The sequence below is a fragment of the Acomys russatus genome, chromosome 17 (genome assembly GCF_903995435.1).
Source record: "Acomys russatus chromosome 17, mAcoRus1.1, whole genome shotgun sequence".
Taxonomy (NCBI): domain Eukaryota; kingdom Metazoa; phylum Chordata; class Mammalia; order Rodentia; family Muridae; genus Acomys; species Acomys russatus.
Genome location: NC_067153.1, coordinates 39,018,401 through 39,152,028, shown reverse-complemented (window position 1 = coordinate 39,152,028; position 133,628 = coordinate 39,018,401). Strand labels below are relative to the sequence as shown.

Sequence of the window (133,628 nt, the reverse complement as noted above, 5' to 3'; positions counted from 1 at the left end):
GGCATTCTTATCCCAGCCTGCTCCGTGAACTGTGTTTCCAAGATTAAAGGGAGCCCCACCCGTTGCACGACACTCCCTCAGAGGGAGAGCTTGAAGTGGCAATTCAGGTGCCTGTGACTAGAGGTGGCATCTTATGAGGGATGAGATGGAGGTGTGGAGTGAGGAGCTGGCTAGGATATGATCTCTGCTGGAGTCTAGTAATAGCTGCACCCCAGGGCTCTTGGTCCATCGTATGCAGAGATAGGGTCTGGGCTGACATCTCTGCCTCGGCCGGCCAGTAGCCACAAGCTAGCGTTAGGGTGCCATGTGTGGCTAGCTCCCAGGCATCTCCGGATGTAGCTGCACTTGTTAGCACAAGGCTGTCTTCTGGAGAAGGTAAGGTGTATGTCCAGTAAACAGCCAGGAATCGACAGGCAGACACCTGCTCTCCCAGTGAGATTCAGGTGAGCCATCAACAGCTCCTTCCTGTTCTGAGTGTGGGTTGTATTGTGTGGTATGTGCTGGTGAGTGAACGGGTAGCCTAGCATCTGCTGCCTTCCTCTTGCCCTCATGCTTGTAAAGCAAGTATTCTTACCCACTGGGCCATCTGCCCCTGGTGACAGTTGTATGGGTACAGCCATGTGGCAGGCCTGTGTATCCTGAGCACATGCTGAGGAAGATGGCGTTTACCAGAAATCGTAAGAAGGCAATCCTTGGCACGGGTAATGAGGAGGGACTTGCCGACGTCCTCCTACGAAAATGCCACCTTGGAAAGCCTTAGGTTTTTGTCAAGCCCATGTCCTTCCTTACTTGTGGCTCCTGAGGACCTGTTAAAATCCAAGGCACACACTCCCCATGGAGGACTGGAGACAGAGCACCCACTGGCTGACAGGCTTGGTAACAGGGCTGGAACACGCTGTCCACATGGCCCTGTACTGGCTTTGGGGTGGTATCCAGCCTAAGTCTTCATCCTGTGATCTGGAGGTCTCGCTGCCAACCAAGGCTTCACAGATTTCTCAGATAAAAACCCAGGCTTTCTAGTACAGTCCTACACCCAAGATTATCACACACACGGAAGTACACCCTGAGAACAGGCTGGAAGAGCAGAAATAGAACCTGGGGGTTGAAGGTATCAGGATTATGTGATAAGTGATAGCACCTGGGGAGACGCCTCAGCAGGCGAGGGTGCTTATGTAAGTCTGATGGGCTGAATTTGATCCCCCAGCACCCATAAGAATTCAAAAGCCCTAGCATGTGTCTCAAATCACAGTGCTCCTACAATGAGATCAGAGGTGGAGACATGACTCAGCCAGGAGCTGGTAAGCCAGCTAGTTGTTAATAAACATAACAGCTTAAGACACCAGCAAGACCCTGCCTTGAAATAAGGAAGAAGGAATGAACTGACTCTAGAAGTTGCCCTCTGACCTTCAGACCTTCCTTCTCTCTCTCTCTCTCTCTCTCTCTCTCTCTCTCTCTCTCTCTCTCTGTGTGTGTGTGTGTGTGTGTGTAAGATATGTGCACTTAACACACATATAATCCTGCCTAGCCACCTATCAACCTGGTCTTTATTTCCTGGTTCCTGGGTCCACTGCTCCATTTCTCTCCAAATGGATCCTCTCATTGCAGGGTATCCACGACATCAACCCTAGCGTCCCTCTCATCCCCTGTGCCTACCGTTGCCCCGGGCATTCATCCCATGACTCAGCTGGCCCCTGGCATGGTGGGGTTAGCGTCACACAGACAGTGGAGATGTTACAGTAATCTCAGTGCCTGGGAAGTAGAGACAGGAAGACCAGGAGCTCACTCAGCCTGAGCTATGGGATTCTTATTATAGTCACTGTAGAGTACACTACCAGAGAGCACACAGAACACCAGTCTCAACAGCCAACCAAATATAAAACCTTGGGGGTGAGATGGGAAGATGGCTCCGAGGGTAGGAAAGCGAGAGGACCTGAGTTCAAATCCCTAGTGCTCACATAAAAAGTCAGGGTTGGCTCAGTGTGCCTCCCTAGCATCGAGAGGAGGAGACAGGTGGATCGATGGAGTTCAGTCATCAGCCAGATTAGTGGGTACATACCACCCACGCACCCACCCATAAATAAGTAAACTGATTGTTTCATTTTTTTGCTTTGCATTTAAACCAATGTTTCAGGAAACGAGACCGAGCCAAAAGCAATATAACCACAAGAGGAAATAGACAAAACACAACTAAGTAGAAGGGCTCCACACCCTTTGGTTACTGATAGTCAAAAGCAGTGGATAAGCCAGCCTGGGCTGCATAGAGAGTTCCTCATAGTGCAAGCCCATATAAAATGAATAGTGAAAAAACATCAGAAGAGACCGTCAGTTTCTTCTCCCTCCGTTCCTCCCAGTGCCCCCCTCATCTCCCTTCTCCCCCAGATCCACTCCTCCTGCATTTCCCTTCAGAAAAAAAGAGCAGGCCTCCCAGGGATGTCTACCACACACGCCGTAATGAGTTGCAAAAGAGCAGGCACAAGCCGTTGTATCACGGCTGGACGAGGCAACCCAGCAGGAGGAAAAGGGTCCCGAGAGCAGGCAGAAGAGTCATAGACACCCCCCTTCCCACTCTTGGGAGTCCCTCAAGAACACCAAGCTACACAACCATAACGTATACACAGAGGGCCTAGGTGAGGCCCATATAGGGTCCATGTTTGTCACTTCAGTCTCTGTGAGTCCCTATGAGCCCTGCTTGGTTGACTCTGGGGGCCATATTCTGGTGGTGTCTTCTTCCCCTCTGACGCCTACAGTTCTTCCTCCCCTTCTGCGGGTCCCCTTGGCTGTGGATCTCTGCATCTCCCCCCATCAGTTGCTGGATGACACCTCTCTGATAACAACTGGGCTAGGCTGACCTATGAGTGCAGACTGTCATTTCATTAACTTTTATTTATTTTTGCCAGTTGGGTTTGGTTCTATCCTGGGTCTCTGGACTGTCCTACCTCTGGTTCCTGGCCATCCAGGTAGTGTCAGGTGTGGGCTCTTGGGATGCTGAACTCTTTAATGTTTTCTGTGGATTCTTGTTCTGTATTTATAATGACTGGGAAATATACTACCTGAGAACACATAGAACACTTACTAAGCCACACCAGAGTCTAAGACTCAGGTCGAAAGATATGCTGTGTTGGTGCTGAGGAGATGGATGGCTCAGTAGTTAAACTGCTTGCTATGCAAGCATGGGAACCTAAGTCTGGATCCTCAGAACAAATGTAAAAACCGAATTGCTACAGTGGCCCATGTAATCTTAACCTAGGAAAGTGGAGCCAAGAGATCCCCAGATGAAATTGGTTAGCAAGACTAGCCGTATTGGTGAGCTCTGGCACGGATTGAGAAATACTGTTTTAGTGCAGAAGGTGGAAGAGCAATGGAGGGTGGTTCCGGGTGTCAGCCTCAAGCCTCCGCACATATGCACACATGTACATGTGTACCCCATATGCACGGGTGTGTCCACACGCATGCAGACATGAACACACACAAACACACATACATTACACACACAGACACACACACCGCATACACCCCACACATAACACATATACACACATGGGAAAGGAAAAGGAAAAAGAAAGAATGTTATCTGACATGTTGGAACTTAAGAAATAAGTACCCCCTGTAGTGCATCTGCCTTTAACTCGAGCACTTTGTCAGAGGCAAGAAGATCTCTGGGTTCTGAGGCCAGCTTAGCCTACATGGTGAGTTCCAGGCTAGGCAGAGCTATATAATGAGACCCTGTCTCAAAAACGAAAACCAAAAAAACCCTCCAAAACAATAAATTGATGGATGTGGTAGCATATGCCTGTAGTCCCAGCACTCTGGGAGGCAGAGGGAAGTGGATCTCTGTGAGTTTGAGGCGAGCCTGGTCTACAAAATGAGTCCAGGACAGCTGCACAAAGAAAACTTGTTTCAAAAAAATTAACAACAGTGTTGCAGGATATTTAATCCCATTGTGATTCTTGAGATTGTGATCTGTAAAAACCTGTCTTTTGTTTGGTGGGGTTGAGCGCTAACACACACCTTTAATCCCAGAGCTTTCTGTACACAGGATTTAATAAAGTTAACCTTAGCTCAAGAGGTAGAGCAAGAAGCCAGCTGACAGGGGTTAAAGAGTGGGAGGGACTTTGAGTTGAGAGGTGTTTAAGACACCGTGGAAGTAGAAGGAACTCTTTAGCTCTTGGGCTTTTAGCTTTTAGCTTTTGAGCTCCTTAGCTCCTTGGCCTCTGCCATTGAGCTAGCAAGCCTTTGGCAGTGTTGTTGTTGTTGTTGTTTTTGCCTTTTCTGCCTGGGCTGTCAGCTGAGCTAGTGAGCCTTTTTGGGTCTTTTCATTCAGGACGTGAACTGAGTAGGAAAGCTAGCTGGGTGCTTTCTCTGCCTCTCTGAGCTAGCAGAGTTTCACCGCAGCATCTGGCTCCTGAGTCCTTATTAGTAAAACAGAACATTTGGGATTTTCACTTAAAACAACAACAACAAAAACAACAACAACACCCAATAAATTCCCAGGCATGGTAGCTCATGCCTTTAATCCAGCACTTGGGAGGCAGAAGGAGGAGTGTCTCTGTGAATTCTAGACCAGACTGGTTATCTAGTGAGTCCTAGGACAGCCAGGGCTATGTAGAGAGACTGTGTGTAAAACAATGAGTAAATAGTAAATAAAGTAAAATAGAGGTGAATAAAATATATCTGAAAAATTTGAGTAATTAGAAGCTAAATATCTTGTTTCTATGTAATTCTGGGCCAAAGAAGAAATCAAAAGGAAAATTGAAGAGTATTTCAGACTGAATTAAAACACATCAAAGTTAGAGAGATGCGGCTGAGGCTTAGAGAATTATTTGTAGCATATAATAAATTTAATGAAGGAAAAGCTTAGATGAATAACCACAGCCTTAAAAACAATATAAAAGGAGAGAGCCAACCCCTAAAAGCTATCTTCAGACTGCCACACTCACACCACAGCACACCTGTGCACACTTGCACGCACACACCATTGCATCTTTGTATCTTTTTCAAAGGTATATTGTTCAAATTTAGCTTTCAGTTCCATGCAAACTAGTCAGAATCCTTGACATTTTGTTGGCTTTCTTCTTAAAGAAAGGGGAGTGGATAGATATAAATTTTAAATTTTAAATTTTAAATTAACATGGAAATAGGTTAGCAACAGCCAAAACAACCTTGAAGAAGATACATTTAGAGGCTTTATGCCATGAACTGCAGAGTCAGTATAAATCTGAATGATGGAAACTGAGAGATGCTGCCTCTAACATAGGGCAGACAGGGACAGATGATGGTGCATCACGCAGACAGACAGGGACAGATGATGGTGCATCACGCAGACAGACGGGGACAGATGATGGTGCATCACGCAGACAGACAGGGACAGATGATGGTGCATCACGCAGACAGACAGGGACAGATGATGGTGCATCACGCAGACAGACAGGGACAGATGATGGTGCATCACGCAGACAGACAGGGACAGATGATGGTACATCACGCAGACAGGGACAGATGATGGTGCATCACGCAGACAGACAGGGACAGATGATGGTGCATCACACAGACGGGGACAGATGATGGTGCATCACGCAGACAGACAGGGACAGATGATGGTGCATCACGCAGACAGGGACAGATGATGGTGCATCACGCAGACAGACAGGGACAGATGATGGTGCATCACGCAGACAGGGACAGATGATGGTGCATCACTTTTATTTGCTTCTGAATAAAGGCACAAAGCAGCAACAGTGATTATTTCAACAAATGACGCTGTGGTGGCTGGATATGTACATGCAAAAAATGGGTCTTGTGCGATGCACAAAGGATCTTATACTGGCTGGGCGTGGTGGCACATGCGTTTGATCCCAGCACTCAGGAGGCAGAGACAGGCAGATCTTTGTGAGTTCAAGGCCAGCTTGGTCTACAACAGCTTGGTCCAGAACAGCCAAGGCTACATAGACAAGCTCTGTGTTGAGGGGGAAAAAAAAAAAACAGAACAAAACAAACAAACAAACACACAAACAAAAGGAACTCATCCTGGATTACAATCAGAATCTGAAACTATGAAGGAAACAGAAAATCTCTGCTTTAGGGTTAGGCAGAGATTTCTGAGGTGTAACACTGAGTGTAGTCCACAGGGAAAATACTGCTAAATCTAATATCATCAAAATTAGAATCTTAATGTTCTTTAAAATGTGTGCAAACGGGGCTGGAGAGATGGCTCAGAGGTTGAGAGCAGCTGCTCTTCCAAAGGTCCTGAGTTCAATTCCCAGCAACCACATGGTGGCTCACAACCATCTATAATGTGATCTGATGCCCTCTTCTGGCCTGCAGGTGTACAAGCAAGTGCAACACTGTATATGTAATAAATAAATATTAATAAAATAAAATAAAACGTGTGCAAAGAAAATAAAAAGACAAGCCACGGACTGGGGAATGTACTTACAAGTCACATAATGGATAGAAGAAGTTGAAATCTATGTTCAGGGAAGCAGCACATTTAGACCGGATTGGATTCTCAGACTCTCAGCCATTGTGTGGGGACAGCCATTGCTGGATAACCCGGACTGCACCCTGTCACCCAGTCAAATAACCAGACAACAACAACAACAACAACAACAACAACAACAACAGAGACAGCTCCCCTGGAAGAGAGCCAGCGGGGGAAACATGAATGCCAGACTGGTGCCCCAGAACCCGTGGAAAGGACGGACATGGCAGTGTACCCTTCTAATCCCAGCGCGGGAAGGTGGAGACAGACATCCTCCGGGCTCGCTGGCCAGCCAGTCTAGACTAGTCATTGAGCGTCAGGACAGTGAGAGATCTGGCCTAACAAAACAAAGCAAGACACAGGCACACAGACATGCGTGCACACACACACACACAAACCACGTGATTTCTGCTTGGTTCCGTCTATATTCAGAGTTACGGAAAGCAGAGCCAAGTGTGTGGGGCCAGGGAGCCGGCCAGTCGGTTTTTTTTTTTTTTTTTTTTTTTAAAGTTAGGACACATAGAGGGAGACATTAAACGATTAGAGACACTTTGAGAATAGCCTTATGGTCTCTGTGCGTCACAGCATATGGAAGGACCGTAGGGAAGTGCAGGGTAGCCTATGGCTACCATCACTTCTCCAGGCTGTTTCATGGCCTAGAGTAGTCACGAAGAGACCAAAGATGCTTCCTTCTGGGTCTGGGAAGACCACAAAGAAGCCAGCGAGTATAGTTAGCCCGTGGAATGCAGGAAATAAAGACACAGAGAAGCTGAAAGCCGGAAGATGCGCTAAAGTTTTCAAAACTCTCAGGGAGGCTGAACTTAGAACCATGGAGCTTCAAGTTTGGGTATGAGAATGAGTCACGCCTTCAAGCGTCCTCAAGAATCTATGGTGTATCTATCAGAACGAATGACTCAGGGCGGTGCTATGAGACCAAGAAGGACCTGTTAGAAGGATTTGCATCTCGAGAGCAACATTCAGCATGTGTCACCACGATGCTTCGAGGAACCTAAAGAATCGGCAGGGTGTTGTCTAAAGACGGAAGATTCATGTGGCCCTTGGATGCTCAGGAAACACCTGCAGGGTAGAGCGCAGTATGCTGCGCAGCTGTGGGACCTGGCCGGTGCCTCAAATGCGTGCAGGTGGTGTTTCTGCTATGGGCATGGGCTTCTTCTTTTTTTCTTTTTTGTTTGTTTGTCTGTTTGTTTATTATGTATACAGTATTCTGCCTGCATGTACACCTGCAGGCCGGAAGAGGGCATCATATCACATTACAGATGGTGCTCTTAACCTCTGAGCCATCTCTCCAGCCCAGGCATGGTCTTCTTGATGTATAGGTTTTTCTGCAGAATTCAGAATAAATAAGGATGGGCACAGTGGCTCTCACTTGTAACCCAAGTACTTGGAAGGGTAAGGCAGCAGGGTCTCTGCTGTGCTACAGAGTAAGACCCCGTCTCAAAAACTATTTTAAAAACAACAACAGAACCTACCGTTGGGAGTAGGGGGCCACTGAACTTCAATCCACACTTCAGGTTCAAGGGCTTTTGTTTTATTTTGTTTTTAAGAATGACATTTGGATTTCTAAATGAAAGGGAGACCTCCACGGATGTGATGTGTACTCAGAGACACTGCCTTCCTCCGTGTGGTCTCACTCCTGGAAGTACACACCATCAGATTACCGGTTTTTCTTTTCTTTCTTTTTCTTTTCAAGACAGGGCTTCTCTGTGTAGCCTTGGCTGTCCTAGACTCACTTTATAGACCAGGCTAGCCTGGAACTCACAGCGATCTGCCTGTCTCTGCCTCCCAAGTGCTGGGATTAAAGGTGTGCGCCACCTTATTGGCTTTTCATTTGAGGCTTCTTGATGACCTCTCACCTAGGAAACTATTGCTTAATCATCTTCACCCACAGTTGAAAAAAAAAAAAAAAGATTTATCCCCCAATGTCAAATTGGCTTTGTTAGGTAGGGAAACCTTTAGACATTAAAAAAAAAAAAAAAAAAAAAAAAAGCAACAAAACCAAACCAACTAAAAACAAAACCCAAAACCACCTGCATTATAGGGAACTGAAACTCCTTATACGATGGGGCACACAGTTACCTCAGACACCAAGAGCTGGCCTTGCACCATCTTCCAACACTGTAGCTGAGGACACAAAAATGACAGCTTCAAATCCACTTGGTTATTTTGATGATAACTCTATAAACATCTAATGTGTTTACAAATGGTCTTTAAAGTGTGTTACAGAATTCCATGTTAGGAATTGCTCAAACTAGATTTTTAACTCTTACTTTTATTCTTTTGAGATAGGGTCTCACTATATCACCATGGCTGGCCTGGAATTCACTATACAGGCCACACTAGGCTTGAACTCACAGAGATCCAACTGTCTCTGACTCCCAGCTGTTGGAATTAAAAGGCATACACCACCATGCCTGGCAAAATAGAGCTTTCAAAGTAAAGTTTTGAAACGATTTCAACTTGATTTGACTTGCTTTTATGTGCATGGGTGTTTTGCATGCATGCATGTCTGTGCACCATGTACATGCCTGGTGCCTGCGAAGGAAAAAAGATGGCATAGGATTCCCAGGGACTAGAGTTACAGACAGTTGCGAGCCCCCACATGGGTGCTAGGAACTGAACCCAGGTCCTCTAGAAGAACATCCAGTGCTCTAAACCACTAAGCCATCTCTCCATGCCCTAACAACACGTTTTTAAATGGCAGCAGGGGGAAAAAAACTACCTTTTGTCCTATTTGGAAACAACTGTTGTTCATATTTCCACTGGAAAGAGAAATTACTAAGTAAGAATATTTAATGGAGGCCCAGTGAGTTAACTCAGCAGGTGGAGGTGCGTGCTGCTAAGCCTGACAGCCTGAGTTCGATTCTCATATCCCCATATGGTAAACGGAGAGAACAGACTCTCACAAGTAGTTCTCTGATGTGCATGTGTGGATGTGGCCTGTGTGCATGCATCCATGCGCTTCGGTGCAAACACACACACACACACACACACACACACACACACACACACACACACACATTAAGGAAAAGAATCTTTAATGGAGTCAGGCCTTGTTGCACAGGCTGATAATCCCAGCTGCTTGAGAGTCTGAGGTAAGATCTCAAGATGGAGACCTGCCTGGGTAAATTAGCAAGATCCTATCTCAAGAAATGAAAGAAAAGTTAGGGAGAGCTTACCCAGCGTGGACAAGGCCCTGGCTTCAACCTAGAGATCAAGTTTAATGAAACAAATATAATTGAATTGTCTTCTTCATTGCTTAAACGCGGCTATTGTGTGTGACATGAGTAAGTGTGAATTAGCTGAATTTGGTTACTGATAGCTTGGCCTTGGTCTCTCTTCTTTAACATGTCAAGATAGTAGAGCTTTGTTGTCTTTTTAAGAAAGTTCAGCTGGGTGTGGTGGTGCACGCCTTTAATCCCAGCACTCAGGGAGGCCGATCTCTGTGAGTTTGAGGCCAGCCTGGGCTACAAAGCAAGTGCCACGACTGCCAGGGCTACACAGAGAAACCCTGTCTCAAAAAACAAAACAAAACAACAACAACAACAAAAACCAAAAAAAAAAAAAAAACAAGTAAGTAAGTAAATAAATAAATAAATTTCAGAGCCAGTTGGTGATGGTACACACCTTTAATCCCAGCACTTGGGAGGCAGAGGCAGGAGAATCTCTGCCTTTAAGGCAGCCTAGTCTACAGACCTAGTTCCAGGACAGCCAGGGCCGTCTTGGGGGAAAAAATTCTTGGAGGCCAGGTGTGGTGGCTCATGCCTAGCTCTTTCAGTTTGAGGCCAGCTTGTTCTACATAGGTCTAGGACAGCCAGAGCTACATAGTGAGACCGTGGCTTGAAATCCCATCCCTCCCCCCCCCCAAAAAAAAAGAAAGAAAGAAAGAAAAAAAGAAAAAGAAAAAGAAAACACATGAGGCTGGAGATGTAGCTCAGTTGGAAGAGGACCTACTTAACATTCAGGAAGCACCGGGGTTGAACCCTAGCAAGGTACAAGCCAGGCATGGTGGGAAAATATCTGTAGTCCTAACCCTTGGGAGGTAGAAGCAGAAAGAAAAAGGGAAGTTCAAGGTCCTCCTCAGCTACACAGGGAGTTTGAGATCAGCTGGGACACAGGAAGCTTTGTTGAAAACAATAGCATCAAACAAAACCAAAAAGAAAAAAAAAAGTGGAATGATCTATTAAATATACCTTATTTTAATGGGACAGGAAAATTTTATACATATTATGCAAATTTATTTAGATACCTGGATCTCTGAGTTGCTTAGATTACTTAAGTATTTTGAGACTCTAGTGTTAAATTGTAGAGAATAAAAGGTTGACTTTTTTTTTAAGGTGGGAGGTGGGTAGGATAGGAAGACTTCTGAAAATGCCATTATTCCTTTGGACAGTACCAGGAAAATGCGTACTTGACCTTTGCTAAGTATGACATGCCATTTGATATTTTTTCTGTTTGAAGTGACTCTTTGTTATAGGAAACAAAACAAAACAAAACTGAAGAAAACTCAAAACAGCCCCTGTGAGCTGGCTTTTGCACAGCTACGTCTCCTTTAGAGAAATCTTATAGACATACATGAGATGTGCTTGCACTTGCCGCATTCCTGAGATGTGGGGTAAAGCCAGAACGAACTCCCTAGAGCCTGTGTGCAGCCTGGTGGCTTCCCCAGGTGAGCTGTTCACACAGGACTGGGCCGAGGTTCTGACAAAAGACTGAATCGAGCAAGAACCTTTGATCAAAGCGCAGGATCTGGGTTGAACACTTGGATGTGTGTTTTCGGGGACAGAAAGGGGTTTTTCAGGTCGGCTCTGGACTTTGTTAAATGTCCGTGTGAGATATATGAAAGTAACCTTCAAAGAGATGAAGGGACAACATGCCTGGCAAGCCAGGAAGCAGCTAGCTGAGCTCAAACAAAGGCAGCATTATAAAGGCAGGGAAGGCAAGCTCTGGGGAGGGTGGCGTCCCAGACCTGCCAGCACTTGTAATTGTTACATCAGGCAGATGCAGTGGGAACTGCCAATCCCTGGCAGGGTGGGGTACCTTTCTTTTTTCTCTGTTTCCAAGGGTGTTTTATCTGCTGTTTATTTTCCTGATTCTATAAAAGCCTTGGGCGACAAGTTAATATTTCAAACTTACCCAAATGGCTAGCTCCAACCAGAACATGTGGTGCCTAAAGTCCTGGAAGCCCATCGCTGTGTCCCTCATGTGGCTCCAGACCTCTGCACTCTCTGGGTGGTTAGGGCAAGTGATGTTCAGTGTTGCTGAGAGATGTGCTGTACACCCGGCAAGTGTCCATGGTTTAGGGACAGTCTGCTAGTACCTAACTGAGCCCTTCTGTCCTGGCCTGAGGCCTCCTGTGTTCAGTGTCCACGCGGAGGCAGCTTCCTAAGCCTGCTGAGCACCAGCTTTGTCCTTGGAGGACTGGCTCAGCACAGGTCACCACTGCCATGCTTGTTCACACGGACCCTGAGCTCTCCTCAGGCTCAGCATGGATGGCCTGACCTTGATCTCTGGGTGCCTTGTTGGACCCTGGCAGGCTGTCTGTCCCACAGCAATGGAAGCCCTAAGGGGCAGTGCTTCTCCACAGCTGCACTTGTAGGCCCCAGACAGATGGAATAAAGAAGAGCAAGCAGAAGTTGGTCTGCCAGGGTACGGGTGGGAGGTGTCAAGCCATCCACTCAGAAGGTTCTGGTAGGAGAACCTCTCAGCTCCAGCCCCAGCGGGTGTCTCAGTGTCTGGCACAGTAGGGTGTCCTAAAGGTCTCTATCTCCTGACGTAACAAAAGGACCAAATGTGACTCAGGGAGCTCCCCAATTCAAGGTACATTTAGGGCCTCATTAGAGTTCAGCTAATCACTGTTTGAGACAGCGTCTCTCTCACCATATAGCTCTGGCTGTCCTGGATCTCACTGTATAGACCAGGCTGACTTCAAGCTCATAGAGATCTGCCTGCCTCTGTATCTGGAGTGCTGGGATTAAAGGTGCACACCACATCCAGCCAGTGGCTGGTTTCCATGGAGATTTTCTCAGAAAAACAAGAGTTTCTTGTTCTTGGATTCTCTCAGAATGGAGGCTTTATCCTGTGGAAATGTACCAGCAAGATGGAACTTGAACACTCCTCAACCCAGCTGCTTAAATTTATGAGTTATAAAGACAATTGCTCATCTTTGGGAGTTCTTGGAAGCCAGCTGTAATCTATAAGCTGACAAACAGGAAAAGAACGAACCATTTAGCGTACTTTTTTTCTTTGTCTCTGAGATGGTTTTACTACATACAAGCTGGCCTTGAACTCACAGTGTAGCTCAGGCTGGCCTTGAACTCACAGTGTAGCCCAGGCTGGCCTTAAAGTTGATCCTCAGCTTTCCAGGTGCTGGGATTACAGACATTCGTCACCAGGCCTGGTTCATAGCCTATATTCCTTTCACTAACTGGGCCTCTAGGTGCCCAAATGCTGGGACAGAGACCTTTCTTTCTATGAAAAGGTAACAGATTGGGAACATGGGGCATATTGCAGACACAGCAGATGCTCCCTGCTCCCTAGCTGAGGCACTTCCTGGCCCTTCTCAAGGGCTGCATGGGGCAGATCTGGAGGTTGCTAGAAGCACTTCAAATTTCACCCTTGACCCGACCTTTCTTCTGTCATGTAAGCCAGCTCAGAGCCACTCCATCGAGGGAGCCGCAAAGCTGAGTCTAAGATGCACTGTTGTGTTCCCGACTTCTCTCTTAGACAGTTGTTTCATAATTAATTAATTAATTTGTAGACCAGGCTGGCCTCGAACTCACAGCGATCCTCCTGCTCTGCCTCCCAAGTGCTGGGATTAAAGGCATGCACCACCACGCCCGGCTTGTTGTTTCATAATTTCATGTGCGCATTCTGCCTGCATGTACGCCTGCACACCAGAAGAGGGCACCGGATCTCATTATAGATGGTTGTGAGCCACCACGTGGTTGCTGGGAATTGAACTCAGCCAGTGGCTCTTAAGGGCTGAGCCATCTCTCCAACCCTCATGTGCGCATTTTAATGAAGCAACAATGAGCTGTTATGAGAATCTTCCAGCAGATGGCAGCAAAGGGTCTCGTTTCCAACAAAATCAGTGCTCCTTCCTGTTCGTGGTGCAACAGAAGAAAGAGGGTATTGTGTTGGATCTGAGAGGAGCCACCTCGCCCCTGCAGGACCAAAGGCCTGGCCAGTCTGACATCATCTCAAACAACCCGTGCCCTTGACACTTGAACACACAGCTGCCCAGGGCCTCTCAAGGGACATCGCTGTCTGGGGACAGCAAACAGACAGTGCGTCTGGCAATTTATCCTCCTCAAATATAGATTCTCGTTCTCCAAAACTGTGGCCACAGGCAGAAAGCTTTAGGAAACTCACGGAACATGAGTTCTTTTCATTGAGGATTTATCTTTTTTTTTAAGACAAGAGCTCACTATGGAGACCAGACTGGCCTCCAACTCACCTGCCTCTGCTTCTTGAGCGCTGGGATTAAAGGTGTGTACCACCATGTCCCACTGCCACAGAAATTCTTTTTAAAAATCTTTTTTAGATATATTTTTATTTTGTGTGTGGGTGGGTGTATGTGTGAGTGTTTTGCCTGCATGTATGTCCGTATATAATGTGTGCACCTGGTACTTCTAGAGGCCAGAGGAGGGTTGTAAGGTACCCCCAGAACTGGAGTTACAGATGGTGCGGGCCTCCATGTGGGTGCCAGGAATCAAGCCTAGGTCTTCTGGAAGAGCAGCCAATGCTCTTAAACCACTGAGCCATCCTTCCCATCCTGAGGATACTTTTTTTTTTTTTTTAAAGTAGATCCTGGTTACTTTACATGATAGATAAAGAAAAGGATTGTGCAGTTTGCTTTTGTTCCAGTCTCTTTGGAACCTGCAGGCCTGATTTGCATGTCACAGTAAGACTGGACAGGAACTGAGAAAGCATCAGGAGGAGGTGGCAGCCTGCAGTGTAGACCACACTCGGAACAGGTTTGGGGTCATGCTGCCCTCTCACACTTGACCCTAGTGTCTGGACCCTGCCTCTCACGGATCTGACATTTCCCTATGCCCGTGGCTCTCAGTCTTCCTAATGCCGTGGCCCTTTAACACAATTCCTCATGTTGTGTGACCCCCCCAACTATAAAATTATTTTCATCTCTACTTTCATAACTGTAATTTTGCTACTGTTGTGAACCGTGATGTAACTATCTGAGTTTCCGATAGTCTTGGGTGATCCCTGGGAAAGGATTGTTTGACCCCACAGAGGAGTCACAACCCACAGGTTGAGGACCTCTGTCCTATGCCCTCATCTGTTGAGAATATTTCAGATGAGAGAACTCATGTGTCTAAACCCACAAAAACACTCGAACAATAATTGTAAAACTGTAAGTGCGCTGCCTCCGCACTCTCAGCCTCACCCCCTAACCCTGCTCACCCATTCACTCCTTTCTTGAGCTCTGGCTAGGCAAAGCTTTTATGGCCGTGTATTCATCGTTTTTGGAAGGGAACTGAAGGCTTTTCCCACATGGTCTTATTAAAATTATTTTATTGATCTGTGGGAATATAGCAATCAAATCTCCTTATGGAAACTGTGCTAGGATGCGTACTGAGAGATAAGCACAGTCCCTGAAGGTTCAGTGCGGAAGAGCTTGGGGGTACCGTGTGGCTGGTGCCTGCACCAGCTTTTAGAGGGTCGATATCCAGGACTCAGAAGACACCCAAACAATCGAACCTGTGGGGAGAGTATTTTTCACTTGGCAGAAATATAGTGGAACCCAACAACGTTGTACCACGTGCGTAAACAGAGCCATTGTCCGCACCGTGCCTCATTCTTTCTACTTGGAGCACACCTCATAAGACCAAGACGGTTGCCTTGGAATGAGGTGTGGGGTGCTCACCGGGACTGCTTGCCGATGCCCCTGTATCCCCGGGCACCTTGTAGAGAGAAGTACCCGCCTTGTCCTCCTATGGTCCACTAGGCTGCATAACCAGTAATAGCCGGTGAGGTACAAAGGGAGTGTTAGTGCCGCGCTAAGCTCCCCTATCCTGCCTTCAGCCAGAGAGAACCACACGATGTTCTAGATGGTTGGCTAGGTCCTGGGGTAAAGATGACAGAGCTGGGCCTCGGCCAACCCCTGCAGGCAACAACAAGGAGAAGAAGGTGTAACCCTTAAGTTTCCCGGATGCTGGGAATGATGTTGCCTCTGTCGGCTCTACACAACCAAGAATCGCCTGGGAAGAAACTGGGTGAGGGGCTGTTGCTGTCTGGTTGGCCCACAGCCCACTGTGAGCAGCACTACTCCTTACGTAGGGGATCCTAAACTGGGCATGGCGGCGCGGTGAGCCCGGCACTAACAACCACTGTTTTCTCTGCTTTTGACTGTGATCCTGCCTTCTTGACTTCCCGACAGTAACAGACTGTATGGAACCATGAGCTAAAAATAAGCCTGTTCTCCGCTAAGGTGTTTTGTTGTTGTGTTTGCTTTTTTTGTTGTTTTTTTGTTTTTCGAGACAGGGTTTCTCTATGTAGCCTTGGCTGTCCTAGACTCGCTTTGTAGACCAGGCTGACCTCGAACTCACAGCAATCCGCCTGCCTCTGCCTTCCTAGTGCTGGGATTAAAGGCATGCGCCACCACACCTGGCCTTGTTTTTTGTTTTTCTGGTTTTTTAAAGAGTGTTTTATAACAGAAACAGAAATGAAACTGATACCGGAGGTGTTGGCAAGCATGGCACAGTCAAGCCTGCCCCAGTGCAATGGACACTGGTGCCAGACAAATGTCACTGCTGCCGCAATTGACCCCATAGGACTTTGACATTGGGACTCACAGCCAGGCGCCTATCTTCAGTGGCTAGAAGGAGGGGATCCATGTTACGCAAAACATTTGGCAAGGTGGCAAGGAAGCAGGATGAGTATCTCATGACCTTGTGGCCCAGGAAGGAGGGCACAAAAGAGTTTGTGCTTATTTGCTGGGCACTTGCAGGGAGAGTTGTGCAGCAGGGACAGGCAGCGACAAGCCTTGGGAGAGTGTGGTCTCACTGTTAAAAGCATTGTATTCTATTATGTTAAATATCTAGTTTTGGGGGTAGGGAGCTGTCAAAACACTGGCTGCATTAAAACTTGAGCTTGGGCCCCTACACCTGTGTAAGCATCAGGACGGTGTATCAGCTCACTTGCAATCCTAGTTGCTTAGGAGGCAGAGGTAGGGATCCCCAGAACAAGCTGGCTAGATAGACTAGCCGTATCACTGAGTTCTGGTGAGAGATATAAGTGTATAAAATATATAAAGTAGAGAGTGAGGAAGACACTCACCATCAATGTCTGACCTTCACATGTGCACATGCACCCACATACATGGGGACACACATACACACATATACGCATACCACAAACATATACACAAAACAAAACAAAACACCTACTTTTCCTTTTTTGGTTTTTGAGATAGGGTTTCTCTGTGTAGCTCTGGCTGTCCTGGACTCTCTTTGTAGACTAGGCTGGCCTTGAACTCAGAGAGATCCGCCTGCCTCTGCCTCTCAAATGCTAGGATAAAAGGTGTGCATCACCATGCCCTGCATCTTTTGTTTTTGTTTTTGTTTTTTGGGACAAGATCTTACTAAGTAATTACCTACTGTGCTGGCTAGTTTTAATGTCAACTTGACAAAAGCTAGGGTCATATGGGAAGAAGAAATCCTAATTGAGAAAAATGCCTCCGCAGAACTGGCTCGTAGGCAAGCCTGTAGGGCCATTTTCTTGATTGATGGTTGATGTGGGCGAGCTCAGCTCACTGTGGATGGTGTCACCAATTGGCTGATGGTCCTGCATGCTGTAAGAAAACAGGTTGAGGGCTGAGGAGATGGCCTGGCCATTAAAGGCTAGGCCCATAGCCACAAAGATAAGAAAGCAGGCTGAGCTAGTCATGAGGGGTTAAGCCAGTAAGCAGCATTCCTCTATGGTCTCTGTAGCAGTTCCTGCCTCCAGATTCCTGACCTGCTTATGTTCCTGCCCTGACCTCCTTTGACAGTGGCCTGTGTTATAGAAGTGTAAGCGAAGTAAACCCTCTCATGCTCCCCGCCCTCCACTTCTCTCTTTCATGACTGAAAAATCACAGTGTCTCAAGCCTTCTGCAAATGGGCAACTGCAGGCTTTTTTTTTTTTTTTAAAGCTGGTTTGGAGCCAAGCCTGGGCCTTGAACATTTCCAGGCACTAATCAAAGTATCCAAGCCATTGCCCAGGACACAGAAAGAAACAGCTCTATCTTGAGTCAGGTTCTTAAGCCTTTCTGTAAATGCCACCCCCTGTCCCATCCCTTGATGGAGACATGCCTGGTAGGAGATCACTTTCCCCGGGCTGTCATTCCAAGGGTGAGCTGCCGAACTGTGTGGTGCCTCTGATAACCGCCTGGGCTGAATGGCTAGCGTTTGCCCACCAACCATCCCTTTGGATCCCACTGGGCTCCATTTTAGCTTGGTTTAGGGCGCTCAGTTATCAGGATTCCCTGCTGCACCTTTTGGGACAGCTTGTAAGTGTGCAGTTGGCAGGAGAAATACGGAAATAGTCAGTGTAAGAAACAGAAAGCATTTTATTTAAGTGGACGGAATCACCCAAAGCTGCGGTGCGCCTGTAAGCACACCATGCTCGTGGTGAGTGCCCTGGAAGAAGAACAGCAGTTATAGGAATGCTGCTGGAAGAGGCAATAGACAGAGAAGTCTCAAATTTGTTAGATTGCATTAATCCATACATCCAAGAAGCTCAGCTCCAAACAGGATAAATTCAAAGACAATCACCAATAAGTACACCCTATCACAGCGATGAAGACCAGACCCAGAAAAATTGAAAGGCTAGCAACTGGATTCCCACCAGACACCAAACTGGCTGGAGGCAGCATGAGGTAACATTCTTTTTGGGTTTTGTTTTGTTTTTTAATGTTTTTTGTTTGTTTGTTTGTTTTTTGAGACAGGGTTTCTCTGTGTAGCCTTGGCTGTCCTGGACTGACTTTGTAGACCAGGCTGGCCTTGAACTCACAGTGATCTGCCTGCCTTTGCCTTCCGAGTGCTGGGATTAAAGGCATGTGCCACCATGCCTGGTGATTTATTTATTTTTATTTATATGCATTGGTGTTTTGCCTGTATGTATGAGCGTATGAGGGTGTGAGGGTGTCAGATCCCCTGGAACTGAAGTCACAAACAGTTGTGAGCTGCCACGTGGGTGCTGGAAATTTAACCCAGGTCCTCTGGAAGAACAGCTGGTGTTCTTAATGACTGAGCCATCTCTCCAGCACCTATGAGGTAACATTCTTAAAATATGAAAAGAAAAAAAATTAACACACAGCCAAGAATTCCATATCCAGAAAAAATTATCTTAAAAAAAAAAAAACAAAGAAAAAATAGAATATTTTTAGATAATGAAAATGAAGCTTCAAACTGGGAGTGGTGGCGCATGCTTTTAATCCCAGCACTTGGGAGGCAGAGGCAGGTGGATCTCTGTAAGTTCAAGGCCAGCCTGGTCTACAAGAGAGTTCCAGGGAAGCCAAGGCTACACAGAGAAACCCTCTTTGGAGGAGGGGAAAGACTAAAAAAAAAAAAAAAAAAAAAAAAAAAAAAAAAAAAAAAAAAAAAAGAAGAAGAAGAAAATGGAGAGGTTTTTTTGATAATACTCATTGTGTCAACTGAGAGTCATGTAAGAGGAGGAAGGCCTCAGTTGGGAAAAAAAAAAACGCCTCCATATGACTGGGCTGTAGACAAGCCTTGGGGCATTTTCTTAATTAGTGGTTGACGTGGGAAGGCCCAGCCCATTGTGGATGTGGACATTAGAGGACAGCTTTGTGGAGCTGGTTTTCACTTCTGCCTTTATGTGGGTGCTGGGGATTAAACTCAGGTCCTCAGGCTTTTGTGGTACCTGCCGAGCCATCTCCTTGACCCTGTTGTTAATTCTAAGATGAGCTCTCATGCATCCCAGGCTGTACTCAAACTGGTATGTAGCCCATTATGATCTTAATTTCTGTTCGTCCTGCCCTGAGTGCTGAGATTACAGGAATGAGCCACCATGCCTGGCAGCTTTGATTCTATCTACAGTATCGTATCTTTGCGTAATCATGATGTTCCACTTAGCCGAGGTCAAGCTGTCTACTGCCTGTTTGATTTAAAAGACAATTGCATAAACAGTAATTCTAAAGCTATGCTGATGGTAATACGCTGTGCGTAGGATTTGTGACAATGACAACACAGAAGAGGTGGAAATGGAGCTGCTGCGTGTGAGTGAAATTGTTGTGAATTATGAAGTACAGTTCAAATAATACTCTGAATTGTTATCAACTAACATGTTAGCTGGAAATCCCATGCCATCTAATTAAAAAATAACAATGAAAAAGGAGGGCTGTGGTGTAGTTTGATTTTAGAGCACCTACCTAGACTGTGAGAGGCCCTAGGATCCATCCTCTAGCACCACACACACACACACACACACACACACACACACACATACAAATACACCAAATCTCACACAACACACACTCACATACACACAAACCACACACCACATATATACCACACACATACATATGCACCACACACACACACACCACACCACAAACACACACATACACACTCACACACACACACACCACACCACAAACACACACATACACACTCACACATACACACACCACACCACAGCACACACACACACACACACCACACACACATACACACTTGCACACACACACCACACCACAGCACACACACACACACACACCACACACACATACACACTTGCACACACACACCACACCACAGCACACAAACACACACACACCACACACACACACACACACACACATACAAATACACCAAATCTCACACAACACACACTCACATACACACAAACCACACACCACATATATACCACACACATACATATGCACCACACACACACACACCACACCACAAACACACACATACACACTCACACATACACACACCACAGCACATACACACACATACACACTCACATATACACACACCACACCACACCACAGCACATACACACACACACACCACACACACACATACACACTCACACATATACACACCACACCACACCACAGCACACACACACACACACACCACACACACATACACACTCACACACACACACCACACCACAGCACACACACACACACATCACACACACATACACACTCGCACATACACACACCACACCACACCACAGCACACACACACACACACACACCACACACACATACACACTCGCACACACACACCACACCACAGCACACACACACACACACACCACACACACATACACACTCACACACACACACCACACCACACCACAGCACACACACACCACACACACATACACACTCACACATACACACACCACACCACACCACACCACAGCACACACACACACACACATACCACACACACATACACACTCACACACACACACCACACCACAGCACACACACACACACACACACACCACACACACATACACACTCGCACACACACCACACACATACACCACAGCGCATACACACACACCACACACACCACACTCACAAGCTAAACATGGTGGCACATACCTGTAATCCCAGAACTTGGAGGAAGAGACAAAAAGATCAAGAGCCTAGGGTTATTCTTGGCTGTATAATGAGTTTGAGGCCAGCCTGGGTTACATGAGACCCTGTCTTAAAAAAAAAAAAAAAAAATTTAACCGTTCAATGAAACATCCAACCAACCAAATAAAAAAGAAACCAGACATAAGAGCCCAAGTATTAGCTGGGAGGTGGTGGTGCACGCCTTTAATCCCAGCACTTGGGAGGCAGAGGCAGACAGATCGCTGTGAGTTCAAGGCTAGCCTGGTCTACAAAGTGAGTCCAGGACAGCCAGGACTATATAGAGAGACCATGTCTCAAAAAACCAAAATAAATAAAAGAGCCGTGTGTTATCTGGTGTCATGAATATGAAAGCTTACAGAAGGCAGAGCTGCTGGGACAGGACGTAGATCTCTGGTTTTCAGGGACATGGGGGTGCTGGGCACAGTGGCCCCACCTATAGTCTCTGATGGCTGAGGTAGGACGCTCAGTTGAGGCCAGTCTGGGCGGCTTAGTAAGACCCATTTCAAAAAGCAGAGGTGTAGAGTTTCTTTTTGGTAATGGAAATGTTCTGAAACTAGATAGTGTTGGTGGTTGCACAACCTTGTGATTGTTAAAAAAAAAAAAAAAAAAGAGCTGTGAATTTGAAGGGGTGAATTGCAGGATGTATGGAGAGCTGAGGAGGGAAAAGAGAGAAAGAGGGAGGGCCCTCAGGCGGGAACGGGCTGGTTGGATGCTGGAACAAGGAGAAGGGAGCCAGCTCATAACGTCAGCGCCTTAAACTTGGAAGAGACAACAGTGTCTCGTTCCCAGGCATGAATGTGTTGAGTGACAGCAGCCTGTTGTATCCCGGCCCTAAATCAAGACGGAGCCAGAGCCAGAGCCAGAGCAGGCAGCACACCCATGCCCATGTCTCTGCAGGCTTTCTCTGGCAGATTAGCGAGGCACCTGGATAATCCTTCCAAGAACCAAAGTGGCTCAAGGAGAGGAGACCAAAGGTCCCCAAGTGACTGAAATGCTTAGGACTAAGTCAAGAAAAGAGCTGTGGTTGTACACAGCTAAAACCAAACCTGTAAATTCTCTCCAAGAAAGAGCTGAGCGTGGCTGTTGGCACGCTACGCGCTACTGGAACAGTTGGACAAGAAGCTAAGTGTTTTGTCATTTCTTTCAAGTTTGCCTAGTGGAAAATTGAAACACAGACAGAAGCAAAGACTATAGAGAGATGGCTCAGCAGTGAAGAGCACTGGCTGCTTTCCCAGAGGGCTGGAGTTCAGTTCCCAGCAACCACATGATGGCTTTCAATCATCTGTTCCAGGGATCCGACATGTCTTCTGGCCTCCTGGGCACGGCAGAACATGTGGTGCACATATACGCAAGCAAAACACTTACACAAATAAAATAAAGATAAATAAGTGAATATCATCATCATCATTGGCTTTTCAAGACAGGGTTTCTCTGTGTAGCCTTGGCTGTTCTGGACTCACTTTGTAGTCCAGGCTGGCCTCGAACTCACAGTGATCTACCTGCCTCTGCCTCCCAAATGCTGGGATTAAAGGTGCGTGCCACCAAGCTGGGCTATGAAAAATTTTTAAAAAGAATGCAGCATTCCTTCTGGCCAGCAGCTGCTTCAAGGTTGGGGGTTCGGTTGCATATATTCTACTGTCGACTGAAAATATTAAGTGGAAAATCCCAGAAATAAGTTTTAAAAAAACCCATAGATTTTTTTTTTTTAAGTTGCACAGTATTCTACATGACAGGTTGAAATCTCATACCATCATAGCCTGTCCTGTCTAGGTCATAAATTATCCACAAATATCCTTACCCACTGTGAGAGTGTGCACTGGAGATGCAAAGAAGTGAAACCGAGGCAGCCAGTTTGCTTTATGAACTTGCAAAGCCAGGCATCAGCCTAGAACGGCAGGTTTGTTGAATGCCTCAGAGCCGTCTTTATAAGCCCTGAGCACACGACCCTTCCTCTTTTTCTTTCTTTCTTCTTTTTTTTGGGGGGGCGGGGTGGGTAGTCAGGAGGGTTTAGTCTTACATGCCACCTATCCAGTATCTTCCCATTGCTTGTGTTTGCCTTTTTCTCAACAAAACCCATGCGTGGATCTGTCTCTGTGTGTTTTAATTTTATGTGTATGAGCATTCTGCCTGCATGTATGTCTGTGTACCACTTGTGCCCATAGAGGCCAGAAGAGGGTGTTGGCATCCTCTGTGACTGGAGTTGCAGGCAGTTATAAGCCACCAACGGGGTGCTAGGAATCAAACCCGGGTCCTTTTCAAGAGAAGCCAGTGCGTTTAACCTCTACTCCATCCCTGTAGGCCCCTTCATTTTCTTAAAAAAAAAAAAATTCTGTGTGTGTGTGTGTGTGTGTGTGTGTGTGTGTTTATAGGTGTGTACAGATGACAGCAGGTGGATGCAGAGGCCAGATGTGTTGGTTCCCCTGGATCTAGAGTTATAAATAGTTGTGAGTTTCCTCGTGTGGAAGAGCTCAGGCCCTCTGCAAGAGCAGTATGTACCTTTAACCGCTGAGCTATCTCCCCGGCCCATCACCTCTGTGTTCCACACGCTATTTATTTTAAAGCTTATCAGACGCACGACCTGGCAGGAAATCTTGGTTGTACTAAACTTCTAGTTTGGGTGTTAGGGGGTGACTAAGCAGAGAGAGGCAGAGAGACAGTGTATTGGTGGATGTGTGTGGGCGTGTGTGGAAGTTGACTTTGCTGTGTCTTTCTTAATTGCTATTTACCTTGGTTTTTGAAACAGGCTCGGTCTCTCCCCCACACTTACACCACAAAACCCTTGTAGCATTTCTTTTTTAAATGATTTGAGCCTGGAGTCTTTAGGGAGGGAAATGCTTTATTGATTGTTTTAAACCCTCTAGTTCTTTTTTTTTTTTTTTTTAATTTGGGGTTTTGCTTTTTGTATTTTGTTTTGTTTTGTTTTAAGTCTCTAGGAATGTGTCCATTGAATCTTGATGCTTGAGTGTCTTATGTAACAACGTCTTACCCACACTTGCTCCCCAATTTTATTGTTTTTAGTTTTGATTTACACATTTTCTCTCTAATATTTAAAATGTATTTATTTTATTATGTGCATTGGTGTTTGGTCTGTATGTGTGTCTGTGTGAGATACAGATCCCCTGGAACTGGAGTTATAGACAGTTGTGAGCTGCCATATAGGCACTGGGAGTTGAACCCGGGTCCTCTGGAAAAGCAGCCAGTACTCTTAACTGTTGAACCATCTCTCCAGCCCCTCGATTTTTTGTTTTTGTTTTTGTTTTTTTGTTTTGTTTTGTTTTTCGAGACAGGGTTTCTCTGTTTAGCCTTGGCCATCCTGGACTCACTTTGTAGACCAGGCTGGCCTCGAACTCACAGCGATCCGTCTGCCTCTGCCTCCCGAGTGCTGGGATTAAAAGCGTGCGCCACCACGCCCGGCTCCAGCCCCTCGAATTTTAATAATTCTTCTTGCTAACCATTTTTTCTGATTAATCTCTAAAGAATTAGCTTTTGGTTTAGTCATTCACTTTGGTTCTGAGGTCATGTTTCTCTGGTTTTCTCTTACTTATCCCTGCTTCGTGTCTCCTCTTCCCCGCCGCCAAGACAGGGTCTCTCTGTGTAACCTTGGCTGTCCTAGCTAGACTTGCCTTGTAGACCGGGCTGTCCTCGAACTCACGGAGATCCGCCTGCCTCTGCCTCCCGAGCGCTAGGATTAAAGGTGTGCGCCACCACACCTGGCTCTGAGTGCTGGAATTTAAGGCGTCTCTGATGGCGTCTAGTGTGTGATATGCCAAGTGGGATCTGGGCTGGGCTGATGCTACAAAGAACCCCCAAGTGTAGCTTAAATAGAAGAAAATCCGTTCCTCTGTCATGAAGCCTTCTAGACAGGTGTGCAGGGAAGTGGGGCTCCCCTGGGGGTGCTTCAGAAGCCCAGCCTCTGTCCTGTTACTCCTTCCCTCACTGAATGGCTCTCCCCCTGCCTCAGTCAAAGCGTTGGCCACTGCTGGGCCAGTGTCTTAACTCAAAGACTGGTCGTCAGTGACGAGGAGAAGGAGTCTGAGGGCAGTGGGTGGCAAGCCACTCTGACTCACACCCAGCTTACCATGGGAAATGTGTGCCCACGCACGGGCTGGCATCCCTGCTAACAAGGGCACAAAGGAGACGTGAATGCAGTTGCAGACATTGTTCGATGGGTGTCCTTGTTAGAGATTATTAATATTAACTAATATAACTCAGCTGTTGCTTTTCTGCTGAGGTCAGTCAGTGGTATTGACACACCTGTATGTGTGTATGGCGGTGGTGTGTGTGTGTGTGTGTGTGTGTGTGTGTGTGTGTGGTGTGTGTGTGGTTTTCAACAGGGTCTCACTATGCAGCTCTGGCTGGCCTGGAACTATGCTATGTAGAGCAAGGTGGTCTCAAACTCACAGACATCTGCCTGAGTGCTGGGATTAAAGGTGTGCCCCATCAGCCCTAGCTGGTATTGACCAGTTGTGGCTGGATTGCCCTTGTGGCCTGGCACATACATGCACAGAGGCAGCAGACTGTGTGCTGTGTCTGTGGCGTGTCCCTTTGGTCCATCAGCATCTGGGAGACCGTAGCTCAGGCCATCAGTGTGCTCTTACATCCCGAGTCGTGTGTCGTTTGCTTTTCCTTGGAGAGTGGGAAGAAGAGCGCGGGGCTGAGTGCTGTTCTTACAGCAGCAGGTTGACACCTCTCCTTTCCTATAAGAAACCCTGTTTGTAGATCAAGTCACAGTAAGACTAGGCGCATCTTCTGCTATTGAGGCTGGACAAGGCAGCCCAGTCAGGGGAGAGGGATCCAGAGGCAGGCAGTGTAGCCAGAGATAGCCCCTGTTCCTGCTTTAGTAGGTCCACGTGAAGACCCAGCTGCACAACTGTTACGCATGTGCAAAGGGCCTAGGTCTGTCCCATGCATGCTCTGGTTGACAGTTTAGTCTCTGTGAGCACCCATGGGCCCGGGTTAGTTGATTCTGTAGATTTTTCTTGTGGCGTCCTTGAGCCATCTGGCTCCTATAATCCTTCCTCCCCCTCTTCCTCAGGATCCCCCAAGCTCCACTTAATGCTTGGCTGTGGGTCTGTGCATCAGTTTCCACCAGCTGCTGGGAGAAACCTCTCTGATGCCTGTTATGCTGGGCTCCTGTCTGCAAGTGTATCAGAATATTAATAGATACCCATGGATGGTCTCCCTTTTTCTGAGGAGAAGGGGCAAAGGGATGTATGGGGAGGGGAGAGGAGGAGAGGGGAGGGGAGGGGAGGGGAGGGGAGAGGGAGGGATTGGGAGGAGAGGAAGGAAGGGAAGCTGTGATAGGAATGTAAAGTAAAATGATGATGATGATGATGATGATGATGATGATGATGATGATGATGATGATAAGGGACCCCTGTTTGTAATTTTGCACCAACTACGGAACAGATTCCCTGACAAAATGAGGCTGGTTGGGAGGGCAGTCCCTGCACAGCCAGGAGGAGCACCGTGATGGATGGCAGAACATAGGCGGAGGCTGAGCAAGGGGAAACTTTTAAAGCCAGAAGGGAGATGTTTGTGCCCAGCTTTGAAACAAAGCTCCTCAGTTCACCGCAGGACCCCGTCCGTGGCCGCTCATCAGTGATGCCGCCTGTTGCTGGGAGCTGTCTCCAGGGAGCCTCCTGGCTGGAATTTCTTATGCTTTCAGTCTGTGTAGTAGTTCTCAGCAGAGCACAGACACATCAGGACCAGGGAGGGAGTCTGTGACAGCGTTTCTGGTCAGCAGTCAAAAGTTATGAGCCTCTCTTCTTGGTCTCTTCGATTCATTCATTCTGTCTCTGTCTGTCTGTCTTATGTGTGTGGAGATGCGTGCACGTCTGTGGGTGAACAGACCTGTACATATACTAGTGAAAACTGGAGGTCAACTTCGGGTGTCGTTGGATAGCTGTTGTCTTTTTCTCTCTCTGGCTGCCCAGTAAGCCTGTTCCCCCTTTTGAGGATCACCCTATCCATGCCTCCCAGAGCTGGGATTACAGGTATACACTACCTCGCCTGACCTTCGCTATGGGTGCTGGGGTCCAAAACTCACGCTTACACTGTAGGTAGTTTGTTGGCTGAGCCATCTCACCATCTCTCCATTCCTATTATTTTAGTTTACTTTTTTTTTTTTTTTGAGTAAGGGTCTCACTGTATAGTTCTGGCTAATCTAGAACTCATTATATAGTCCAGGCTAGCCCAGAACTCATGGAGATCCATCTGCCTCTGCCTCTTGAGTGCTGTGATTAAATGCCTAAGCCACCACACCAAATAAGCCCTATTATTTTAAAATTTGATTCCAACAACTCTCTAATCTAGTTGATCAGAATTAACTAGACAGGCACAGTGGTGCACGCCTGTAGTCCCAGCACTCTGGGAGGCAGAGGCAGGCAGAACTCTGTGAGTTTGAGGCCAGCCTGATCTACAAAGCAAGTCTAGGACAGGCAAGGCAACACAGAAAAACCCTGTCTCGAAAAACCAAAAAATAAAACAGAAGAATTCACCAAGTGGGCTGGAGAGATGGCCGAGTGGTTAGGAGCACCTGTTGCTCTTTGTTCCCAGCACCCCCATGGTGGTTCACAAGTATTCATAATTCCACAGACCCTCACATAAGGTCCTCTTCTGACCTCATGGGCACCAAGCATGCACATGGTACACATTGTGAGCAAAACACTCATACATACAACATAATTAAATCTTGAAATCACATTAAAATAAAAAAGAAGTAAGGTTATTTTCTTTCTGTCTCTGTATCTTTTTTTATTTAAACGTGTTCTTGGGGCTGGAGCTGTGGCTCAGTTGGTAGAGTGGTTCTCACTGTGCACAGGCCCTGAGCTTGATCCCTAGCGCCACAGAAACCCAGCACAGGGCTATGGAGATGGTACGGGGGTAAAGCTCTTGCCACACACACCTGAGGACCTGAGGTCACATCCCCTAGCACCAATACAAAGCAGACCGCAGTGGTATCTCTCTGTGACCCCGGTGTTCCTCCAGCAAGAGGGGAAGCAGTGACTGGACAACGTTTGGTGCCAGCTAGCTTTGTGTATGCCGCGTCAAAACAGCCAAATGTCACGGACCACCTCAGCCGGGTGTGGGGGTCCCTGGGATGAGGGTCCCGAAGGTTAGGTGGGTGAGGACTCAGTGATGACAAACAGAAACAAACACAGAGGCAGGTTGAATCTGAGTGTATTTTGTAGCTCTTTTGTTTGTTTGTTTGTTTGTTTTGCTTTTGTTTTTGAGACAGGGTTTCTCTGTGTAGCCTTGGCTGTCCTGGACTTGCTTTGTAGACCAGGCTGGCCTCGAACTCACAGAGATCCACCTGCCTCTGCCTCCCGAGTGCTGGGATTAAAGGCGTGTGCCACCCCGCCCGGCTATTTTGTAGCCCTTAAACAAATATTACAACTCTTAGAAGATGTGTTTAGTGAAGCGATCATGAATAGGAACATAGAGGATGTGTGCAGCCAAGCAATCATAAATAGAACAAAAAATATCATTATTACTTGGCACAGGAAGGTACAGTACAAAATTATCCAAGGCAACTGGCATAATTTCAAGAGCAGGTTAAAAAATTCTTATGGTCAATAATATCTAACCTATATTACTATGAATCTTTAATGATTTTAAACTATTTTCAGTCTTTTTAAGGTTCCCTTAACCATATACCAAAGCCCACTTCCGTTACACACGTACAGCCATATGAAATTTTATTGTTGGGAAAACTTTCAATCATAACACTATTTTGTAAACGATTTGTAAAGTAAAATGCTGGTTCTCACAGAAATAAGATCATAGCTAGTGACTCCATCTCAAAGGATTTTTTTTTTTAATCCAATTTCTCAGTCTAGGCTATCAGGATCATCTTGTAACTAGGAAGAGGAACAGAATTAATGAATTGCCATGGGAATTACAGCTCAATATTTTTTCTCCATCAAAGAGTTCCACAACCGGTTCCAGGAGACTTTTCTTCCTTTGAACTTACCGCCTCAGTCTGTGGAACTTGTCACACAGAATCTACTGGAGGTGCTGTGGCAGCCAAGGACCCCACATCAGATAAGGTAGAAGGTGAGGGCAGACACTTGAGGTTGTCCTCTGACCTTCACATGTGTACTGTTTGCTTCATGTACCTATCTGCACATCTACACACACACACACACACACACACACACACACACACACACGTAAGCAAACCATCACTTGGGAAGGAAGGAGAATAAAAATAAGGTCACCCTTGAAGCCAGCCTCAGCTACAAGTGACAGTGTTTCAAAAGAAATATTAAATAAACAAACAAATAAATAGAAGTAGGTAACACATTGATGAATCTTATTAAAAGTCATTTTCTGGGCTGGAGAGATGGCTTGCCAGTTAAGAGCGCTGGTTCTCTTCCAGAGAACCCAGGTTCAATTCCTAGCACCCACATGGTAGCACACAACTGCCCATAACTCCACTTCTAGGGGACCCAACACCCCCTCACACAGACATATATCCAGTCAAAATTCCAATGCACATACAATAAAAATAAATAATTTTTTAACAAGTCATTTTCTGCAAGATGGTGGTGGTGCATGCCTTTAATTCTAGTACTCAGGAGGCAGAGGCAGGTGGATTTCTGAGTTCAAGGCCAGCCTGGTCTACAGAGCGCATTCCAGGACAGCCCGGGCTACACAGAGAGACTCTGTCTCTAACCTCTTCTCTGCCCCAAAAGAGCCACTTTCCTTGCATGAGCTTCATCCACTGCACCTGTGTGTCTGCGCTGGCACTCGACTCCACAGCCTCACTGTGCGATTTTACTCCTCCCCGCGTTGCTTTCCTGTGGGTTTGTCAGATTTTGCTCTTTCTGACTGAGCAATGCATAGCCTTCTGGCTGTAGGTTGGCTGCCTCTAAGGCTCATGCACCTGCTTGTTTATCTATCTTCACGTTTTGCCTGTGTCAACAAGAGGAAGGTGGCCACCAAACCCAAGGCTCTTCCAAGGCCAGCCTGTGTGAACAGTTGTCTCTGCCTTTCAATTTCTTTCTTTCTTTTCTTTCCTTTTTCTTTTTTTCTTTCTTTCTCTCTTTCTTTCTTTTTTTTTTTTTTTTTTTTTTTGGTCTCTTTTCCCTCCAGTCCTATGGGGCACCACCCCCAGAATCTCTCATGTCTGCCTTTTTCGCCTCTTGTCACCTTCACAATGCTCTCACTCTGTGAAGTCTTGGCATCCGAGGGTATTGTCAATGTGCTGACCTTGCATTGAATGATGTCTGAATGGCTGTGTATAGATGGCTAAGGCTGGAGTTCTTTCCTGTCAGTGCCCCAGAACAACGCTCTATTGTCTCTCCCGCTCTGCACTGCCGCTGTGAAACCCTGCACGGCGCCCGCCCCAGCTTTCTTCCTTTGCCATCAGTGCCCATACAATTCCCCTCTTGTCTCCAGTGCTTTTCAGCTTCACCGTGGGCCCAGGGTACAGGGCCATCTTCCCTGAGCCTCTGGAGCCTCTTGTCCTGTGAGCTCTCATTCCTCTGGTTCTGGGAAACAGGTTCCGTTCTCCTCTGCACGCCATGGGGTATTGAATCCTTGGCTCGGCGATTCCTCTCACCTGGGCACTGCTTGGCTTCCTCCTCCTCTTCCTCCTCCTCTTCCTCCTCCTCTTCCTCCTCCTCCTCCTCTTCTTCTTCCTCCTCCTTCTCTTCTTCCTTCTCCTCTTCCTCCTCCTCCTCTTGCTCCTCCTCCTCTTCTTCCTCCTCTTCCTCCTCCTCCTCTTCTTCTTTTTGTTGTTTTTCGAGATAGGGTTTCTCTGTGTAGCCCTGGATGTCCTGGACTCACTTTGTAGACCAGGCTGGCCTCAAACTCACAGCGATCCGCCTACCTCTGCCTCCCAGGTGCTGGGATTAAAGCTGTGCGCCACCACGCCTGGTTCTGTTCTTTTTAAAAACTTGTATTTATTTGTTTGTCTTTAATTTTGTGCTATTGTTATTGCTGGTGTGTGTGTGTGTGTGTGTGTGTGTGTGTGTGTGTGTGTGTGAGAGAGAGAGAGAGAGAGAGAGAGAGGGGGGGGGGGGGTGCATGTGGGTACATGAGTCCTACAGCACAAATTGGCTTCAGGAATGGAACTTATGTTGTCAGACCTGCAGGAAAAATTATTTTACCTGCTCTTTATGTTGTCTCCTGTACCTGGCCTGGTCCCCAGGCTCACTAGGTCCCTGCAGCCCTCACGCCCTGCCCCTGTACATCTCATGCACCAATCCTTTCTCTTTTATTGCATTCTTTGAAGCTCTCCATTTTCTCTAAGCACGCTTATTCCATTACTGTGTGTGTCAGCGTCTTGGCTTTCGCTTTGTCACTCACAGTAGTAAGTTCATTTCTCTCTGTGGTGCCTCTCCACCCCGTATCTGGCGGAGCACGGAACACTGCCAGCCATGCCTGAGGGTGCCTGAGTCAAAGAGGTGAGCACAAATTTCCAGGGCTACTAGCTCCCCTTATGGATATACTCAAGCACAAATCAAGGGCTGCCCTGGAATTTAGAGAGTAGGGGCTGAGGGTGGGTCAGTCAGCCCACACCTGTTGTTACAGTTGGGCACCCATGTGAGTATTTCTAGGCTCGTGATCTTCCTCAAAGTCACCACAGACTATGGCAGCAGCCATATCCCAAGGGGAGATCAAGGACAGTCGTCAGGCCAGGCAAGAGGACATCGAGCACAGAGCAGCTCTGGAGCTGTTTATCTCCTTAACCACTCATCTCCCTGATACTGCTTGCCTGGATCGCATTAGGTAGTCAGTGGCTCCACGGGCCCCTCTGGCTGGCTGGTAGAGCCTTGGTGGGTGGTCATACCAGCTCAGGTGTGTGATGGAGGATGTAGCGCTCAGGATGAGTACTCTGGGCGACCACCTGATGCCAGACCTGGAAGCACGGACAGCTTTCTCCGGCTTCAGCTTCGCAAAGCAGACACCCTGGGTTACAAAGCAGAGGGAGGAGAGAGCCCACCAGGCAACGGGAACTCCCTGTAGGCTCTGGGGCACAGCCACCTTAGCCGAGGGATCTCAGGGGGAGACTTCATCCACAGGGCTCTCTGGCTGCAGGCTGAATGATAGAAACTTGTACGACAGCAGTGACCACTGGGAGAGGGGGCGTTGTCAGGGGCATCGGTACCCATGGGTCCCTGTGGTCAGCAGCCACCGCAGCCAAAACAGGTGAGCATCCCCGGGGGCCTGAGTGGATTTTCCCAAGAGCTGAGGACTTTTTAGGGATGGCGTCAGACACAGGCCAGGCTCTGTGTTGAGGGATGAGCTCTGAGGAGGAAGTGCCATGCACACCCTCTGCTGTTTTCTTTGTTCATCTTGCCAGGGTACTCTGGAGAGTCCCACCCAAACTCAGGTGACAGCTGCTCCTCCGGCTGAGCACATGGTGTGGCCACCTGTCAGGGACTAGAGGCTGGGGGTGCAGTCAAGCCCGGAGATGCCTCCAACACCCAAAGCTAGGAGGTTTCACACAGCGGAAATGTGTTCTCACACACCCGGGCCACATCTAGATGGACGTCAGGCATGGCTGGCCCTGGTGAGGCTGAGGGGAATCTGTCGCCAGCTTCCCTAGCTTCTGGTGGTGCTGTGGTCCTGAGCGGCTCTTAGCTTCAGATATATCACCCACTCTGCTCACTGTCGCATGATGTCTTCACCTCTGTGTCAACACCTGCACACACCAGTCATGTTGGATTAGGGACATATCCTTCATGAGTGTGACCTCATGTCAGCTAGTGACAAGCACCTTATAGCAAGCCACAAGTTTTCTACATGGCATCTAATGACTGTTTCCACCTTTCCACCTGCATCACTTAGGCATTGACCTGACCACAGCGATGGAGGGTGAAAGAGCCCTTTGGCCCTGTGGCAGCTGCCTAGAGTTTGGCTGCAAAGCTGCGCCATGGTTTCTAAAGAGTCGGAACAGAGTTCATGTAGGTTGCTTTTGGTCTGTCTTTACTAGCCAGGCCACCCTGAATAAGTTCTGAATTTTCATCTGCCCTGTGGGGTCTCCCCACCTCATGCAGCTGGAAGGAAGCCTTTCTTCTTCCTGTCTGGTATGTAGACAAGACAAGCAGTCCTCAGGAGCTTCCTTTTGACGGGTAGGATTGAATCTAAACTAAGAATGGCAGATGACAAATACAGACAGGGGAAATGCATAAGTGTGCCCGCATACACACACACACACACACACACACACACACAACCTGTGCGTGCATGTGCTTCCTCTAAAGATAGAGAATAAACCTTGTATGGGGCCCTTCAGCCATGCAAGGGGAGTGTCCTCAGAGGTATCACTGCTCAGTAAGCTCTCCCAGGCTGGGGCCTCTGAGCAGAGTCCAGGATGACAGCTCCTATAATGTTCCAGTATCCTACAAAAAGGGGTAGAGCCCGTATCACTTGTCAGATAGGAGGCCTTGCACACCTTTCTCCTGCCCTTGGACCTTGGTAGACACCTAGAATAGACATCTGCAAAGCTGGGTCAGGCCTCTCAAGCCACCTGTCATAAACTGCTGGGTTTATAAAGCTGGGTGGGGACAGGCAACAGAACTCCGGTATATAGAGAAATCAGCACCACAGGCGCCAGCAGGTCCCAGGGAGCTTGCTTATTTTCCTGAGTGGCAGCCACTTCCTTGACCACCTGCTTATGCTATCTTTTCTGGACCTCACCTGGAGCCTCGAGGCATAGACACACCACCAAGTGGTGGAGATGACGATTCAAGGTGTGTCAGCTCAACATGTCACACACACACACACACACACACACACACACACACACACCAGCTAGAAGGATGCTGTCCCCATTGTCCCCACAGAGGCCACCAAGGCACACTCACCCAACCAGCAGCATTTAAAGCTATGTGTCTGAGAGGCAGCCTGTGCTCAGGAAGACGCTTAGGGAACAGAGAGGATGGGACAAGTACGCAGGGGTTGGGAGAGCAAGAGGCTTGTGCTAATGAACACATCAGTGGATACAGGTGTGAAGAAGACCCCCTGGGGGACATCTTTCCACAGCGAGCTGTCACCCAGGGGTTGCTTATGAGGTCAGGAAAGTGGTAGCTATGGTGACAAGGATCTGGCACAGGGACCCTAAGCACAGGAACCTGTCACAAAGTCTGGCTGAGCCCACTTCTGAGTGCCCTGGCAGAAACTGAAAATCGGCCTGAGACAGCAGCCTGCCAAGGCCCAAGCAGCGCCCTCTCAAAGCATGTAGGAAGGAGGCCCCGTAGAGAGGCTTTAGGCCCAAGAACCGCCTGTCTGCTGTAGTGGCTTTGTGAAGGCTCAGGAGCCTGTGGTGGTTTCCTCAGCCCTCACCGTGTGACCTGTATCTGAAGTAGAGTTGGGGCTGGGGTAGATCTACATCCTGGCCTATTAAGTCCCTCCTACTGTAAACCCTAGTACAGAGTTCCAAGTCCCTGGGGTCATGGTGGTAGAAGCAGGCAGCGAGACTCAGAGCTTGGCCTTGCTGCTTCAGGCACTTTAACCTTAGTCCTCACACCATGCAAGTCTCCTCAGATTCACCTGGAAATGGAGCAGGTGTGGAAGAGCGTCAGGCTCCCTCCCGGGCCTGGGCTCTGGCCCTCAGAGGGCAGCTATGGGAACAGAGCAAAAGGCAAGAGAAAATCCTTGGCCCTGTGGGCAGCTCAGATCTCCTCATTGCTTGCCGGTCTGGGAAGGACACAGGAATGGCAGTGTAAGCGTGTCCCCTGCTCTCTGGGCGTTTGCTTCCTGGAGTAAGCTGACGGTCACTGCTCACAAGGTCAAGCTCACCATGAGATTGGTTTTTCTTCTGATTTTTCTGAACTCTCAGTGTCAGCTCTAGGCAAGGGTTTGGAGATGTGGAGCCTGGTGCACATTGGAGCTTTGTAGTCCCAGGACAGATACTCCTTGCTTTTGAGTTCCTCACCTTGGGGAAGAGGCTTACTGGGTAATGTGGGACAGGTGGGGGTGCTGCAGCAACTCCATGTTTACTGGGCAGCCCCAGAGAGGCAGAAGCCACAGCTTAGCAGACAGGAAGCCGAAGCTTTGACGGGCACCTGCCCAGAGCCTAGATCTTGGTGGTATGTTTGTTTAAAGATAGTGTCCCGCCGGGCATTGGTGGCAGCGCATGACTTTAATCCCAGTACTTGGGAGGCAGAGGCTGGCAGATTGCTGTGAGTTCGAGGCCAGCCTGGTCTACAGAGCAAGTCCAGGATAGTCAAGACTACACAGAGAAACCCTGTCTTGAAAAACAAAAATGGTGTCCCAGAAAACACTGTCTTGGGAACTAGCCTGAAACTTGCTTTGTCACACAGACTAGCTTTAACCTGGTTATCTTCCTGCCTAAGCCCCCCAGTCAGTAGGGTTACAAGCACACACCCCCGAGTGAAGGCTGTGGGAAGATCTGGACCGGAGCTGGAATCTCAGTGAAAGCTCCTAGGAAGTGAAACCAGAAAAGCGGTGTCAGGGTGGGGGCAAGGGCAGGGAGGGCCGGGAAGGCTAGGAAGGGCAACCTGAAGCACCTGTTGGTTGAATCAGCCGCGGTCCAGGGCTGGGCAGGGCTGGTAAAGCTCTCATTAATTAGCTCTTCACCGACCGCCCCAGGGGACTTTCTTTTCTTCTAATTAATTAAATAATTTTTCATTTTTAATTACTACCTTTACTATTTTCGTGTGTGTCAGAGTTTTTCCCTGCATGTATGTCTGTATACCACGTCCATGCCTGGTGCCCACAGAGACTGGAAGATGCATCAGATCTTCTGGAACTGGAGTTGTAGATGCTTGTGAGGCACCATGCTAGGGCCTCGGAAAGAGCGCCCAGTGCTTTTAACCGCTGAGCCATCTCTCCAATTAAAAAAAGGTTGTTGTTTTTGTTGTTGTTGTTTTTAAAACAACATAGCCCTCACTACATAGCCCTACATAGACAGGCTGCCTTCAGACTCATAGAGATCCCCCTGCCTCTGCCTCCCAGAGTGCTCACATTAAAGGCACATGCTGCCACATCTGTCCTTTTTTCTGTTTAATTTTTAAAAAGCATTTGTGTGTGTGCAGGGTTTGTACATTTGCGTGGGTAATATATATACACATGCCTGCAAAGGCCAGAGGTTGACATCAAGTGTCCCTTCTGATCTATGTCCACCTTAGTTTTTTAGACAAGGCTTCTTACAAAGCCTGAGGCTCCTCAACTCCCCTAGATTGGCTGGCCATGGGGAGACCGGGGGGTGCTCTTGACTCAGCCTCCTCAGTGTTGGGATTGAACCCAAGGCCTTGTACTTGTTAGGAAAACCTTCTGCCATTACTCTGTATCCCCCTGGGGACTTAAGCTTACACACACACTTTGTTATATCTCCAGGGCCCCAGGCTGCAGCGCTGTCCTGCAATATTTGCAGGAGTTCATGCAGGACTCTCAGATCTGCCTACTCCTCTCAGTTGGTCCATTTGACTGATTCTTCAGAACCATGGCTACCGTGATTTCTAGAAAAATAAAATCGACTTGTGAGTAGGGATGGGGGAAGGGGTGGACGTGGGCTTTAGAGACATGTTACAGCCACAGAGCTACAGGGGGTCCAGGCATTGCTACCCCACTCGCCTTCTGTGTTCCAACTCTCCTTACAGTTGGAAGCTTGTGTGCTGGTCCTGAAGTCCTGACTGGAACCTTGAGCCCTGGCCTGTCCCTGAGTATACTGTCTTTACTTGGCCTTCTCTGGGGGCCCCTCTCCCCTCCCGCACACCAGCTGTATCAGTGGCAGTGGAGGCACACCAGCTTCAAAGATAGCCTGACGTGGACTAAGCCAACGGGATGTCACCTGCCTGGTCATCATGACTGGCTCACAACCTGGCAAGCAGGTTGTCTTGAGGCCATCATAATAAAGGACCACTCAAAGCAAACAGAAATACTCTTTTCCCTCAGTCCTGGGGTCAGCAGCGTCTGATCCCTCTGAACTTCACTCCAGCTCTGGTGGTCACTTCCAAACCTAAGGCTCCTTGCTGGAGGTTCCAGGCTTCCTGATCCTCCCTCCTCCTCCTCCTCTTCCTCCTCCCGCCCCCCACCCCCACCCCGGGTCCTCTCTCACCAGTGTGCCTCATCTTTACACAGCATTTTTCTCACACGGTCACATTCATGTTGGATGACAGCCCATTCTAATGACCTCAACTTGATGACAAATGCAAAAACCCTATTTCCAAATAAGGCCTCACTCTCAGGTTTGGATTTAGGAGTTGAACATAGCTTTTGGGGCAGAGTTCAACAGCACAACAGCAGGTAGCCCAGCCAAAGCCGCTGAGATGCTGCAAAATTTTTCCAGAACTTCTGAGTAAAAGGTTGATGGGTGGCCTGTGTCTTGGTCAGCCTGGTCCTCTGGGTCACTCCGTTTTTTGATCAGCAGAGTGGAGGCTGGCCCAAGGCCCCTGGGTACTCATGTCTCCCTTCCCCTTAGGACTGAACATTCCAAACTTTTTCTTTCTTTCTTTCTTTCTTTCTTTCTTTCTTTCTTTCTTTCTCCCTTCCTTCCTTTCTTTTTTGTCTGTTAGCCTTGTTTTTTTCCATGACCAATCAAAATCCATGTTCTGTGTACTCTTCCTGGGACCACAGAACTTCAGACTCATCACATGGCCAGTCATTTGTCCCTAACTTGAAGAGCCTCTACCGCCCAGACTGGATGTAAGTCCCTGGGACTCAGTTCCCTGAGACAGTGTAGGCTTTCCTATCACAAAACATGTGCACTACTAATTATACAAACTTTGCTCTTTGTCTTAGTCACAGTCCAATCGCTGTCAAGAAACACCATGGCCACAGCAACTCCTATGAAGGAAAGCACTTAATTAGGGCTGTCTTACGGGTCCAGAGGTTTAGTCCATCATCATCATCATCATCATCATGGTGGGGAGCATGGCGGCACTTATTGTGCCGGAACAGTAGCTAAGAGGTACATGCTGCCAGACGGTGGTGGCTCGGTAGTGCACGCCTTTAATCCCAGCACTTGGGAGGCAGAGGCAGGTGGATCTTTGTCAGTTCAAGGCTAGCCTGGTCTACAGAGTGAGTTCCAGGACAGCCAAGGCTATCCAGAGAAACCCTGTCTCGAAAAAAACAAAAAACAAAAAACAAACAAAAACCAACCACAGACAACAACAAAAAGAATTACATGCTGACCCACAGGCCAAGCCTGCCATGGGCTCTTGAAACCTCAAAGCCCACCAATGACATGCTTCTTTCAACGAGGCCACCCCTCCTAATCTTTCTAATTCTTGCAAACAATTCCTCTCCCTGGTGACCAAGCATTCAAATATATGAGCCTATTGGGGCCTTCTTATTCAAACCACCACATTCCTTTTTCATGCTTCCTTTCCTAGAAAGCTTTGTATCTTGCAAAGAAAAAACCATTTCTGTGATGTATGCCTCTGTCAGCCAAGACTCTGAGTTAGCTCTGCTAGAGAACCCCCCCCCCATGTTATTTCCTTCCTCCAGGGGCTCAGACACCCTGACAGCCCCTACACCATCCACCCCTGGACCACAATCCTAGGCAACTCTCCTGGCTACCTCAGCCTTCTTGCCTAGCAGAGAGCCCACGCCCATCATTGTTTCCTGGATACATGGTCCCATAAGTGTGTGGGAGCCACCTCATCCATATTAACTCTGTCCAGGCTGACCGCTGGCCACTATTAGAGGGGCCATGAGTGTCCACTCATGGGAATTCCTCTGACCGGGACCGGTTTGGGCTGTGTTGCAGACCTGCTGCAGCCTGTGTTCCTCTGTGAAATTTGGAGTTATCTGAACTTTACCCCAGGTTCAGCAAGCAGGGAAGCCCTATGTGTGTCCCCGTGCTTCCTGCGTGCGGCTGCTTGCCCTAATGACAGGGCTGTGGCCCCCGGAGGGCTGGAACCAGCAGGGCAAGGGGCACTATTCAGGGGGCCCCTGGGTGAGGTACCGTGATCTTAGTGTGAATGTACAAGGGAGGGGCTTTAAAAAAGGATATTCAAAGAGAAGGAGCCTGTATGAGGGCCTGGGGCAGCGCCAAGGAAAGGCTTCAAGTTACTAGGCTGGGGACTCTTGTGAGCCAGCTGTCCAAGCTTGGATGGCTAGGAGTGTGACCCGCACTGCTCCTTCCTGGTCACCTACTTAACACACCTGCCATAATTCAGAATGTCATATACAAAGGAGGTCATGTGGCCACTAAACTGCCAGGGTCTATGGAGTATGTCTATTAGAGCTTTTGAATCAGAGTAGGGGTGACAAGGCTGGAGGAATCCTGCTGGAGAGGCTGTCCACTCTTGTCCGAAAAGTGCAAGCCCAACACAGGACCCTGATCTGGGGCCGGTGAGAAAGCTGGAGGCTCCACCGTATAGACCTTAGCGCCTTCCCAGACTTGGGCCTCCACTAGCCCAGCCATGGGCAGCTACAGAAGGGCTGGTACATGGGGCTGGAGAGATGGCTCAGTGGTTAAGAGCACTGTCTATCCTTCCAAAGGACCCTGGTTCAATTCCCAGCACTCACATGGCAGCTTACAAACTGTCTGTAACTCCTGTTCCAGGGGATCTGATACTTTCACACTAATGCACACAAAATAACACTAAAGAAATTATTATTATTATTTTTTAAAGGCTGGTACAGAAATTTGACCTGGTTCTGCTTTGGGCATCAAAACAAACCAGAGGTGAGGTATCAGCTGCAGGGGCCCCTAGTCCCTCTTAGCTACAGAGGCTCATGGATGAGTGCAGAGAAAGGGAGATAGGCATGTCAGAAAAACACCCTATTTGAGTTAAGACCTAGAGACCACATGGGGTGGCTGTTCCTAGGAACTCCATGGTCCCTTATAGCAGCAGGGGAGGAAGGAGGGGGTGAGGTGTGCATGCCAGGTATGGGCAGGCTTTGCTGAGACACACCTTTCCAGCCCACTGAAGCTTACCCCAGGAATGCAGATGCTTGGTGCTTGGCCTGGGGTGGGAGCTGAAAAAAGAGAGCAGGCAGGACAGGGTGGGTCATCCTAGGGTGTGAGCCCTCCTGGGGTGTGAGCCCTCCTGGGAGAGGCGTCCACCAGCATCCACCCACAGTGCGTCTGTGGCCTGCCCTGGCCTGTCAGCCTGCCCATCTCACCCAGCATTTTCCACGGAAAGTTCCCAAGGTAACAGCAACACAAACTCATGACAAAAGTGAACCCAGGAAGGGGCAGGTCTCAGGGTGGGGTGGGGGTGGGGGTGGTCACAGGGTGGGTGGATGGGGCAGGGCTAGCTTTAGACCCCAGGGACTCCCAAGTCATCTCTGTCAGCAGTGAAGGAGGACCTGAGACTAGCATGGTCATAGGCAGGGAAGGACTTTTGGCTTGTCTGTTGAGCACGAATTTCACTCCTTGGTGGAGAATCAGTGATGGTTGGGTAGAGAGTGAGTGGATGGGTTCATACCCGAGTCTATAGTCCATGAAGTGACCGTGCCCCTGCGGGCCCCCCACCCCAAGCATCCACATCTTCCTGCCCTAGAGGAGATTCTAGGTTAGAGGAAGGGCTAGCTCATTCCAGGCTCAAGTGGGGGACTGTGTGGCAAGTGTAAAGTTCCTAAAAACAGTCTGAGGTGCCGGGAAGTCTTGGGTGGGGGTTGTCTGAGTCCTGTGAACTGGGAGAGGGTGTAGTCCAGGACTCCCTGCAGGGGCTACATGGCTGTGGGAAAGTCCCTTCCTAAAGTGTGTGTTGATGCCCCCCATTTTCTATCATTCCTAGTCATTGGGGTGTGGACCTGGCACCCTTTATAGCAGCCCCCCACTTCTTTGGCCCCCAAACCCAAAGGAACCTATGGCCATGTGAGTGGCCTCTTTGGGGCTTGGGTGGGAGGTTAGCTTCCTGAACCCCTCTCGCCCCTGGCTCAGGAACTGAGGGGGAGGGGACATAAACTCCAGCTAGAAGCCCCTTCCCCTTTACAGCCCTTCCCCCACCCACATGACTGAGGATGGGCACTGGGTTTCCCTGGTAACTGTAGGAAGAAAAGTGCTGGGGCCAGACTGTCTGGGGCTGGTGGAGCAGTGGCTTGAGGGAAGGTAGGGTGCAGGGAGCTAAGCAGAGGTGAGAGCTGTTCTCTCTAGTTCCTTAGGCCAGGGCAGTCTACCCAGTCCCAGGAGGTGTCCCCAGAACCAGCCTGTGCAAGGGTGGGGGCAGGTGGCCCTGTCAATCCCCTTGTCCTGACTTGGGTCCTCCTGCCCTTGTAGGGCTGTCCTTGCTGTCCTGGAAACCCTGCAACCTGCTCGGCATCTGCCATGGGAAACCCCGCGTCAAGGCTTGGCTGTCTGGGGGAGAGGAGGAGCCGCTCACGCACCAGCCCCAGGACCCGAGAGGATCTCTCGCCATCCGCAGTTCCTCAGGGCCCACTTCCACCAGGGATCCCCTGGGCCTGGTGGGGCTCCCGTGCTGTCCAGGTGACAGAGGTCACAGAGACAGTGGTGACAGAGACAGTAGTGACAGAGGCCGTGGAGATGGGGCCCCGTGGGCAAAGAGGGCAGCCATTCCAGGTGAGGCAAGACAGCCCCGGAGTGTGGAAAGTCCAAGTGGAGGCCAGATATGGTGAGTACGTCTGTCTTTCAGATACCTCTATCACCCCTGGACACACTATGCAGCTGGCTGGATGGCATGGAGGAGCTGCAGGCCTCACAAGGACCCCTGGCTGCAGATGCCACTTTGGCTGCTTCCCAGCTTCGGGAACAAGAGGTACAGGGATAGAAGATAGGGACAGGTCTGAACACTTTGTTCTCTGAGCCCCCGGCCAAGCCACTAGTAAATAAAAGTGGCCATCATGTGATTGAACCCACCCTGTTCCCCAGGGTGGGCTGAATGAAAACACCTGTTAGTGTTCCCATAGCCAGTGGTTCCTGTCATTAAAAAAAAAGAAGTCCAGAGGTGGGAGGATAAGCACGGACCCCCAGAACCCTGCATAAGGCCCCCCCAACCTCATGTGCGGCAGCTGCTCCTGCGGCTGATGAGGGAGCGTGCACCACACATGGAACCAAGATTGCAGGAGCCCTGGAGCCCTTCAGAGCTGTACACACAGTGGCACCGCCTGGTACAACAAGCAGAAACCAGGTGAAGATGCAGCGTGGGGGGGGGGGGTTGCTAGGAGGGTTCTAGCCCAGGAGGGGTACCACTAACAGCTTCTCCATCTTTACCTCCAAGGTGGAGGCTCCTGGGGCAGCTTGTCCCAGCAGCACAGAGCTTTGAAACAGCCTGCAAGGCTCTGCTGGGGAAGCTGGGCCCCAGTGAACAGCTACTGGCTGAGCTGCAGCTGGGGCCCAAGTGCCTTGAGGAATCTTCGCAGTGCCTCCAGGTACGGCCCAGGCTTGGGATGGGAGCCTGGCCTGTCAACAGGCTCAGTGTGTCTTGTGTTTGTTGACAGGAGGTGTGTGATGGGGTTGTGGCACGTGCCAAAGACCTGGAAAGGGTTTTGGAGACTGGCAGGAGGCTGGCAGAGCTTCTCAGTAGTAAGTGGACCTCAGCCCTCAGGCACTCAGTTGGCCCGTCACTCAAGCCAAGATGTGCTCAGGGCTCATGTTCTGGAGCCCACTGAAAAGCCTACCCTTAGCCCGGGCCAGACATCTGGGTCATTTTCCAGGTACAGGGCCCAGACCCTGAGTCCATTAATGTCTTTGTTCTCGTTGATTCTCAAGGACCCTTCTAATGTCTCATCCCTGCTCCTGGTTGCCTAGTTCTCTTGCAATGTCAGTGCTTCCTCCCTGGCCTCTTGCCTCTGGCGGCAGGTGACCAAGCTCAGCTGGTGCGACAGCAACTGGATGGACTCCAGGAGCGTGTAAGGCAGACCGAGTCACGGATTGCCTGTGCCCAGCAGAAGCTGCTGCGTGCTCAAAGGACAGCGTCCTCCAAGCCCTCACCAGCAGCAGCCCTGGAGGCCCAGCCGGAACTAGAGGGGTCTGCCTCAGCACAGCCAGAGCTCCAAGATCCAAAGCAGGTGTTTGTACGCTCTTGACGCCATGTAGAAGAAAGACCTCCAGTCTACCTCATGACCCCTGAGGAGACTGCAGCCCACTGTGACCAGGGAGCTAGGGTTGCTGGGAGTACATACTTTCTGTCCCTGGCTAGGGCTGTCTAGACCAATGCTGGTTCCCTCCCATAGCTGAGTGTCCAGCTTGCCCAGCTAGCAGAGCGGCTTGAACAGCTGGCACAGTGGGCAGAGACTTCTAGTCAGGCGGCAGCACCCACAGGGACCATCTGGAAACAGAGCCTCTCATCAGGTACACCAGGGTTCAAAGGGGGTACCTGGGAACATTTGGGAGGTCACTGCCAGCCTTGGGGGTAGGATCAGGCTCAGGTGCTCAAGGAGCCAAGGTGGGGTGAGTGTGAAGGTCTTGCCAAGGCCAGGCTCTCAGGGGGGGTCATATCTTTCCCTAGCCATGCTTCAGACAGATACGTACCCCCTGGAAGGGCACTGGTTAGAGGCTCGAGAGCAAGATCCGGGGCTGAAGGCCATATGGGAGCCAGCGGTGCAGATGTTGTGTGGCCTGGCAGAGCAGGCAGCCATGAAGGAGCTGAGGCCTGCCCGTGACTGGAACCCAGCCTTGCAGGTGCCTTGAAAAACTAAGGGGAAGAAAGTTTTGTAGATGAGGTTGACCTCAAAGTCACAGAGTGCTGGGATTACAGGCGTGCGCCACCACAACCGCCTAGCTAGAGGGATTTCTAGCGATGACTTCATGGCTCAGTTCCCAGCATTGCACAGCCTTAAATCTCCACTTAAGGCCACTGCTCTCTCAGTGGGGTCATGGCTTGAGATCAGCCCGCCCCTGACTGCTAGATAAGGACTTTTTTTTTTTTTTTGACAGTTCTGTCGAGCCCCCAGGCTGTATGGATAAGGGGAGAGGCTGGTGTATCTACATGCCTTTTCTAGTAAATAGAGAGGCCTTAATGAAGGCCAAAACATTGCTATGAATGAGTCACATTTATGCAACAGCTTGAAAAAAATTTGTTAGGAGCAAGATAGAAAGAAATTTAGTTACTTCTGGTGTATAGTCTGGGATTGCCCAGCATTTATTGCAGTAATGAGGCAAGAATGGACTCTTCCTCCATGGGGCCCACTTTCCTTTTTTCTGTGTGTAAGGCTGTCCTGGAACTCTCTTTGTAGACCAGGCTGGCCTCGAACTCACAGATAGCTACCTGTCTCTGCCTCCCGAGTGCTGGGAATGAAAGGCGTGTGCCAACACGGCCAGCCTTGCCTCCCCCCCCCCCCTTTCTATAACACAGGAGTGGCTGGGGTGCATGAGGTTTGCTGTCTGCCCAAAAGTTCCAGGTTCCTTCACTGGTTCTCAGATTCCTTTCTCATTCTTGGGACTCTGGTGGTATCCCAGGCCACTGGAACCAGCTGTCACCAACAGGGAAGTTGGAACTGGTTACACCCTAACTTGAAGTTGTGAGGGCTAAAAGTTTGAAATAGACAGGGCTGGTTCCCGAGGTCTGTGAGGAAGGGTTTGATCTGCCTTGTTTTTTGCCACATTGTACACAATTCCTGTCTTCAGTTCACTCTGTGCTTTTTTGGGTGCAAATTCCACACCTTTTTGTATGTGTACATCTTTATGTGTATGCCGTGTGGAGGCCAGACGTTGACATCTAGTGTCTTCCTCAAGCACTCTCTACCTTATCATTTTTTGAAGATTTGGGGTGTGTGTGTGTGTGTGTGTGTGTGTGTGTGTGTGTGTGTGTGTGTGTGTGTGTGTGTTACCAACGGAGACCAGAAGGAGGTGCCGGATCGACTGGAGCTGCAGTTATAGGCAGCTGTGAGTTGCCTGACCTAAGTCCTGGAAACTGAAGTAGGTCCTCTGTAAGAGGAGCAAGTGCTTCTAACTGCTGAGCCATCTCTCTGGTCCTCCGCCTTGTTTTATGAGTCACAGTCTCTCTCTCCGTGAACCTGAAGTCCTTATTTGTCCAGACTGGGCCGGCCACCCAGTCCCAGGAATCTCACCTGTGCCTCTCTAGTGTTGGGATTACCAGTGTGCCACTATACTGATTTGTTTTGTTTGTTTTTCACGTAGATGCTAGGGACCACACTTAGATCTTCATGCTTTTCAGCAAATACTTCACCGGCTGAGCTATTGTCCCAGTCCCCAGCCATTGTCCCCACTCCTGTTTTTAAGGGCAGCAATCACATTGGTGCCTACATTCTACTGTGATTTCACCCTACAGTTAGTTATACATGCAATTGCTTCTTCCTTCCTTCCTTCCTTCCTTCCTTCCTTCCTTCCTTCCTTTCTTTTTTTTGGTGTGTGTGTGTGTGTGTGTGTGTGTGTGTGTGTGTGTGTGTGTGTGTTTTGAGACAGGGTTTCTCTGTATAGCCTTAGCTGCCTCTCCTGGATGCACTTTGTAGACCAGGCTGATCTCCAACTCCCAGGGATCCACCTGCCTCTGCCTCCCGAGTGCTGGGATTAATGGTGTGTGCCACCACACCCTGCTCGGCTTCTTTCTCAGTAGAGGCTGCACTTCAACATGGGGATGGGTGGGTGGTGGTGGTGACTACAGTTCACCCATAAGGAGCATCTTACTGGCTCTCTTCACCTTGCCCTGAGCATCAGCACAATGCTGGATGCAGCTCTCTTCCCTGCACTGAAGTGGCCCAGGGGTAGAAGGGCTGGGCCAGCACGTGTGGTCGGTCCTCTTGCTAATGTGGTGGACATTATGAGGCATAGGGTGGATGGAGTGAGGGAGAGGGCTCAAAATGTGAGGTGCATGGAGGAAAAAAGATTTCGCCCCTCAGCTTTTCCCACCCAGAGAGCCAACACGGGGTATTCTGATGGCAGGAGTTCCTGTGGGGACAGCAAACCCTGGCCGTGTCATGGTTAAGGAGCAAAGGAGACACTGCCTGTGGGAGCACCTGTCACTTGGGCCCACTGATGGACCTGCTGGGCTACCAGGCTGTCATGTCTAGCCCCTCCTGTGAGAGGTGAGCCTGCTTGCCATCTGTCCCCACCCCACTCATACTGGCCCTCTACCCTGTTCATGTCTGCTTATCTCTTCTCCAGGGTACACACCCTGGGAAAGGTGCTGCTGCTCGTGAGCCACCTAATAGAGAAGTTGGTCTTGTGCCCCCATAGGCCGAGCCAGGCTGAACCCTTGGGGACCAAGGTGGGACTAGTGGCCAGAGGCTCCGGCCTGTACTGTAACTGTGGATCAATCCAGTGTTAGCCTAATGACACTGGCTGTGGTGCCCTGGACCCTCTGTCCTGGAGCCTCACCCTCTGTAAGATGGACCATGTAACCTCTATGAGGGGCTGGAAAGCCTAAAGTGCTGCTGAGGGACTTTGGAGGACGGGGGTGCTGGCTTAGGAGAGGTGGTGGAGTGGTGGACAATTTGGGGTGTGGGGTGCCCCAGTTCCCTAACATTGCTCCCTAACACATAGGTTGTACAAGCTCAAAGCTGGGTGCTAAAGGAGCTTCCTGGGGCCCTGAGCCTAAAGCACTGGACTCAAGCCTCAAGGGAGATAAGCACTCTGAGGAGTCTTAACCAGGGGCTGCCTGGGGATCTGGGGAATAGAGCTAAGGCTTGCCTCCTGGAGAAGATTCCAGAAGAACTGAACTGGAGGCTGTGGTGGGCAGAGGCCATCCAGGATAACTGGAGTCATAGGAAACCAGAGCGTAGCAAGAGGAACCAGGAGGAAAGGGACCAGTGGGTACAACTGGAACAGGGCCACCAGGTACAGGTAAGGGCAGACGGATATATAATCTGTTCACTCCTGAGTGCATGAAAGGGACTTGGCTTCACCTCACAGCAAGGGGACAACATACACCTGGGTCTTGCGGGGACACTACCTATATTGCCTTGGTCATAGAATAAAGTGGTCTGGGCTGTGTGTCATACATACCCCAAGCCACAGGCAGCACTGAAACATTTCCCAGTAGGACCTTGTGGACAGCTTCCTGGCAGCTGGGGAGCAGGACAGAGGTGGACAAGGCTGGCCTTGCTATCCCTGGGGGAAATGTGGGCCTCACTACAAGCTCTCCACCGTGACGGTGCCAGGGCTCCCCAGTGGCCAGAAACAGCCACACGGCGTGGTCAAAGCAAGAAACATGGAAGGGACAAATATGCCAGTGGCCAGAGGCAGGCCCAAGGTCCAGGGAGCCTTGGTGAGCAGGTGTGAGTGTGTACCTGTGACCATAGGAAGGATAGAGCCTCGGGAGCTGCTCTGAACCCTTACACAGAAGGCTTGACATCCTACCCCCACCCCGTGCTCTGCAGATGGCACGAGGAGCCCTGATGGTTCGCGTTGGAGGTGGTTGGGCAGCTCTGGATGAGTTTCTGGTAAAAAATGACCCAGTTAGAGGTGAGAGCTGGGGTAGGGAAAGGACATGCAAGTCTCCAGAGCCTGGTGGTGGGTGGGTAGGAGAGGTTTGGTATCCACTTTGGCCCAGCAACCTGGGATCTCTGAGCAGCAAAGGGGAGAACGAGCCAGAAGATCCATGAAAGGTTCCTGTGCTGGACTCCTAGTGTGACAGCCCCTCAGGTCATCACTCTGAGGCTCTGGGCCTCCGTCCGACTAGGCTCTAGCAGACCCACGTCTCAGAAGGTGAGAGCTGGGCTGGGCTTCAGAGCCAGGGGGCCAGGTCCGCTAGACGAGGACCTTATTTGAGCTCCTGGGGTGGAGGAGCAGAGTGGTAAGATGAAGACTGACCACCCCTTACAGACAGGGCTGCCAGCTGGCAAAGGACAGAGAGACCCTAGCTCCGACCAGGTCAAAAACCCAGAGCAGCCCACTGAGGAGAAACCGTGAAGACTCCAAGAAGAGAGACAAGATACAGCGGCAGAGCATGCTCAGGCACTGAGCAGGAGCTGGGGCACACAGAGTCAGCACACAGAGCCAGCACACAGAGTGGGGTTGTGGCTCTCAACTCTCAGCAATAAAGAGGAGTTTGGGGAACCGAAACTCTGTCTGGTGGGTCTTCATTTCCCTTGCAAATTCCATTCAAAAGCCACAGGACCAGAAGCCGATTGCTCTCCACCCCCACCCAGTACCTGTCCCGCATTCTTTCTCGGTGACTCGTGGAAGGGAGGGAGGGAGGGAGGGAGAAAGGGAGGGACTCTGCAACTCTGCAGCCTCTCCCAGCTCGAGTTGCTCAGAGATAGCCCTGTCCTGCGCCACGGTTTGCGCTCACCTGCCCACCCCACCTGTCTTGTGTGAGCCGGGACCTGGTTTCAGCCCCGCCTACCGCCCTCATTGGGGAAGGGACTTGGGTCGCCATAGGGAGGGGCCACGTAGATTTAAATGCCTGTGGCGCGGGGCTCCCTTGTGGAGGGAGCAGAGAGACCGAGGACGAAGGCAGCGCTGCGCCGGCCTTGTCGCAACAGGTGGGGAAAGAAGGGCAGGTTGGAAAAATGAAACTGAAACACCCGTGGGAGCCAGAGGCCAGTGGCCCCAGGCGGACTTAGTGAGGGACCCGGGGGTCCGGTGTTCTGGGCCCCCGTTCACTACCCTGGGCAGTCTGAGCTCAGGGATGGAGGTGGGAAGCCCCCTACCCCAGAGCCTTGTGGTGGGTGGGGAAACTGAGGCCCCTGCGAGGCTGCTGTGCTGTGCACACGTGGGTGGTGTCTAGTGGTTTCCAGCAGGTTATGTGGTGTGTTGTTTGGCCCTGCATATGGGATACTCCTTGTCCTCCTCCTCGCAAGAAATGGTGAGAAATCTTAATGACAAGCATTTGGGCTGACAGTCCTGATTAGGCTAGGGAGGCATTGCTAATCCAAGGAGGAGCTACCAGCTGTCCGGGGTGAGCAGCCACGGGGATGGCCCCTTGAGTGGCAGGCATCAGGACCCTTGGGAAGAAGAGGAAAGGGAGGGGGATCGAGCCTCTACCCCCGACTTGCTTAGCAAGCCAGTCTCGCACAGGGTCCTTGACTTGTGTCTTTTGGGGCAAGGTGCAGTTGATAATCTGCTCATGGTGGGGCAGAAGCCAAGTTTTCGCTCTTCACGTGCTCTGGGCTGTCTGCCTGGCCTCCTGGTTCTGGTCTGCCCGATCGCAGTACAGCAGCATTAACAGCGAGCCCTTGTACCTCTTCTTGTCCCAGCTTGGGGTGAAGGGCTCACCCTTCAGTGTGGTGACAGATGGTGTCGATACCAAGGGATGCTGACTCTCTTTCCTTTTGGCCTGTGGTAGCCTCTAGGGTGGCAGGGGGGGACACCCTGTCTCATAGATCTCCTTGCCAGGGCAGTGTAAGCTGTCTGCCTTTCTCAGCTCCTTCAGGCCTTAACTTATGCTGCTGTCCCACACCTGGACCTTTATCGATACTACTTGTGTTCCTGCCCTCCTTGATGGAACTCTATATACCCCTCAGGCACCCTGAATTTTATTATTTATTTATTTATTTATTTATTTATTTTGGTTTTTTGAGAGAGGGTTTCTCTGTATAGACTTAGCTGTCCTGGACTCACTTTTGTAGTCTAGGCTGGCCTCGAACTCACAGAGATCCACCTGCCTCTTCCTCCCGAATGCTGAGATTAAAGGCGTGCGCCACCATGCCTGGCGCAACACCCTGAATTTTTGACCCATGTGTCTGGTCATCTTCTCAGGCAACTGCTGCAGATGCCGAATGTCTGCTCCTCTACCCTCTAGGGAAGAGGCAGGGCCTGGGGAGAGTCTTCCCAGGCCCAAGGTCACCCACAAGCCAACAGGGAGTGGCTGCCTCTCGCACACCAGAACCCAGTCTCTCACCCCACCCCTTCCCCAGGGTCCCCTGCTCTCTGGATCTTTGTCAGTGGCTTTCCACCCTCAATCTCCTCTTTGTTCAGGGAACTTGAGTAGCTTGCTTAAGTTTGTGTTGACTTCTCACTCAGGCCTTGCCTTTCTGTAAAAAGCATGCTTGTCAGGGCTGGCTGTCCGTGTCCACATCAGGAGTTACTCAAGATCACGCCCTTATGGTGTGGTCCCAATGATAGTCCCAAGGCTATGTTCCACCTCTTTTGGGCAGTGAACTACTTGTCCCGGATCCTCACCCTCATCCAGCCCATGTCAAGGGACACCAATCTCTCCCACCGTAGGGTCTCTCTCCTGTGCTCTGCTCTGTCCTGGGCAACATCATGCATGGTCGTTCCCCGCCCCCCAGCCCCTCCGAGCTCAGAGCTTTGTAGGTGGGCACCAAAGGCACCAAAGCAATGTTGGGAGCAGAGTCTGGAATGAGTCATTAGAGGTGGTCTTGGGATATTGTCATGGAGAAGGCAGTTGGTGGAAAAGGCTGGTCTGCCATGCTGTCTAACTTGTCCCTGAAAATGGACAAGTCTGGGCAGCCCTGGGTCTACCAGAGTCACACTGTGCTGCCTTAAAACCAATCTCTAAAATGCCACTGGGTACCTACTTGAGGAAGTGCAAGAGGACTGAGGGATGGACCTGGTCCTGTGATGGTGGCTCCCAGGTCATACGAGGCATGTGTTACCTCTTCCAGTCATCTAGAGAAACTACCATTGACTCAATACACACTGTGGGCTGGGTCACTGGGCCAGGGGCAGCTCCACCGCCCACAGTCTCCTCTTTAGCCAGAGGAGCTGTATGCTCTCATCTACTGTCAGCATGGTGTAGTGGCGCCTCTCCCCCTGCCAGGCAGGTCTGCCCTCACAGTGTTGCTCTTTCTATGGGCCCTGGAACTCACTCTCCCAGTGTGCAGGCTACTGCTCCCAGGCCTTGGTTCCTGGGCCTGAGTTGCTCTCCTGGGACCCAGCACTATGGGAAATCAATGTTTTAGAATAGAAACATTGTGTCCTAGAGATGGTGTCCAGACTGCAGGGTGTCTGTCACCTGGGAGCAGAAGCCTACTTGTGCCTTTAAGCAGTTGTCTCTACACCCCCCCTCTGCCAGCCACTTCTGTTAGGCAGTGAGAGGGGCCCTGGCCAGTTTCATTGACCTCTTAGCCTTCCCGCAGTGGACACCTCATCCTCCGTGGCCATGGAACTCCTTAGTTTGTGCTTCCTAATGACATGAGTCAACCATAAGACAGTCCTGTGGCTCCACCAAGCTGACACAGGACCCCAGTAACCCTCAGGCTCTAGGATCTGTTGAGTGTTCCTAGGGTCCAAGTCACTGTCAAAGCATGGGCAGTGAGTGGCTGACCAGAGCGTTCTTCCAGAAGGGCTGGTCTTCTTTGCTCTCTTCTTTGTACTTGTTTCATCTGAGGTCCGTTCTTGCCCAGGAGTTGGAGGCTGGGTTAAAACCATATGGACTATCTATGCCCACCTCAGTTCTGAATAATGACATGGAGATTTTTTTTTATTTACTTATAATAGCTTTAGGCCTTAGCTTACACTTGTTCTCAACTAGCTGTTATTACCTATGTTGACCCACTTATATTAGCCTATGTTCTGCCACGTGGCTTGTTACCTCTTCTCGGTTTCATATGTCTAACTTCCTCGGTGCCTGGCTTTCCTAGAGTTCCTATCTCTGCCGGAAGTCCTGCCTCCCTTTCCTGCCTTTGCTATAGGCAGGCCAGCTCTTTAACTGACCAATCAGAAGGTGATGGAGAACAGTGTTTAGAAAATACCGAGTCAGGAGATACTTAATAAAAATGACAATACCAAAGTCTGGTCCATACTCAACTAACTCTGGGTACAGAAATCAGCATCTGAATAATAAAAGGGCAATCTTTAACACAGTGCATAAAGGGATCACCCCAACACTGGGTGGCACCTGCACCCCAGGCACTGGATTTGGGCTCTTGTTCACACATGTGCCTGTCAATAGCCCCTTCACCTGTTCCAGGGATACCTGCTCTACAACTTCTTTTTTGAACTCTGTGTGGCTGGGCCCATTTGGCTGCCCCTCCTTGGGTCTTTCAGACAGACAGTCATCAGCACCTGGACTCTGCTGTTGTGTTTTGGGGGCCCCTACTGCTTCCTTCCTAAGGATAGGCTCAGCTGGGGAGCCTTGGGATCAGTCCGTGCCACTAGCAAACTACCCTTCCTTAGAGAGTCACAGGCTGGTAGTGGTTTATACTTCCTAGGGTCCTTGTCAGTGTGTTCTGTCTGTCCTCTTGTTCTGGGAAATCCCTTCCCTGGCCAACTTGGTCCGGCCCCTATCACCCACCTCTTGGATTGGTTCCTGACCTCCTTTTGGTCCCCTAGGTTGAGTTGTAGGAGACAAGAGGCATTGGTCCCTGCAGGGAAGCAGGCTGACCGAGGAGGAACATCCAAAAGGGCATCAAGGACATCTATGACTTTGAGTTTGGGTGTATTACCACCAAATCATTCATCCTAAGTCAGAGCCCCCACACCCTGACTTGGGACTCATCCTTGGCAAAGGGTTTTGCTTCATGTTGAAGTTTACTATTTTGGTTTGGGGGCCCCTAACAATGGAGCTGCCTCCTCTCACAGCTGCCCAGCTGGGCACTCCTGGTGTTTAGTGACCTTATCCCGGCCATCTTGTGTCTTTGGTGGCCCTGATACTGGCACCTTGGGCTCTGCCTGTTCTGCTGCAGGTTGGTGGTGGACTCTTCTAGCCCTGTCCAGGTGCCTGCCTGGTTGTAAGCCTGAGGCCTGAGGCTCTGAGCAGCAGGATGGCGGTAGGGTACCCCAGAAGGCTCAGGACCAGTCTGAGGGAGGGAATGAAGAATGACATTTTGTCAAAGCTATGGCTGGAATGCCATCTCAATGGTATCTCCGAGAGCCATAACTTAATAGCTTGCAGAGTGTCCCCAAATCACGTCAAGGGGCTGAACCTGTCACGGGGCCCTTAGGTAGGGCAATTCTCAAAGAGTTTGGTGAGACCATCTGTTCAGAACCCTCTCTAAGCTGAACAGTATCTGTTCAAGCAAATCATGTGATCTCAAAGCCGGGCTTACCATCCACAATATAGGCTATGCCCCTGCCTTGGCCATGGCTGCCCAGCAAGCCAGCCTTGCTCCCAGTTATCTGCCCTCCACATTCTACATGTGGTGTGGACATTGGTGAGGAGCCTTAAAGGTGGCTGGTGATGGCATGGAGGGCTCCTGCGTACATGGTACAGAAGCCAGGGTTATAGGAGCAGGAGGTCTGGCTAAGAAGTGACAGGACGAGCTTTTGAGGTGCCATAGCAAAACCATGAGGACTTTGGTGCATGTGAGGTGGACCAGTGGACAGCCAGCATGCAGCTGTACCCACTGAGGTACCTTTAAGAAAACCCTGGCTGGGTGCAATGCCTTTAACCCAAACACTCGGGAGGCAGAGGCAGATGGCTGGGCTACAGAATGAATTCCAGGATACCCAGAACTACACAGAAAAGCCCTGTCTCAAAACAAAACAAAACAAAACAAAAAACAAACAAACACAACAAAACAAGCAAGAGGAGGGAGGGGAAGAAAGAAAGAAAGGAATGTAAGGGTGAGTTTGAAGTCTAAGGGCACTAAGGGCACTAGGTGATCTGTATACAGGACACAGAAGAGGATGTGACTTCAGGACTGGCTGGCTCAAGCTGCAGGTTGAGAGATCTGGAGACAGGCCAAGAATCTCTTGATTCATTGGGCACACAGATTCAAAGTCTGCCTGCTAAGTTCCATAGTACAAATGTGTGTTGTGGAGGGGTAGGCCAACACCTCCCAGCGTGCATGCAAGGAGCAGCCTGGATGAACTCCTGAGTAGAGAGAACATTCTAGCAATGCTGAGGCTGTGGGCTAAGAGAAGACACAGTATGCAGGCTCAGTTTACAGGGTGGTTTCCTTCTTCCTGAGCAAGCCTGCCGCCCATCTTCTAGAGATACCAGGTGCGCTGGATCCCAGCCAGCAGGCCTCAGGATGATCTCATCGTAGTTATATTCACTGAGATCCTGTTTCCAAATAAGGTCACAGTCATGGCCTACATGTTATGAATCTGAGTTGCCTTTCTGGGCAATGGATTCAGCTCAGCTAAAAGGTCCCAAGCCTTGGCAGAGGCTTAGAGGCCTGGATCCAGGTGACCCAGGACACAGGCAGGCATAAAGGCCCAACACACACCTTCTAAGACTAAGGCAGGACTGGAGGAGAGGGGGGCTCAGGAGAGCCCCAAGCTCTATGCACTGGAATCCTGGAGGCCAGGAGTAGAGGGCAGATATACTCCACAAGGAGTCCTAAGAGGCCTCAGGACCTTGTGCGTTGTTAAGAATACTATGCCAGAAATGTGGACAAACATGTCTGTGTCTTTCTACACTGTCAGAATATATCGAATGACAGCAAGTTCCCAAGGTTCGGTAGTTTCAAAATTTAAGAGTTTACATATACTCCCACCTACTCTGGTAATCCAGCCCAAGGTGAAGACAAATTCATTGGTCCCAATCTTAATTACTAAAACAACTTTTATCACCTACCCCACACAGTGCACAGTAGATCTCTTTGTGTGCTTCTATGTCTGTAGGTGGTTTAGAGACTGAATACAAGTTAAAGAGGCTGCGGTGGGATTCAGAGAACATCCTCAGAGCTCAAGAAGCTGCACTGTTAGGACAACAAGTGAGACCAGTGGCGGGAGGGAGCTTCTGTAGTCAGGGTGTGAGAACAAAGCTGTAGGAGTCCAAGAACAGGAAATGGTCCAGGTCCAGAGGGACAAAAAGATGAAGGAGTGCGGGGTCAGGATCAACTGCAGAGGACAGAGTCAAGCTAAAGGTGCAACGATGGTTGGGGAATCCTTCGGTTACTTGTCATTGATGCACACAACAGGTATAAGGGGATATAAGGCCAGGCCATTGAAATGTTAGGTGTCCCTCACTTTAATGGGACCCAGGAGAGGGACCCTTTTCTCAGACTGGTGTGTCTGGTTAAGTTCTTGGATCTGGTTTCCCTGAGATGGCTTTAACACACCCACATGCACCTATAGTCTCAGTTCACCCTGGTAAATGTATAAGGTGGCTTCCTTTCGACTCCCCGGAATAAGTCATTTCAGTCAGTGTTGTGGCTGCTGCCTGACAGGCGGTGCTGTTTGCAGATCCACCCAGGGCCTGCGGTATACATCCCTCAAAATGGCAAAAGCCAAGTTGTCGAATGGCGTCTTCTCCTTCTCTAGGCCTGAAAAACAAAACAAAACAAAACACTGTTTTGTACAATATAGTGTAACTTAAAGTAGAGCACAGCGGGCCGAGAGTTCCAGGACAACCAGAACTATTATACAAAGAAATCTTGTCTTGAAAAAAAAAAAAAATCAAACAACAACAAAATACCCAACAACTGTGCCCATGCTGTCTCTTGCATTGTCTAAGTTTTGGGAGGCAGCCTGCCTTTAAAGGGGTATTTTTAAATTATTAATTATACAGTAGTCTTCCCCCATGTGTGCCTGCCCGCCAGAAGAGGGCACCAGATCTCATTATAGATGGTTGTGAGCCACTGTGTGGTTGCTGGGAATTGAACTCAGGACCTTTATAAGAACAGACAGTGCTCTTAGCCTCTGGGGGGGTAATTTTGAACAGGGTTTCTCTGTGTAACAGATGTGGCCGTCCTGGAACTCCATCTGTAGACCAGGCTGGTCTTGACCTCACAGAGATCCACCTGCCTCTGCCTCCTGAGTGCTGGGATTAAAAGCGTGTGCCACTAGGGCAACCTGTCTTAATCCATCTTGAAGGGACTTGCAGAACAGGGCTTTCTCCCCCAACAATGAGGTCCATTCATGCCTTTGGAGGGCCCTTGGCTACCATGAACTTCTGTGGTAGCTCAGGGGACCTCCTGTCCTCACATCTGGGTGTGGATTCAGAACTCACTCAGCTTAGAAGGACTTGTGTCTGACCCCTCCCCCACCTACCCAACCCCCAACCCCCGTGATCTTATCTTTCTCACATGCCCAGCCACTGAGGGTCCCTGACTGAGTCTTTCTGTTCCCTGCAGGACACAAGTGGACCTTAAGCCAGTTCTGTGCTTCCAGTTGTCCACGATGAACGGCCAGGCCCCTCCTCGTGACGCCGTGATTGCCAATGGCACTGAGCAGTCAATTGTTCCTAAAATCAGGAAGCACCAGTTGGGAGCCAGCACTCTTTCCAGGCCCCAAGCAGAGGCTGCCCCGCCTACCATTGCCAGAAGTATTGCTGGAGTGTATGTGGAGGCCTCAGGGCAGACCCAGAGTTTCTTTGCTGCTATGAAGCAAGGCCTACTGCCCACCGGGCTCGGGTTGGCTTTGCTTGAGGCCCAGGCAGCCACTGGGGGCCTTGTGGACCTTGACCAGGGCGAGCTGCTTCCTGTGTCTGAAGCCCTAAGGCGGGGTCTGGTGGGACTGGAGCTAAAGGAGAAATTGTTGGCCGCTGAGCGTGCAGTTACTGGCTATCCTGACCCCTATGGGGATGGAAAGCTAGCCCTTTTCCAGGCTATCAGGAAGGAAGTTGTTGACAGGACCCTGGGGCAGAGATGGCTAGAGGTCCAACTAGCTACTGGGGGGCTGGTGGATCCAACTCAGGGTGTGCGAGTGGCTCCAGAGCTAGCCTGCCAGCAGGGCCTTCTGGATAAGAAGACGTGGCTCAGCCTGGTGGAGTCCGAGCCCAGCATGGGTGTTCCAGGTTTTGTTGACCCCAACACGCTGGAGCAGCTGCCGTACGGCACGCTGTTGGGTAGGTGTGTGCAAGACCCCAGCTCAGGGCTGCCTCTATTGCCCTTGAAGATCACCTTCCACACCCTGGGTGGAGCAGCCAGTGCAAGTATGCTGCTAGAGGCTGGAGTCCTGGATGAGGAGACAGTCCGAGGCCTGCAGGAGGGCACGCTGGTGGTGTCGGATGTGGGTGCACATCCCGAGGTGCAACGCTATCTGGAGGGTGTTGGAGGGTTGGCAGGGGTTGTCTTGTTGCCCAGGGGTCACAAGAAGAGCTTTTACCAGGCTACAGTAGAACACTTGCTTTCAAAGGGCATTGCACTACAACTCTTAGAGGCCCAGGCTGCCACCCGCACCCTCGTGCACCCAGTCACAGGCCAGCGTCTCTGGGTGGAAGAGGCAGTCAAGGCAGGGCTGGTTGGCCCAGAACTTCATGAGCAGCTCCTGGTTGCAGAACAGGCAGTGACTGGGTATTATGACCCCTTCAGCAGCTCCCGCGTCCCCCTTTTTCAGGCTATGAAGAAGGAGCTTGTGGACCAGCCGCTGGCTCTGCGCCTCCTGGATGCCCAGCTGGCCACAGGTGGCCTCATATGCCCAGCCCGTAAATTCCGGCTGCCCTTGGAGGCTGCCCTGCGCTTTGGCTGCCTGGACGAAGAGACTCAGCAACATCTCTCTCAGACAACGGGCTTTTTAGATCCCACCACACATGACAGTCTTCGCTATGAACAGCTGCTGGCTAGCTCTGTCACTGACCCAGAGACAGGGCTTGCTTTCCTGCCTCTCCCTGGGATATCCCATGCAAATGAACCCCAGGGACCCACATTTATTGATCACTGTACTCGGCAGGTCTTGAGCAAGGCCACAACCTCCATCTCTGTAGGGAAGTACCGGGGCCGGCCTGTATCCCTCTGGGAACTGCTCTTTTCTGAAGCAGTGCCCGTAAAGCAGAGGGCAGTGCTTGCCCAGCAGCACCAGAAAGGAGCCCTGTCGGTAGAGGAGCTGGCAGCTGAGCTGAAGACCATTGTAGAGCAGGCTGCAACCACTGCCAAAGTCACTTTTGCTGGGTTGAGGGACACTGTGACACCAGGAGAATTGTTGAAGGCCGAGATAATTAACCAGGACCTGTTTGAGCAGCTGGAACGTGGGCAGACCTCAGCCCAAGATGTGGGCAGCCTGGATTCGGTGCAGAGGTATCTGCAGGGCACGGGTTGCATTGCAGGCCTACTGCTGCCTGACTCCCAGGAACGCCTCAGCATCTATGAGGCCCGCAGCAAGGGGCTCCTCAGGCCCGGTACTGCCCTGATCTTGCTTGAGGCCCAGGCTGCCACAGGCTTTATCATTGACCCAAAAGAGAACAAGAGATACTCTGTGGAGGAAGCACTGAGGGCTGGTGTCATTGGGCCTGATGTGTATGAAAAACTGCTTTCTGCAGAACGTGCTGTCACTGGCTACACGGACCCTTACTCTGGGGAGCAGATCTCACTCTTCCAGGCCATGCAGAGGGACCTCATTGTCAGGGACCATGGCATCCGCCTGCTAGAGGCCCAGATTGCCACGGGTGGTGTCATTGACCCTGTACACAGCCACCGTGTGCCCGTGGACGTGGCCTACCAACGTGGCTACTTTGACCAGATGTTGAACTCCATCCTGTTGGACCCATCTGATGACACCAAGGGTTTCTTTGACCCCAACACACATGAAAATCTTACCTACCTGCAGCTTCTGGAGCGCTGTATGCATGACCCTGAGACAGACCTGCACCTCCTGCCTCTTAGTGGTACACGACCCCAGCTGGTAGATAGCTCCACTCGGCAGGCCTTCCAGAATCTACTGCTCTCCGTGAAATATGGACGGTTCCAAGGGCAGAGAGTTTCTGCGTGGGAGCTGATTAACTCAGAATACTTCAAAGAGGACTGGAGGAGGCAGCTACTGCAGCGTTACCGGCAGCGCAAGGTCACACTGGAGCAGGTCACTCAGCTGCTGGAGAAAGAGATGAGGAGGTGGGCAGACATCACATTGCCCGCACTACAGGGCTGTGTCACTGCCTACCAGCTCCTAGAGGCCCGCATCATCAACCAGGAGCTCCTGGACCAGGTGCTGATGGGGACCATCAGCCCAGATGCCCTCCTTCACCTGGATGATGTTCACAGGTACCTTCAGGGCTCAGGCACTGTAGGCGGTGTGCTGTTACAGCCCTCCAAACAGCAAATCAGTCTCTACCAGGCCATGAAGCAGAAGCTGCTGGCACCTAGTGTGGCCCTGGCTTTGTTGGAGGCCCAGGCAGCCACTGGAGCCATCACAGACCCCTGTAGTTTGGAGACCCTGTCAGTAGATGAAGCTGTGTGCAGGGGACTGGTGGGGGCGGAAGTATATGGCAAGCTGAAACGAGCAGAACATTCTATCACTGGCTACAGAGACCCTTTTACTGGAGAAAAAGTGTCCCTGTTCAGGGCCATGAAGAAGGGCCTTGTCCCTATGGAGCAGGCAACCCGCCTACTAGAGGCCCAGGTGTCCACAGGAGGGGTCATTGATCCCACATCTCACATCCACCTCCCCATGCCTGTGGCAGTCCAGCGTGGCTGCATTGATCAAGAGATGGAAGTGGCCTTGTCCAGCTCTCCCGAGACCTTTCCCACACCCGATGGCCGGGGACACACCAGCTATGCCCAGCTTCTAGGGCAGTGTCTCCAGGACAAAGCCTCTGGCCTTCACCTCCTGCCCCTGACAGAAGATGCTCCTGCTCTCCCTACTGACACACAGGTCCAGGAGACCTTGAAAGCATCAGCTGGCACCGAAGATGGTTTGTCCCTCTGGGATTTGCTCACCTCCTGCTACTTTACTGAGGAGCAGCGCAGGGGCTTCCTTGAGGACGTGAGGGTTGGGAAGACGTCTGTGCCACAGCTACAGGACACTGTGCGCAGCTGGGTGAACACAGCAAAGCTCCTGGCCCGCATCACTGTGCCAGGCCCACGGGGTGAGGTCCCTGCCATTTGGCTAAGAGATGCTGGTATTATCACCCAAGAAACACTGGAAGCCCTGACGCAGGGCGTGCAGTCACCTACTGAGGTAGCCGAACAGCCTGCTCTGAAAGCCTGCCTCTGGGGTACAGGCTGTGTGGCTGGTGTGCTGCTGCAGCCTTCAGGGACCAAGATGACCATTGCCCAGGCTGTTAGAGATGGCCTCCTACCCACAGGACTGGGTCAGCAGCTGCTGGAGGCCCAGGTGGCTTCTGGCTTCCTTGTCAATCCACTAACTAACCAGAGACTGTCAGTGGAGGGTGCAGTGAAGGCCGGCCTGGTGGGCAGGGAGCTGAGCGAACAGCTTAAGCAAGTGGAAAGGGCTGTGACAGGATATTCAGACCCTTACTCGGGAGGCTCCCTTTCTCTATGGCAGGCCATGGAAAAGGGGCTTGTACCTCAGAGTGAGGCTTTTCCTCTCCTGCAAGTCCAGCTGGCCACAGGGGGCATTGTGGATCCTGCTCATGGAGTGCACCTGCCCCAGGCAGTGGCCTGCAAGCTCGGTCTCCTGGACGAGCGGACAAACCAGCTGCTGACTGCCACTGAGAAGGAAAACAAGCTCTTTTTTGACCCCAACTCCCGTGAGAAAGTGACATACCAGCAGCTCAGGGAATGCTGTGTGCTGGATGCTGCCACTGGCCTGTGGCTGCTGCCCCTGCCTCAGAACACCGTGCTCGAGGTGGACGACCACACTGCAGTGGCACTGAGGGCTATGAAGGTGCCCATCAGTATGGGGAGGTTCCAAGGGCACAGCGTGTCACTCTGGGACCTGCTACACTCTGAGTATGTAGGAGCTGAAAAGCGGAGGGAGCTGGTGGCACTTTGTTGCTCCGGGAGGGCTGCTGCTCTGCGGCAGGTCATCAGTATGGTCACCACCCTGGTGGAGGCTGCAGAGAAGCAGCCCCCACAGGCTACCTTCAGAGGGCTGCGGAAGCAAGTGTCAGCTAGGGACTTGTTTAGGTCCCAGCTGATTAATAAGCAGACACTGGACGAGCTAAATGAGGGAAAGAGGACAGTCCAGGAAGTGACGGAGATGGACAGCGTGAAGAGGTTCCTGGAAGGAGGCAACTTCATCGCTGGGGTTCTTATTCAGGGTACGAAAGAGAAGATGAGTATCCCGGAGGCCTTGAGGAGACACATTCTGAGGCCAGGCACAGCCCTGGTGCTGCTGGAGGCTCAGGCAGCCACCGGGTTCATCATCGATCCTGTGGAGAACCGGAAGCTAACGGTAGAGCAGGCATTCCAGGCAGGAATGTTTGGCAAAGAAACCTACATGAAGCTGCTGTCTGCCGAGCGTGCTGTCACTGGCTATACGGACCCCTACACCGGGGAACAGATCTCTCTCTTTCAGGCCATGCAGAGGGACCTCATCGTCAGGGACCATGGCATCCGCCTGCTGGAAGCCCAGATTGCCACGGGCGGCATCATTGACCCTGTACACAGCCATCGTGTGCCCGTGGATGTGGCCTACCAGCGTGGCTACTTCGATGAGGAGATGAACCGCATCTTGGCTGACCCGAGCGATGACACTAAGGGCTTCTTCGACCCCAACACGCACGAGAACCTTACGTACCTGCAGCTGCTGGAGCGCTGCATCGAAGACCCCGAGACAGGCCTGTACATGTTGGAAATTGTAAAGCAGGGAGAGACCTGCACATACATTGATGAGGCCACGAGGCAAGCGCTGAGATCCAGAACTAGGAAAATGTACGTAGGGAAGTTTGCAGGCCAGACTGTGTCTGTGTGGGACCTGCTGTCTTCCCAATATTTCACAGAAGGAAGAAAAAGAAAGCTTTTGCAGGACTACAAAGCCCAGAATATAGGCCTAGAGAAACTTCTGGAGGTTATCACCGCTATCGTGGAAGAAACAGAGAAGCGAAACCAAAAATTCAAAGTGGCTGGCATCCACGGTGAAGTGACGGCTGCAGACCTGTTCAACTCTGGGGTCCTCGATAAGAAGATGCTGGATGCGCTCCACAGTGGGGAGAAGGACCTCTGCCAGCTGAACCACATAAAAAGCTACCTGAGAGGCAGCCGTTGCATTGCTGGGGTGACCAGACCCCTAACCCAGGAGGTACTGAGTCTCTATGAGGCCAGCTTGGAAGAACTGATCCCCGCAGGGTTTGCAGCTCAGTTGCTGGAGGCACAGGCTGCCACTGGGTACTTATTGGACCCCCACACCCACCAGAGCCTGGGTGTGGAAGAGGCCATAGCAGCTGGCCTGGTGGGCGAAGACCTGAGAGAAAGACTTGTGAGTGCAGAGAAGGCAGCAAAGGGATACAAAGACCCCAACACGGGAGAGACTATCCCACTGTTCCAAGCCATGGAGAGGAAGTTAATAAGAAAAGAGGAGGCACTGAGGCTGCTGGAGGTGCAGGTGGCCACAGGCGGGGTCATCGACCCCCTGCACCACCATAGACTACCTCTGGAGGTAGCTTGCAGGCGCGGTTGTCTGTGTGACGACGTGCTTGTGCTCATCGCTGATCAGAAACACATGAGGAAAAGATTTGTGGATCCCAACACACAAGAAAAGGTCACATACCAGGAGCTGCAGAACAGGTGCCAGAGGGAGGAGGAGTCAGGCTGGGCTCTGTTCCCGGTAGTCAAGGACAAAAAGGACATGGAGTATGTTGATGAGGCCACCAAAAGAGCCCTGAAGGCAGAACAGGTAGAAGTGACTGTGGGGAGGTACAGAGGCCAGAGGAGATCTGTGTGGGAGCTGCTGAACTCAGAGTATGTGTCACAGGAGAAGAAGATGGAACTAGTTAGGATATACAAAGGGGAAACAGACCGGGCACTGCAGAAAGTGGTCAAACTTATTCTACAAATGATTGCAGACAAAGAGGGGGAAAGCAGGCAACTATGGTTCCGGGGATTGCGGACACAAGTCACAGCACAGGAACTGCACAGCTCAGCTGTCATCACAAAACAGACTCTGGAGGACCTGGAGAAAGGCAAGACCACAGTGGATCAGATTGAAAAAAATGAAGATGTGAAGAGATACCTCCATGGGACCAGCTGTATAGGGGGCGTCCTGGTGCCTGTCCAGGGAGAGCCGGGCCGTCAGGAGAAGATGAGCATCTACCAGGCCATGTGGAAGGGCGTGCTGAGGCCTGGCACGGCCCTGGTGCTGCTGGAGGCTCAGGCAGCCACGGGCTTCATCGTCGACCCGGTGCACAACCGCAGGCTGTCCGTGGAGGAGGCCGTGGCCGCAGGCGTGGTGGGCGGCGAGATCCAGGAGAAGCTGCTGTCTGCCGAGCGTGCTGTCACTGGCTACACGGACCCCTACACTGGGGAGCAGATCTCTCTCTTCCAGGCCATGCAGAGGGACCTCATCGTCAAGGACCATGGCATTCGCCTTCTGGAGGCCCAGATTGCCACGGGTGGCGTCATCGATCCCATGCACAGCCACCGTGTGCCCGTGGACGTGGCCTACCAACGTGGCTACTTTGACGAGGAGATGAACAGCATTCTGGCAGACCCCAGCGACGACACCAAGGGCTTCTTTGACCCCAACACGCACGAGAACCTCACTTACCTTCAGCTGCTGCGTCGCTGTGTGAGGGACCCAGAGACTGGGTGCTACATGCTGCAGCTGGCAGAAAAGGGCTCCACAGTGTACCGCCTGAGTGACGAATTGAGGCGTGCCCTCCGGGAAACCCGTGTGACCCCAGGCACAGGAGACTTCCAGGGCCAGAGCATCTCCGTGTGGGAGCTTCTCTTCTACCGCGAGGTGCCTGAGAGCGTGCGCCAGGATCTGCTGCGTAGGTACCAGGCTGGTGGTCTGACCGTTCAGGAAGTGAGCACCACCCTCATCTCGCTGCTGTCCCGGGACAAGCCTGGGAGCCCAGGTGTAGATCCCCAAGCAGCCCTGGGTAAGGCCACCATGGAGGTGAAACTGGGTCACCTCCGGGGCCACAAGGTCCCTGTGTGGGACATCCTGACATCTAACTATGTGAGCAGGGACACGCGGCAGGAGCTGCTGGCGCAGTTCAGCTCTGGGGCACTGACTCTGCCCATGCTGACCCGCAGACTGACCACAATCATCGAGGAGGCCGAGGAGAGGCCGGAGTCCGCGGCAAAGCTCAGCGTCTCCTCGCTTACCCAACAGGAGTCTGGGGCCAGGAGCTCAGGGACCTCCCCAGACAAGGTCGAGGACAACAGTGACACTGCCAGGCAGCGTCAAGAGCAGGCTCTGCGTGCTGCCACCATACAGGTACACCGCGGGCAGTTCCGGGACCAGCCAGTTTCGGTGTGGAAAGTCCTGTTCTCCTCCTACCTGAGCGAGGGCCGCCGAGATGAGCTCCTTGCCCAGCACTTGGGCGGCACCCTGAGTCTAAGAGAGCTAATCTCCATCCTCACCCAAGTCATCGAGGAGACGGAAGAACGTCTCAGCAAGGTGTCTTTCCGGGGCCTGAGGCGCCAGGTGACTGCATCTGAGTTGCAGACCTCTGGCATCATAGACCCCGGGACCCTGCGGGAACTGGCCCAAGGGACCAAGACCCTGCAGCAGGTGACCGAGATGGACTCTGTCAGGCGCTACCTGGAGGGCACCAGCTGCATAGCGGGCGTCCTGGTGCCTGTCCAGGGAGAGCCGGGCCGTCAGGAGAAGATGAGCATCTACCAGGCCATGTGGAAGGGCGTGCTGAGGCCTGGCACGGCCCTGGTGCTGCTGGAGGCTCAGGCAGCCACGGGCTTCATCGTCGACCCGGTGCACAACCGCAGGCTGTCCGTGGAGGAGGCCGTGGCCGCAGGCGTGGTGGGCGGCGAGATCCAGGAGAAGCTGCTGTCTGCCGAGCGTGCTGTCACTGGCTACACGGACCCCTACACTGGGGAGCAGATCTCTCTCTTCCAGGCCATGCAGAGGGACCTCATCGTCAAGGACCATGGCATTCGCCTTCTGGAGGCCCAGATTGCCACGGGTGGCGTCATCGATCCCGTGCACAGCCACCGTGTGCCCGTGGACGTGGCCTACCAACGTGGCTACTTTGACGAGGAGATGAACAGCATTCTGGCAGACCCCAGCGACGACACCAAGGGCTTCTTTGACCCCAACACGCACGAGAACCTCACTTACCTTCAGCTGCTGCGTCGCTGTGTGAGGGACCCAGAGACTGGGTGCTACATGCTGCAGCTGGCAGAAAAGGGCTCCACAGTGTACCACCTGAGTGACGAATTGAGGCATGCCCTCCGGGAAACCCGTGTGACCCCAGGCACAGGAGACTTCCAGGGCCAGAGCATCTCCGTGTGGGAGCTTCTCTTCTACCGCGAGGTGCCTGAGAGCGTGCGCCAGGATCTGCTGCGTAGGTACCAGGCTGGTGGTCTGACCGTTCAGGAAGTGAGCACCACCCTCATCTCGCTGCTGTCCCGGGACAAGTCTGGGAGCCCAGGTGTAGATCCCCAAGCAGCCCTGGGTAAGGCCACCATGGAGGTGAAACTGGGTCACCTCCGGGGCCACAAGGTCCCTGTGTGGGACATCCTGACATCTAACTATGTGAGCAGGGACACGCGGCAGGAGCTGCTGGCGCAGTTCAGCTCTGGGGCACTGACTCTGCCCATGCTGACCCGCAGACTGACCACAATCATCGAGGAGGCCGAGGAGAGGCCGGAGTCCGCGGCAAAGCTCAGCGTCTCCTCGCTTACCCAACAGGAGTCTGGGGCCAGGAGCTCAGGGACCTCCCCAGACAAGGTCGAGGACAACAGTGACACTGCCAGGCAGCGTCAAGAGCAGGCTCTGCGTGCTGCCACCATGCAGGTACACCGCGGGCAGTTCCGGGACCAGCCAGTTTCGGTGTGGAAAGTCCTGTTCTCCTCCTACCTGAGCGAGGGCCGCCGAGATGAGCTCCTTGCCCAGCACTTGGCCGGCACCCTGAGTCTAAGAGAGCTAATCTCCATCCTCACCCAAGTCATCGAGGAGACGGAAGAACGTCTCAGCAAGGTGTCTTTCCGGGGCCTGAGGCGCCAGGTGACTGCATCTGAGTTGCAGACCTCTGGCATCATAGACCCCGGGACCCTGCGGGAACTGGCCCAAGGGACCAAGACCCTGCAGCAGGTGACCGAGATGGACTCTGTCAGGCGCTACCTGGAGGGCACCAGCTGCATAGCGGGCGTCCTGGTGCCTGTCCAGGGAGAGCCGGGCCGTCAGGAGAAGATGAGCATCTACCAGGCCATGTGGAAGGGCGTGCTGAGGCCTGGCACGGCCCTGGTGCTGCTGGAGGCTCAGGCAGCCACGGGCTTCATCGTCGACCCGGTGCACAACCGCAGGCTGTCCGTGGAGGAGGCCGTGGCCGCAGGCGTGGTGGGCGGCGAGATCCAGGAGAAGCTGCTGTCTGCCGAGCGTGCTGTCACTGGCTACACGGACCCCTACACTGGGGAGCAGATCTCTCTCTTCCAGGCCATGCAGAGGGACCTCATCGTCAAGGACCATGGCATTCGCCTTCTGGAGGCCCAGATTGCCACGGGTGGCGTCATCGATCCCGTGCACAGCCACCGTGTGCCCGTGGACGTGGCCTACCAACGTGGCTACTTTGACGAGGAGATGAACAGCATTCTGGCAGACCCCAGCGACGACACCAAGGGCTTCTTTGACCCCAACACGCACGAGAACCTCACTTACCTTCAGCTGCTGCGTCGCTGTGTGAGGGACCCAGAGACTGGGTGCTACATGCTGCAGCTGGCAGAAAAGGGCTCCACAGTGTACCACCTGAGTGACGAATTGAGGCGTGCCCTCCGGAAACCCGTGTGACCCAGGCACAGGAGACTTCCAGGGCCAGAGCATCTCCGTGTGGGAGCTTCTCTTCTACCGCGAGGTGCCTGAGAGCGTGCGCCAGGATCTGCTGCGTAGGTACCAGGCTGGTGGTCTGACCGTTCAGGAAGTGAGCACCACCCTCATCTCGCTGCTGTCCCGGGACAAGCCTGGGAGCCCAGGTGTAGATCCCCAAGCAGCCCTGGGTAAGGCCACCATGGAGGTGAAACTGGGTCACCTCCGGGGCCACAAGGTCCCTGTGTGGGACATCCTGACATCTAACTATGTGAGCAGGGACACGCGGCAGGAGCTGCTGGCGCAGCTCAGCTCTGGGGCACTGACTCTGCCCATGCTGACCCGCAGACTGACCACAATCATCGAGGAGGCCGAGGAGAGGCCGGAGTCCGCGGCAAAGCTCAGCGTCTCCTCGCTTACCCAACAGGAGTCTGGGGCCAGGAGCTCAGGGACCTCCCCAGACAAGGTCGAGGACAACAGTGACACTGCCAGGCAGCGTCAAGAGCAGGCTCTGCGTGCTGCCACCATGCAGGTACACCGCGGGCAGTTCCGGGACCAGCCAGTTTCGGTGTGGAAAGTCCTGTTCTCCTCCTACCTGAGCGAGGGCCGCCGAGATGAGCTCCTTGCCCAGCACTTGGCCGGCACCCTGAGTCTAAGAGAGCTAATCTCCATCCTCACCCAAGTCATCGAGGAGACGGAAGAACGTCTCAGCAAGGTGTCTTTCCGGGGCCTGAGGCGCCAGGTGACTGCATCTGAGTTGCAGACCTCTGGCATCATAGACCCCGGGACCCTGCGGGAACTGGCCCAAGGGACCAAGACCCTGCAGCAGGTGACCGAGATGGACTCTGTCAGGCGCTACCTGGAGGGCACCAGCTGCATAGCGGGCGTCCTGGTGCCTGTCCAGGGAGAGCCGGGCCGTCAGGAGAAGATGAGCATCTACCAGGCCATGTGGAAGGGCGTGCTGAGGCCTGGCACGGCCCTGGTGCTGCTGGAGGCTCAGGCAGCCACGGGCTTCATCGTCGACCCGGTGCACAACCGCAGGCTGTCCGTGGAGGAGGCCGTGGCCGCAGGCGTGGTGGGCGGCGAGATCCAGGAGAAGCTGCTGTCTGCCGAGCGTGCTGTCACTGGCTACACGGACCCCTACACTGGGGAGCAGATCTCTCTCTTCCAGGCCATGCAGAGGGACCTCATCGTCAAGGACCATGGCATTCGCCTTCTGGAGGCCCAGATTGCCACGGGTGGCGTCATCGATCCCGTGCACAGCCACCGTGTGCCCGTGGACGTGGCCTACCAACGTGGCTACTTTGACGAGGAGATGAACAGCATTCTGGCAGACCCCAGCGACGACACCAAGGGCTTCTTTGACCCCAACACGCACGAGAACCTCACTTACCTTCAGCTGCTGCGTCGCTGTGTGAGGGACCCAGAGACTGGGTGCTACATGCTGCAGCTGGCAGAAAAGGGCTCCACAGTGTACCGCCTGAGTGACGAATTGAGGCGTGCCCTCCGGGAAACCCGTGTGACCCCAGGCACAGGAGACTTCCAGGGCCAGAGCATCTCCGTGTGGGAGCTTCTCTTCTACCGCGAGGTGCCTGAGAGCGTGCGCCAGGATCTGCTGCGTAGGTACCAGGCTGGTGGTCTGACCGTTCAGGAAGTGAGCACCACCCTCATCTCGCTGCTGTCCCGGGACAAGCCTGGGAGCCCAGGTGTAGATCCCCAAGCAGCCCTGGGTAAGGCCACCATGGAGGTGAAACTGGGTCACCTCCGGGGCCACAAGGTCCCTGTGTGGGACATCCTGACATCTAACTATGTGAGCAGGGACACGCGGCAGGAGCTGCTGGCGCAGCTCAGCTCTGGGGCACTGACTCTGCCCATGCTGACCCGCAGACTGACCACAATCATCGAGGAGGCCGAGGAGAGGCCGGAGTCCGCGGCAAAGCTCAGCGTCTCCTCGCTTACCCAACAGGAGTCTGGGGCCAGGAGCTCAGGGACCTCCCCAGACAAGGTCGAGGACAACAGTGACACTGCCAGGCAGCGTCAAGAGCAGGCTCTGCGTGCTGCCACCATGCAGGTACACCGCGGGCAGTTCCGGGACCAGCCAGTTTCGGTGTGGAAAGTCCTGTTCTCCTCCTACCTGAGCGAGGGCCGCCGAGATGAGCTCCTTGCCCAGCACTTGGCCGGCACCCTGAGTCTAAGAGAGCTAATCTCCATCCTCACCCAAGTCATCGAGGAGACGGAAGAACGTCTCAGCAAGGTGTCTTTCCGGGGCCTGAGGCGCCAGGTGACTGCATCTGAGTTGCAGACCTCTGGCATCATAGACCCCGGGACCCTGCGGGAACTGGCCCAAGGGACCAAGACCCTGCAGCAGGTGACCGAGATGGACTCTGTCAGGCGCTACCTGGAGGGCACCAGCTGCATAGCGGGCGTCCTGGTGCCTGTCCAGGGAGAGCCGGGCCGTCAGGAGAAGATGAGCATCTACCAGGCCATGTGGAAGGGCGTGCTGAGGCCTGGCACGGCCCTGGTGCTGCTGGAGGCTCAGGCAGCCACGGGCTTCATCGTCGACCCGGTGCACAACCGCAGGCTGTCCGTGGAGGAGGCCGTGGCCGCAGGCGTGGTGGGCGGCGAGATCCAGGAGAAGCTGCTGTCTGCCGAGCGTGCTGTCACTGGCTACACGGACCCCTACACTGGGGAGCAGATCTCTCTCTTCCAGGCCATGCAGAGGGACCTCATCGTCAAGGACCATGGCATTCGCCTTCTGGAGGCCCAGATTGCCACGGGTGGCGTCATCGATCCCATGCACAGCCACCGTGTGCCCGTGGACGTGGCCTACCAACGTGGCTACTTTGACGAGGAGATGAACAGCATTCTGGCAGACCCCAGCGACGACACCAAGGGCTTCTTTGACCCCAACACGCACGAGAACCTCACTTACCTTCAGCTGCTGCGTCGCTGTGTGAGGGACCCAGAGACTGGGTGCTACATGCTGCAGCTGGCAGAAAAGGGCTCCACAGTGTACCGCCTGAGTGACGAATTGAGGCGTGCCCTCCGGGAAACCCGTGTGACCCCAGGCACAGGAGACTTCCAGGGCCAGAGCATCTCCGTGTGGGAGCTTCTCTTCTACCGCGAGGTGCCTGAGAGCGTGCGCCAGGATCTGCTGCGTAGGTACCAGGCTGGTGGTCTGACCGTTCAGGAAGTGAGCACCACCCTCATCTCGCTGCTGTCCCGGGACAAGCCTGGGAGCCCAGGTGTAGATCCCCAAGCAGCCCTGGGTAAGGCCACCATGGAGGTGAAACTGGGTCACCTCCGGGCCACAAGGTCCCTGTGTGGGACATCCTGACATCTAACTATGTGAGCAGGGACACGCGGCAGGAGCTGCTGGCGCAGCTCAGCTCTGGGGCACTGACTCTGCCCATGCTGACCCGCAGACTGACCACAATCATCGAGGAGGCCGAGGAGAGGCCGGAGTCCGCGGCAAAGCTCAGCGTCTCCTCGCTTACCCAACAGGAGTCTGGGGCCAGGAGCTCAGGGACCTCCCCAGACAAGGTCGAGGACAACAGTGACGCTGCCAGGCAGCGTCAAGAGCAGGCTCTGCGTGCTGCCACCATGCAGGTACACCGCGGGCAGTTCCGGGACCAGCCAGTTTCGGTGTGGAAAGTCCTATTCTCCTCCTACCTGAGCGAGGGCCGCCGAGATGAGCTCCTTGCCCAGCACTTGGCCGGCACCCTGAGTCTAAGAGAGCTAATCTCCATCCTCACCCAAGTCATCGAGGAGACGGAAAGAACGTCTCAGCAAGGTGTCTTTCCGGGGCCTGAGGCGCCAGGTGACTGCATCTGAGTTGCAGACCTCTGGCATCATAGACCCCGGGACCCTGCGGGAACTGGCCCAAGGGACCAAGACCCTGCAGCAGGTGACCGAGATGGACTCTGTCAGGCGCTACCTGGAGGGCACCAGCTGCATAGCGGGCGTCCTGGTGCCTGTCCAGGAGAGCCGGGCCGTCAGGAGAAGATGAGCATCTACCAGGCCATGTGGAAGGGCGTGCTGAGGCCTGGCACGGCCCTGGTGCTGCTGGAGGCTCAGGCAGCCACGGGCTTCATCGTCGACCCGGTGCACAACCGCAGGCTGTCCGTGGAGGAGGCCGTGGCCGCAGGCGTGGTGGGCGGCGAGATCCAGGAGAAGCTGCTGTCTGCCGAGCGTGCTGTCACTGGCTACACGGACCCCTACACTGGGGAGCAGATCTCTCTCTTCCAGGCCATGCAGAGGGACCTCATCGTCAAGGACCATGGCATTCGCCTTCTGGAGGCCCAGATTGCCACGGGTGGCGTCATCGATCCCATGCACAGCCACCGTGTGCCCGTGGACGTGGCCTACCAACGTGGCTACTTTGACGAGGAGATGAACAGCATTCTGGCAGACCCCAGCGACGACACCAAGGGCTTCTTTGACCCCAACACGCACGAGAACCTCACTTACCTTCAGCTGCTGCGTCGCTGTGTGAGGGACCCAGAGACTGGGTGCTACATGCTGCAGCTGGCAGAAAAGGGCTCCACAGTGTACCGCCTGAGTGACGAATTGAGGCGTGCCCTCCGGGAAACCCGTGTGACCCCAGGCACAGGAGACTTCCAGGGCCAGAGCATCTCCGTGTGGGAGCTTCTCTTCTACCGCGAGGTGCCTGAGAGCGTGCGCCAGGATCTGCTGCGTAGGTACCAGGCTGGTGGTCTGACCGTTCAGGAAGTGAGCACCACCCTCATCTCGCTGCTGTCCCGGGACAAGCCTGGGAGCCCAGGTGTAGATCCCCAAGCAGCCCTGGGTAAGGCCACCATGGAGGTGAAACTGGGTCACCTCCGGGGCCACAAGGTCCCTGTGTGGGACATCCTGACATCTAACTATGTGAGCAGGGACACGCGGCAGGAGCTGCTGGCGCAGCTCAGCTCTGGGGCACTGACTCTGCCCATGCTGACCCGCAGACTGACCACAATCATCGAGGAGGCCGAGGAGAGGCCGGAGTCCGCGGCAAAGCTCAGCGTCTCCTCGCTTACCCAACAGGAGTCTGGGGCCAGGAGCTCAGGGACCTCCCCAGACAAGGTCGAGGACAACAGTGACGCTGCCAGGCAGCGTCAAGAGCAGGCTCTGCGTGCTGCCACCATGCAGGTACACCGCGGGCAGTTCCGGGACCAGCCAGTTTCGGTGTGGAAAGTCCTATTCTCCTCCTACCTGAGCGAGGGCCGCCGAGATGAGCTCCTTGCCCAGCACTTGGCCGGCACCCTGAGTCTAAGAGAGCTAATCTCCATCCTCACCCAAGTCATCGAGGAGACGGAAGAACGTCTCAGCAAGGTGTCTTTCCGGGGCCTGAGGCGCCAGGTGACTGCATCTGAGTTGCAGACCTCTGGCATCATAGACCCCGGGACCCTGCGGGAACTGGCCCAAGGGCCCAAGACCCTGCAGCAGGTGACCGAGATGGACTCTGTCAGGCGCTACCTGGAGGGCACCAGCTGCATAGCGGGCGTCCTGGTGCCTGTCCAGGGAGAGCCGGGCCGTCAGGAGAAGATGAGCATCTACCAGGCCATGTGGAAGGGCGTGCTGAGGCCTGGCACGGCCCTGGTGCTGCTGGAGGCTCAGGCAGCCACGGGCTTCATCGTCGACCCGGTGCACAACCGCAGGCTGTCCGTGGAGGAGGCCGTGGCCGCAGGCGTGGTGGGCGGCGAGATCCAGGAGAAGCTGCTGTCTGCCGAGCGTGCTGTCACTGGCTACACGGACCCCTACACTGGGGAGCAGATCTCTCTCTTCCAGGCCATGCAGAGGGACCTCATCGTCAAGGACCATGGCATTCGCCTTCTGGAGGCCCAGATTGCCACGGGTGGCGTCATCGATCCCGTGCACAGCCACCGTGTGCCCGTGGACGTGGCCTACCAACGTGGCTACTTTGACGAGGAGATGAACAGCATTCTGGCAGACCCCAGCGACGACACCAAGGGCTTCTTTGACCCCAACACGCACGAGAACCTCACTTATCTACAGCTGTTGCAGAGAGCTACTGTTGATCCAGAGACTGGCTTGTTGTTTCTCTCTCTTTCTGAGTTTTGAATTGTTTTTTCTTTTGTTCCCAAGGTTTGTGGTAGGTTCCTCAGCATTTTTATCATCTTTGACGTTAGGATAGTTATAATCTCTTTTGTCTTCAGCATTTATTTTATTTTTTTTTTAATAATCATGCTTTGGTCGTTAGGTTATAGTCTTTTCTTCCTACTGTGCCCGTTTTTGTTATCTTCGTATGCTGGTATGTGCTCTTTGTCGTTTTTCCTCTGTAAATGTTTTACTTCTTATGACTATTTTCTGTTGTTTTAATGGGAACATGGGTTTGGAGGGCGCGGTCTTTTATTACAGGCTCTCATTGTAATCCAGAGAACACCACAATCACTCAGTGTGTAATCCACACTGGTCCCAAACCCACTAGCAATTTATTTTTTGTCTTCCAAGCCCTGGGATTGCATGTATGAGCTGTCGTGTTTGGCAAAAAATCTTCAGCATTCGGGCTGGAGAAGTGGCTCAACAGTTAAGAGCACTGGCTGCTCTTCTGGAAGACCTGGGATCCATTTCCACATGGCAGCTCACAAGTGTCTGTAGCTCCAGGTCCAGGGCATTCTAGCACCTTCACAAACACACATGTAGGCAAAACAACAATGCACATAAAATAAAAGTTAATAAACCTTTTAAAAAAATCTTCATTTTAAATCTATGGGCACTTTGCACATGATACCTTGATTTTCCCTCTGTACTTTAGTAAGACGTTGCTCATCCTTTCTCTGTATACCACTGAGACCTCCCAGCTGTGTGTTGTATTACAATTTTTAGTATATACATGGCTTTTGATAATAAATGGATTTTCTGCTTTTCTAGGGACTCGTTCTTACTCCTGTCACCTGTATTACATGCCTCCTTACTGTGTGCTGAGCATTGATCATCCGTTTGCTGTGCCCTTTGTGCAGTGCAGTCTTGTGGGTCACCCCCCCCCCGCAAGTAGGGACTAGCAACTGCCCTGGGAGATAATTTGCCAGGGCACATATGCCTGACATTCCTGTTACCTTGAATGATTTGAGGCTTTTCTGTTGTTTTATGGAGAAAATGGTTTCTTTTGACTCAGTGTTTGGAAGATTCAAGGGCACGGCTTTTCAGCTGGCAGAGTCCCTGAGTGGTGTAGGATACCCCACAAAAACTACAAGGACAAAACAACAGGTGCTGGTGAGATATTTCAGAGGTTAAGAGCACTTGGCTCTTTCAGAGGACCTGGGTTGGGTTAAACACATGATGACTCACAACCATCCATAACTCCTGTTCAAATTGGTTCAACATCCTCCTCCGGCCTCCAAGGGCACTAGAGACTCGGGTGGTGTACACACACACACACACACACACACACACACACACACACACACGCAAAACACTCATGGACATAAAATGAAATAAATCTAAAAAAAAAAAAAACCCCACCAAAGTTCATATTTTTTAATTTTAACTTTGTTTATGATTATCATTTTTGGATTTTATATCTTTACTTGCCTTTATTGTATGAATGTTTTGCCTTGCATGTATGTCTATTTGCCAAGTGTGTTCCTGGTTCCTGTGGAGATCAGAAGAAGGTATCAGATCACCTGGAACAGGAGGTACAGGCAGCTGTGAGCCATTGTGTAGGTACTGGGAATCAAACCTGGGTTCTCCAATGCTCTTAACTGTAGTGGAGATAAACTTGCTTTTGTTTTGATCCCATGTGTAGGATGGGGAGCAGACTTATGAGATAGCAGGTGATGTTTATCCACTAGAAGATGAACCACTTCATTGGAGGCGGGGGGGGGGGGGGGTGGGGGTGGGGTTCTTGGTTTTTGCCAGCTGAAAAACATGTTGGTACAGATGCTGAGAGGAGAGATATATATGAGCCCAAAACAGGAGGCTGGGCTTTTTGAGTCTTGGTATTGTTTGGCTGTTCATTGCTCCACTTTGAGATGCTCCTAGAGAGAACTTCTCCAGGGAAGGCTTCAAGGCTTTGGGCTCCAGGTGAGGCTCCGGGTTCTGGTTTGCTCCAGGTTCCAGCAGCAACTTTGGTGGAATTGCTGGTCTTCTGAAATGCTGCCAACTACGCCAGGGGAATCGTTCCCAGGAACTGACACCCAGAAGAGTTTGTTCTTGTTCTCCTTAGTCTCCTTTCCCTCCTGTTTAGGGTAGCTGGGTTGTAAGAGAGGGACATTTACTTAATAAGTTCATAATAAAGAATTGTTAAGGAAACTGAGCCAACAAGTGGCTCCCAAAATGGGGCCCAATCCCACGACCCTGGGATTAAGAGCTCTACTAACTGAGCTAGCCGAAACATTTCATTTCCATTCTGGCATTAAGACCTGGTGGGGGGAAGGCTGGAGAGATGTCTCAGTGGTTAAGAGCACCATCTGCTCTTCCAAAGGTCCTGAGTTCAATTTCCAGCAACCACATGGTGTCGCATAACCATCTATAATGAGATCTGATGCCCTCTTCTGGCCTGCAGGTATTTAAAAAAACAAACAAAAAAAAACAAAACAAAAGAAAAAACAAAAAACAAACAAACAAAAAAACCTGACAGGGATGATACTGCGGAGAATAGAAATCAACCATCCAGACCTCATCATGTTTTCTCTGTTCAACTAGTTTCCATTTTTCTTCACCCCCTTTTACCAAAGGTGCTTTTTGTTTTCCCAGCCCTTCAATTTCTTTCCACATTTTCTCCATCTGTTCAGTCAAGTCTGCAATTCTTTCCAAAATGATAGAATTTACTGACACTTCTGGTTTTCCTATCTTATTAGCCTTTCTTCTAATCCTTCTAAGAATGAAATACAATAAAAAAGACAAAGGAAAAAAAAAAACAGAAAATTCCCTCTAAGTTCAAAGCAGGAAAGATTTTTGCAACAGTAGTTGCGATTTTGCTGATACACTGAAATAGCATTTCTGTATCTTCAAAATCTTTCCTTGTACCATTAGAAGTTACAGAACCCATTGTGCCCCTCGGTGAGCGCCACTTGTTGGCTCGGTTTCCTTAGCCTCACCCCTAAAGCTCTTGTTTGAAGCTTCATTCACAAAATCTTAATCCTTAATGAAGATATTAAACAAAGGAACCAAACGGTCTGACATGTGGACAGAGGTTGCTGTTAAGCCGTGCTCCTAGGAGTGCCCCCAGAGTGCAATTAACCACTGATCTGGGCCAGGTATAGAGGGTAGGGCTGTGCCTGGGTCCCCTAACTTAGTCAGTAGTGTGGGTACCCACAGTGGCCTTGGCTGCCTCCTGCTGTTTAGAAGAACCTGCCCAGACTACCTGCAATGTCTCTGAACATAGTTTTCTCTGAGCTGATCCTATCTGTGCTGAACTTCCAAAATCCGGGAATTGCTCTACTACAGGCTGGTCTTTCTTTCTTTCCTTCTTTCACAACTTCAAAGGCAGTGATTTTAGCTTTTTTTTTCATTTGGTTTTGCTTTTCGAGACAGGATTTCGTTGTGTAGCCTTGGCTGTCTTGGACTCACTTTGTAGACCAGGCTGGCCTTGGACTGCCTGCCTCTCTGCCTTCTGAGCGCTAGGATTACAGGTGTGAGACACCACGCCCGGCATGTGATTTTAGCTCTTGCTTGTCTCTTTGAAGTTCTTCTCCACGTCTCAAATTGGAGAATTCTTTTTCTGTGTGATCTATAAATAATATAAATTTATATACTTCTATAAATATAATAGCACGTCTGGCTGATTGGCTCGTTGTTTTTGGTGGCACTGAGCAGTAAACCTAACATGTTATTTTAGATACTTCTAACCCTTGGGCCATCATCACTGCCATTTGTCAACCATGTTCTCTCTCCACACTCAATCATTCCAGCAGGCAAAATGTAGAGCCTTTTTATTGTTATTTATCTTGTATTGTTTTCATGACCTGAGCCTAAGCTGTGGGTGAACTGTGTGAAGTGTGGAGGATCTCTCCTCTAGCTAGGCTGCCTGGATACTGCGCCCCATACTCTGGGATCCAGAGTCACTCTTTTTAAAAAAATGTTTATTTATTTATTTATTATTAGGTATACAGTGCTCTGCCTGCATGTACACCTGCAAGCCAGAAGAGGGCATCAGATCACATTATAGATAGTTGTGAGCCACCGTGTGGTTGCTGGGAATTGAACTCTGGACCTTTGGAAGAGCAGGCAGTGCTCTTAACTACTGAGCCATCTCTCCAGCCCCACCCCCCCCCCCCCCCCCCCCCCCCCCCCCCCCCCCAGAGGCACTCTTGTGATCAGCCATTTAGATACCAGGACCTCTCCCCACCTTTTAATTTTCTATGCCGCCAGGAAATTCCATATTACTATGCTCAGAGTAAAGCAGCCAGAGAGAAAAGAGGAGAGAGGGTACTTGCCACACTGCTGTGGCCTACCAGGACCTGGTGCCTGAACCCTGTGTCCACAAAGGTAAAGATTCTGGAGGCTCTTAGGTCCTTAGAATGGCACCCCGTCTGACATCACAGAGTTGGGGAAGACAAGAGAAATGGAATTCATATTATATTCTAGATATAGTGGTTCTCAACCTTCATGCTGTGGTGACCCCCGACCACAGCATCCTTCCATTGCTGCTTCATGATGCAACTTTGATACTGTTATGAATTGTACTGTAGATATCTGATAGCAACCCTCAAAGGGGTCACGACCCAGAGGCTGAGAACTTGCAGAGGGATGAGTACGTTTCTCTCAGGACTTGAACTCAACCACAGCAGTGCTCAGACTCCACTATCCTCAGACCAAGACCATAGACACAGCAAAAGGGTAGCCAGGCAGACCCACCACCTTCCGAATTGCTCTTTGATCTGATGCTCCCATCCTGCCACCGCTGTGAGCATGCGGTTCCGATCCAGAGGGGTTAGGCTGTGGGAGCCCTGGGCTGAGGCACATTCCTTTACCTTGGCCAGCCATGGAGGGCTCAGGGATTACTACTGTGACTTGAAAAGTAACCACATGCCAGGTTCCAGTGACTGGCTGGAAACTTGTAAGCACCAACCACGAGCTGCTTCCTCACCCAGCAAATTCTTGTCTGCCGCTGAAAGGATGTCGCTGGCTATATACTGTTCTAAGATATTCAGGATCCTCAGACACAATCAAGGTTTGGACAATGCTGACAAGCAGGCATGAAGTGTTCTGGGATAGTCAGTGGGCAGCATCCTGTGTGTCTGAAAAGGAGGAAGGTGAGTGGGGTCAGCATGCCAGAGGGGCAGTAGCCCAGTCTTGTGGCTGTTAGTCTCTGCATTTGCTGTTCCCCAAAGCAAGTCTTCTCATTCTGAGATCCCTTGAGAAAGTGTCTCCCAGCCTTACACTGCTACACTCACAAACTGACCATGGCTTTTGTTTTGATTTTGTATTTCAAGACAGGGTTCCTCTGTGTAGCCTTGGCTGTTCTGGAACTCTCTTTGTAGACCAGGCTAGCCTCTTCTTCCTGAATGCTGGGATTAAAGCCATGCGTCACTGCACCCAGCTCTGACCATGGCTTCTGAAGAGATTGAATCTAGTAATATTTCCCTTTTATTACTTTAAAAAATATATATTTATTTATTATTTATACAGTATTCTGCCCACATAAGGAGGAAGCATATTTCATTACAGATGGTTGTGAGCCACCATGTGGTTGCTGGGAATTGAATTCGGGACCTTTGGAAGAGCAGATGGTACTCGTAACCTCTAAGCCATCTCTCTATCCCTTTTATTATTTTATTTGGGGGTAGGGGAGAAGAGTGAATCTAGGCTCCCAGCTTCGGCTACTGCTTTCAACTCCCAGTACCACCGTTGGCCACTGTCTACCTACTCTTTGGCCAATAATTGATATCTCAACATTCTAGTTTCCTTTTTTTTTTTTTTCTTCCCAATCTAAGGGGCATAAATAACAGCACCTGACTCAGAGGTGGTCATGTGTACAAGTCAAATGTCTCCTAGAAATGATCCAAAAATGTCTGCAGTGACAGTGCCATGGGACAGCTTTTGTTTTTGTTTTTGTTTGTTTTGTTTTGTTGAGACAGGGTTTCTCCATGTTAGCTTTGGCTGTCCTGGACTTGCTTTGCAGACCAGGCTGCCCTCGAACTCACAGCGATCCGCCTGCCTCTGCCTCTGGAGTACTAGGATTAAAGGCATGTGGCACCTCGCCCGACTCAGGGACACCTTTTAACCTGCTTGTAGTTTTTCTCTTCTTATCTAAATAGAAGACTCCTCCCCCAACAAATCAAGCCAAGGCATGCTTCTAGCTAAAAGGAAATTAGGGTTGCTATAGAAACAATAGAAAAGCACAAATGAGTTAATAGCTTGTGTTCAAAACTGACTTTATACTGGGCATAGAGGCCTGTGCCTGTAATCTCAGCACTCAGAGGTTGTGGCAGAGAGATCATGAGTTTGCAGAACTCGGCCTTGAACAAACGTCAAAACAACAACAAAGCAACACACACACAGAGAGAGGGAGAGAGAGAGAGAGAGAGAGAGAGAGAGAGGAGAGAGGTTGTGGGGGAAGTCACAGAAGGCTGAAGCCTGAATGCCAGGTATTAACTTAGTTCTGGCAGCTTTATTCTCTGCTGGTCAGACATGACTTCTTGTCCAGCTGCCAACTTACTATTTGTTCCTTTTTCCTGGTGACATGAAGGACAGATTGGGGGTAGTCCAGTGCCTGCCTCTTTCCCTCACTCAGTTTGCCTAGTCTTTCTTGACCACTCCAGGCCCAGGAGGAGTTGTTTGACAAACCCAACAGGGCAGGGAACCACCCAGAGAGGAGCAGAGCCATGGCAACAAGGGAGGAAGAGGAGTATGTCATCTGCCTGTGAGAGCCCCTCCAGGCTCTCCTATGTAGAGGCTGGGGTAGGAGCTGACTCATCTGATGCAGGGCTCACAGTGGGGACTGATGGCTTCACAGCAAAACACATGGATGGCCTCCATCCCATACCACGGCTGAGACACTGGAGGGTCAGGAAGCATCTAATTCCTATGTGGCCCAGAGACCTGCCACGAGTCACATTTGCAGCTATTTTTGACTGAAGGAGACACAGAAGAATCTGGCACTTCTTCCATCGCGGATCACCTTGGGATCAGGAAAGATGGAAAACTGGAGATCTCTCAAACATTTTTTTCTTTTTTTTTTAAATTTTTATTTTATTTGTTTGTTTGTTTGTGTTTTGAGACAGGGTTTCTCTGTGTAGCCTTGGCTGTCTTGGACTCGCTTTGTGGGCCAGGCTGGCCTCAAACTCACAGCGATCCGCCTACCTCTGCCTCCTGAGTGCTGGGATTAAAGGCGTTCACCACCACGCCCATCCTCAAACATCTTTTTAAAAGATCCTGAGGGGGCTGGAGAGATGGCTCAGTGGTTAAGAGCACCACCTGCTCTTCCAAAGGTCCTGAGTTCAATTCCCAGCAACCACATGGTGGCTCATAACCATCTGTAATGTGATATGGTGCCCTCTTCTGGCCTGCAGGAGCACTATATACATAATAATAAATAAATAAATCTTAAAAAAAAAAAAAAAAAGATCCTGAGGGCTGGATTTGGTGGCTCACCCTAATAATCTAAGGAACCTAGAAATAGCAATAGGTATACAGAGCCCCCAACGTGAAGGCACACCCAACTGGATGGTCTTGAACACAGGTAACATGGCTCCCGATCACTGATATTCAAAATCACAATCAAATTTCCCTGGAAGAAGCTGTGCCTTGTTGAGTGCACTCCACTTTTCAAAGCAGTGCCAGCAAGGCACAGTGGTACAATTTTTTTTTTTTTTTTTTATGGTTTTCCCTCATCTCAGCATCTGGGAGTCTAAAATGAAAAGATCCTTTTGAGCCGTTTACAAGCATCCTGAACAATATATCGAGGTTCTCATCTCAAAACACATAGAATGAAACAGTGCCCACCACACCATCAAAGACCAGGGCACACCAAGAGTGATGGTGGCTGCGGAAAGGAGAACTCCCAGAAACAATGGAGAAGCAACAGGCACAGGCCCTGGTCACCAAAATGGTGAGGCAAGCCCAGAGATATCACCAGGAAACCAGTATTTTACTAAACGAAACTGCCACACTGGCAACCACAGTCAGTAGAATGAAATGGGTTTAACAACTGACAGATCTAAGCAGCATGTCAGAAAACTTGCCCGCAGAGGTGGGTGAACTGCAAGGCAGTGTGCAACAGCCATTGTGGAAGCCGTTGTGCACACGGTGAGGGAAGTCACGAAGCAGAAAGAGAAACTGGGAAGCAAGGCACATGGCAAGATCTCCTAATGAACCCCAACCAATTTCTGAAGGGATAGGGCTGGGAAATGAGCAGAGGGAATATTGGGAGGCGGGAGGAGGATGAAATGGAGTTTGCCAGATCTGACCAGACATTGATGTCTACTTGAATGTGTCTATTTGAAGTTTCCCAAAAGTTGGGTGTGATGGCACACTGCTTTACATGCCTCCAGTACACAGGAGGCAGACACACAGGCAGATCTCTGTGAATTAGTTCAAGGCCAGCCTGGTCTACATAGTGACCAGGCTACATAGTGAGTTCCAGGACAGCCAGGGCTACCAAAAGTGAGACAAAACCAACCAACCAACCAAAACAAAACAAGTTCCCAAGGCTGGGGGTGTAGCTCACTGGTAGAAGACCTGCTTAGTGTGTGCAAGAGGCTAGGCTTAGTCCCCAAAGCTCCAGAGCGAGCCAAGGAGCCACACATAGACATAGACCCTTAGTAAGGGAATGTGTATACAGTGCCACCCTCAGTCTGGTGACTTGAGCATCACCTACGGGGGTCTGCTTGAATTATTTTGAGGATCATTACCAGGTCCAGCCTCTGCATTAATGGTCTATAGCAACGTTTGTGAGTCAAGCCAGATTGATTACAAAAGTCTGTAGTAGGAAGCCCTCCACACAGTGAATCCAGACCCCACCCACCCACCCACCCACCCACCGAGCTCATAAGCTGCGCTTGCCTAGGACCCCACTCTTTGATTCTTCAGGGTTTGTTCCTATTCTGTGCACAGTCTCAAAGTATTTCCCATGTTCTTCTGGGGATTCTGGGGTGCGTGCCTGTTGTATGGCAGTCTTTCCTTGTAGCTGAGACTCTGGCTGGAGTGATGCCCACAGCTACATTGTAATCCTTGACACAGGCAAGGTGTTCTTTACTTTCAGGCCATACCTGGTCAAGGGTCCTTGCCACATTCCCGGGAGTATTTTTCTAGCTTCCTTTCTTCCTACCTGAATTGCCTGGCCTTTGGAGACATCTGCCTAAGCCCTGAGAGCCACATGATAGAGGGAAACAAATTCAGAAATTGGATCAGCAGGGACAGGCTCAGAGAGACCATGATGGGTCACCTAAGGAGCCATGATAGATCCACAGGAGGTATAAGAAAGATACTGGGTGCTAAAACACAAGGCGGGATGTCAAGGGCAGAGATGATTTCTGAGAAGGGGTATGACCAGAGGACATCTGATAAATGGTAAGCGCCTGACAGAATGTGGCATTGCATAGGTGCAGAGGCAGAGACTCAGGGTGTGGGGGCAACTGGATCTGGCACAGTGGCCGAGGAAGGCGACCAAGAGCAGACCTCAGTCTTAGGCCCCATGCCAAATGTTGGATTCCAGAACCCTCCCAAGATCCAACAAGAGTTTGTCTCAAAATAAAGGCACTTCCCAAGCGCTAGGGGTTAGGATGCACACATCTCTGTGACCTGTGACTGGTTATAGGGCAGAAAGAGGAAGAAAATGCATCAAAGTTTGGCTCAAATGTTGCTGCCTCGAGAAGCTCTTTGAAGCACCTACTTAAGCCAGTGTATCCTTGCCCACACATCCATCGCACTATTGATGGGGCCCTGGTGTGAATACTGTCCTTGGCACCAAGAGCAGACACCCTGCCCTTACAGACCCACGTTGAAGCGTGGGCAGATAAAGCAGATCAACAAAGGCGGTCAGGTGCCCAGTGCCATGAAAACAGTTGTGAGGCTAGGGAGCATGCAAGGATGGAGCCCAGGAGGTTCATCTGAGAAATGCCACCTGGAGGAAGTAGACCCAACGGATGACAGGAAGTGTATTCCATACATAAGACACAGTCAGAGCAACAATGGAGGGGCCTGTCAAGTACAGTAAATAGCCAGAGCCCAGCATAGGTTTGACTTCCACTTAGGCTGCTTATAGAAACCAGCAGTGGCTGGTTAGATGGAGCCTAGGGGAAACGTCTTCTCTGTGGTCCTCAGAAAGCCTGTGGTCCAGCCAGCAGTGATGTGTGCACGCATGCCGCTAGCCTAGGTGTTATGGATTGGTTTTAAGATTTATTTTATTTGTATGTAATAATGAGTGCCTACATGTATGTACATGTACCACCATGTGTGTGCTTGAAACTCATGGAGAACAGAAAAGGGCATCAGATCCCCTGAAACTGGAGTAACAGGTAGTTGTGAACTGTCACACAATTGCTGAGAATTGAATGTGGAGCCTCTGCAAGAGTCCTCAATGTCACAACTTTTTTTTTTTTGAAACAGGGTTTCTCTGTGTATTTCTGGTTGTCCTGGAACTTGTTCTGTAGGCCAGGGTGACCTCGAACTCACAGAAATCTGCCTGCCTCTGCCTTCCAGGTGCTAGAATTAAAAGTGTGCACCATCACTGACTGGCTACAACATCCCTAGTACCTGCCCCGCCCCCAAGATGCTCTGCTAACAGTTTTGGTGCAGACACTCCAGTGTGACCAAGGTCCCAGTTAAACAGACACAAATAGGTGGATCCAGGGACTCGGGAAGTGTCTTCCAAGCATTGGCCCTGTTCTGGCTTCTGTGGCGAGTGGAGGGTTAACTCATCTTGATCTACTAAACTGCCTAGCTCTTTTCAGGTTAGGATGGGTAGAAGACCAGGGCAAGCTGCTGCATTCTGAGCAGGCTATGACACAAGCCAGGAGCAAAGGGAGCCGAGCTGGTCAGGGGCCAGCTGGTGTTTATATTTAAGAGAGCAGGCAGGGTCACTATATAGCAAGGGGAGGTGAAGGTGATGGGAGGGCAGATGTGAGAGTGAGGGCAGTTGAGGGGTGGGTAAAGGGGAATTCTGCTGGATGAGGCAAGGGAGAAACTCTAACTCTTTGTGGCTCCATTGTTTCAAGGGAGCCCATAGTGGAAAGGAGAGGGTCACATATGGGGAAAAAAGAGAAACTTTCCATTATGCAAAGTGGGCTTGCAAGCTGAAAGAGAAGTACGGAATTCTGGGCCAGGGAGAGACAGGTGGTGAGGGTTTAAAGTGCATCTTGTCTGGTGGTGTGTTGGTGCATTCATGCGCCACCTTTAGTGATGTTTTCCTTTCCTGATGGCCCCATTTCTGAGATCATATGGCCTCCTGCCACTGAAGTGCCTGCCCCCAGATGCCCTTGACCCTTGCTGCCCCCTCCAGACTCTCGGACGCTCTATGTCAGGCCGAATTCAGGACATATGTAATAGGAGCAGGATCCGAATGTGGTGCAGGAAGAACTGGCTCCAAGAGTTGCGCAGAAGTGATCCCCCAGGTCAGATACAGTCCTCTAGGAGAGCCACAGCTGCCTGGGAAGCCTTGGAGAGGCCTCCGCAGGAATGGGTGGTGCCTTTGAGGGGCGCGTCTCCTTTGGGCGGAGCTTTTGGGGGAGCAGGAGTGGTCTGGATGACGGGGCGGGGCTCTTTCGCCCTCGGTAGAGCTACACTCCAGCACCAGCCCGCAGAGGCGGCTCTAGAGGGGCGGGTCGACTCCTCCCTCGGGTCCGCTGCGAGCCCGCGCCTCCCAATTCCCGGAGCCGAAGAGGGCTCGCGGCGGCCGCTCCGTTGGGCTCCAGGTTGGGCTGCCGGGCGCTGGGCCAGGGCGGGCAGGAGCGGGGAGAAGGCTTGCGCGGAGGGCGGCGGCCTGGGCTCGCCGAGCCATGGCGGCCCCGGAGCCGGCGCCCAGGCGAGGCCGGGAGCGCGAGCGGGAGGACGAGAGCGAGGACGAGAGCGACATCCTGGAGGAGAGCCCGTGTGGCCGCTGGCAGAAGCGGCGGGAGCAGGTGGGCACGGGTGCGGGTGACGCCGCCGTCCCGTAGCCTAAGGCTGGAGGCCACTGGGCGGTGGGGCCCGGGCAGCCTGCCGGTGTCCCCTGACGCCCTGGCCTCTGTAGGCTCTCGGACCCCTTTGCCCTCCCCCACCCCCACACCCTGGTGAGAAACCCCCATTCCTTGAACATCAATGTTATCCTGGGACCACCTCCACGTGCCTCTTGGAACCCCCTCTACCCCTCTAGGGATAGTCCCCAACCTCTAAAACCTGCTTTCCCTTCTGGCCCAGCCCCTGGACACCACCCCTCTGCTCCTGGGGGCCAGATTCCCCAGCCTCACCACCCCCAGCTCTCCTACTGAGCTGGGCAGGACTGGCAGCACATTCATGCCTGGGGGAAGGCTGTAACAGAGACCACGTCCACACCCTGGGTCTATTCGTATCAGGAAATACAATCTTCCCACCTAGGTGAACCAAGGGAACATGCCGGGGATCCAGAGCACCTTTCTGGCCATGGACACGGAGGAGGGGGTAGAAGTGGTGTGGAATGAGCTCCACTTCGGGGATAGGAAGGCCTTTTCGGCCCATGAGGTGAGGCCTGTTCATACCCCCTTTGCCCCATACTGTCGAGCGCCCCCACGACCAAACCTCCTTCCCCAGGAGAAGATCCAGACCATGTTTGAGCAGCTGGCGCTGGTGGACCACCCCAACATCGTCAAGCTGCACAAGTATTGGCTGGACGCCTCTGAGGCCCGTGCTAGGGTGAGCTAGGGGCGGGTGAAGGGGCGGAGTAAAGCCACAGGCTGGGTGGGGCAGCATGGGGACCCACCCGCAACGGCGGAGCCCGCCTGCCCGCAGGTCATCTTCATCACAGAATACGTGTCGTCTGGCAGCCTCAAGCAGTTCCTTAAAAAGACCAAGAAGAACCACAAAGCCATGAACGCCCGGGTATGGGGAGTGTGGGCTGGGGACTGGAGGGAGATCCAGGAGAACTTAGGGACAGTAGTGGGGTGGGGTGGGGGGGGGACTCTGAGTGGCCTCGGGTCAGGAGCGGGGTAGAGGGCGGGCTCCGCAGGCTCAACAGCCTCTTGGTGCCCACCCGACGGAGTCGTGCGTCCGCTGCCAGGCCTGGAAGCGCTGGTGTACTCAGATCCTGTCTGCACTCAGGTGAGGGCCCGGCCTTGCCCACGAGCTTGCCTCTTGCTTTGCACCTTTCCGGTGCCCTCTGACCCGGTTTTTCCTGCCTCCCTACCTCTGTGCTTCCAGTTTTTTGCACGCCTGCAGTCCCCCCATCATCCACGGGAACCTGACCAGCGACACCATCTTCATTCAGCACAACGGCCTCATCAAGATTGGCTCTGGTGCTGGCGAGCCGGGGCAGGGGGCAGGGTTCGGGAACCTGCGGGAGCCCAGGGCAGAGACTGCCCCAGTGTACCAGCCTGCTGACTGACACCCTCTCTTTTCTCTCCGTGTTCGCCATTGCAGTGTGGTACCGTATCTTCTCCAATGGTGTGTGGGGCCCTCTGGGGTGTGGGGGCTGTGGAGAAACTGGTCTGCTCAGCCCCATGCTCGTTCTCAGCACTTCCTGATGATCTCCGGAGCCCTATTCGAGCTGAGCGGGAGGAACTCCGAAACCTGCACTTTTTCCCACCGGAGTATGGCGGTGAGTGCTTAAGAGGCTCTAGGGCATCTGGCCTGCTGGCGCATCAGACTGACCAACCCTGCCTTGTTGTCCCCATTTCAGAAGTCAATGATGGGACTGCTGTGGACATATTCTCCTTTGGGATGTGTGCACTGGAGGTACTGTCCACTCGCCTCATAGCCTTTTCTCCTCTGGGCTCTACTCCATCTCACCATGTCCAATTTGTCCCCACACCCAGATGGCTGTCCTGGAGATCCAAGCCAACGGGGATACCCGGGTCACAGAAGAGGCCATTGCTCGAGCCAGGCACTCACTGAGTGACCCCAACATGCGGGTGAGCAGCTTCCCTTGGCCCTCTGGGGCTGGCAGCAAGTGCCTCAAGTGCTCTAGGCAGGCTAGAGGTGCGGCCTGGTCATCAGTGTAGCAGGGGGTGCACTAAGGCCCACTCCGAGACTCTCCTAGAGCTCTCGCATGTGCTACAAGGGTGACTGGAAGTAGAGCATGGGGTGTTTGGAGCTCAAGGCCTGCCTGTTCTCAAGTTTACAGAATCAGATCCTGAGCTGCTAATGGGATGCCTCCTTCACTGTGCATCCACACGGGAAGGCTCCTGCAGCGTCACTGAGGCGGGAGGATGTGGTGATTGGACCCATGGGGTCTAGGGTCTTCAGGGATCTCCTCTAGAGCAAAGATTTTTTTCTTCCACCCACTACCCGCCTTTCTTCTCCACAACCTAGGAGTTCATCCTCTCCTGCCTAGCCCGGGACCCTGCCCGCCGACCCTCTGCCCACAACCTTCTCTTCCACCGTGTACTCTTTGAAGTGCACTCCCTGAAGCTGTTGGCGGCTCACTGCTTCATCCAGCACCAGTGTGAGCAGCAGAAGTACTGGGGTGGGGCCAGGATCCTGGGGTCAGAACATGGGAGGGTCTTTTTTTTTTTTTTCAGGGCCCTTAGCTTGAGGCCATCTCCCTGAGCGTCTTTGTGGTTCACAGACCTTATGCCTGAAAATGTGGTAGAAGAAAAGACCAAGGCAACAGACCCACATGCAGTCTTGGCTGAGATGCCCCAGCTCCATGGACCCCCAATGCAGTGGCGGTGAGCAGAGGCCAAATGACGCCTCCCCTACTACTAGCTGCCTGGCTAGCCTTTGGCCTGACACCCCTTATGTACCTCTCACCCCGTTCTAGGTACTCAGAGGTCTCCTTCTTGGAGCTGGACAAATTCCTGGAGGATGTCAGGTAAGAGCTGGGCATGAGACTGAGTGAGGAAAAGTACTGTTAGGCCTGAGCCCCAGCTACCCCCTCGTCTATCTCCAGGAATGGGATCTATCCACTGATGAATTTTGCCGCTGCTCGGCCCCTGGGACTTCCCCGTGTGTTAGCCCCACCCCCGGAGGAAGCCCAAAAGGCCAAAACCCCAACACCAGAACCCTTTGACTCAGAGACCAGGAAGGTGAGTCCCAACTCCTGCTGCACTGTGCTGTCTCTTTGAATTGTCCACAACCAGATACTGGGTGCCTTTCTCTGAGGAATCTGTCTCTCCCCGATCCCAGTTCTCCTCCAGGATGCCAGAGACCAAATCCAAGCTGACCCCTTTGTGGAAACTGTGATCCAAGGGAGGCACCCATTTTCCCCAGAGGCTTCTTGCTTTTGCAGTCCCTTCCCCGACCCTGTTGCCCGGGGACTTTGACCACCTCCATTCCTCTATCTGGATCCCTGTCCTCCCGGCTTCCTTCCTTCCACCGTGCACCCTAAATTCTAATGCCAGGAGTCAAAGTGTCCTGAATCCTGGCAGCCCAGAGATCTGGTGGAAGTCAGCCTGAGCCTCAGCCTCCTGGCTTGCTCCTGCTGGCACCTAGCTTTTCTAAGCAGCCAAATCCTGGGACACAACGTTCCCTTATTTCCCACAGTTCATTCCGTCTCTGTCTCTGTCTCTATCCCCTCTCCCCACCCCCAAGGCATTGCAGTCATCATTTTGTACCCAAACTGAAGGCCAGCCCTTGGAAGCCTTCTCTGAATAGCTCAGAGCTGGCAGTGAGATGTGCTTTCTGGACTTCCCTTGGAGATGTTTACCGTTTTGGGGGTCTCTGTGGCTCCTTCTGGGCTCCTTTGCTAAGTAGCACTCTGTGGCTAACACAGCTTCCCTGCCCTCAGGTGGTCCAGATGCAATGTAACATGGAGAGAAGTGAGGACAAGGCTCGCTGGCATGTGAGCAAGGGCCCTGGGTGGGGCTAGGGAAGATGGGAAGGGAAGGAATCAACTCTAGCGTCAGCCCCCGACCACGCCCTTCCGTCCCCAGCTCACTCTGCTTTTGGTGCTTGAGGACCGGCTACACAGGCAGCTGACGTATGATCTGCTCCCAAGTAGGCTGGTAGGGGATCAGGAGGTGGGCTGGGGCTCGGGCACTGGTTGGTACCACAACTCACTTGTCCTATGTCCTCTCTTAAGCTGACAGTGCCCAGGACCTCGCCGCTGAACTAGTGCACTATGGCTTCCTGCACGAGGTGGGTGAGCAGGGGGTGGGTGAAGGGTGGGAGGTAGGGGTTGGGGGTTTGGAAAGGTGCGGGGTCTGCCAAGCTGTCTAATACTACCATAGTAACCAACTCATCCACTGCAGGATGACCGGACAAAGCTAGCAGCCTTCCTGGAGACCACGTTTCTCAAGTACCGTGGGACACAAGCTTGACCCTCCCAGTCCTGGCATCCCAGGAGCGGGTACCAGGGCTCAGGGTTGTATACTTGGCAAAGAGCCCCACGCTGCTCAGAGCTGCCTTCTGCTTGTGTTCCCTGGAACGGAACATGGGCCCTGCTAGTGAAGACCAGCCCCACAGCTTTCTACAGCAAGTGTGGGACCCCAGGGTGGTGATGGAGCCCTGAGCCTGGATGGCAGTGGAGGATACAGGTCAGTTAGGGCAACTGCATCATCTGGTTCTGGGCAACAACCATGCCTCAGGTGGCATAGGAGCCTAGGGAGGGAGCCTGGACTCCAAAGTGATAGAGTTCAGGTGTCAAACAAAACGCTGGGCATCGGGCAGACCAGACCTGGTTGGAGAATCAGAGGTTAGAGAGCTTCGGGTTGGACCCATGGCCAGCAACCCGCTGGGCCCACTCAGAGCAGTTCCTGTCCCTGCAGACCTGTCTTGGTCCTTCTCTCTCTTATCTCCCACACCCTTGAAACCAGGACCTGTGTCCTCCCCAAAAGCCCTCCTGCAGGATCTTTCTAGTCTTCATCTGCTATCCTAGGGGCTCGGAGCTCAGGCATCCTTTGCACCTCCTCCTGAGGAGCTCTGTGTTTGAGCTCTGAGGATGTGGGCTCCCTGCTCCCTCTTTTTCCCAACTCAACTTGCCTCCTCAATCTTTACTGGTTTTAAAGACCTGGTAGGTTTCTCCTTTCACAACCACCGATTTCTTGGTTCTTGAACTGCCTCTCTCACTTCAAATTTAAAGTCCTAAACATTTTTACGTGTCTATTTAAATTTAACACATTCGGATTCTGTTTTAAACACTTCATATGTGAAACCAGGAGAGCTCACAATTGTGTTATTAACAGCTCCATATTGCTGCTGTGACACTTACCCAAAAACCCAGCGGTATGAGACAACACAAGTGCGGTGCTCAATACGGCTCTCACTAGATTAAAATCCAGACCTCAGTGGCTAAGTTACCTTCCGGAAGCTGGGGTTGTTGGGGTGGGGCTCACCTCCTGCTCCTTCAAGCTATTGGCAGAATTCACTTCCCTGTCATGGTAAGGCAGAAATTCCTGCTTTCTTTCTGGGGCCAACTAAGAGCCCTTCTCAGCTTCTAGAGAAGCTCTCTTTTCTCCACCTTCAAGACCAGCAGCGTCAAGTTGCATCTTTGTCATGGACTGGTTGTCTGGTTTTCCACTGCCAGGAAGGCGGGGGGCCTTTGGTTACTGGGTTGGACGCACCAAGATAACCTGGGATGATATTCTTCTCAGGGTCTGTAGGTTAGTCACACCTGCAGAGTACCTTTTGCTATGGAGACTGATCATCCTGGGTTTTGGTGCCTAGAGGATGGACAGGGCCAATGGGTGTTTTTGTGTTGCCTGCCATACCACCTTAACCGAAACCAAAACCTAAAAAAAATAAAGCAAATTTGTCAAGGGACATCTAATAAATTAAATGAACTCTGATTATGCATGGCCTGACGTAGTTTATTTTAAAAGTCCATAGTAGACTGTATAAGTGATTAAACTGAACTTGAAATCATCAGTGCTGTACTTTATTTTGCCTCTTTTTGTTTTGTTTTTCATAACAGGGTTTCTCTGGGTAGCTCTGATTATCCTGGAATTGCTTTGTAGACCAGGCTAGCCTTGAACTCAGAGATCTGCCTGCCCCTGCCTCCCAAGTGCTGGGATTAAGGTATTTGCCACTGCCGCCTGGCTGTTCAGCTTATCTTTTGTTTTTCCAGACAGGATTTCTCTGTGTAGTTTTGGCTTTGTAGACCAGGCTGGCTTCGATCCACCTGCCTCTGCCTACCGAGAGCTGGGATCACAGGTGAGTGCCACTCATGCCAACTAGAGATATGATTCTTGCCTAGAACTCAGTATCCAGACCAGGCTGGTGCTGTGGTCATTAAAGGTGTGAGTCATCATGCCTTACTGCTTAATGTTTTAAAATTAGAGTTGTTGGGGACAGGGTTGACAGTAAACCAGAAATGCAGTCTTCTTCCCTGATTCTACACAAATTCGAGTCTCTTAGCCTCAGCCTGGAACAGAGATCTGCCTGCCTCAGCTTTCCCAATGCTAGGAGTAAAGGCATGTTCCACCATGCCCTGCCACAAGCATGCTTTTAGTCCTGTTTGTTGGTTTTGACATGGTAGGTGTCCTCACATGGAAACCTTTGGGCTAGTCACCTGCCCACCCCCTTACTCGTCATCCCAGTTTGATGGGCATCGCTGCTGTATTAGTTTCATTAGTGTAGGCCTTAGCTAAGAAAAAGGTTCCCTAGGTTCTATTTTCTTTCTTGCACAATTTTTTGTTTTCTCTGAAGTTAATAATTTTCTTCTCTATTAAAAAAAAAACACCCCATCTGGGCTGTGTGTGTGTGTGTGTCTGTGTGTCTGTGTGATAGCACATGAGGGCAGCCTGTGGGAGTTAGCTTCCTTTCCACCATGTGGGCTCAGGGCATTGAGCCCAGATTGTCAGGCTTGTGGCAAGCCCCCTTTCCTTCTGAGCCACTCACCAGCTCTTCTCCGTAGTTTCCTGTATGTGTTTGCCATCAATTCCTCTTTGGGCTCCTCTCAATATTTAGGACCAAGCACAACTGACCACATTTCTTTTACTGGATTGCCACCAAGTGAACCCGGTGCTGCTTGCTGTCGTGTAGGGGTTCAGTTCGTCAATTGCCCCGCACCAGGGGTCTACTGCTTGCCTTTCTTGTCCCCCACACATTCTTCTCCCTTCATTTACCACCCCCCTTGGGAAGGAACATCCGTCAAGTTGCCTGAGGAATAGAAACGTATGGGAAATTTTGGAATCTTCACCCGTTTGTCCTTATTCTAATCATATACATGCTTGAAAATGTCTGAGGTACGAGAGGTGTGTTTAGCTGAAAACTCTTTCTCCTCAGGACTTAAGGGTGTCATGTTACATTCTTCTAGTTCCAGGAATTGCCAGGCTTCTGGATTCTGACCTTTTGTGTAAGAGCTCTTCTGTTTCTCCCGAGCTTTTCTTTGCCCAATGTTTTGGAAATTATCAGTGACTCTCCACTGTAAAAGAAGAATGGGCGGGGGGGGGGGGGGGGAAAGGACATTTTCTTGAATCATTTGATTTCTCTCCTATTTTACTGGATAAATTGAGATGTTGGATTTGTATTTTCTATTGTTTTACGTGCATTTATCACGTGTTCATGTGTGTTTACCTGCATGCATGAGCTGCTTGTGAAAGGGCTCAAGGGCAGAGTGAAGACTTTTCTTTTTTGGAATTTAATTTTGTTGTTGTTACTGTTGTTGTAAGTACATTCTGACTGCAGTTTCCTCTTGCTTTTCCACTCCTTCCTGCTCCTCTCCCACCAGAGCCACTCTTCCTGTTTCCCTTCAGAAAAAAGCAGGCCTCCCAGGGATGCCAGCCCAACACAGCAAAACTAGATACAAAAGGCACAAACCCTCATATCAGGCCTGGGTGAGGCAACACAGTAGGTGAAAAAGGGTCTCAAGAGCAGGTGAAAGAGTCAGAGGCACCCCTATTCCTACTGTTAGGAGTCCCACAAAAACACCAAGATAACAACCACAGCCTATATGCAGAGGACCTAGCACAGACTCTGTGAGTCCCAGGGAGCCCTGCTTGGCTGATTCTGTGGGTGCAAATCTCCAGTTTGGGCTCACTCTCTGCCTAATGTTTGGCTGTGAGTTTGTGCATCTGCTCCATCAGCTGCTGCCTGAGGCTGGCCTGACGATAACTGGGCGAGGCTCCGATCTGGACTTCCATCAACCAGTGTGGCTTCTAGTGGAGCAGGGACAAAACCTCTTTTATTTTGTAATTTTTTTTCTTTTCGGAGACAGGGTTTCTCTGTGTAGCCTTGGCTGTCCTGGATTCGATTTGTAGACTAGGCTGACCTCAAATTCGCAGAGATCCACCTACCTCTGCCTCCCCAAGTGCTGGGATTATGGGTGTGCACCATGGTGCCCAGATGACAAAACTTATTTGCAGAAGCAACTTTGTGAGATCTCGGGGTTCTGTTGTCTTCCATGAACAGGACTCCAAGAACCTGGTCCAAGCTGGGCAGTGGAGGTGCACACCTTTATTCCTGGAACTCTGGAGGCAGAGATAGGAGATCTCTGAGCTCAAGACCACCCTGGTCTGTTTTTTGTTTTGGTTTTTTTTTTTTTTTTTTCTTTCTCTAGACAAAAATCTATGTAGTCATGGCTATCTTGGAACTACTTGGAAAGGTAGATCAGGCTGGCATCCAACTCAGAGATCCACCTTGCCCCTGCCTCTTGAGTGCTGGGATAAAAGGTGTGTGCCACCATACCATACACAGCTAAACTTTGTTTTTCCATCTATTGAATTGCTCGTTTTCAGATTTTGTTTTGTTTTGCTGCTTTTGTTTTTTTAGTTTGGGGACAGCGAGGGCTACACAGAGAAACCTTGTCTAGAAAAAACAAACAACAACAACAACAAAAACCCTTGATCTACCTAACACTGGAACAATGGTGTTTATAGCCTGGACCACCCCGTTAGGAGTGGGCACAGGTCCTCTGGGCTAACAGTAAGGTGATGACAAAAAAATCAGGAGGCACCCATGTTCTGGGCCATGCTTGTGACAGGCACTCAGAACTGGTTTTTGCTAAAAATCGTTGACTCTTCATTTGGAGTCACAAGGCAGTTAAAGCAGTCAAATACTGTCACCTTGCAGTCTGGCCTCTAGCTATTTCCAGAGAAGACAGATTCACCATCTCAATGAGTTTTAAAGTTTTTAGTGGCTTGCCAAAGATTTTTCTGAAAGGTGATGTAAGTCACTATCAGTAGAAGCTGACACCAGAGGGATGGTGCCTGGGGCTCCCTCTGGTGGTGGTTGGTGAGACACAGCCAACTCAATATCCTCAGGGGCCCCCCTCCATTGTCAGAGGTTTCTGGTGGGCCATCTTGTTCTAAATATTGGAGGATACTGACCAATGTAATCATTATAGTTTCTGTTTCCTGGAAACTTTCAACTCTATTTTATTTTTGTTTTTTTGAGACGAAAAAATAAATAAAAGGTAGTCCTGGCTATTAGTATACCTGTCCCCAAACTGCCTAGCAACCTATGATGTCATCACCTGCCTGGCACTAGGTGTGCCAGCTGCCCAGGATATAAAAAGGGCAAACCTCTGGGGACTGAACTCAGGCTGACAGACTTGGTGGCAAGCCCCCACTGAGCCATCTCTGAGCTCCGAGTTTGCACCCAATGGTTACATGTTTTCATTAGTTCATTTAATCCTGACAGCAGTGGTGGGCTGTGATCTCCCCATTTTGCAAAGACTTGCCTAATTCCCGAGTCTTAAGTTTCTGGACAGGGTGGATTTGAACTTGAGATTGTTTAAAAATTGGGGCTAGGGAAGGAGCATGGCGGGTTTCAGGCTCTGGTTCAGCCCAGGATGCTTTTGTGGCCACAGCAGCCTCTCTAGGTTTGGGGGTCTGGATCTTAAGGGAGAGAAAAAAAAAAAAAGAAAGAAAGAAAGAAAGAAAGAAAGAAAGAAAAGAAAATTAAATTATATAATGGTAAGTTTTTATTAACAGCAATTTTTAACATTTAAACAAATTTTAATGTTTGTTTGGGAAGGTTAATTACTAAACATTTCTATGAAAAATAAAGGCAAATCTTCATCTCACTTCTTCTTCCCCTCTCATGTCTCTGTTTCCTTTTCTCTCTCTCTCCCTCTCCCCTCCGCCCCTCCCTCCCTCCCATTGGGGCACCCCTCTCCTTTCCTACTCTCCCTACACTTCTACAACAAACTTCTCCAGATCTGTTGCCTGGCATCTTATTTTTCATATTTAATATTGGTGGCCTGTACAGGGATCAGTGTAGATTTAAAGTTTGTCGGGTAGAGGAGTCCCAGGGTACAAGACAATGGGATTACCCTCCCCATACAGGCCACCAATGTAAATATAAAAAATAAGAGGCCAGACAACAGCTATGATATGGAGAAGTTTATTATAGAAGTGTGGGGGAGAGCAGGGATGTGCCCCAAGGGGGAGAGACAGAGACAGAGACAGGGAGACAGAACAAGAGAAAAGAAGAGGATAAGAGAAGAAGAGGTGGGTTTTCCCTTTTATATCCTGGGCAGCTGGTGCACCTAGTGGTGGGCAGGTGATGACGTCATAGGTTGCTAGGCAGCCCGGGGGCAGGTATGGTAACATTCCTTCCTTTTCCTATAATTAAAGAATGAGGATGTTAGATTGCTTTTGATTTAAGGTAAGTTAAACCATAGAAATGTAGGTTCACTGGAAGCAGCTCTTGGCTGCCATGTAAGGGGGAAAAGAGAGACAGAAAAAAGAAAGAGCAACAAAATGTCGGAATTATATGGGTAAGGGGAAAGAAAAACCCTGGCCCTGAAATTCAGGGTAGAGATCAGGGTATGCCAGCCATGTCCTGCAGCAGATAGGTACCAAGAAGCTCTGGGAGAACCTGGAGCTGTTTGTCCCAGGTCTGAGTGGCTGTCTTGGACCTACTTGGCAAGGTTGGCTGGGGTGGCCTTTAACTCAGACATCAGTCTAGTTCCGGCCTCTTGAGCGTTGGGATCAAAGGTGAGTGTCATCAAATACAGCTGGATCTTATTTTCCTTTCTCTCCACCGCAACCCCCACCCCCAGACAAGGTTTCTCTGTGTAACAGCCCTGGCTGTCCTGGAACTCTCTTTGTAGACCAGGCTAGCCTTGAACTCACAGAGATCTATCTGCCTTTACCTCCTGAGTACTGGAATTAAAGGAGTGTGCCACCACCTGGCTGTTTTCAGTCTACCCCCCCCCCCCACCACCAGAGATAGGGTCTCTCTGTGTAGCTCTGGCTGTCCTTAAACTCACTCTGTAGACCAGGCTGGCCTTTAAATTCAGAGATCCTGCTGCCTCTGCCTCCTTCGAGTTGGGATTAAAGATGTGTACCACCACTGCCCTGCCTTCAGATTTATTTGGAGGAAATCTTACTTGATGGTTTTGACGTTTTGATTTGGAGATTCAACATCTTTTGGGTATCCCTGATGATACTGTCGTGGTTCTTTCTGTGTTTTATTTCCTCATGCTGTTGTGCTTAAGTGTGAGGTACACGCCTTTAATCCCAGCACGTGAGAGGCAGAGGCAGGTGGGTCTCTGTGAGTTCGAGACAACCTGGTCTACAAAGTGAGTCCAGAACAGCCAGGGCTACACAGAGAAATCTTGTTTAAAAAAAAAAAAAAAATGCCGGGTGTGGTAGTGTACTCCTTTAATCCTTGTACTCGGGAGGCAGAGACAGGTGGATTGCTGTGAGTTTGAGGCCAGCCTGGTCTACAAAGTGAGTTCAGGACAGTCAAGGATGCACAGAGAAACTCTGTTGTTAAATTACTGGTATTGAATTTACCAGTATGACCTAATAATTGCCCAATGTCGAGAGCGACTTGTGGTTAAATTTACCAGTACGGCCTAATAATTTTTATTATCAGGCCTATAATTATTTTTTTTTTTTTGAGACAGGGTCTCTCTGTGTAGCCTTGGCTGTCCTAGACTCGCTTTGTAGTCCAGGCTGGCCTCGAACTCACAGCGATCTGTCTGCCTCTGCCTCCCGAGTGCTGGGATTAAAGGCGTGCACCACCACACCCAGCTCCAGACCTATAATTATTACAGCAGTATAACCCACTAGCAATCAATCAAGACACAGACACTTGAGGCAGAGGCAGATGGATCGCTGTGAGTTCGAGGCCAGTCTGGTCTACAAAGTGAGTACAGGACAGCCAAGGCTACACAGAGAAACCTGTCTCGAAAAACAAAACAACAACAACAACAACAAAAAAGACACAGACACTTGTTATATTTTGAAATAGTCTTAGTTAACTTGGGACAGGGCAGGCATTAATCCTCTAAACTACTTCCCACAGTGGGGCAGGTATGGGATCCCTGTCCCCATCCCATGCCATCTGCTTCTGATAATTTCTACCTCCCATCCATAATCCCATATACTTGCTAATGTTCTTCATCTGGGCCAAATCTCCCTCCATGCCGGCCATGTGCTTCTCTTCCACCTAAACCATGGTGGCCTTCCTTCTCTTCTCTTCAGTCTCTCTTCCTCCCAAGATTCTCTGTCTCTCCAAGACCCGGAACCTTAGCCGCACCTATCTCATTTGCCCTGCCCAGGTGATGGCTTTTGATTAGTTAGCGTCAAAATACATCAGGCCAACCCCAACACCCTGTTTCAAAAAACAACAACAAAGTGAGCTGCTAAGCTGAAAGAGCCAGACCTGCTAGCACCATACAGCAGGGATAGAAATCTAGAAAAGGCCTACACCCCCTTACCCCGCCCCCTCTGCATTTTTCAGAGAATTCCAGACACAACCATCACAAACCAGTCTGCTAAAGCAGCCCCACTGCCCACCCTCCCCTAACTTCCCAGCCTTTCACTTCTCTTTCCACTTAGGCTTTGCTTTCAATACAGCTCCTTTCCTGTGGTATTAAAAGAACTTCAGAAAGGGAGGAAAATATTCTGCCATATTTTACCAGAGATCTCTATATTAAATTTTGAAATTTTCAGGGGTGGGAAACAGAATGGCTGTGAGGAACTCTGAAGGTGCCTGAGCTTACAGATGTGGTGTATTGCAGGCAGCATTAAGGTTTTGGAATTGAATATAGTTCACGGCAAATGTCAGGGCAGCTCCTCACACAGCATACAGATTTAAAAATACAGATTTTTTTTGTTTTGTTTTGTTTCGAGACAGGGTTTCTCTGTGTAGCCTTGGCTGTCCTGGACTCACTTTGCAGACCAGGCTGGGCTCAAACTCAGCGATCCACCTGCTTCTGCCTCCCCAGTGACCGACCGGCTGAACATACAGATTTAAACACAGCTCAGGACTTGGGGACCAGCGTGCATATCTATACCCAGAGGACTGGCTGGGGAACCATCTCTTGGGTCTATCTGCAGGCCATCTGTTCAAAAAAGCTACTCTCTCTCTAGGAAAGAGAGAATGTTTCCGAATAAAAAAAAGAGGACTCGTGACTTTAGATGAACACTGCAAAGACGATGCATCATCAGTCTTTTTGTCTCCAGTCTCAGCTGTCTACGAACAGAGACGAGAAGGGATCGGTTGCTCTTTTCCATTTTTAGCGAGTGGACTCAAGTGAAATAGGGTGTTGATAAAATAGGCAGACGGAACTGATTCAAGAACGTTGCCCCCCATCCCACAAGGATGCAGGCTTCTCCGAGGATCCACACCCTTACTCCGGCCCGCTCCGCCCCGCCCTGCTCCGTCCTCGCTGGTTACGTTAAGTGCCTGCTCCGCCCCGGAAATGCGTTCCGGTCTCCTTCCACGTAGTTAGGGAAAAGGTCTTCTATCGCGAGAATTCCGCGTCCGCCGCCCAGATCGCGCGAGACTGCGGAGAGAGCTGGGGCTTGTGGCGCGCGCGGCGGCCGCGACGGACGCAAGATGGCGACGGCGACTATAGCTCTCGTAAGTGAGTCCCTCGCAGCCGGGGGCGGCCGTCAGCTGGTAGGAGTGGGTCGGGGGCCGGGACGGGGTGCGAAGGGGTCCCTGGGTGCGCAGTGGCTTGACCGGGCCTCATACGGGCCTTCCTGTGGCCCCCGGCACGCGGGGCGGAGGCGGAGCGGGAACGCGCGGCTCCGGCCGCCGCTGTGCCTGCAGCTTCCGGCTCGAGGACTCCAGTTTCCGGCGGCTGGGCGGGGTGGGCCGGCTATGGGCTGCCCAGCAGCATCCCAGCGGGGCGGTACTCGCTTTGCTGAGGTTGGGCGACTGTTGTCTAGGCGGCTGGCGGCGACAGGGAGCCTCCGCGCCTCCTTGAGGTCTGCCCGACTACACCCGTGTAGGGGACGCGGAAGGGGCGTACCCATTGGCATTTGCTGTACGCCGTGGTGCCCAAGATGGCTCTGTTGGAGAACCTCCGACAATCAGTGCCTGTTTAGGCCCTTGGTCTTTTGGGCATCATAAGACGTTGCTAACCCCTTGCCTTGTGCTGGACGCCCCAAGGGGTGAGCTTCGCTCTGCTCTACTCAGCATTTTCCCTGGTCAGTCAGGAATGTTTTGGGAGTGATGGTCACAGGTGTTCCTCCCCACTTACTTTAGGAACGACATATCTCGTGGACCTAACTCCACTGCGAAACAGCCTTTTATTAACTGTTCCCTTCACCCAGAGGGATGGGGCAGGGTCTGAGGAAACTCAAGCAGGTGTCTGGAGGCAGGACTGGTAGGGTCTAGTATACACAAGCGGTCATTGCTCAGTCCTAGCTGGGAACTGCACCCTCATACTGGGAGAGGGGCACCTGCCCCAGCACTGTCCCAGCGAGGGGTAGAAACAGTGTGTGCCACTCAAGTCATGGCTAACTTTGTTGTTGTTGTTTTTGTTTTTGTTTTGGCTGTCTTGGATTTGCTTTGTAAACTAGGCTGACCCCCAACTCACAGAGATCCGCCTGCCTCTGCGTCCCCAAGTGCTGGGATTACAGGCGTGCCCCACCAAGCCCCACTTAGGCTAACTTTTTTAACAACTCATGTTCTGCTGCTTGAAGCTACAGGAGCAAATGGTCTTTGTGTAAAGACGGGCAGAGCGTTGAGGACTTGGTGACTGTCCTTAGGTGGCTGTCAGTTGATAGAAGAAAGGGAGACAAAGTATAAGATAGAAAGTTGACCAGGCACTGGAGGAGAGCAGACGCCTCATTTCTGAGTAACCCCTGGTGTTCATGCAGAAAGGTCAGCTGGGGGTCAGCTGTACCATACATAGCTCAGTGCCAAACGGGCAGTGTCATTGTTGAGATGGGCACAGGCAGTAAGCCACACCACTGAAGCAGTCGCGATAGTCTTTGCCAGCAGTTGATCATGAAGCCCCAAGAACTGTCTTTCTCTCTTCTCTGTTTTGCTGCATCCACAGTGCTCAGTACAAGCAGGCTACCCAGGAAGTAGCACTGCTGCCTGTGAAGGGACCTGGACAGATGGAAGACAGCGTCCTGCAGCCAGCCCTACTGTAGGGGTCTGGTGCTGCTATTGATGGTACTGATAACAGCTAGAACATGTGGCTTGCTTTCCATGTGCAGAGACTAAGGGACTTCATGGGAGATGATTCCGTAAATCTTCACTGCTGCGTGAGAGCCAGGCCATGCTCCTGCACAAGAGGAGCTTGAAGCCTAGATTTTAGGTGATTTGCTCAGGTTATTTAATGTGTCTGGTAATGGAAATGACTCCTGTTTTGAGTTGGTGAAGGGCAGAGCTTGGCTTGTGCACCCAAGACACTCGGCAGCACTGTCCTTCAAGGGGGCTTTCCCCCTCTTGATGCACCCCTGCCTGGTGTTGGGAAACATTGCGACCTCAAGGCCTGCCATTTCCATTGCATGTGACTGTTAGGTCTAAACCCTGGGACAAATGAGCTCAGCAGTGGTGATGCGCACCTTTGATCCTAGCACTTGGGAGGCAGAGACGGGTGAATCTCTGAGTTCATGGCTAGCCTGGTCTGCAGAGGGAATTCCAGGACCGCCAGAGCTACACAGTTTCAAAAACAAAAAATGTGGGACAGATGGCTCAGATGCATAGTATTAGTTACCAGATGTGATAACAAAGGATGGTTTTCTCTAGGCTCTCCCGTAACTAGTTAGAACAGTGTTCTAGGTTCTGAACTGGAGAACTCTCTCCTGTAGTAAATGGGCTAAATTCGGTGGTCTGTCCTATGTAGTGTCCATGAGTGAGCTTTCCCTGGAATTGCTCATATGCATTATCTGCTGCTTTCAGCACTGTCCCTGTCCCTCGGTGACTGGTCATTTGTAGAGGCAGGAAGTTACACATGTCCCAGGTTCAGCATTCTCCTTGATGACTGGCTAGTGCCTGAAGCATGCTTTCACTGTGGTTGTTGAGAAGCAGCCTCTGTTTTGTGGATGCCTGTGCCACAGGTGTCACCATGAAGTCACAGTGGATAGTAGTACACACTCAACGTTGGTAGTACCAGGAATAGCTCAAAGTACAGGCTGAGTCAGCCACAGCTTCCAGTCCCATCACCAGGTCTTTGCAGTGTATTAGGCTGTGCTGCCATCCCTCCTTCAGTAGCCTGATTACCCAAAAGACATAATTTGTCCAAGTTGGCCAGCCTCTGCCTTTGTCTCAAAGAATGGGCACAACCATCTCTGTCTTTTGATACTTGCGGATCATGTTCTTGAGCTGATAGTAGGGTAAACACATTCCGCCTTCTGTTCACTTCCATTTCCGAAAAGTTGGGGTGGGTTTTAGGGCCCTTCTATCATGTCATCCTTACCACATTGCCCACCTTTACCTGAGGTCTATCAGGTAGCAGGGACTACACCACTGGGCCATGGTAAGAGCTCTACCTCTCGAGGGCTGCCTTTGGAAAACAGTGTTCTTTGTGTCCCTTCTGGTGGTGAGAGCTAAGCTCTCAGCTGTCGTCTTAGGACAGCTTTGCACTTTGTCTTCCTGGTGAGGGACGCCTAGGTTTGACCAGAGCTTGTACAATTACTAGAATAAGTGTTGAGCTAAGAGACTTAGCCCAAGTGATGGAAGCCGTGCTCCTGCTTCCTGGGAAGGATGGGAGGACACAGCCAGCTCGTCGCCTTGTCACTTAATCTGGCTCAATTTGTCAACAAAAAAGGGTGGTTTTCCTTGGCCTTGTGCTAGAACAGTGCTTGCTCTCTGTCCTTTTCTTCTTGTCCCTTCCTGGGAGACTGTCAACTGGAGCCTGCCTTAGCCGCTGCTCTGCTTGAGGCTGTGTATGTGCTGGGAGGCTAGAAGGTATAAGGGCAGTACAAGGTGGGAGTGGTGCAGGGAGAAATACTCATTTGACCTTCTGAAACCCTTGCCTAGCTTCCCTTGTTCTAGAAGAGGAATGCAGCCTTCAGCTTTGGAAGAGGAGAGGGTCTGGGTGATAAGTTTGTATGATTATTCGTTACATTTCCTTCCTGCCTGCAGCAGGTCAATGGCCAACAAGGAGGGGGATCCGAGCCAGCAGCAGCTGCTGCAGCGGCGGCGGCGGCAGTGGTGGCAGCAGGAGACAAATGGAAACCTCCACAGGTATTATTAACCTTAACCGTCTTTTTCCTCAGGCCTGCCTGCCTGCCTGCTCATGAGTCCCTGGGCCTAGAGAGACCTGACTAGGGCAAATTGGAAATACGGGTGGGGAAAGTGTAGTGATCAGACACTGGGGCCTAACCCTGCCCCTCCTCAGCCTTCTTCTGTTTGGCCTCTTTTCTGTGAGAGCTCATCTAGCCTAAGCCTGGCAGGGCCTGACAGTTGGCTAGCCAAGCAGCAGGGGGAGGAGATGGGGGCAATGGTAATAACCACGGCTACCCCTCAGTGCTGCTGGCTCTGAGCCATTAGCATTGTGCAGAAGGATGGGCCCTCTGTTTCAGAATGGCAGTGTTATGTCTAGAGCCAGAAATATGGATTTCCATCTTAGCTCTTTGTTTTCATGTGAATAAAACAACAAAATAACGTGAGTTAGGAGACCCTCTCCCCATACTTCTCTGGGCTGATGGGTGGGTATGGATGGATTTTGTTCTCTAGTCACTGGCCCATGGGAGTAAGTCTTTTGGGACATGAAGCTGGCCTCTGTTGTTGCTAGGTGATAGGTTCTTTATTCCTGCCTCCAGAGTCCCATGAGGTTTCAACAAGATAGTGTGGTAGCCCTCCCAGCACTGGTGTGTGTGGGTGGGAGGGTACATACAGAGATGTTGGTATGCAGCCTGGATCTTGGGAAGTTGTGGGGGCCGAAGCTCTCTGTCCTGACTGGCTGGCCAGTGCGCCACTGGTTGGTGGGAAAAGGGCCTTTTGTTCACCAAGACAAAGAAGAGATTGAAAAGTTTCTAGGGGGCTAAGAAGAACTAGCATTGATTTCCATGGTGACAGCCTACTCTAGTGTCACAGTCTCATAGGCCTGGGGCCAGCTCAGAGGGCAGAGGACAGATCTAGTATGAGCCAGACTGCAGCCCTTGGTCTCATCCATAGGGTCTTCCTGAGACTGCCCCAGAGGGGCTTTATAAGCTTCCTGCCTTTTGACCCTTGTCCAGAAACTCAGCATTCTGGCATCTACAATGGGGTTCAGGGAGTTTTCAGTCAGCCAGACCTGGCCTGCCTCCTTTGTAATTCAGTCCTTGCCTGTTGTTACTCCTAGGCTGAGGGCTTTCCTTTCTGCTGTTACTCTCAAAGGTTGTGTCTGAAAGCCTAGAAGAGTCACCAGAGGTATTTTGAACTGGTGCTTACATAGTCTGGCTCTGTCCGTTACTCTCAGGGTCTGCTGGCTCTGCTGATGGGCTTTCCCTGTTGACATGATGTGTCCCTCTCCTACAGACAACTTGGAAATGGCTTTGGTAGGAACCTAAACACAGTTCTGGTAGCATTTGGTTATGTCTGCAGCAAGAGTCAAACCCTCCTAGCCAGTACTACCTGTTTTACATTCATTTGGCTAGGGTGCTGCGCATGGTGTGCTACAGGAGCATTAATGGAAGTGGGCTGTAGCCCTTCTCAGGGGTCAGGAACCTGCTGTCTGGGAGGTGTGTAGAATGAATGTCTTCAGGGCTAAAAAGGCATTGTTGGAGGGAGGCCCCTTGCCTTTACTTGTTCTGGGATGGACTAAGGGTCTGGCAAGGGCTGTTGAGAAAACTAAGAGGCTGGAATGCCAGGTAACCTGTGAGTAATGAGTCTTTGGTCCTGCCTCTGCTCTTTGGGCCCTGGAGGACAATAGAGGCTGGCTGTTGTACAAAATGTGGGACAGACTCGGGTCAAACTGTCTTCAAGGGTAGGTAGACTGCTCTCCTATAATAGTTGCATGAGGAGGCCATTGTGGTGTTTGACCCTACAGGGTACCTGCCTGGTTGGTTTAATATGTCCTACCCAAGAGTCATGTCTGTGACAGAGGCCAGAGTGGCGATAGCAGTGTCTAAAGAGAAGACCTGCATCCTAACCAGGCAGATGGTAGTTTGTGCTGGTGCTTATCTTTTGGTTCAGGAATCTCTCGGGATAAAGGGCCTGTGGGGTTTCTTGGGCCCACATGAGAAATCTTGAGTTTGCTGTTGAATAACTCCCCTATTTTCTACTCTAGGGCACAGATTCCATCAAGATGGAAAATGGGCAAAGCACAGGCACCAAGCTGGGGCTGCCTCCTCTGACGCCCGAGCAGCAGGAGGCCCTCCAGAAGGTGAGAGTGCACCTCCTGGGTACAACTGCTCAGCCCGGGTTGGTGAGGCAGGCCATCCCCCTGCTGCCTGGGCCCCCCAGTGCTCCTCATTACTGTCTTTTGCAGGCCAAGAAATATGCAATGGAGCAGAGCATCAAGAGTGTGCTGGTGAAACAGACCATCGCGCACCAGCAGCAGCAGCTCACCAACCTGCAGGTGAGCTCCACCACCCTCCTGCACGCCACTGCCACTGTCTTGGGGCTGGCTCTGCTGGAGGCCCTCCTGCTCAGCCTGGGCCAGGAAGCCTTCACTGCCCCTCCCCACTACCTCCACCATCTCCTCCTCTTCTCTGCCTCCTCCTGTGCCTGTGGCCGACTGCCCCCAGAAGGTGTTATCACTCTCAGACTCTCAAGATTCATTCTCTGGACCGCCAGGGTCCTCTCTGAGGCATGAGTGGCCTGGCCTTTCCTCCTGTTGCTTGATAAGGCCCCTTCTCCACCCCCTTCCCACTCCTTTTCTATAGCTCTGCCCAGCTCTCCTTCTTGGTCTTCCCACTGGTGCCTCTGGGTCTCTACCACACCCTTGTCACCCAGGCTGTGCACAGCCAAGGTGGCTGCATGTAGATTGTGATCCTCCCTGCCCCTATGGTCAGGTTTTTATCCCTGGGGCCCTCGACTTGAAGGGGCAGACTAGGGGTGTGCGCCACGGGCCCTCCTCTAGGCTGCAGGCTGTGATACCTGTGGGAAGAAGCCTTTGTGAAGCTGACAGGTTCCTGGGCCTTGAGCCTTCCCCACCCACAGGGCCATACTAGTTGTTCACTGTGCTCTGTCCATCCCTCTCCTCCCTCCCTTCCTTCTGCCCTCGCCGGTCCTGCTGCAAAGGCTGTGGGGCGGGGCACCTGGGGCTCTGAAGCCCCCCTGGGCAGGTGCCAGTGGCCAGCAGAGTGGGAAGGCAGGCGGGCCTCCCTGGCAGGGCGGGGACTCCGCGCCTTGCTGCTGTCTGCGTGAGGTGTTGACAAGAGCGGGAGACTGCTCGGCTCCAACAGACTGAACTCTGTCTTTACTGTCTTTCAGATGGCAGCAGTGACAATGGGCTTTGGAGATCCTCTCTCACCTTTGCAATCGGTCAATAGAAATGCTCACTTCTTCTGGGGCTCATGTCCTTAGTCAGGGCTAGAGGGGGGCAGTGCAGCCCACTGCTGGGGACCTTGCTCCCCTGGCCGGCCCTGCCCGCCAGCTCTGGAAGAGCACAGCAGAGCGCCAGGCATGGTGGGGCCAGTGGTGTGGGCACTCACCCCGGGACCGCCCCTGGGGAGGCCTCCATCTGCTCTGAGGGCCCACCTTAAAACTAACCGGCCAGGTAACTGCGGAGGGCAGCCGCGGCAGCCAGCCAGGGAGGGTAGCTGCCAATGCCAGGCTCATCTGTGCCTTGCCACCCCATGTGGGGGATGTACCTGTGGACCTCCAGCTCCGACAGTCTCCAGGCTGCCCGGGCTCTTGGGTTGGGGTCAGGCCCCTTGATAAGAGAGGGGTCCTAACTGTGGCCCCATCATACTCTGGAGGGAGGATGGATGGATGGGATGGGGGGTGGGGGCCTGAGTGAGCAAGAGAGGGAAGGGCAAACAATAACTTGGGTCACAGACCTAGCTCTCAGCAGGGGGTAGAGGTCGTGTGGCTATGGCTGCAGCAAGCAGAGGAGTCTGGGAAGGATATGGCTCTTCCTTGCCCAGAGGCAAGTTGAAGTGGCCAGGCCCTATCCTGGGGAGATCCTGTGGGAAAGATATGGCCCTTTCTCTGGTTGTCCACTTGGAGGGCCACCCCTGGACGAGTTGCCCTTACATTTGAGACATACTCTGTCTACTACTATGTCTGAAAGGGAGCTGTTGACTCTCCGAGGAGGCCTGGGAGATGTGGTCAGAAAGCCCTGTAGTTAGGTAGTCTCACCTTCAAGGGGAGACTTGGCACTCTCTTGTTAAACTGGGACCTGAAGGACAGATGTGGCTTCATGTCTGTGTGGGGCTTAGAGAAAGGGTGGCTCTACCATTGGGGCCCTTCATCTGGGCAGGAGCCTGAGGCTTGTCGGGAGCCAAGTTTGAGGGAATAGCCCCAAATTCAGGGAGCTCCTGATTGGAGGAAAGATAGGCCCCACCTGGATGAGTTGTGTTGGTGGACCTTTTAGTCCTCTTCTCTAAGGAAGACTGGGCTATACTAGGCCTGCTAATGTCTGAAGAAGTAAACTGGTCTCTTGCCACTGGGACCTTTGTTAGGGTGAGAGGAGCCCATGTTTGTGTTAAGGAGTAAGGCCCTGGCCCATGGGGCGCAACCCGTTACGTGTGGCTCTAGAACCCCGTCTGCCACATCTATAAAGTGTTGAAAGGAGCCTTTCCCAGGGCATGGGGAGGTCCCTCATTACACTGCCCAGCTCACTGCCAGTCCTGCCAGCTTCCCAGCCCCAAGGATCCCTGAGGCTTCTTCATTGGGTTCTCTGCTGCCTTGTGATGCTCTTACCTGGCCAGCTCTTGTGGCTACAGTCATGTGCTCCCAGCAGCTCTTTTTTTTGTGGGAGGTGTTGGGATGGAGAGAGTGTAGAGCACACTGAGTCCTCTCCTGTGTCTCCCTGCATGAGCAGCTTGCTCCTTGTTCTCTCCAGAGAGCCCCTGTCTAGGCTCCCAAATTCCTTCCCTGGGATCTCTTCTGGGCAAAGGCTGCCCCGTCTTCTGCCACCCTCTCTTTTGGCCTCCATGCCAGTAGACTTGGACAGCTAGCTCCTCCTTCCCTCTTCTGTCCCAGAACTTGGCTGGGCTAGTTGGGAGGATCTCCCAGCCTAGCCCAGGTACCTGGCCCCCAGACTGGAGAAGTGGGCTGAATTATAGGGCATTCAGCCTTGCCTTCTGTTACCACAGTCTGTCTGGAACCTGGGTGGGCTGGGTACTTCCATGTCCTGCTGTTGGGCCTGGCCTTCCTTGGGGTGGGGTCCTGTTGACCCCTAAACCCTGGCTGCAAGTGCCCAGCCTGCATCTCACTGCTGCGTGGGAAGAAGCCCTTCCCACAGCAGAGCTGGGTGGGTGGGCCAGGACGGGAGAGGGCTGCTGAGTCTCCTGCCTTCCTGACAAGCCAGTGGCTCTCTCCTTCTGTCCTGCTGCAGATGGCAGCTCAGCGGCAGCGGGCACTGGCTATCATGTGCCGGGTCTATGTGGGTTCCATCTACTACGAGCTGGGAGAAGATACCATTCGCCAGGCCTTTGCTCCCTTTGGCCCCATCAAGAGCATTGATATGTCTTGGGATTCTGTTACTATGAAACACAAGGTAAGCAAATCAGAGCTACTCCAATGCCCTAGCTTGCCCTTTTATCCGCCTTCCTGGCCTTATAGCACCTTCCTGTGTTTAGGGCTTTGCCTTCGTGGAGTATGAGGTCCCAGAAGCTGCACAGCTGGCTTTAGAGCAGATGAACTCAGTGATGCTTGGAGGCAGGAACATCAAGGTGAGGACAAGAGCAGTGTGGAGTGCTTTGTGAAGTTACTCACATACACAGAAGCAGTCAGCACAGGCCTGGGCTGATGGTAAAAAGGCTTTGTTCTTGATCACTTTCTTCAGGTGGGCAGACCCAGCAACATAGGACAGGCCCAACCCATCATAGACCAGCTGGCTGAGGAGGCTCGGGCTTTCAACCGCATCTATGTGGCCTCTGTACATCAGGACCTATCTGATGATGACATCAAGAGTGTGTTTGAAGCCTTTGGCAAGATCAAGTCTTGTACACTGGCCCGGGACCCCACAACTGGCAAGCACAAAGGCTATGGTTTTATTGGTGAGTTTGGGAGGGCCAAGAAGAGGGAGCCCACCTGGTACTGGGGCTGGCCTTTCTCACTGCTCATCCTGCCCCGCAGAATATGAGAAGGCCCAGTCGTCCCAGGATGCTGTGTCCTCCATGAACCTCTTTGATCTGGGTGGCCAGTACTTGAGGGTGGGCAAGGCCGTCACACCCCCCATGCCCCTGCTAACACCTGCCACGCCTGGAGGTCTCCCGCCTGCTGCTGCTGTGGCCGCAGCTGCAGCCACAGCCAAGATTACAGCTCAGGTGAGAGCTGGTGCAGTGATGTGGGTGTGCCAGTGGGTGGACAGGTCCACTGATCCTTAGGGCACTGGACCTTCAGATTGGTTTTGGGTGGACGTAGCCAGTCTAGAGACTGACTATGGTTGCATTTTGGTTTCAGGAAGCAGTGGCTGGAGCAGCAGTGCTGGGTACTTTAGCCACACCTGGACTAGTGTCCCCAGCACTGACACTGGCCCAGCCCTTAGGGGCTCTACCCCAGGCTGTCATGGCTGCCCAGGCCCCTGGAGTCATCACAGGTCAGTCTGGGTGGGTCAGGTTCTCTACCATTCTTTACCTCCCACCTCAAGGCTCTGCCTTCAGCTTCCCAGCCCATGTTTGCTTCAGTATAATCTTCAACGCCAGGGCAGGCTAGCTATAGCCAACCAGCTTTCCATTTGTGACTATTAAACTTGGTTGGTTTTGCTGCAGGTGTGACCCCAGCCCGCCCTCCCATTCCGGTTACCATCCCCTCTGTGGGAGTGGTAAACCCCATCCTAGCCAGCCCACCAACACTGGGTCTCTTGGAGCCCAAGAAGGAGAAGGAAGAGGAGGAGCTGTTTACTGAGTCAGAGCGGCCAGAGATGTTGAGTGAACAGGAGCACATGAGCATCTCTGGCAGCAGTGCTCGCCACATGGTCATGCAGAAGCTACTCAGAAAACAGGAGGTAGGTGGGGCCAGTGCCAGCACCTCTCAGGGTAGAGTGGGTGTGGTGGCTGATAGGCCACAGCATTCCGTTTCCTTTCCCACAGTCCACAGTGATGGTTCTGCGCAACATGGTGGACCCCAAGGACATCGACGATGACCTGGAGGGAGAGGTGACAGAGGAGTGTGGCAAATTTGGTGCTGTGAACCGGGTCATTATCTACCAAGAAAAGCAGGGCGAAGAGGAGGATGCAGAAATCATCGTCAAGATTTTTGTGGAATTTTCCATGGCCTCAGAGACTCATAAGGCCATCCAGGCCCTCAATGGGCGCTGGTTTGCTGGTCGCAAGGTGGTGGCTGAAGTGTATGACCAGGAGCGTTTTGATAACAGCGACCTCTCTGCGTGACTTTGGCCTTGTTTCCTGGACTTGCACTTGCCCCTTATTTCCTCTGGGTTTTGTAGAGTGTTGACAGTGGTGTCCCTGAGACTAGGCACTCTGCCCAATCCACCCTGTAGTGTACATAAAGGTGCAGATACTGCTGGCCCTGAAATCGCTGTGTCTGACTTAAGTTGGCCCCTTGACTCAGCCAAGTTTGCCTTGTGGGGGATGTGTTCTCTGTGTTGTCAAGGCACCTGTGACCCAGGAGGGGATGAGGTTATAGGGGTGGGCGTTGCTTTATCTCTATTTGTGGGCAGTGCTGGCTTGCAGCCCTAGCTCGTGTAAATAGTGCTGAAAGAAGTTCAGACCTGAGATCTATTGGATCCAGGACGAAAAGCGCGCCGGATGCGCTGTAGGTCGTGAAACTTAGTGCTGTGATTGGGTCTGGCCAGAATGGGTCAGGAAGTTCCGGCATGCTCTCCGTGAGAACGCTACGGGTCGTCAGAAGGGCCATGCCGCGGGGCCCTTTGGGAACTGTAGTTTTGAGCAGTGAGGGCGGGCCTAGGCTTCCCGGCGGGCTGCGCGGCTGGGCGGTTGTCGCGGGCAGCGGCGGCGGCGGTTCCGGCTGCGGTGCTGCGGGCATACAAGCTGCTAGGTGAGCGGGCCAGGAGGGATGGGGAGCCGCCGCCGCGCCCCCAGCGCCTGAGAAAGCGCTGCTGGGTCAAGCCGCACTGTTAGCTGGGCGCTGCCCTCCGAGCTTACAGCTCGTACTGAACGCGGGCCGAGCCAAGCGCCGACCCCGGCCGCAGTCCCGGTCCCGGCTGCCCGCCCCACCCCCGCGCGCGCCGCTCCGCCCGCGCCCGGCGCTCATGCGGGCCGAGCCCCGCCCCCCGGCCCAAGCCCGCGGAGCGCCTCCCGAGCCCGCGCTCACTGTCCGCCCGCATCATGCTGAAGTGCATCCCGCTCTGGCGTTGCAACCGGCACGTGGAGTCGGTGGATAAGCGGCACTGCTCGCTGCAGGCTGTGCCGGAGGAGATTTACCGCTACAGCCGTAGCCTCGAGGAGCTGTTGCTCGACGCCAACCAGCTGCGCGAGCTACCAAAGGTGAGCGGCCGCCGCACCTGCTGCCCCGTCCGCGGGCCAGCGCTCAGTTCTCTGGGCAGTGTGTGACTTCTGGGGCGGCCGGCTGGAGCGAGACCTCAGCTGGCGCTGCCTAGGCTTGGCACCGCAACCTCCAGCCGGCCCTGCTGGTTCCTACTGGCCGGAGCCCCGCCCCGGCCAGCCCCACCCTCCCCCAGCCGCCTGTGTTGGCACCTGGTGGCAGCCTGTCTGGGGACTTGGGTGGATACTGTGCCTAAAAGGGGAGCCAACAGAGAAACCCGTGAGAGCACAGGAGGTGGATGGGACCAAGGTGCGAGGCCGACCTGAGCTAGCAACTGTTACAGTTTGCTGGGCTGCTTTAAAGGTAGGGGCCTTTTTTTTTTTGCACCTCGTTCTGCCTCCTCCCCCCCCCCCCCACCTTGAGTGCAGTGCTGAGTGGGACCCTCCTAAGACACTGGCAGTGTCAGATCTATTCTGTCATCTCTCAGTGGAGGGCCCACCTCTCACTGCCTGTGTTCCTTCCTGTCAGTGTGGTGGTTGATTTTGTTGTACTGAGGCCACGCTAGAAAGAAGACCAGAGGAAGCAGATTATGAAAGGTTTACTTTTCTGAGATGGGCTCGGCAGCATGGTCTGATTTTCTTGAGGGCTGGTTGAGTGTAGCCCCACTTTGGGCCTATCTGTGACAGCTCTGTTCTTTATGGATCCTTATGTGTGAACCCTGGAAGTTTTGCACTTGTGTTTCTCTGGTGCTTTTTTGTTGTTGCTTTTCTTTGTTTTGCTCGTATTTTAAAACAGGGTTTTTTTGTCTAGCTTTGGCTGTCCCGGATGTCCCTCTGTAGACCAGGCTGGCCTTGAGCTTAGAGATCCACCTGCCTCTGCCTCCTGAGTGCTGGGATTAAAATCAAGTGTCTCTCCATGGCTGTCTCTAGTGCCTTTGTTGTTGTAGTTTTCATGGTCTTTGTCAAGCTTTTGCTGTTCATTGCTGTGGTCCTCGTGGGTAGAATGCTGAGAGTGACTCATAGGGCACAGGGCAGGGACTATCCAGTTGGGAGCTGATGGCATCTCACCTGGAGCATGTTATCTGGGATGCAGATCAGTGATGGTTCGTATGACACAAGGAAGACCAGGCATCAGGTGGGCAGGGATGGGTTTTTGCTTCTTTTTTTTTTTTTTTTTTTTTTTTTTTTTTTTTTTTTTTGGCTTGGTTTCCAGCATACTGGGTGTCATGGGTAGGGCCAGAACCTTGTGTGGCCCGGAGGCCCAGGGACTGTGGCCATGATGCTCGTGGTCCAGAGACTCCTCCTTCTCCTGAGGGCTTTGGTTGTAGAGCCTGTTCACCTGACCATTTCTTCTACCCGCAGCCTTTCTTCCGGCTATTGAACTTGCGAAAGCTGGGCCTGAGCGACAACGAGATCCAGCGGCTGCCTCCTGAAGTGGCTAACTTCATGCAGCTGGTGGAGCTGGACGTGTCCCGGAACGGTGGGCAGGCAGACCAGGGTGGCACTGTGACTGTGTGAAAGCAGGCGAGGGAGAGGGCTCCTGGGAGCTCCTGAGCCTGCAGCATCCTCATGGCAAACCCCTCTCCACACGCAGATATCCCTGAGATACCTGAGAGCATAAAGTTCTGTAAGGCTCTGGAGATCGCAGACTTCAGCGGGAACCCCCTGTCCAGGTAAGTGTCGCCCAAAGTGGAGGGTGGCTCTGGGCCATGCGAGGCTCTGCAGCTCTTCTTTGGGTGCCTGAGGTCGGCTGCTCCCTTTCCCCAGGCTTCCGGATGGCTTCACACAGCTGCGCAGCCTGGCTCACCTGGCTCTGAACGACGTGTCTCTGCAGGCACTACCTGGAGACGTGGGCAAGTGAGTGTGTCCCTTGGTGAGCGGGCCTGTGGACAGGGAACGCTTGTTGTGGGCCTGCCTTCCTCAGATTTCACCCTTGGACTCTTTCAGCCTGGCCAACCTGGTGACCCTGGAACTCCGGGAGAACCTGCTTAAGTCTCTCCCTGCGTAAGTTTGGGGCCTCCACCCAGACTGTGGTAGAGCCGTGCTGGGGTTCAGACTGGGTGGCCACACCAAGACTTTGTTCTGCAGGTCCCTGTCTTTCCTGGTCAAGCTAGAACAGCTGGATCTGGGAGGCAACGATCTGGAAGTGCTGGTGCAGTGAGGGCTGCCTGGGCAGATGGGGTGTGGGGCGGCTACCACTGGAGGATGTCACACTGGCTCTCCTCTCCTTGTCCCTTCTTGCAGCCTGACACTCTGGGGGCTCTGCCTAACCTACGGGAGCTGTGGCTAGACCGAAACCAGTTGTCAGCACTGCCTCCGGTAAGTGAGGGTGGGACTGGCTTCATGCCCCTACCTGCTGCCCTTTGACCTCTTGCCTGTCTGTAGGAGCTAGGGAATCTGCGGCGGCTGGTATGCCTGGATGTGTCAGAGAACCGTCTGGAGGAGCTGCCTATGGAGTTGGGTGGGCTGGCACTGCTCACAGACCTGCTGCTGTCCCAGAACTTGCTCCAGCGGCTGCCGGAGGGCATTGGTCAGTGTGCCCAGAGGGCCCAGGGGACAGTGCACTCTCATCAGTGCCCTCGGGAGGTCCCAAAGGGGGTCTTAGGCTAGAACCTGACTGTACCCAGGCTAGAGGTGTTCAAAGAGGGAAGGTTAAGAGAAGACTGGGATTGGCCACCTCATCATCAGTTAACACTTAAGGGTGAGGGTAGCTTGTGGTGACAAGAGTTGAGAGTGTGGCTTTATAAGGGCCAATCGATGAGGAAGAGCCTCAGAAGCTGAGCACATCTGCAGGACAAAGGGTGGGGGCGTGGTGAGCATAAGGAATCTTGGAGAAACAGGCTATCACTGGCACATGGGGCCAGGCTGTGGCTGTCCTGAGGACCCATGTCCTCAAGTGCCCTTGACCTGATTCAATCTAGTCACCGTGTCCCCTTGATGCCAGGTCAGCTGAAGCAGCTGTCCATCCTGAAGGTGGACCAGAACCGGCTCTGCGAGGTGACTGAGGCCATAGGGGACTGTGAGAACCTCTCTGAACTGATCCTCACAGAGAACCTGCTAACGGTAGGACAGCCCTGAGGCAGCAAGCCTTTTGGGGTGTGCTGAGTGCAGTCAGTGCTAATACATCGCAGGAACACAAGCACCTGATGGCAGTGGCATGTGCTGGTGGTGGCTTATCCCGAGGGAAGTGCTTGCTAGGGCATCCTCAGGGTCAGGGGAAGGAGCTCACTGGCATATGAGATGGTCTAGGACCTATGGGGCCCTATAGGACTCCGCCAGGTAAAGAGCCGAGCCTGTGCTTTTTTAAATGTGTGCGGTAGGGCCAGGGAGGACTGGAAAGAAAGCAAGGGCAAATTGAACAGAAGGAGGCTGCCCTTCAGTGTGTGTGTGTGTGCTTTGTTGTAACAAGGGAGAGCAGAAACTGTAGGGTCCAAACCAGAGGGGTCTGTGGTGATGTTAGTCTCCGGCTGAGAGACAGGCTGGCCTGTGGCTAGCGTGGAACTTTTCCTATACGTGGGGTACCCCAGTCATGGTAGTGAGAGAAGACAGGGCCTTGGAAATGACAGCAGTGTGAGTAGTGGAGAGGTCGCAGAGATACGGCCTTGATAGATTGAGCTGGGTGGCTGTAGGAGAGGGCCAGAGGTGACAGTCTGGGGTTTCAAGTAGCCTGGCAGGGTGTTTGCTTAAGGAGGAAAAAAGAGTGTGTCTACTGATGGGTTCCACCTTCAGGTCCCCTGGCCATAGTTCCTGAGGGCTGTGGGGAACCCTGATGAACTAGCCAGTTTACCTGAAGGGAGACCTTTACTTTCCCAAGGCCTCTCTTTTGCCTCCTACCCCAGGCGTTTCTGTCAGCTTCAGAACCTTCCTTTTCCCGGCCAGGCCTTACCTCGCTCTCTGGGCAAGCTGACCAAACTGACTAACCTTAATGTGGACCGGAATCATCTTGAGGTGCTGCCACCTGAAATTGGAGGCTGTGTAGCCCTCAGTGTCCTCTCTTTGAGAGACAATCGCCTGGCTGTCCTTCCCCCTGAGCTTGCCCATACAGCTGAGCTGCATGTGCTTGATGTAGCTGGGAACCGGTGAGTGTCTGTGTGGCCCCTGGGGACCAGCCTCCATCCCCTTTGTGTGCTGACTATGCCTGCCTGGCCTCCAGGTTGCGGAGTCTGCCGTTTGCGCTCACCCACCTCAACCTCAAGGCACTGTGGCTGGCTGAGAACCAGGCACAACCCATGCTCCGCTTCCAGACCGAGGATGATGCCCAGACTGGTGAAAAGGTGCTCACCTGCTACTTGCTGCCCCAGCAGCCCTTGCCAAGCCTCGGTAGGTTGCTGATGGCTGGGTCTTGAATGGTGGGTGGTTGAGGTAGGGAGACCAACACAGGTCCCTGACTCTTGCCTCCCACAGAAGAGCCTGGACAGCAGAGCAGTCCCTCAGAGAGCTGCAGTGACCCCCCTCTGAGCCGTGTCAGTGTCATCCAGTTTGTGGAGACCCTTGAAGGTGATGAGGATGCTGAGGAAGCTGCAGCTGAGAAGCGGGTATGGAGGGGTGGGGACTCTGGGCGGTGCACTTCCATCCCACCCCTGCCTGACCCCTTCCCGGCCTCTGTTCCTCATCCCTGTCCCCATGGCAGGGCCTACAGCGTAGGGCCACCCCTCACCCAAGTGAGCTCAAGGTGATGAAGAGGGTCATTGAAGAGCGCCGGAGTGAGGCCATCGTCTGCAAGCCTGATCCCGGCCCGCCTTCACCTTCAGAGGAGGTAGGCGTGAAGGAAAGGGGAGCCCCAGATGTCCGTCCATCCTGGCGGTGGGAGCTGTGAGGACAGTGGCTCCATGGGGGGCGGGGGCAGGTGGAGGGGGCTAGAGATAAGCTGGTGAATGGGCTGGAACCACATAGGCAGGCAACAGCCGAGGGTTGTGCCAGGCAAAGGATGCAGGTGGGTGGGTCTCGTGTAGTCCCTGCCTTTGGAGTCAGAATAAGACATAGCCAGGGTTGGTGTTTCCCAGGGCCAAGTGCTGGACATGCCATGGTGGCACAGGACGGAGGTTGCCCGGGGGTCAGGCTGAAGGAAGGCTGTGTTACCTTCATTTTCCCATTTGTACCTAGGAAGGAGTTTAGTGCTAGAGCAGGGCAAGTCATCTCCTTACTATGAAGCTTCTGTGGGCACAGTGGCTAAGTTGACAGTGCGTGTACTGCCCATGCATGGCTACTTCCCAGCTTGGGTAGGAATAGCGCTCACTTGAGGCTGATGTTCTCCTGGGGTCTTGTGTCTGTTCTCCTGAATCTCGGAGAAAGCATTGCTAAGGTCTGGGCCATAGAAAAATGACCTTGCTTGACTCTGGATGTGGACTGGGAGGGATTACAGGAAGTGAGCCTGGTGGGGATGTTATGACCAGGGCAGTGGGAAGAGATCTGCCACACAGGTCTCTTCTCTGGGTGACAAGCTTGTGTGCAGCCTGACACAACCACTTGCTGCAGGAGAAGAGGCTGAGTGCAGAGTCGGCCGGGAGCGGAGGCTCTGCCCCTTCAGCAAGCACAGCCTCCGAAGGAGAGCCTGAGGCCCTCCTGGATGAGGTACAAGGGCCAGGCCAGCAAGAGGCTGTTCTAGCCCAGGAGGAAGACCCAGAGGACGACTATGATGAGGTAAGGGCAGGCAGGCTGGGAGCCTGTAGGCCAGGAGAAGGGCGATCTGGGGGCCGACGCTGCTCATCCTGTATGTCTTCCTGAGCCAGCTGTGCAGCTGTCTGAGCAGCAGTGGCCAGCAAAGGGCTTCCTCTGGCACTTTGTGCAAAGTGTGCTATAGGGTGATGGTCCTGAGGGTTCCTGGGAAAGGTGTCAGGGTAGGTAGAGTTCACGTCTCATCTGACTTTAGTACTGTCAGTTTAGCACCTGTATGCTTTCCCTAGATGGTGTCTCCACTTTCCTGGCCCCAGTATATGCTTCCACCTGCTAAGCTTTTCCACTTGCATTACCATGTGTGTCTGCAGAGAGCAGTGTCTCTGGTCTTAGCCCCTGAATTTTCTGTGTACTTCTACATGCACGGCAGGGACTGGTCAACCTCAACCTGTTACCTGCAGGGCTCAGCCTGTCAGCCCCATAGCTGGGCCCTGGGAGGAGTGAGCCAGGGCCAGGCTGCCACCCTCATCTTTCTGCCCCCTTAGCCCACAGTGCACTTCGCAGAGGACACAGTGATACCCAGGGAAGATGGTGAAAGTGAAGAGGGGCAGCCTGAGGCTCCCTGGCAACTTCCCAGTGGCCGGCAGAGGCTCATCCGGAAAGACACTCCCCACTACAAGAAGCACTTCAAGATCTCCAAACTCCCACAGCCTGAAGCTGTTGTGGCCCTGCTGCAGGGGGTGCAGACAGACAGGAAGGGTCCCACTGGAGGTTGGCACAATGGGCCACACACACCTTGGGCTCCTCAAGCCCAGGAGGAGGAAGAGGAGGAAGAGGAGAACAGGGTTGAAGACGACGACGAGGCCACCATGGACGAAGAAGAAGACAAAGAGGAGGCTGTGGCTTCTGCTCCCTCTGTCAAGGTGCGACATTCATATCCTATCTGGCCCAGGCTCCACTGGCTTAGTAGGCTGCTTTGGACCCTTGCGGGTCATAGCATGGAGGACATCTAGCCCTAATCTGACAGGCACACAGGTCAGGCCCTGGTCCACTGACTCCTTGGCTGTCAGGAGAAGAGTAATGAATGTGTCCACTGTGATTGGCATCATTGTCACCATGTGCTCCTCACTTAGTCCTAGGGTCTGTCTGCCGTCGATCTTATTTGAAGTTCTTGGCAGCTCCCTGGGCCTGCCTGGTGAGGTGGGAGGCCAAGGGCACTTGGAAGTTGAGTGCCCCTCTATGTCCTGTGTGTTCTGGAAACTTGGACAGGGTCCTCCCTCAGGAGCTACTGGCTTTCCCAGGATCCCTCTTGCCTCAGGCAGTGACCAGCCACAAGGCCTTGCTACTGGTCTGTAGCCCATCCTATGGGTCTGGTGGAAGCTCTTGTGCCTTCTCAGATCTTTCTGGGATCCAGGTAGATCTATAGGGCAGTGGCCCCTCTTCCTTATTCTCAAGTTTGATTTTGGTGGCTCAAAAAGAACCTACCCACTTACTGGGGATGCCTTGAGGCCAGAGAAAGCCCCAGCTACCAAAAGTCCAACGCTTTTTGCCCCTGCAGTGCTCCTACCCTGAAAGTATAGGCTGAGGATACATGGTATCTGGGGCAATTTGGAGCTTAGGTCAGGGACAGCCAGGAATAGATCTGCCCCTCTGGAGCCATTACCCCAGCTAGCCAAGCCACACCATATAAGGGTCTGCAGAGCAGCTCATGATTTTACAGATGTGAGGGGTGTCAGGGGGGAGGGAAACCCAAGTGGGAAGGGGCTAACTCAAATCACGGGAGCTTGATGGGATCTTCCTTCTGTCCTGTCTACTTGTGGTGAGGGCTGGGTAAGGTGGTGGCAATTCCCAGCGGTGGCTAACCTGCATGCCTCGCTGCTCCTGTCCTAACAGGGGGTGTCGTTTGACCAGGCCAATAACCTGCTGATAGAGCCTGCTCGCATTGAGGAGGAAGAGGTCTGTACTGCTCACTGCTGCTCTCTGCTCTGGGCCCAGGGCTACTGCTGACTTGCTTCCAGGGCTGCGGGCTCTCACTTCTTTCCACCTCCATGGCTCCGACTCAGGCCCTCTCCCAGAGGCTTTCCTGAGAGCTACCACAGACTTGGGGTTCTGGTTCTACTTCCCCAGGGCCTCCTGGTCCCCTGGCAGGGCAAGATATTACCACACTTGGACAGCCTGCCTTGTATGGGGATGGGTAGAGGTATGGGCCATTTCTTATATCCTACTGTGCACCTTAAGGCATCCTTGTGTACAGGAGCAAGTCCAGGCTTCACTTCTGAAGGACAGCTGGCTCTGTACTACATGGGCTAGCCCACAGAAGTTATGCCTGCCTTGGGATTGCAGGAGCCTCCCTGCTTCTCTTTGCTGCCCATATGGGCACAGATACCCAGGGATGAGCTGAATGCAGTTGTCTGCAGCCAGTTCTTCCTGCTGCTGCAAGCTCCCAAACATCTCAGGTCTTCTCAGGCATCTGTGTCCACTTTGTTTCCAGTTAACACTCACCATCGTGCGGCAGACAGGGGGCCTGGGCATCAGTATCGCAGGGGGCAAAGGCTCTACCCCATACAAAGGAGATGATGAGGTGAGCAGCTGCCTTGTCAATTACCAGGCGCCACTCTCCATGAGCTCTCTTCCCCACACCTGCTACTCCTGTCTCAAGAGACTTCCTTTTTCTCTAAGGGGTGTCAGTGGTCACTCCACTTGTCCTGCCCATCCTTTAGAATGTGTGATGCGTAGGTCACTTCAGGGCACCGAACAGATCCAGGCGGGTGGTCAAGCAGAATGTTAAGGAGTGTGAGAACAGCTCTATGGACAGGTTTTCCTTCCCCATTTTTTCTGGCTGGCTCTGGGGTTGAAAGCCTTCCAGGCTTGATTTGACTATTCTAGTTTGTTGGGCAGGAGCCTCCCCAGTAGCTGAGGACAGCCCCTCTGGCCTCAAGGCCTGGTGTTCCTCGTGCACCCTCTCCAGGGTGCAGGCCAGGCCTGTGTTCCTAGGAAATCGCTCTCACTGTCGAGTGGCCCCTGCACCTACACCCCATAAGGAGGCGGTGCTTGCCTCTGTTTGTGCTCTTGTGGACCAGTCCCCCCTTGTCCTCTAGGGCATTTTCATCTCTCGAGTGTCTGAGGAGGGTCCTGCAGCCCGTGCAGGAGTCCGAGTGGGTGACAAACTTCTTGAGGTAAGTAGTGACCCCCTTGCAAGGGATAGCTATGCCCTCCAAGGTCCACATAATCCTGATTATTGAGACACTTGGTTGTTTCCAGTGGGAAGTGGGGGCCCTCACTCTCTTCCTCATCCAGAAGCCCAGGCCCCAAAGCTAACGGGGTAAGAGCATCCAGCCCTGAAACAATAAGTTCTCCAAGCCAAGTGCTCTCCACCTGGGTCTAAGGATGGAGCTTGGCAGTGACTCACTAATGTACCATGGGTGATGCTTTGAGTTTAATCCCCAGTACTAAGTACTACAGGGGGTGGGCTGTTAAAAAGAAGTAGCCCTCAGCCTAGACAAGAGGCACCGGGCATATCATAAATAGCCTGGTGAGGTCAGACCTCAGCAGCCCTGCTGGGAACTTGGTCCCTTTGTGGAAGCCCTGGAGGTTTCTACCTGACTGCTCAGCCATTTGCAAACTCACAGTAAAGCTTTGATCTTCTTTTGGGGACAAGGATGATTGAGGCAGGAGAGGGCTCTGGGGTTCTAGATCGAGAGGGCTTGAGGATAGGGGTGCTTTCCTGCTCAGCTCTAATCCAGTTCTTCCTAGGAACATTTGCAGTTGGCAACATAATACCTTACTGTTCTCAGCTAAGCAGGTGATAGTTTCAAGAGCGAGGGCATTAGTGTACAAAGGCCACAGGCATCTGTCTGTGCCTCAATGGCTAGCTTGGATCCTGGCACGGAGGCAAACAAAAAGAATACAAGCACACTGAGTCAGGCTCGCTAGGCCTGGATGCTGCCTTGTGCCATGGCCGTCGTCGTCTATCCCCCACAGGTGAATGGTGTGGCCTTGCAAGACGCAGAGCACCATGAGGCTGTGGAAGCACTCCGGGGAGCAGGTGCTGCTGTGCAGATGAGAGTGTGGAGGGAGAGAATGGTGGAGCCTGAGAACGCAGTCACCATCACCCCCCTACGCCCTGAAGATGACTATAGTCCCCGGGAGTGGCGGGGCGGTGGCCTGCGCCTGCCCCTGCTTCAGCCTGAGACTCCTATACCCCTCCGCCAGCGCCTTGCTGCCTGTCTTGTGCGCAGTGAGAAGGGGCTGGGCTTCAGCATCGCTGGTGGAAAGGGCTCCACACCTTACCGAGCTGGTGATGGGGTGAGGCAGTAGCTTGGGGTCTGAAGGGGGCTTCCCTGATGAGCAGAGGCGTGTCAGGTCTCCAGTACCAGTGTGGCTTCTCTATTCCTGCAGGGCATTTTCATATCTCGCATTGCAGAGGGAGGGGCTGCCCACCGAGCTGGAACTCTACAGGTTGGCGACCGAGTCCTTTCGGTGAGTGGGGCCAGGTATGGCCTGACAGGGGCCTTCTGTTCTGCTTACCCTCTCTGACGTGAGTGTCCCTGCAGATCAACGGAGTAGACATGACTGAGGCGAGGCACGACCATGCCGTCTCCCTGCTGACTGCTGCTTCCCCTACCATCTCCCTGCTACTGGAGAGGGAGACTGGAGGGGCTTACCCCCCGAGCCCCCCACCACATTCCTCCTCAACCCCTACTGCTGCTGTTGCTGCTACCATGACCACTGCCATCCCCGGGGAACCTGTGCTACCTAGGCTGTCCCCCAGCCTGTTGGCCACTGCCTTGGAAGGACCATACCCTGTGGAGGTGAGATACTACCCATATCCTGCTTGACATCCACTTGGCTCCAGGTATAGAGTAAAAGCCTCCCAGGATTCTTCGCACATAACTGGTGTAGCCATTCTAGAGAGAAAGTGCACAACCTGCCTTTTCCTTGTTTTTTTCCCCCCCTTTTGTTAATTTCAGTTCTTTCTTTATTCTCTCATATATTACATCCCAACTGCAGTTTCTCTTTCCTCCTCCCTACCAGTCCCTCTCTCCCAGATTCACTCCTCCTTTTCCCTTCAGGAAAGGGCAGGCCTCCCAGGGACATCAGCCACACATGCATGGTATATCAAGTTGCAATCAGATGAAGCCCATTCTCTCCTATTAGGCTGGAGGAGGCAGTACAGTAGGAGGAAAGGGATCCCCAAAGCAGGCCAAAGTCAAGACAGCTCCGCTCCCACTGTGAGCAGTTCCATAAGCCCACTTGGCTTCACTGCCATAGCATATGTGGAAGGCCCAGCTCAGATCCCTCCTGGCCTCTGGTTGCCGCTTCAGTCTCTGAGCCCCTATGAGCCTTGCTTAGTTGATTGTGGGTGTGTGGTATCCTTGACCCCTTAGTATCACAGCCTTTGTATGTGTGCCCAAGAAGCTAAGGTACCCTCGTCAGCCTCCATGATGTTTCCTGTCTGCCCTAGCATACCCTGCTAGTAGCTGCTCTGTTACATGCTGCAGTCAGTAAGCTGTGTAGATGTCGGACTGCATGCATATCTGGGTAGCCGACTGCCCCACGGGTAGATAGATGGGGCAGAATGGGCCATCCATCCTACCTGCTCTCCTTGCAGAGCCCAGTTCTGACTGAGGCTCACCCTATGTCCCCAGGAAATATGCCTACCCAGGGCTGGTGGCCCACTGGGGCTTAGCATTGTGGGAGGTTCTGACCACTCCAGCCATCCGTTTGGTGTCCAGGACCCTGGTGTATTCATCTCCAAGGTAAGTAGGCTTGGTAGGCAACTCTGTGCAAGCAGCAGCTTGCCCAGCACTTGGGGCAGCCATCAGTGCAGCCCGGCCTACTGCGTTATCCTCCTGTCCTATAGGTGCTTCCTCGGGGCCTAGCTGCTCGCTGTGGCCTTCGGGTCGGGGACCGAATCCTAGCAGTGAACGGGCAGGATGTTCGGGAGGCCACACATCAAGAGGCGGTCAATGCCCTGCTCAGACCCTGCCTGGAGCTGTGTCTTCTTGTGCGGAGGGACCCACCACCCCCAGGCATGCGGGAACTGTGCATCCAGAAGGCCCCTGGGGAGAAGCTGGGTATCAGCATCCGAGGAGGCGCCAAGGGTCACGCGGGGAACCCCTGTGACCCCACAGATGAGGGCATCTTTATCTCCAAGGTGAGCGCTCTTCCTTCCAGGAGTTATGGATAGGCGCCTGGTGCCGGTCTCACACTGTGCTCCCTACAGGTGAGCCCTACAGGAGCAGCCGGGCGTGACGGGCGGCTGCGTGTGGGACTGCGGCTGCTAGAGGTGAACCAGCAGAGCCTGCTGGGCCTCACACATGCTGAGGCAGTGCAGCTGCTGCGCAGCGTGGGTGACGCCCTTACCGTGCTTGTCTGTGATGGCTTTGACACCAGCACCAGCGCAGCCTTGGAGGTGAGTTGCTTGCCCTGGGGACTAGGTGCCGTCCTAGCACACAGGACTCTGCTTCAGTCTGGAAAGTACTTAGCAATTGTGAGCCAGCTGCACGTGGGAATGGCGCGCCTTGTTCTGTCCGCCCTTTTCTGAACCCATGTACTGTCTGCAGGCTGTGATCTGGGCGGGCGGTTGTGTAGAGGTGGCCATGTCTGCCCATGCACTCAGGTCCTGAGAGAAGGACTGTGATAGGGCTCTGGGGAGGCAGGACCTGAGAGCATGTGGACAGGGAGCCCTACTCAGTCCCCCTGTACTCCACCTCCCTAAGCAGGAAGGCAGCTTCCTGACCCTGCTGGCCGTTAGGGTGCCCCTCTGGCAGTCCCTTGGTGGAGCTTTCACTCACCTCCTGGCTCCTGGCTTCTCAGCATGTCACAGGCCAGAGTGAGGGCATGGGCACAGGGGAGAGCCTCTTCTGCTTTCTTGCTCCCTGGAGCAGAGGAGGAATGTCCAGCCATCAGGCCTAGGCCTAGGCCCAAGAGGCAGGTCTCTCTCTAGCCTCGATGCTCCTCATGGGGCTTGCGCTTTGTCACTGTCCTTCCTCCTGTTTGTTGTTGGGGAACCCTCAACATCACCTGTAGGTCCGAGTGAGCCTTCAAGGGACCTTTGTGTGCACTGGCTGCCTGCTGTTCCCGACATCCTTGCTAGCCATGCTAGTCTCCAGTGTGTTGGTGGCTGTTATTACCTCTCCTTGTAGTTTTTATTCCTTCAACCATAGGGACAGGCAGCGTCCTCAGTTGGTCTTCTTTTGCAGTGGTTCTTTGCATTAGTGACTTCCTGTCAGGTACTGGCAAAAGGATTCCCTCTGGCCACAAACCCTGTACCTTGTCCCAGACTAGCTGGTGAGCATCACTTGGCCGGGACACAGGTTAGTCTTTGTCTGGATGGATACATGTGAGGTGCTATCCCCTTGGGCTTAAGGTGGGTCCTTGTCCCACGTCTCCCCCAAGAGAATCCTTTGTCCTGGGCCGGGGGAGCAGGGCAGGCAGGGGAAGACAGACAGACAGACAGAGACTTTACCCTGGGTGATCTAGTCCCTAGAGAGGACTAGTTTTTATTCACTTACATGAGCACATGTGTTTAGAAGTGTGTTGCTTCGTGCATGCTACATGATGTCAGTTCTGGTCCCTGCTGCTGTAACCCGGGCTTGTTCCTACTGTACCTGGGTGGCTCATGAGTGTGGGGAAACAGCTGTGTATCTGCATGTGCTGAGTCCTGCCAAAGCCTGTCTTGGCTGGATCTTCATCTGAATCCTGTCTGGGGAGCAAGGCAGGTTTCTATAAGCCTAGCTAGCTAGTGAGCAGGTCTGGGAAGTGGGCAGCTGACCGAGAGCCTTTGAGGGGCCCTTTCCTGCCCACAGCTATCTGCTGTGACCACGTCCCCTCTGTCTGTCTCATCTCAAGATGCCTTGGCTGCTCTTATGTTGTAAATACACACCACCGTCACATCGTGTACAGTCCACTCCCCCGACTCTATGATGGCGAGTTCATTCTGGGCCTTGGACAAACTCCAGCAGTAGCCCTAGGACCCCGTCTTCCACTGAGCTTTTTCTTTGTTGATGCTTCTAGCTCCAGAATTTGTTTGAAACGGGTCTCACTGTGTAGCCAAGGTTGACAATCCTCCAGCCTTCTGAAGTGGTGGGACTTCTGTGCCACCTCCTTCCTCTTGTGGTGTTGTTTCTTTTTTAGAATGGGATCCTTTGGTTGTAAAAATTTACAAACTTTATGAATTAAGGCTTTTCCTTTGGGGCTGTGTGTAGGTTCTGGTTCTGTTTTTGTTTTTCAAAAAGACAGGATCTCACATAGATCTCTGGCTGTCTTGCAACTCATTGTATAATAGACCAGACTGACATTGAACTAACCAAGCTCTACCTGCCTCTGCTCCCAAGTGCTGAGATAACATGTTTGCCACCACACCCAACTGGTTTTTCTTAGGAAAACTTTCCTTTTGAAAGACTGTGAAAGCAGAATCTGTATTTTCCAGTACATTGATTTTTCTCCCTCCCCTTTCAGTTTTTCAAGACAGAGTTTCTCTGTGTAGCCCTGACTGTCCTGGAGCTCTGTAAACCAGGCTGGCCTTGAACTCACAGAGATCCGCCTGCCTCTGCCTCCTGAGTGCTGGGATTAAAGTCAGGTGCTGCTGCTGCCACCTCACTCCACCCCACCACTAGACATCTTCCCAGCTTTTCTCTCTAGGCTGTTGGTAGCTGACAATACATTAACAATGAACCTTGTAGTTTCATTTAGAATTACAATGTTTCTGAACTGACTATCTTCATCTCTTAGGCAGAAGAGATAAATGTCTTGTGCCAGTCTTTTCAGGGACAGCTTGTGGGAGTTGGTTCTCTACCCTGTCAGTCCTGGGGAGTGAACTCAGGTCATCAGTTTTGGCAGCAGTTGCTTTTCAACCCCCTGAGCCATCTTTCTGGCCGGGCACCTCACTTTTCTCAAACTACCCACTTGAGTCATCTGGTCCTGTTTGACCTGTGAGATCAGTTTGCCAGCTGTTTAGTGGCTTGTTCCTGATCTTTCTACCTCCCTCAGGCCTTTGGGTGTAGCGGGGGTGCTGGCTCTGTCTTCCCTGCCTTGTGCTAAGGACTGGTGTTCTCAGGGCTCCTGCAGGGTTTACCTACATCTAGGCTCTCACTTGCTGTCAGACCTGCAACTGCTGGACTTCCAGTCTGGTCCCACAGCAGCTGCTGGGTCTGGAAAGGGGTGCCAGGCCAGCTCAGCTCATCCCACCTCACCTGAGTCATTGTGCTCTCTCAAAGGAAACTTTGCTTTCCTATGTGTTTTGTGTAAAGAGAGTATTTTCTGTTGTTTCTCTAGGCTCCCCCGCCCCCTGTGGGTCACATGTTTATCTTCTGTCTCGTCACACTGGTTCATCTTGACAGTCCAAATGGTGCTTGCTTGCCGTGGGTGGACTCAGCTTTGTGACTTGACAGTGGTGCAGCAGTGATGTCGACAGTAGACACTGCTTCAGCACCCTCCCCCTCCCCCCCAGCTAGCACTCCCTTGAAGAACATTGACCTCCCCCCCCCCTCATCCACTCCTCGGTCTGAGTGCCTTTGCTGGTGCCTGAGTGAACCCTCATATCTTGCTATGGTGCTTGTCCCTGAGTGTCTCCTGCCCAGGCTGGCCCCTTCCTGGTGGTGTCTTCTTCCCATCCTCCTACCCGTCAGCACAGGCTTGTCTTTCCAAGGCGGTAGTATATATTAGCCACAGTTTTGCTTCGTTTAAGATTAACTTATTTTATGTGCATGAATGTTTTGTTTTGCTTACATGAGTGTATATTCACAGCATGCATGCAGGAGCCCATGAAATCAGAAGGCAGCATAGGATTCTCCTACAACTGGAGTTCTGGACAGGTGTGAGCCTCCATGTGGATGCTGGGAACTGAGCCCAGGTCCTCTGCATTGCTTTGACTGCTGAGCCATCTCTTTAGCCCAGTCACAGTTATTTTAACGGTCAGATTGTTTCAGTATTGTCTTATGGAAGGGGCTTCAGGCTGAGCCAGGATCGTTTTGATACCACCCATCTGCTCTGAGCACTTCCTGGCTTCTGGACTCCTCCCACACTTTCTGGCCCAGCTACGGGATTGGCCATTTCTCCCGGGAGTGCTGATCAGTGAATAGTGTTCAGAAGGCAAGGTCTGGTGCACTGTCTTAGGGTATTGTGCCAGAAATAGGGCAGTGTGTGACTAGTCACTGATCTGCTATTTCTAGAGTCATGGAAGCCTCAGGTCACCTCGTGGCATTGTCCATCTTTCCAGTCAACACCACAAGTCAGCCCGTACTCGAGTGGCCTTTGCTGATGTGGGAAACCAGGCGTCTTCATCCTTGCTGTTTTTACTTTCTGTTCAGTCTCTCTGTATGACAATCCTTCCTACCCCGCTAAGCCTGCATCTTTTGGGCCTTCCCAGTGCCTTTCTGACTGAATTAGTCCAGAAAGTAAGAAGGACGCACCTGGTTTATTGTGTGACTAGTGTTGTCAGAGTCTGAAAGAGAGAAATTTGTCTACCATTGTGATGGTTTTTATCCAGCTTTCTTAATTTCTAGCGGTCCTTACTTTTTATGTTTAGCTACTCTGTTTAGTGTTTATAGGTTGTGGTCCTTGTACCTTTGTAAATACACTTTCTGCTGTTCAGTGTCCCTGCCCCTGCCTGACACACTCAACCTCAAGTTACATCTTCCCAGGTGGCAGCTGCTCCTGTGCTGTGTGTCTGTTCTCTCTCGGTCTCTCCTCATCTCAGTGGTCTCTGAATCACTGGGTTTGTGTCTGAGACCACACTGTGCATATAGCAAGAACCGGATGGCAACCACGCGGTGTCATCTCGCCTTCTGCTCTGCTAGCCCCTCCTCCTCCTGTGTTCCTCTGGAGCTAGAGGAGCTGAGCTAGTCCCTTGTGCTATGTGGGTTAGAAAGCAGCTAGTGCCACATTTCCATCACCTGTGTTTACCTTCATCCAAGCACATTCAGGCCCAGTCCATGTGCTCTCACATGCCTGTGCCCTGCCCAGCACTGCACATGCACACACATACACACTCTTTTCTCCCTCCTGCCCTCCCCCCACCCCCAGACTTCCAGTCCTAGAGATAGTTGAACTTCCTTCCAGTGTTTCTGAGTCTTACTCCGCACTCAGCCTGTGCATCTGGGCGTGTTACCCTGCTGCCAAGTTACTCCCGTCCCAGGCCCATCTTAATGGCCATTCCTCCTTTGTTCCCAGAGTGACCACACTCAGCCTTTTTTCCCCATGCTAAGCAGTGGCTGACATTGGCCACGTCACATGACCTACACCCATAGTGACTCCATGAACCTAGGACCACAGCTACTCTTTGTCCCTGGAAGGCTGGGGACAGGTATACAAGGGTCATGGTGGACCAACAGGTTGTTCACAGAGCCTTAAGAGGCCAGCTTGTTAGAATATGGGGGGGGGGGGAGGGGGGCACAGCCTGCCCCAGAAGTGTGAGACCTTGTCAGCAAGTTTCCTCTCTCATCCCATTTCTTTCCTTTCAGGTGTCCCCAGGTGTCATTGCCAACCCATTTGCAGCAGGCCTTGGCCACAGGAACAGCCTGGAAAGCGTTTCATCCATTGACAGGGAGCTGAGTCCTGAAGGCCCAGGCAAGGTCAGGATCAAAGTGGCCGAGGCCTGGGACTGGCCCTGTGCTATTAGTCCCTGACCGTAGCTACTCTATTTACAGGAGAAAGAGCTGGCCAGTCAAACCCTTCCCTGGGAGCCTGAGACTGCAGAGACTACAGTGAGTCCCACACGGGTCTAGCTCTGAGCCCCGGCTAGCCCCTCCTGTCAGGACATTGCGGTGAACGTAGCTCAGGAGTAGACAGGCAGCCACATCCCTGGGGCATAGATTTCCCCCTTGCACTGTGGTCCACTCTGTTCTCCAGGGTCGGGATCTGGAGCCTCTGAAGCTGGACTACCGGGCCCTGGCTGCTGTGCCCAGTGCTGGGAGTTTGCAAAGAGTGAGTGATGCATGCTGCATTTTACTCTCCCCGGCCTGTCTGCCCTAACCTATCATCTGCCTACCTTGTCTTAGCTTTATTCTTCCGTCCCTGTGGGAATTGCTGCTGCCAGCTGGAGTGCCAAGGTCATCAGGCAGAGAACTTTTGTCTTGGATCAGGCAGGGCTTGTAGATGTCTGAGCTGGTGCTTTGCCTCCTAGCTAAGCAACATTTAGGATTTTTTGTTTTTGTTTGGCAGTGCTGGGGATACAAGACACAGCCTCTTGAACACTGTAGTCAAGCACCCTACCATTGACCTATACGTCCATCCCTTGTCTAAGCCTTTTGACCTTACTTTGTGGCAGTTGCTATGATCCCCTCCTGGGTGCAAAGAGGATGGCCTTTGAAAGCCCCTGACCCCTCTCCATTAGTATCTGCTCCCACATAGCTGAGTAGGGCAGACCTTGCCCGGCTGCAGGCAGGCTGCTGGGAAGAGGCGGCAGCTGTCATCCTCTCAGCCACCCTGGAGGGGTTTCACATGCATAGCCACTGTGGAGAGGAGGGTGGGCTGAAGCAGCTGTGCCATGTGGAAGGAGGCCTTGTGGGTGGGGAAGGTGCAGCACTGACAGCTGGTCTGGGAGTGGCCACTCAGGGGCCTAAGCGAGGGGTGTGGCCTTCAAGACGGTTGCGGGCCTAGGGACAGGCAGAAAGGACATTTGGTCCTCATTTTTCTCCAAGAGGTACTTAAAACTATCACTCCCAGGAGATGCTGGGACACCATTGCCAGACCGTGAGTACTTAAGGGGTGGGCTTGGCCAGGACATGGCTGAGCAGAGGGGAGACGGGAAAGGGTCAGAGGGGCCTGGAAGTAACACATTTGTATTTTGGGGTGCTGATTCTCTACTCCCCAGCAGCCCTAACGAAGCCAGCATGGTTTAAGAAAGGGAACAGGCCGGGATGCTCCTCTGGTTCATTGACAATTAGGAAAGCAGTACTGGTGTAGCAGGGCTTTTGGGTCCCAGCTATCTGCTTTCAATCTGTGCATCTTTTCTCAGCTCTTCTTGGACAGTTTAGTGCACCCTTGGCAGCAACCCACTGCTGTGAGCAGACACCTGACTGTCCAGCCTTGGGGATCATGGCACTCTCCTGGTCATTCAAGCCTAGCTGGTGGCATCCCCGGGCTGTGGTTAGGCTAGGGCACACAGGAGCTGCCACAGTAAATGCTCAGACCAGTTCCTCCCCTGGGACACAGCAAGCCCCACTGACCTTCCTTCCTAACCACTGCCTTCTTCCCCAAGGGATCATCAGCGACCGCCGGAGGGAAGATGACTGAGGCCTCCTCCCCTGGCAGCCAGCAAGTGAGCATCTCAGTCACAGGTGCCCTGCTGGGCAGCAGATGGGTACTGGTGTGCAGGGCCCCCCGAGGCGGTGCTTTTGTCCAGGGACACACCTTCCTGATTAACCCTGGCCTTAGAGACCTTGCTATAGGAGTTGAAGCATTCCAAAACCCGAGCATAAGCTCTTTTCTGTGCAGTTATCCTTCTTGACTGGGGGTCCCTCCTAGTCACTGCATGGAGAGAGCCCGACTTCCAGCATTCCTGACAATGCAGTGTAGGGTGGGGGTGGGTACAGGGTCATTCCCAGTTTAGCTCCTAGCCTCAGCCCTGCCAAGACAGGTATTTGCATGAATGTCCCCTTGTAGCCTACCTTGTTTCCATATCTCTCTCTCTCTCTCTCTCTCTCTCTCTCTCTCTCTCTCCCCTAATCTTCCTACTCCCACTCCTGAACCTCTGATCCTGCTCTCCTCTGCCACCACCCCTTTCCCCTTGCAGACAAAACCGGGGGTGATCCAGCCATTGGCTCAGGCCTGGCCAAGGGGCTCCCCGGCCCCCAAGGGCAGAGGTGGTCCCTGTTCTGTGAGTGTCCTGTTCCACAGTGGGTGAGGGTGGCAGAGCTTCCTCCCAGGAAAGGATGGTGGGTGTGGGTCAGAGGTAGTTGGAGGATACAGCTGGCAGTTCTTTGGGCACTGACTGCCCTGGGGCAGCTGTCCTGGCCTTATGTGTTCTCTTTCCCCAGCTGCCCTCCCCCGATGACCTGCCAGCCAACGCGAAGCAGGCCTACAGGGCCTTTGCAGCTGTGCCCACTGTGCATCCACCCGAGGACAATGCTCTCCAGGTATGTGTAGTGGTGCCTTGCTGCTACTGTGTGCTCTGTAGGGGGGGTGGCCAAGGTGAGTGCTGCCAAGAGAAACATCAGCCAAGTCTGAGGGCCTGCTCCCCCTGTAGCCTCCAACACCTGGTCCCGCAGCCTCCCCAGAGCAGCTATCCTTCCGTGAACGTCAAAAGTACTTTGAGCTGGAGGTACGGATGCCTCAGGCAGAGGGTCCCCCCAAGCGTGTGTCCCTGGTGGGTGCTGATGACTTGAGGAAGATGCAGGAGGAGGAAGGTGAGGAGCCCAGACTTGAGAAGAGGCCTGGGTGGGATGATGACCTAGCCTTGTCTGATATGCCTGCCCGTCTGCCCACAGCTCGCAAGCTGCAGCAGAAGAGGGCACAGATGCTTCGGGAAGAAGCTGTCACTGCAGGGCCTGACATGGGGCTCACCTCGGACAGGGAGTCTCCAGATGATCAGCAGGAGGCTGAGCAGCCCTGGGCTATGCCAAGCCATGCAGGAGGGTGAGTAGAGAGGGCTGAGCCCCACTACCTGACTTGTCTGCTGCATGCCCTCTCCCACAATGTGCCCTGTCCTCTGCTTCTGCAGCTGCAGCCCATCATCACCCCCGCCCCTGGGAGGTAGTGCCCCAGTGAGGACAGCCAAGGCTGAGCGACGCCATCAGGAGCGGTTACGCATGCAGAGCCCTGAGCTTCCTGCCTCGGAGCAGGCCCTGTCTCCTGCAGAACGTAGGGCTCTAGAGGCCGAGAAGCGGGCACTGTGGAGGGCAGCCAGGTGAGCACTCCCCACTCCCAGCAGGCTCCACCCACCACACCGCCGGTCCACCCAGCATCATTGCCTCTGTGGTTCCACAGGATGAAGTCCCTGGAACAGGATGCTCTTCGTGCACAAATGGTCCTCAGCAAGTCTCAGGAAGGCCGCGGCAAGCGAGGACCCCTGGAGCGGCTGTCTGAGGCCCCTTCACCTGCACCCACACCATCACCCACACCGTTAGAAGGTATGTTTCCAGGGCCCAGTAGAGGGCTCCGCCTACTGTGAGAACTTCTCCCAACATTCTTTTCTTGTTCCCCAGACTTCAGCCTCCAGACCAGTACCTCACCTGGACGCTTGGTAAGGGACCTACACCTCGGGCCCTTCCCTACACCCTGTGGCCTGAGCAGCACAGCTCTGGTCTCCCCAGCAGCCTTACCTCCCTTGCGCTCTCTGCCTTTCCCCCTCACGCTGTCCTTTCAAGCCCTTGTCTGGAAAGAAGTTTGACTACAGGGCCTTCGCAGCCCTGCCTTCTTCCAGACCTGTCTATGACATCCAGGTATTGGGGGCCACCTGGCCCATCTGCACGCTCCTACTAACCCTCCCATGCCTGTCACCTACCCTCCTCCACTCCTTTCTGTGTGTTTCCTACTCATTTCCTGTATGTGGGGCCTGCCTACCCACCTTGGTTTCAGCCCAGTGTGCTCCGACCCTGCCCCAGGCTCTGTGGGCCTAGCCTCAAATAGCCAAGCCTGCGTGGTAAGTTCAGGCAGATCTGGGACCTGCCCTGACCAGCCTGTCTCCCCATCAGTCACCAGATTTTGTGGAGGAGCTGAGGACTTTGGAACCATCTCCCAGTCCTGGTGAGTTGACAGCTGTCGGGGTGAGTGCCGGGCACTCAGAATTCGGGCTGCCATTGGCTCACAGCTTTCTTACCCTTCTGTACCAGGCCCACAGGAAGAAGATGGAGAAGTGGCTCTGGTGCTTCTTGGCAGGCCCTCACCTGGCACTGTGGGCCCTGAAGACGTGACGATGTGTAGTAGCCGTCGGGCCATGCGGCCAGGACGCCGGGGCCTGGGCCCTGTGCCCTCCTAGGGCCAGTTGCCTCCCCAGACTTAGGGTGGGGAGCCTGCCAGCTTCATCACCTCCCTTACCCCAAGTCTTTTAGCCTTGGTGATAGCATTTTAAAGAGACCCTCAGGGGTATGGCTTCTGACTAACTGCCCCCGTAGCCGGGATCTCGTGGCAAGACTGTAACTAGTGATGTTTGTACAACCAAAGACTCTATTTTGTGGTTTAAGGAGAATAAAGTTAACTACATTTTACTCTGTTCTCCTTTTGTCCTTTCTACCTCCTTGTACTGACCTCTCCTGCCCTGCAAGGTGCCAGTGCTCCCCTCCCCTTCCCTTCTCCCTCCCCTTCCCTTCTCCCTCCCCTTCCCTTCTCCCTCCCCTTCCCTTCGCCCTCCCCTTCCCTTCGCCCTCCCCTCCTCTCCCCTTCCCTTTGCCCTCCCCTCCCCTCTCCCCTTCCCTTTGCCCTCCCCTCCCCTTTCCCCTTCCCTTTGCCCTCCCCTCCCCTTCCCCCTTCCCTTCTCCCTCCCCTTCCCTTCTCCCTCCCCTCCCCTTCCCTTCCCTTCTCTCTCCCCTCCCCTCCCCTTCTCTTCACCCTACCCTCCCCTTCCCTTCACCCTCCCCTCCCCCCTCCCCTTCTCCCTCCCCTCCTCCCTCCCCTCCCCTTCTCCCTCCCCTCCCCTTCCCTTCTCGCTTACCTTGGTTCCAGCTCCCTGGCGGGCTTTAAAAGCTGCTGTCCTTTAGTTTGGGTCCAGACTGGCTGGGGATACGGAATTGTGCACATAAGTGCCTGGGGCATGTGTGTAGGCTTCGACCTTTTCCTGAGGTTCTTTAATGCTTACGCCTCCCTTCCAACCCACCTACCGTAGATAGGAGAGAAAAGAGGTTAATGGGAACAGAAGTAGACCTTTGTGGACTCAGTTCCTGAAAGCAATTCCCCTGGTGTAATTGGCAGGATTTTAGCAGACCAGAAATTCAACCAAAGTTGCTGCTGGAACCTGGAACAGCAGCTGGAACCTGGAGCCCCAAAGCATTTTCTGGTGCTGTTCTCTCTAGGAGCATCTCAATGTGGACCACTGAACAGCCAAACAATACCAAGACCCAAAAAGCCCCAGCCTCCTGTTTTGGGCTCATATATATCCTCTCAGACTCTTTACTAAGATGTGTTTCAGCTGCAAAACCCAAGCCCCCACACAAGGCGGTTCATCTTCTAGTGGACAAACATCACCTATTCTCTCACAAGTCTCTTCCCCAGCCCACACTCGGGATCAAAACAAAAACATGTTTACATATACTACATATCCCCCTTTCTATTAAAACAAAACTATATACAATAAAAATAATTAAGCGGGTATGGTGGCACATGCTTTAATCCCAGTACTTGGGTGGATCTCTATGAATTCAAGGCTAGCCTGGTCTACAGAGTGAGAATTATTCAGTAAAAGCTACATTTACAAGGACCATTCCATTTTTATTTGACAGTCTTGGAGAAATTACTCCACTATTTTATCATATCCTACTGAGTTTTATCATAGTGTCCAAAGTTTTCCTAGATCACTTTATTAACCTCTAAACATGTTTTTAGCTTTTATTATTAATTAAACTTTTTTTTTTGCATATACATTTATATTATATGTATATACAATAAACTACCTATAGTAAGAAGAACCATGACACAATCAGGAATTATATAAATGTTACATTCTTAGTGTTCTGGCTATTTGTACTTGACAGCCTTGAAGAAGACATCTTTCCTATCTTGATGCATCTAAAATTATGAATGTAAGTCTTTATCACATATTGTCATTATCAACTTAAAACATCTATCTAGTCCTGAAAACATCTTAACCCCTGTTTTTAGCTCTTAAACTAACACTTATAGTAATTCTATGGCTATCTAGTCTTCAACCACATCAGAGACTTAAGAAGGAAATTTCTAATATGAAGGAAGTGCAGGCAAGCAACTTCCAAAAGTATAGACAGGACAGAGAGAGTTGACTGCCTGGACAGTCACAATTTTTTCTCTATTGTTGGGGCATCCAGTCTTCAGCCTGTGAGCTCAAAATATCTGACGGACTGTTCTGTGAGCTCAAAATATCTGACGGACTGTTCTGTGAAGCAGGAATTTTGAGGGACTGGC

General features: G+C 52.1%; 5 protein-coding genes across 12 annotated transcripts; all 5 read left to right on the top strand.

The window, feature by feature from the left end:
• The first annotated feature begins 41,283 nt into the window (after positions 1–41,283).
• Positions 41,284–47,914, top strand: LOC127201310 (uncharacterized). Its single transcript, XM_051159784.1, has 15 exons — positions 41,284–41,580; positions 41,654–41,776; positions 42,030–42,148; positions 42,239–42,389; positions 42,459–42,543; positions 42,820–43,028; positions 43,194–43,311; positions 43,469–43,641; positions 45,862–46,004; positions 46,084–46,186; positions 46,462–46,761; positions 46,961–47,185; positions 47,298–47,382; positions 47,492–47,625; positions 47,743–47,914. Exons 1-15 carry the CDS (start codon positions 41,329–41,331, stop codon positions 47,827–47,829), a joined length of 2,307 nt encoding a protein of 768 aa, XP_051015741.1. The 5' UTR covers positions 41,284–41,328; the 3' UTR covers positions 47,830–47,914.
• A 465-nt stretch (positions 47,915–48,379) lies between these two features.
• Eppk1 (epiplakin 1) lies at positions 48,380–83,766 on the top strand. The gene is made up of 4 exons (XM_051159345.1): positions 48,380–48,404; positions 55,851–63,708; positions 71,401–72,367; positions 83,723–83,766. The coding sequence occupies exons 2-4, from the start codon at positions 55,897–55,899 to the stop codon at positions 83,764–83,766; spliced, it is 8,823 nt and encodes a 2,940-aa protein (XP_051015302.1). The 5' UTR covers positions 48,380–48,404; positions 55,851–55,896.
• A 408-nt stretch (positions 83,767–84,174) lies between these two features.
• On the top strand, positions 84,175–88,847 carry Nrbp2 (nuclear receptor binding protein 2). Of its 2 annotated transcripts, XM_051159782.1 has the most exons (18): positions 84,181–84,341; positions 84,796–84,918; positions 84,988–85,089; positions 85,186–85,275; positions 85,454–85,494; positions 85,594–85,688; positions 85,813–85,836; positions 85,907–85,990; positions 86,072–86,127; positions 86,208–86,303; positions 86,704–86,836; positions 86,960–87,062; positions 87,155–87,205; positions 87,284–87,419; positions 88,121–88,174; positions 88,266–88,329; positions 88,415–88,470; positions 88,584–88,847. In XM_051159782.1, the coding sequence occupies exons 1-18, from the start codon at positions 84,219–84,221 to the stop codon at positions 88,650–88,652; spliced, it is 1,500 nt and encodes a 499-aa protein (XP_051015739.1). In that variant the 5' UTR covers positions 84,181–84,218; the 3' UTR covers positions 88,653–88,847. The 2 variants fall into 2 exon arrangements, 1 of the variants encoding a protein (XP_051015739.1); XR_007832189.1 differs by lacking the exons at positions 85,454–85,494; positions 85,594–85,688 and having other exon boundaries at positions 84,175–84,341; positions 85,813–85,990; positions 88,266–88,470.
• A 9,107-nt stretch (positions 88,848–97,954) lies between these two features.
• On the top strand, positions 97,955–109,131 carry Puf60 (poly(U) binding splicing factor 60). Of its 5 annotated transcripts, none has more exons than XM_051159776.1 (12): positions 97,955–98,094; positions 101,560–101,661; positions 103,688–103,783; positions 103,889–103,978; positions 104,836–104,886; positions 106,907–107,068; positions 107,151–107,243; positions 107,357–107,570; positions 107,650–107,840; positions 107,977–108,112; positions 108,285–108,520; positions 108,606–109,130. In XM_051159776.1, the coding sequence occupies exons 1-12, from the start codon at positions 98,071–98,073 to the stop codon at positions 108,903–108,905; spliced, it is 1,695 nt and encodes a 564-aa protein (XP_051015733.1). In that variant the 5' UTR covers positions 97,955–98,070; the 3' UTR covers positions 108,906–109,130. The 5 variants fall into 5 exon arrangements, with proteins under 5 accessions (XP_051015733.1, XP_051015736.1, XP_051015734.1 ...); XM_051159777.1 differs by having other exon boundaries at positions 98,028–98,094; positions 101,563–101,661; positions 108,606–109,131; XM_051159781.1 differs by lacking the exon at positions 97,955–98,094 and adding an exon at positions 99,771–99,787 and having other exon boundaries at positions 108,606–109,121.
• A 617-nt stretch (positions 109,132–109,748) lies between these two features.
• Scrib (scribble planar cell polarity protein) lies at positions 109,749–131,755 on the top strand. Of its 3 annotated transcripts, XM_051159773.1 has the most exons (38): positions 109,749–109,982; positions 111,342–111,459; positions 111,574–111,652; positions 111,747–111,836; positions 111,927–111,983; positions 112,068–112,131; positions 112,224–112,298; positions 112,365–112,509; positions 112,924–113,042; positions 113,859–114,058; positions 114,133–114,299; positions 114,384–114,514; positions 114,610–114,735; positions 115,455–115,619; positions 116,138–116,515; positions 117,486–117,548; positions 118,084–118,173; positions 118,691–118,768; positions 119,574–119,897; positions 119,991–120,071; positions 120,146–120,403; positions 121,241–121,351; positions 121,456–121,749; positions 121,819–122,007; positions 127,058–127,168; positions 127,244–127,300; positions 127,446–127,520; positions 128,797–128,856; positions 129,331–129,414; positions 129,575–129,673; positions 129,784–129,943; positions 130,025–130,172; positions 130,258–130,443; positions 130,524–130,666; positions 130,742–130,779; positions 130,904–130,978; positions 131,231–131,282; positions 131,369–131,755. In XM_051159773.1, the coding sequence occupies exons 1-38, from the start codon at positions 109,824–109,826 to the stop codon at positions 131,512–131,514; spliced, it is 4,995 nt and encodes a 1,664-aa protein (XP_051015730.1). In that variant the 5' UTR covers positions 109,749–109,823; the 3' UTR covers positions 131,515–131,755. The 3 variants fall into 3 exon arrangements, with proteins under 3 accessions (XP_051015730.1, XP_051015731.1, XP_051015732.1); XM_051159774.1 differs by lacking the exon at positions 129,331–129,414; XM_051159775.1 differs by lacking the exons at positions 129,331–129,414; positions 130,904–130,978.
• The last annotated feature ends 1,873 nt before the right edge of the window (positions 131,756–133,628 follow it).

What these genes read in the sequence shown, in the direction of transcription:
- LOC127201310 (XM_051159784.1), top strand. Translation starts at nt 41,329, where the DNA reads ATGGGAAACCCCGCGTCAAGGCTTGGCTGTCTGGGGGAGAGGAGGAGC. An exon ending in GCTGGCAGAGCTTCTCAGTA is followed by an intron (nt 42,544 to 42,819) that starts GTAAGTGGACCT and finishes CTCTGGCGGCAG; the next exon opens with GTGACCAAGCTCAGCTGGTG. An exon ending in AACAGGGCCACCAGGTACAG is followed by an intron (nt 46,762 to 46,960) that starts GTAAGGGCAGAC and finishes ATTTCCCAGTAG; the next exon opens with GACCTTGTGGACAGCTTCCT.
- Eppk1 (XM_051159345.1), top strand. Translation starts at nt 55,897, where the DNA reads ATGAACGGCCAGGCCCCTCCTCGTGACGCCGTGATTGCCAATGGCACT. An exon ending in CAGGGACCTCCCCAGACAAG is followed by an intron (nt 63,709 to 71,400) that starts GTCGAGGACAAC and finishes TCCCCAGACAAG; the next exon opens with GTCGAGGACAACAGTGACGC. An exon ending in TACTGTTGATCCAGAGACTG is followed by an intron (nt 72,368 to 83,722) that starts GCTTGTTGTTTC and finishes TGCCCCCTCCAG; the next exon opens with ACTCTCGGACGCTCTATGTC.
- Nrbp2 (XM_051159782.1), top strand. Translation starts at nt 84,219, where the DNA reads ATGGCGGCCCCGGAGCCGGCGCCCAGGCGAGGCCGGGAGCGCGAGCGG. An exon ending in TTTCCCACCGGAGTATGGCG is followed by an intron (nt 85,991 to 86,071) that starts GTGAGTGCTTAA and finishes TCCCCATTTCAG; the next exon opens with AAGTCAATGATGGGACTGCT. An exon ending in TTGGGATGTGTGCACTGGAG is followed by an intron (nt 86,128 to 86,207) that starts GTACTGTCCACT and finishes CCCCACACCCAG; the next exon opens with ATGGCTGTCCTGGAGATCCA.
- Puf60 (XM_051159776.1), top strand. Translation starts at nt 98,071, where the DNA reads ATGGCGACGGCGACTATAGCTCTC. An exon ending in TTGGAGGCAGGAACATCAAG is followed by an intron (nt 107,244 to 107,356) that starts GTGAGGACAAGA and finishes CACTTTCTTCAG; the next exon opens with GTGGGCAGACCCAGCAACAT. An exon ending in CAGCCAAGATTACAGCTCAG is followed by an intron (nt 107,841 to 107,976) that starts GTGAGAGCTGGT and finishes TTTTGGTTTCAG; the next exon opens with GAAGCAGTGGCTGGAGCAGC.
- Scrib (XM_051159773.1), top strand. Translation starts at nt 109,824, where the DNA reads ATGCTGAAGTGCATCCCGCTCTGGCGTTGCAACCGGCACGTGGAGTCG. An exon ending in CTACCTGGAGACGTGGGCAA is followed by an intron (nt 111,837 to 111,926) that starts GTGAGTGTGTCC and finishes GGACTCTTTCAG; the next exon opens with CCTGGCCAACCTGGTGACCC. An exon ending in GTCCTGAAGGCCCAGGCAAG is followed by an intron (nt 127,169 to 127,243) that starts GTCAGGATCAAA and finishes CTCTATTTACAG; the next exon opens with GAGAAAGAGCTGGCCAGTCA.